Source organism: Chlorocebus sabaeus, chromosome 15 (assembly GCF_047675955.1).
Source record: "Chlorocebus sabaeus isolate Y175 chromosome 15, mChlSab1.0.hap1, whole genome shotgun sequence".
Classification (NCBI taxonomy): Eukaryota; Metazoa; Chordata; class Mammalia; order Primates; family Cercopithecidae; genus Chlorocebus; species Chlorocebus sabaeus.
The window spans coordinates 46,593,254-46,737,432 of NC_132918.1; positions in this window are offsets into that span (position 1 = coordinate 46,593,254).

Genomic DNA, 144,179 nt, shown 5'->3' on the forward strand with positions numbered 1-144,179 from the left:
TTAAGGATAAAGTTCTGTATGTTGTACTTCTAATGATGAAATATATTTTGTTCCTCGGGCATTATCATCTGTAAACAAAATATTCAGTGCTGTATTTTCATTTTCAATCCCACAGCTACCAACTACAGCTGATGCAAGCTTGGATTTGATAATCAGTTCACTTTGGCTTATCTGAAGCCTTAAATCATCAAATTTCTGAACAAACCTCTAGCCATGAGTAGGGAAGGAAATATTTAATCTGCAGATAAAATCCAGATTCCATATCTACTTTGACTCAAGAGCAGGACTTAAAACCTGCCACACAGCTCCAGCATAGTTTAATTCTGGAGGAAAATCCCCTTACGTTCCAAAGTCTGCTCCCTAATGCTGTATTCCGTGATTCTGCAACCATTCACAATTAAACAAGATGATATAATTGTTATCTAACGGTGATCTGAAGTTAAGAGTGTCTCAGAATTACTTTCAAGAATGATGGTTAGGTAGAAGAGCATTATAACCAGATTATTAGGTCTTCCCAGTGTATTACAAAGGACGTGATGAAGCACATGCTTCACATTTTCTGCTTACTTAAAACAAGTAGTAGTGTGAGTGAATAAGTGACCCAACTCACAGCCTCACCTTCACAAATTTTTAATTGTTATTAACTGAAGTCCATACTTTATTCATAATTCCTTAGTTTTTATCTAGTGTTCATTTTCTTTTTTTTTTTTTTTTTGCAAGATTCTGTGAAATTTTATTTTTTGAATTGCAAGTATCTGGAAAACGGATGCAGATTTTTAAATGAATTTTTTTCTTTATTTCTTCTAAAAAAAAAATGGGATACATGTGCAGAATGTGCAGGTTTTTTCCATAGGTAGGCATATGCCATCGTGGTTTGCTGCACCTATTGACCCATCCTCTAAGTTCCCCCCCAACCCCCCAACATATCCTGGTGTGTGTTGTTCCACTCTCTGTGTCCACCTCTTGAGTGTTGTTCCCCTTTCGGTGTCTATGTGTTCTCAATGTTCAACTCCCACTTATGAATGAGAACGTGTAGTGTTTGGTTTTCTGTTCCTGTGTTAGTTTGCTAAGGATGATGGCTTCCAGTTTGATCCATGTCCCTGCAAAGGACATGATCTCATTCCTTTCATTCCTTTTTATTTTCATTCCTTTTTAGGGTTGCATAGTCTAATGTCCATTTTCTGTTGCGGGATTCTATCCAAAATGCCATATTGCATTAGTTATCATGTCTTCTTTTTTTTTTTTTTTTTTTTTTGCTTTTTTAATTTTACTTTTGAAGAATCCTTTTTATTTACTTAATTTCAGAGCAAAATGGATATTTATCTCTTTATATGTCAGTCACTTATGTTTTTTGTATTTCCGTAGGTTTTTTGGGGAACAAGTGGTATTTGGTTACATGTGTAAGTTTTTTAACGATGATTTGTGAGATTTTGGTGCACCCATCACTTAAGGAGCTGCCTCCCAAGTTTCATCTATCTCTAAGTCTCACATTTAAAGTTAGCTTCTGCAGCAGAGATAGTAATGCAAACTTCATTCCATGTGTTCTCTACTTTTCCTTCCTTATTGCATTTAGGCAGGACCACATGACTTGTTCTGGTTGATGCACTGTCAGCAAAGAATGGCCAAATATTAATGAGCAGGTGTGAGCCTTCTTCTCATTCATAGGAAGCATGGAGACCAGCTGTTGAGATGGCTGAGCCACATGGTGAAAGAGATTAACCTGAGTCACCACCTAAGACTGGGGCACTGAATAACTATTTAGACTACCATCTTTATGGGGAAATGAATAAATTTCAGTTGCTAAACCCTGCAATCATGTTTGCTTGGTACTGAAGCATAAGCCTATCCTACTCTGTCTGTGGCATCATTAAATTGTCAAGTAAAATAGTTGTGAAAGTCATACGTAAAACGGGAAGATATACCTGGTCAAAATTCCAGAGTCTCAGAATCATGTAACTCATTTATGTTTTATTTTATTCATCCATCACAAAACACAATTTTATTTTCTAAGTAAAAAAATGGTAAAATTACACGAAAAAAATGTCTTGAGGTTTCCCAAACATCAAAAAGATTAAACGTTTTGAAAAGTTAACTGCAAATGAATGCTAAGTACACTGCACTCTGCACTTAGTTTCTCCTTTAAAGTGAGTTTAAACCTTAAATGTAAAGGTGTTGACAAAATGCATTTTAAAAGATTAGAACATAAATTGGAAACAAATGGCGATTGTAAGGATAATGATAAAACTCATGAGAATTGGCAAACAAATACATTTTAAACCATGTCACATATCACTACTTTGGAAAGTCTCTCTTTTCTTATTTTTCATATTTGACATGTCAATTGGCAATCAAATATACCTAGATATCAGAGATACTTAAAAAGTGTTTTCTCTTGTGAAAAAATCTACTGAAAATGTGTAGGCTTTACTGTTTATACCTGTTGTTCCTGATTTTTAAAATGTAAGTATATTGATGAATTATTTAGAGGAAAATGTTATTTTTAATGAATTAAATGTCATAATGACAGTATAGTTTAGTCATAATTGGGTCACAAAAAGCATATCTATTTTACTCGAGATATCATGTTCCAGATCTTTGATCCTCGGTTCTATTCCAGTGTAATGTTTTTTAAAGCCAGAAAGGAGCCCCTAAAGCCTGGAGCAAGGGAAAGAAAATTTCAAAATAAAAACAAGAAATATCTAACGGTATTGAAGGCTGCCTAGCCATATTTAATAATCTACTGTATAAATAAAACTTTATTGACACTATGAGACAGTTGGACCCTTGTACCTTTTGTATCGGATTTAATTGATAATACAAGATTTCTACCTACTTCTGGGGATGTCTTCAGGATTATTAGGTAATAGACAGAATGAGCACCATATGCCAGCAATGTAAGAAGAAATGAAAGTGTGTGTTTGGCAATTTATAAACAATGAGCAGTGTAAAGGAAAGGAGGCAACATATAGGGAAGATCAAGATTAGTACAAAGATGGCCGGGCGCGGTGGCTCAAGCCTGTAATCCCAGCACTTTGGGAGGCCGAGACGGGCGGATCACGAGGTCAGGAGATCGAGACCATCCTGGCTAACATGGTGAAACCCCGTCTCTACTAAAAAATACAAAAAACTAGCCGGGCGAGGTGGCGGGCGCCTGTAGTCCCAGCTACTCGGGAGGCTGAGGCAGGAGAATGGCGTAAACCCGGGAGGCACAGCTTGCAGTGAGCTGAGATCCGGCCGCTGCACTCCAGCCTGGGTGACAGAGCGAGACTCCGTTTCAAAAAAAAAAAAAAAAAGAAAGAAAAAAAGAAAAATTAAAAGATTAGTACAAAGATAAAGAGAGACAAAGAGCAGTGTAATGAGGGAAGGATAAGTAATGAAGCTTAAATAGACTCATTCCTGCTTATCAAAGTGAAAGGGCTGAGTCAGATCTTAGAGCAGGTGTTTTAAATCCAGGAAGTCCTGAAGGAGCATCCACTGAAGATTCAGGGGACAGTAAAACCTCCAAATCTGAAGGTAAAATACTGAGTGCATGTGTGTATTTGTCTAGAGAGGGGAAAATAGTTCTAATTAGCTTTTTTCCAAAGTTTAACTGGGAAATTGGTTGTGGTTTGATGTCAGTCTCAAGAAAATAAATAAATAAATAAAGGTTCAAATGAAGTATAACAAGGTGGAAAGCTTATCTGAATGTGGCTGATTTATAGAGTCAGTAGAAATCAGTGCAAGGTCAGCTACACTGGCAGAGAGAAGTGAGGTCCTCCAACCAACCCCCACCAGAAGAAATCCCAGCTTTCTTTCAAGGTCCAAATCAAATAGCACTATCTCTTCACAAATACCCTGTAGGAGTACACAGTCTACTGGTAGAAAGAAATACGCAAAGAAAATAACCAAATCAACATTGAGGAATACTGATGAATTTGTCCAAAAGAAAGGGTTACTAGAGGAATTAGAAACTTTGTGCACTGTTTGTTGGAATGTAAAATTGCACAGCTTCTTTGAAAGACAGTATGTTAGTTTCTTAAAAAATTAAATTTGGAATTGCCCATGATCCAGTAACTACACTTCTAAGTATATAGCAAAAACAAACAAACAAACAAACTGAGAGTAAGGTCTAAAAGAAATTTTTGTGCAATCACGTTCATAGCAGAATTATACACAATAGTCAAAAGGTGGGTAAACAAAATGTAGTATATATGCCCATCCTTAAAAGGGGAGGAAATTGTGGCACATACCACCACAAAGTTGAACCTTGAGGACATTATCCTAAGTGAAATAAGCCAGTCACAAAAGACACACACCATGATTCCACTTAAATGAGGTATTTACGGTACTCAAAATCTATAGAGACAAAAGGTACAATGCTGGTTACCAAGGACTGGGAGATAGCGGGTAGGAATGGGAAGTTATTGTTTAATAGGTATAGCGGTTCCATTTTGTAAGATGAGAGTTCTGGAGATTGGTTGCAGATTATTGGCTATTAATTATGTGACTATATTTAATACTACGAAACTATATACTGAATGATTAATATGGTAAGTTTTATGTTATCTATATTTCATCAAAATTAATTTTCAAAATGTTATTTTAAAGAAATGGATTACTTTAATATCTTGACCTAGAGAGATGTTCATGACGTATTAAGTAAGAAAAGCAGATTACAAAATGATATCTCACAATACAATTTTTGAAAAACAAGCCAACATAAATTGATATTTTTAATGGATTTATACAAATTCATGTAATCTCAAAGAAAAGTATATTATAATGTACATCAAGCTATTAACAGGTTATTTTGAGCAGATGATGGCAGTTGATTAACTTTCTCTTTTGCATCTCTGTATATTTTCACTTCAACAATGAGAATGTGTGCCTCAATAATTAAAAATTAACAAAGAAAAATGACAATATGGTAAGAACCCAAACATATATAGATATCAAAGTCTGTATGCGTGAAGGCAGGACCAAATTTCCGGGCCTGGAGTATCTCTGAAAGGTCTCACAGCCAGGATCACCTGGGAGCTGGATCTTGAACTCTGAGTAGCTAAAGGGAGATGGCCCAGACCCAGAATAACCCCAAATCAGGAGAACATGCTTGATGGTATCTGACATTGTTGCTAAAGGAATCCCATGCATATCAATTGTACACTGTTCATCTCATGAAGCTTGTGAGCAATATCAGATTAGTATTCAGTTAGGACTGACATTTTAATGGCAAATAACAGAATTAATAACTTTAAACATTTAACTCTTAAGCCTGCTTTTCTCATTTAACAATACATTATGAACACTACAGGACAATGGCTGTAATTTTAACATATTCTTTTTCACAAATTCATAAATGTTTAGGAATATCGTTCATAAATTAAAGGAAAACCAATGAGCTCAGCTTTCAATTGAATAAATTGAAAAGCAAAATTTAAGAAAAACAAGGGAAAAATAAATTTAAAAAAGAATAAATTGATTAAATCCGAGATGAGTGGCAAATCAGTATAGTAGAAGACTTTACAAAACTCTATATACAAACATTTAAAATTCAGGTAAAGTAGAATGCTTTTTGAAAAACACTAATTGCTGAAATTGATCCCAGAGGAGAGAGAAAACTGAAATAAATCAATTTCCATGAAGTAAATTGAGAAATGTTACAAAGTGAATAAAGCTCATGATATGTGACTCAGAAGTCACAAGAGTTATTAAAAATGGGGGCCAGGCAGGGCAGCTCACATCTGTAATCCCTGAACCTTGGGAGGCAGAAGTTGGAGGATGGCTGGAGCCCAGGAGTTTAAGGTTGCAGTGAGCGATGACTGTGTCACTGCACTCCAATCTGGATGACAGAGCAAGACCCTGTCTCTGAAAGCAATAAATAAATATAATAATAAAAATGAGAAGATGAGGAATGACATCAGCCAGATGGTTGACTACAGCTGCTTAGCATTTGCTTCCCCAACAACAATATTAAAAGACCAAGGCAACTAATAAACAGCTAAAATTTGACTAGAGTGTCAAAGGGAAAGTGCTGGAGTGCAGTGGGGGTGGAGACACACCTGTGGTGGCTGGAAGTCTAGGAGGCAGTGTGGAGATCTCTGGCTTCTGCAACCCCATCCCCCGACCTAGATACATCTGCCTGGAGTCAGGAGGAATTTTCCATTGCAGGGGAAAAGGTAAACAGAAGATCCCCACCAGCCACTATTGCCACCATAAACATCTATAGTCTCTACAACAGCAGAATCCCATAGTCTTCACAAGTTCTGAGCCCTGTTTGGAGTGTTGCTGGAAACTCATGCAGCTGCTTTGACTCAGATTAGGAGCACAAGGTATCCACTCCCCACACCTATCCTCAGTGAGCAAAGTTGCTGCAGCCTAGTGCAATCTTGAGACCAGAGCCACCTCTGGAGTGTACCTTCCTCTGCGATCAAAAGCCACTGCCTTTCTCCAGCACTGGAACTCCATCTCCATTCCACCAAGCTCACATGGGTGGCTGAATGCCACAGCCCCAGCTGTGTGAATCCTGGACTCAGCTTCAGCTGTGACTCTGGTCCTGCACAGCAGGAAAGCCAGTCCTACTCCTCACCCACCCAATGCACTTCTAGCCAAAGGAACAGTCTGGCAGTCCCACCCTGATCAAACCGCTGCAAACCCTCCCCAAAGTGGGAGAGACATCTGAGCAGTGGTACACCCGCAGGTCAGCAGAAGGGCTACATGCCAATACTCAGGGCCTAAGAAATAGTCCTCAAGCACCCCTGCCCCCACACATGTGCCCATGCATTGGCCTGCATAACAACCCTGTGTCTGCAATCAGGGAGTAAGAAACAGCCCTGCAGGCCATCCTTGACAGGGATGCCAAGAAGACTGACAAGCATCAAAGAGCTCATGTCCCAGACCTGAGCAACAGTTTTGTTTCTTAGTAGGCCACACTTGGCAGATACATCCCCCAGGCCAGATGAGCAGCCTTGCACCTTAGTCTGAAAAACAGCCCCATTGGCCTTTCTGCCAAATATGCCCCCAAGCCAATCAAGAAGCCTCATTCTGACATTCCAAGCCTAAGAAGTAGCCCTGTGGGCTGCCCACAATATATAAACCCTTAGATCAGCTGAATAACCATGTGCCTATGCTCCAGGTCACAGTAATAGCCCTGTGACCCCAACCTCACAAGCCAGACCCCATGTTGGTCAACCTATCATGTGCACACACATGCCCCTGACCTGAGAAATAACCCAGTGAGCCTACCCCCTGCAAGGTCATACCACTACTGCTACAAACTCTCTCAGTCTATTCCACGGAGAAACTCTCAAATGCCACTAATGTGTATTACAGATTTAAACACACACACATACACACACACACACACACACAGACAGAAAGAAAGAGAGAGAGAGAGACTACACTACTGCATCCACCTGGAAGCAAAGCCAGTGCATCCCACCAAATAGACACCCCAAGACCCATTCATATGAATAAGTCTTTCCCTATGAAATCCTCTCCATAAAATTGGAAGAGGAGACTTTCCCAAAAGATGCATAGAAATTAATGTAGGACACCTTTAACACGAAAAATCAGGGAAACACGACACCTTCAAAGGAGAACACTAATTCTCTAGTAACAGACCTCAATCATAAAGCAGTACATGAAATGCCAGAAAAATAATTTAAGATAATAATCTTAAAGAAACTCAATGAGATATAAGAGAATACTGATAAACAATTCCATGAAATCAGGAGAACGATTCATGATTTGAATGAGAAATTAAAGAGTTGTCATAAAAAAAAAACTGAACAGAAATTTTAGCGTTAAATAATTCAATGAATGAAATTTAAAAAAATACAATCAAGGGACTCAGCAACAGACTTGGCCAAGCAGAAGAAAAAAATTCTGAACTTGAAGATAAATCTTTTGCAGGTAAATAAAATAAAAAGAAGAAAGAATACAAATGACCAAAGAAAACCTTTAGGATTTATAGCACATTATTAAGCAGACAAATGCACTATAGACCAAATAGCCATAACATTCATTTATAGGATATTTCACCCAACAGTTGCAGAATACACATTCTTTTCATTAGCACATGGAACATTCTCCAGGACTGATCACATGTTAGGACACCTAACACGTCTCAAATGAAAGCTTTTCATCTAAGAACCAGAATAAGAGAAAGATGCCCCTTCTCACTGATATTATTAAACACAGTATCAGTAGTCCTTGCCAGAGAAGTTAAGCAAGATAATGAAATGAAGAAAATCCTTGTTAGAAAGGAGGAAGATGAATGGTCCCTGTTAGAGATGATATAATTAATGATGCTACCAGAAAACACTTAAAATCCATAAAGTTGCACAATACAAAATCAATATGCAAAAAATAACATTTCTATACACAAATGACAAACTAGCTAAGAAATAAATCAACAAAGGAATTCCATATACAATAGCTATATAAAAAGTAATACCTCAGAATAAATTTAACCAAGGAGCTGAAATACCTCTACAAGGAAAACTGTAAAACACTGATGAAAGGTATTGAGAAAAGATACAAATAGAAAGACATCCCATGCTCATAAGTCTGAAGAATTAATATTGTTAAAATGGCAATATTACCAAAAACAATGTACAGATTCAATGTAATCCCTATCAAAATACAAACATTCTTCACAGAAATAGGGAGAAAATATTAAAAAATTGTATGGAACCACACACACACACACACACACACACACAAAAAACCCTGAATAGCCAAAGTCCTAAGCAAAAAGAACAAAGCTGGAGACATAACACTACTAGACTTCAAAATATACTACAAAGCTGTAGTAACAAAAACTGCCTGGTACTAGGCTAAAAAGAGACAGATAGACCAATGTCATCAAACTGAGAAACCAGAAATTAATCCATGTATTTATAGTCAACTGATTTCAGATAAAAAAAAAAAAAAAAAAAAAAAAAAAAAAAGGTGCCAAGAACTCTCATCGGGGAAATGGCAGTTTCTTCAGTAAATGTTGCTGGAAAAACTGGCTATCCATATGCTCAAGGATGAAACTAGACCCTTGTTACTCACTCTACCCAAAAATCAATTCAAAATGAAACAAAGACCTCAATGTAAGACCCAAAACTATAAAACCGCTAGAAGAAAACACAGGGGAAATATATCAGAACATTGGACTGACAAAAGGTTTTATAAATAAGACCTCAAAAGCATAAGCAACAAAAACAAAAAGAACCAAACTGCAAAGTTTCTGCACAGCAAAGGAAATAATCAACAGGATGAAAAGACAACCTGTGGAACTGGAGAAAATATTTGCAAACTACTCACGGAATAGGGAATTAATGTTCAGAATATACAATAATCAAATATCACAACAGCAACAACAACTAAAAAATCTGATTAAAATGACTAAATGATCTAAGCAAACATTTTTCGAAAGAAGGCATACAAATGGCCAATAAATATATTTTAAAAGGCTCAACATCAGGGAAATACAAATCAATACCACAATGAAGTATCATCTCACACCAGTTAGGATGGCTATTATCAAAAAGTAACAAATGCTTACAAAGATATGGAATAAAGGAAACACACAGTGTGGGTGGGAATGTAACTTAGTACAGCTGTTATGGAAAACAGTATGGGAGTTCCTCAAAACAAAAGAAAACAAAACAAAAAACTAAAATAGAACTATCATGTAATCCAGCAATCCCAGTACTGGGCATTTATCCAAATGAAAGGAATTAGTATACTGAAGAGACACCTGCATCCCATGTTTATGGCAGCACTATTCCAAATAGCCAAGATCAGAATCAGCCTAAGTGTCCAACAACAAATGAATGGATAAAGAAAATGTGGTATATATACACAATGAAATTCTATTCAGCTATTTAAAAAAATGAAATCCTGTTATTCATGGCAACATGGATAGCATTATTTTAAGTGAAATAAACCAGGGAGTTAAACACTGCACGTTCTCACTCACATGTGAAAACTAAGAAACAAAATGTTACCATAGATGTAAAAAGTAGAAGGGAGGATAGTAAGGACTGGGAAGGGTAGGGGAAAGGTGGATAGAAAGAGATACATTAAAGATACAAAATTACATCTAGATGCAATAAATAAATTCTAATGTTCTACACCACAGTAGGATGACTATAGTTAATAATAATATATTATTTAATACATAGTTTCAAATAGCTCAAAGGAGGATACTGAATGTTCCTAATACAAAGAAATAATAAATGTTTGAGATGATGGATATTCTAATTACCCTGATCTGATCCCTATACATTATATGTATCAAAACATCATTAAGTACTTCATGAATATGTACAATTATTGCTTGCCAATGAAAAAATTAAATTACAATAAAATGAAATAAATGGAAAGATGAGATTCATGTAGAAACGTAACTTACCAAGGATCCCAGTCTCTAGCATTTTGGTATTTTTTTGGTTGTGTAGTGACCATCGACATGGAGAAAGGCATTTGTAATCCTAAGCATGTGTTTAAATAGAAAGGCAACAGAGAAAAGTATTCTTTCCTATTATCAATCATCTATACCAACACTATTAGATAGACTGAAAAAGTGTCTGACTAGCTGTCAACCCCACACTGCAAAGAGTCCTAGGCAGCTCCTCGTATTGGTGATCTTTTGTCCCATGTGATCTTCCCATTACTGATGGAACCAAGGATGGATCCTTTACCTGAATAAAAGATAGATAATCTGATCAATAGCCTACAAAATTTTATCAGCCAGTCACAAACCCTTTGGACATTTTAGTAGTAGCAAATGTAAAAGCAGTTGTTCAGTGAATCACAAAAGCTGCAGCAGATAAAGCGTAGCTAAATCACGTTAATAGCTGTTTCTTATTAATAGTATAGAAATATAAAAAAAAAAAAAATCCACAAACTCAGTTGCTTGGTGGCAACATGATAATCCATCCACAGTGGCTCTGGATCTGAATAGCTATTCAGTAGCCATCCCCCACAAGCCTGGGTTGACTAGAATTCTTATTCTTTTAATGAAGTCCAGTGGATTGCCTTCCTTCATTTCCCACTAGGCTTAACAGCTTGGTTGGAATTCCTGGCTTTTTCATTTCCATTCCCATTGGACAACAAATTGTTTTGTTATTTAGTTGAGAAAGTTCTGTTCTAAGCTTCAGCCTAAGAAGCAAACCATCCTCAGATAACATTTTCAATTCCTGGGCTGGTGAAATAAATGAAGTTTTGATTTAGCATTTTTGAAAGATTAAAGGAATTGGTCTTTTTTTAAGGCTGTGAGGAAATTTATTAATGCCATTCAAGAAAATGATAGATTCTTACATAGGTAATACTGACCAGCTGTTCTTCATCTCTACTGAGGGCAGAACAAAGAAAATGGTGTTAAATTGCAAAATTAGGGATTGTGTCAATTTAATAAATCACCCAGTCCTCATTCTCTCATCTCCCACTCTCTGTCCCAGTTGCTAACCTTTTCAGCTAAGTGTTCATTACTAGGCATTTCATTTTCAATTCAATTTATTCCCAAATAGGAGGACTTGGGCAGCCCAGTTTTTTGATTTATGGAAGTACAGCATACTACACACGTCCTCTTCAAATCCGCTTCCATGATGAAGCATTGCCTGTCAGAGGCACTATGCTGAGCAACCGAATGAGGACAAATGCTGACACACTTTTCAATTCTGATCACAGTGAGCCTCTGATGCCAACCACACAGAGGCACACTATTTCCCACTGTTGTGTTGTCTATTTCCTTCCAAGCATACATATGGTCATAGGACACTTTGCTGTCAGTTCTAGGGCAGCCCTGACAGCTAGAATTTCTAAAATTACAAGGAGAAATTTAATTCTATTAAATGAATCTAAAGGAAGTAAACAGGCTTAGCAGAGTATAGGGGCCAAGGAACAAACAGAGGAGATAGGGAACCTACCAATGGGGAATCAATAGTGCTTACCAGGGATGCTAACATTGACAGTAGTTAAGACATGTCAGTGATATCAAGTACAGTTGTGTTGAGGATTTTAATGCTCGCTTCCCCAATTCCTGCCCCTACATACTCAAAAAGCAGCCTTCTTTGGGATTGGGGGGAGTTGTGGTCTGCTGATATCCCCCGTGCAATAAAACAAAAAGACCAAAGTGTGTTCCACCCAGAGGAACCACGCAGCATAATAAGACTTTAAAGGTAAACACTGGAATTTAAAAAATAAGTTTACATAGAAAGAAAATTGCATGGAATATTCCATTACTAAAGCATGAGGATAAATGCTAACCTATTCCATGACTTTACACCACACCAAAGTACAGAGAAGCTTCTTACATGAAGTTTCTAATGTTCTTAGTTTGATCATTCTCATAGTATAAAAACTGATCTCAATGAAGATATATTAATCTTCCAGTGGCCCTGACATCGAATATCTGCCCATACATTATTTAAAACAAAAAAAGTTTGTGTTTTTACAAACACCATCAGCATCTCAGTACCACTCGATTCATTTGCCTTCAATTTTGTCATTTTCTCAGACTGTGAAAAGCAAAATAGTCATATGGATTTATGACTCCGACACTACTATTTTCAGTAATTAAGCACACTCCATGAAAGACACAAACACAGAAGGGGAAAGAGTCCACGTGAGGGGGGCAACTCTCTTTACAGTACTTAAATTCTACTATAATTTAACTACTAAGTTGTAGTTAAACTACTTAGTAGTTTAATTCGTAAACTACTAAGGTTACATCATTGCAAGCTTAATAGTTTAACATTGATTTTTGAACATGAGAGCATCAGAATGAAATACCAAAAAGAATGCCTTAGACCTTAGACTCTAAGCGCATCTTTCTCTCACCGTGTTTAGGTATTTTATTAAAAATAAAAATGATCAAGCAATTTAACATTTTTATTATTTAAACCTATATCCATTTCCTCATATTTATGAGAGAATTTTATATACATAAATATATATGTGTGTGTATATATACATATATGCACATACATAAAAAACATTATTGTTTCATTTTGACTTTTTAAATCAACATTTGATTCCATCTTCTACTACAGATCTGTATGTGAAAGATATCTGAGTAGAGGACAGGATTAAATATTGACTCACAAAGTCAAAATAAAGTAAGAAGTCTGATTCTAGAAAAAACAGATACCTCACATTTATTGCCTGTTAGAGTAAATGCTAGTGGGAAAATCAAAATATATGGAAGAGAGTTTTGGACCTTTAAGCTCTGAAATTTAAGTAAAAGATAAACTGGACATGCAACCTATGGTTAATTTGAAATATGCCCATGCTGAGAACTGAAGAGTGCCTGCACACTGCGTGCCCATCTCACTCTGAAACTGCTCGAGAGCCTTAGTGGAACATTCTGGTCAAACTTTCCCATATTTTAAAATTATCAGATAAATGTTTCGGGACTTATATAAGAAATGTCCATGTTTTCTGGGCCATGAAACTGACATTGGCTTCAAGAGCTCATAAATTATTCCTCAGAGTCTTTAAAAGTGACAGGTTGTAAATTTGCTTACTTTGTCCTACACTTACCTCCAGCCTCATAGCAACTTTTTCAATTTGGCAAATTATCTTTTTGCCAGCCATTAGAGTTGACAGGTAGGCAAAAGGGGATGAGGAGCTCTGGCGTCCTAATTATCCCAGTGACCTAACTGCTAAAACTCTGGAGTCTGATAAGAGAGAATATAAATGCAAGGCATTCTCCTTGCTTATGTGGAGGAATGTCATTATATCCTCTAGAAGTATACTTAATGAGATAGCTTAAATACTTTTGAAAGAAAGGGGCTTGATTACTAAAACGGTTGACATAGTTAAGAGAGCATTTATTGTGGTTTTATGTATCTAAAATGCACTTTGCATACATAAGAATGGAAATCTGCTGGCTGATAAACTATTTTAAAATGAAGATTCTATCATCTACTTAAGATCCCTTGGAGGATACTGAGTGTTCCACATGATAACTATTATAATTATAAGCATTTGTCAAGATGGTTTAAAACACTCTTATCACAAAAAGCTTGATTGTAACAGTGGGCTGGTGTGGGTAGCAGCCCTTTCATAGTGCTTGTGTATAACAGCCTACATAGTGCATTTATGAAATGGAAGAATGGTTTTTCTGTTAAATGCTAAAATTCTAAAAAAGCTTCATTTGCGATGTAAGCACTCTGAGGAAGGATAGACAGAGCTTAGACATGGGCTTTAAGACCAAGGCTTAATCTTCGTGATGGGTCTCACAAGATTCATAATATATCTGTGCATTGAAAAAGATAGTGATGGGCTGAGCGCAGTGGTTCACGCCTGTAATCCTAGCAGTTTGGGAGGCTGAGGTAGGTGGATTGCCTAAGCTCAGGAGTTGGAGGTCAGCCTGGGCAGCACGGTGAAACCCCGTCTCTTCTAAAACACAAAAAATTAGCCAGGCGTGGCGGCTGTAGTCTCAGCTACTCAGGAGGCTTGAGGCAGGAGAATTGCTACATCCCGGGAGGCACTCCAGCCTGGACGACAGAGCGAGACTCCGTCTCAAAAAAAAAAAAAAAAAAAAAAAGAAAGAAAAAGGTAGTGACGGAGTTTGACATTGTTCCCAGTGGCTGACACCGCAGATTTCAAGGAGTTTGAGAACAGGTCAGCATATCTGGATGTTATTTTAATCAAAATCTGATGCAGTAATGAGGTATAATTGATTCTATTTTAAATAGTTTCATATTCACTATAATCTTTAGTGACTCAATAAACCAAAGGAGTTTCTAGGCCAAGTTTCAAGTTCATTTGTTACAATCACTTCAGAAGATCCTCTTATTTACTTTAATTCAGCTCTAAATCACAATTAAAACTCTTCAGAATCTACTGAAAGTTTCATGGAACAGTTGCACTGGAGCAGTAGCAGTACAGCTGGATTTAACCAACAGCCTTTTAGTTAACCTTCCAAATTCTTCCTTGAACTAAAAACAAAGAGCAAAACAATAGAAGCATATAGATTTAATAAAGTGCTTATCCACAAAAAATTAAAACACAATGCTATTTGATAGACAAGCAAATCTGTGTAGAAAAATAATTTCACAGGCAAAAACATAGTTTTAGGAGATATAAAATGATCACTTTTTGCTTAAAAGAATTGGAAGCCTCCCAGATAACTATAGCTTATACTATAAGCAGAAGAAAGTAAATAATTGAACGAGCATGATATCACTTCAGGAACCGCCCAAGTTCAACTTAACGAGAAGCTATATCACCTCTCCATATTCACTTCTTACCCAGAGGGAGAAATGGTACAGAGACATATCATTACATCATTACACTGTCATCTGCTCTCTGACTACTTTATATTTAAAATTCATCAGCCGATGAAATACGATGGAAAATGTCTCATGTGATCTTGCCTGGAAAATAGTTACAGAAAAAAACAAATGAGGAATCTTACAGTTCAAACTCTAAAAGAATTTTCAGGTTTGAAGCTCCTAAAAGAACGGGTATCAATTCTTCCAGCTTCATGAAGAGTACTTACTTTTAAAATGTCACCTAAACTATCTCCTTGGTATTTTTTATTACCTTATATTTTCTTACTACATCATTATGTCATATTGCTATTATTACTATTATCTTTATTTGTCTGTCTTGTCTCCAGGACTAGTGAACTCCAAAATCTTCCACAGAATACACGTAGAAATTACACCCCATGTGCACCTCACACTGGTTTAAGTTGAAGAGGTTGCTTGGGCTGTCCTGATATCTAGCACAGGTCTTTAGCTCAGCTCGCCTGTGACCCATTCATGAATCACGTGAGAAACTCCTCACTAGATTCTGAGGTTATTGAAATCACGGTATTCATCTTCATGTACACAGCTCCTAAAACAGTGCCCTCAATAAGCAGATAATAAAAAAATAAACAAATTCTGTTAGGTAGATTACAATGCTTTTCATAGCCCTGGTTGTCAGCCAAGCCCTGTATCTGGGCAGCTTTATCTCCAGCCACTCATCGTCACTTGTACCTCATCCTGGACTCTGAAGCATTTGCAAGTTTAAGTCATAGTGCTGCACTTACTAACTTGGAACATTCAACAAAGAATTCTGAGAAAGTTATCTCCAGCAGAGAAATGCCAGGATATTGCTGTCACAGATCCTCCCCGCATAATACTGCCAGAGACCAGAATTAACACAACCTCTTTCCTCTCCTGCCCCAACATCTAGTCAAATGCCAGGTCCTGTCATCTCAACTTCTAATGTCTCTCCAGTCCATCTATTTCTCTCCATTTCCAGGATCACCATACCACATAAGGTTCTCATCATCTCTCACTTAGAGGATTTTCATACCCTCCTAATCTCTCTTGAACTTACCACCCACCTTTCTTCTCATGGCATCCTAAATGAGCTTTCAAACATATAAATATGATAACCTCAACTAAAATTTGTCCTTCACTGATCGACGCTCTCAGAACTAAAAAAAAAATTTAACCTGACCTTCAGTGCATGATCTCACTGCCAGCTGATCTCACCGTGCTTATCTAGCTCCCTTTCCTGCTCATTTCACACCCATACCATTTTCTGTTAGTTCCCTGAATACAACAAGCTTACTGTCACATTAGGACACACAGTACTCTTTGGGATGATTTACACGCTCTCCTTTCTTAAACTGGTTAATTTTGACTTATCATTTAAATATAGGTCAAGTGAACATCTCCAGAGAATTTTAACCAACATCTACTAAGTACCTAATGTATGTTCTCCTCTGCCCTGGGCTTCAGAAGCAAAGGGATAAGCAAGATAGAGAAGGTTCTCACTCTCAGTAGGCTAGTAAGTAAGATTTCATTTGGCAACCAGCAACTAAATATCCTACTGTAATGACTTAAGTATGTAGTATTTATTTCACAAGTACAGGAAGACCACAGGCAAGCCTTAAACTGATACAATACAGCAACTAAACAATGTCATAAGTGACCAAGGCTCTTTGCTTATTTTTACTTCTTATCCTTAATGCAGAAATTTTGATGTATTCATTCCTATCATTGTCAGTTATAAGGTGACTATACTTCATCTAGACTCTAAAGTAACGCTGCAGAGAGAAAGGGGTGACACTTATTACAAGGAAAGCAAAATTTCTCAAAGGAATATTCAATGGTGTTTCCCTTGTAATTCATTGACTGGAACAGTGCCACATTATGCTTCTGTACTGGCATGGAGAATAGGACACTGGATTTTATTAGATGGGTAATTGTCATACTAAATAAAACCAAGATGTTGGCATTTGAAATATGAGAAGAGTGATTTTACAGGTTCTCCTGAATAAAACTTCTAGGCTCAGGAAAGGAGAGAGTCACGGTGGCGAATGGAATAATGGCTTTCCAAAGATGTCCATATCCAGCTCCCCAGAATCTGTGAATATGTTGGTTGCCTGGCAAGTGGGAATTAAGGTGGCAGATGGAAATAAGTTTACTAATCAGCTGACCTTAAAATAAGGAAGTTATCCTAGGATATTTACATGGTTGGTATAATTACAAGGGTCTTTGAATATGGATAAGACAACCAGATAGATGAAAATAAATAATAAAATGGCAGGAGTATGTCTCTACTTATCAATAATAACATTAAATGTAAAGAGACTGAACTGTCCAACAAAAAGACATACAGTGACTGAATGGAAGAAAAAACAAGAACCAATGATCTGCGTTTATAACACACTTCCTGGAAGTGTGTTTCTTCCTATAAAGATACACATAGACTGAAAATAACGAGATGGAGAAGGATATTCTATGCCAATGGAAACCCTAAAAGAGTGGGAGTAGCTATACTTTTCAGATAAAATAGATTTCAAGACAAAAACTGTAAAAAGAGACAAAGAAGATATAATAAAAATATCATGATATTATATATATATCATTATATAATGATAAAAGAGTCAATTCAGCAAGAGAATATAATGATTATATGTGTGTGTGTATGTGTGTCTGTGTGTGTGTATATATATATATAAATATAAATATATATATATATATCTCCCCTCAACACTGGAGCACCCAGATAAATAAAGCAAATGTTATTAGAGCTAAAGAGAGAGATAAGCACCAATACAGTAATAGCTGCAAACTTCAACACCTCACTTTCAGTATTGGGCACATTTCCCAGACAAACAATCGAAAAAGAAACATTAAGCTTAATCTACACTGTAGAACAAATGGACCTAATAGATATTTACACATTTAATCCAACAGCTGCAATATACACATTCTTCTCCTCAGCTCATGAATTATTCTCAAGAATAGACAATATTTTAGGTTACAAAACAAGTCTTACAACATTCAAAAAATGAAAAAAATATCAAGCGTCTTCTCTGACCACAACAGAACTAGAAGTCAATAACAGGAATTTTGGAAAAAAAATGGAACAGTATTCTTCTGAATATCCAGTAAGTCAATAAATAAATTAAGAAGGAAATTGAAGTCCTGATATGTTGGCTCACACCTGTAATCCCAACAATCTGGGAAGCCAAGGCGGGCAGATAACTTGAGGTCAGGAGTTCAAGACCATCCTGGCCAACATGGTAAAACCCTGTCTCTACTAAAAATACAAAAAATTAGCCAGGTGTGGTGGTGCATGCCTGTAGTCCCAGCTACTTGAGAGGCTGAGACAGGAGAATTGCTTGAACCTGGGAGGCAGAGGTTGCAGAGAGCCAAGATCATGCCACTGCACTCCAGCCTGGGAGACAGAGAGAGACTCCATCTCAATAAATGAATAAATAAATAAATAAATAAATACATGAAGGATATTGAAACATTTCTTGAAACATATGATAATAGACACACAACATACCAAAACCTATGGGATACAGTGAAAGCAGTACTAAGAGAAAAATGTATAGTTGTAACTGCCAACATCACAAAAGAAGAAAAACTTCATATACATGACCTAATAATTCATCTTAAAGAACTTGAAAAGAGCAAACCAAATCCAAAATTAGTGGAGGAAATAATAAAGATTAGAGAGGAAATAAATGAATTTGAAATGAAGAAAACAATATGAAAGCTCAATGAAACAAAAAGTTTGGGGGTTTTTTTTGGTAAAAATAAACAGAATTGGTTATTTTCCAGACTAACAAAGAAAAAAAGGGGAAGACAAACCAAATAAATAAAATCAGAGATGAGAAAGAAGACATTACAACTGATACTGCAGAAATTCAAAGAATTACTAGAGGCTACTATGAGAAACTATTAATATTGCCAATAAATTAGAAAATCTAGAGGAAATGGATAAATTCCTATACACATACAGCCTACCAATATTGAACTAGGAAGAAATCCAAAACCTGAACAGACCAATAACAAGTAATGAGACCAAAGCCATAATAAACAGTCGTCCAATGGAGAAAAGCCTGGGACCTGATGGCTTCACTGCTAAATTCTACCAAACATTTAAAGAACTAATAACAATCCTACTCAAACTATTCCAAAAAAAAAAAAAAAAAAGGACGAGTACTTATAAACATATTCTATGAGGTCAGTGTTATCCTGATACAGAAACCAGACAAAGACATCTCAAAAAAGGAAACTATAAGTGAATAACTTCATGAATATTGATGCAAAAATCCTCAGCAAAATGCTGGCAAACTGAATGCAACAATACATTGAAAGGATCATTCCTCACGACCAAGTGAGATTTATCCCAGGAATGCAAGAATGGTTCAACATATGCAAATCAATCAATATGATACATACATCACATCAAGAGAATGAAGGACAAAAACCATACAATCATTTCAATTGATGCTGGAAAAGCATTGGATAAAATTTAACATTGCTTTATGACAAAATCCAATAAAAATGGATATAGAAGAAACATATCTCAACAAAATAAATGCCATATATGACAGGAACATAATTAGTATCATACTGAATGGGGAAAAACATAAAGGTTTTCCTCTAAGGCCTGGAACGTGACAAAGATGCCCACTTTCACCACTGTCATTCAACCTAGTATTGGAAGTCCTAGCTACATAAATCAGATAAGAGAAAGAAATACAGCACATCCAAATTGGAATGGAGGTGGTGAAATTATCATTGCTTACAGATGATATAATCTTATATTTAGAAAAATCTAAGGACTCCCCCAAAAAGCTGTTTAGAACTAACAAACAAATCAGTAAATTTGCAGGATACAAAATCAATGTATACAAACAGTGAACAATTTGAAAAATAAATTTAAAAAGTAATTCTATTTACAATAGCTATATGTAAAACTAAATACCTAGGGTTATCTTAACCAAAAAAGTGAAAGATCTCTACAATGAAAACTATAAAATATTCATGAAAGAAATTAAAGAGGACACAAGAAATGGAAAGATATTCCATGTTCATAGATTTAAAGAATCAGCATTGTTAAAATGTCCATACTACTTAAAGCAATTTACAGATTTAATGCAATCCCCATCAAAATACCATGACATTCTTCACAGAAATGGGAAACATAATTCTAAAATTTGTATGGAACCACAAAAGACCCAGAAAATCTAAAGATATCATAGCAAAAAGAACTGGAAAAATCATACTACCTGACTTCAAATTATACTATAAAACCATAGTAACCAAAATTGCATGGTACTGGCATAAAAACAGAAATATAGACCAATAAAACAGAATACAGAACTCAGAAACAAATCTACACACCTACAGTGAATTCATTTTTGACAAAAGTGCCAGGAAGATGCACTGGGGAAAATACAGTCTTTCTAATAAATGATGCTGGGAAAAAGGGATATCTATATGCAGAAGAATGAAACAAGACTCCTATCTCTCATCATGTACAAAAAACAAATCAAAATGGGTTAAGCACTTAAATCTAAGACCTCAAACTGTGAAGCTACTACAAGAAAACATCAAGGAAACTCTCTAGAACACTGGGCTCAGAAAGATTCCTTGAATAATACTCCACAAGCACAGGCAACCAAAGCAAAAATAGACAAACAGGATCACATCAAGTTAAAAAGTTTATGTACGGTATGAAACAAAAACACTGAAGAGATAACCCACAGAATGAGGAAAAAATACTTGCAAGCTATCCATGTGACAAGAGATTGATAAATAGAACATAAAAGAATCTCAAACAAGTCAATAGGAAAAAATCTAATAATCCAATTAAAAATTGGCAAACTGTTTGAATGGACATTTCTCAAAAGAAGACATACAAATGGCCAACAGGCATAAGAAAAGATATTCAACATCATTAATTATCAGAGAAATGCAAACAAAAACAACAATAAGACATCTTACCCCATTTAAGATGGCTTTTATCCAAAGACAATAACAAATGCTGACCATGATGTGGAGCAAAGGGAATGCTGATACGCTGTTGGTGGGAATGTAAATGAGTACAACCACTATGGAGAACAATTAAGAGGTTCCTTATAGAAACTAAAAGTAGAGCTACCATATGATCCAGCAATCCCAATGTTGGATATATACCCCAAAGAAAGAAAATTGGTATATTGAAGAGAAACCATGTTTGTTGCAGCATTTTTCACAATGGCCAAGATTTGAAAGCAACCTAATGTCCATTGAAAGATGGATGGATAAAGATAACGTGGTACATAGACACAATGAAGTACTATTCAGCCATAAAAAAGAATGAGATTCTGCCATTTGCAAGGATGAAGCTGGAAGTCATTATGTTAATTGAAATAAGCCAAGCACGGAAAGACAAACTTCACGTGTTCTCACTGACGTGTGAGAGGTAAAGAGTTAAACAGTTTAATTCATGGAGACAGAAAGTGGAAGGATGGTTACCAGAGGCTGGGAAGACTAGTGAGAATGTAGCAGGCTTAGGGGAGATGGGAATGGCTACTGGGTACAAAAATAATAGTTAGAAAAAAATAATAAGACCTAGTATTTTATAGCACCACGTGGTAACTACAGTTAATAATAATTAATTGTATATTTTTTATATAACTAAAAGAGTACAATTGGATTGTTTTTAACAAAAAGGATAGATGCTTGAGGGAATGGATACCCCATTTTTCATGATGTGATTATTACCCATTGCATGCCTATATCAAAATATGTCATGTACCCTGTAAATACATGCACCTACTATGTACCCAAAAAAAATAAAAATAGAAAGTTAAACAAAGAAGTCTTATTCTTATATTTCCTCCTTTAAATATCTAAAAGAAAGCTTTCCTATTATTTTAACATGAAGGTAAAGTCCCTTCTACCCTGACCTTTGGTAGTGACCTTTGGTAGAGCAGTCTGTACCACTGCTCCTTGCCCACAGCAATTCTGTTTCATGCTCTTGGATTCATGTATTTTAGGCTAAATACAAATTCCATTCAGTGCCTAGCCTCAAGTAATCACTTCTCTTTTAAAGAGCATTGCAAACTGGTGTCTACATTTCAATGTTCTTCCCACTCTACAAAGCAGAAGTCAGATTAGGTAAGCCATTGACAAGAAGTCTGTGGGTGCCAGTACTGTATTGATCAATTCTCTGCACTAGTTAGATTTGCCTGGTGTTTGCATTGACATTGCCAAAGCTGTCAATCAACCTCCAGCTATTTGGCACTCTAGAGACAAGCCAGAAAACTCAAGGGTGAGAGAAGGAAATGACCAGTTCTTTTCTACGGACTCAGAGGATTAGCATAAAATGAAAATAATCGTGGAGACATCTTATGAACCATAAATTCATGGTCAATAACCTAAATAAAAAATAGTCATAATGCAGGCCTATGCATAAGGTGTCATTACAATCAAGACTAAATTGAGGGTCATTTTTAACTAAAGATACATCTGGAAAGGATGGACACAGTAACAAATATATAAAAATTTATTTTGTCTTTATCTCTTACTTACAGACAGTAAAGATTAGTCGTAATTTCCTTGATATGTTACATACCTTAAAACATCTCTCAGGCCTTCATAGCATATATAATATGTGACATTGCAGTATGGGGCTGACTATAACCTGAATAAAATAAAATTTAATTGAAATATTTCTTCAATTTCATGGAGAAATGTGATTGAGGCTCATTTTAGAAACTATCACTACTGAAGTATCTAGTGTAAACTTGTCTGAAGTGTTTTTGCTTTTATTTTATCTGAAAGAGAAAGCCAAGTGTGAAGATTTCACTATAAAATCGAAGAGTTGAGATTATTTAGGTTTTGTAGTGAGCCATATTTTTAAATATTTGGGGTTCAATCTTTTTCTGGGATAAAAATATTAATAACTGGCATAATGGTCAGGCAGACAGCTCCCACCTTTAACTCCAGCACTTTGAGAGGCCAAGACGGGAGGTTTGCTTGAGCTCAGCAGTTCAAAACCAACCAGGGCAACACAGGGAGAACCCATTTCCACAAAAATAACAATAAATAAAAATAAAAACATAAATAACTGGCAGAAATGAATTTCAATACAAATATCATATTAGGCTAAATCAATTAGTTTTGTTGTTAGGCAAGGAGAGAAGAGCACAGACTTTCTCCCAGATATGGCTCGACTGTGCAGAAACACAGTGATCTCTGTGGTTGTCCACAACCCTACAAGATTATAACGCTAAGACCAACGCACACTCTCCTCCCATAAATATTCACATCTCTTTATTAGCTTATTGTTCTCTCAATGCTTTATTTTTCACTTGCATATAAAGCCTTTAGGTCTTGTTCTTACTCATACTGATAACTGTCATGAATGCATCACCCACTCTGTCGTGCTTTCTCGCCATTTGTTACGGGTTGAGCTGTGTCTCCTTGAACTTCATACGTTGAAGTCCCAACCCCTAACAACTCAGAATGACCTTATTTGGAAATAGGGTCATTGCAGATATGATTAGTTTAGATAAGGTCATTAGGGAGGGCTCTGGTTCAGTATGACTGGTGTCCTTATAGAAAACAGAAATCTAGATACAAATATGTATAGAGGGGAAATATTGTGAAAAGCCATAAGGAGAAAAAGTGTCTCTATAATTCAAAGAGATAACATCTCTTTTCCTCATCACCTGCAAAAGGAACCACTCCTACAGATACCTTGACTTTGAACTTCTAGTCTCTAAAACTGTAAGACAATAAATTTCTGTTGTTTAAGCCATTGAGATTGTGGTACTTTGTTAAGGCAGCCCTTGAAAACAAATATATAATTTTTAAGCATCATGGTATTTCCTAATTAAATCTAGAATTCTAGAACTTTATTCAAGCCATATTACATTCAGTATTCAAATCATTTTTTTCCAGATCAAGGATTTCTTCTTTTTAAAAAAGGATAAAGTATATGCTCTTCTAAAAATCTCTTCCTCTCTTTGGTTCTTGTCCTTACTTATATGTCCATTTATGAATATTTTTCAATTCACTTTCTTTTGGTACAGCAACCAGAACCAATTGCAGAGTCCTGTGCTTTGATGCAAGGATAAGTCACTTCGTAACTCTCACTTTCCTATTTGTAAAAGGCACTAGAAGTCATCTTACAGTATTGTTTTGAGAATTAAACAAAATAACACCTATGAAAGTGTTTGAATTACTGATGTTTCTGTTACATTTGCAGCAGCATCTCTGATGATTCACAGAATAATAGCAACTGTGTTTGCCACCATAGACATCAGGTGGAGCTCTCCAGAAAGAGAAGATAATAATGACTCACAAATCTTTATTATGTGTTGTCACTGATGGTCAAGAGTCATCATGATATAAATATGGTTATTTTTTCTTATTCTACCATATTCACACTCCCATAGTGCTGTTCATCTTCTGTGTCCTGACCTCACACACAAGCAAGAAAGATTTTTCTGCAGTTTATTCTTATCAGCTTGACACTTAATTACCCAGAGAAGCTTAGTGTCATCTGTGAACTTGAAGATTTTATGGGGCACTTCATCTTTCAGGTTTCTTTTAGAAACTTTAAATGAAGCCAGTCCTGGTAATAATCCCTAAGGCATAGCATCCAGACTTGACTGTTGGGAATGGGTTACAGATGGGCCAAGACGCAGATACCCTCAGCTCTTGGAGTAGCAGGTGTCTCCATCCATGAACACTCTTTTCTATGTACATGAGTGAATTGTTGACAGCATTATCATTTAGTGGGGGAAAAATGTTCTAAAGGTATCTTCTGTTAAAATCCTTTTATTCATAAAAGTATTGATTGTTCCTTTGCCTTTTTCCCAGCAATAAGCCAGATGTTTAGCCATGAGACCATATTCTCCTGAATTTTTAGGCAATTTGCCGTATGTGTGTGAGTGTGTTTTCTATATCTATTTTTAGTACAATTCAACATAGAGCATTTTCAGATGTGTTGCAATGGTGACAACTAAGAATCATGGGAAAGATGGAATCCAAAATTATGTGCAGAATCAGTCACAGTAATAAATAACTCAGAAGTAAAGTCCAAGGGCTTATGTGAGGTATTGCCACCAGATCTGAAAAGACAAAAAATATTTTGTGCTTATTATGTGGAACTGCACTGATATGGAATCTATATACATTGAGAAATCATCTGAATATTGCCTTTATTAAGTTTACTGGATATCCCTTGCTGTCATTCCTAAAGGTTATCACAATTAATGAGTATTTTGTTTTACTTAAGCCTGGGCAATATAAAGCTTTCTGAAGATAAGGGGTTCCTTTGTCCATAGAGGAACCTTGGGGGAAAAGAGAAGTGGTAGTGGAGTGAGTTGTTTAGTGGGAGAACGGGAATTCCTAGAGTAAGGGTGAAAGGGGAGACACCTAAGCAAGGCTTGGAGAGCTGGTAGAAATCTAATAGCCTGAACAGAGAAGTGGTAATCTCGTTCCATGCCTTGGAATCTAAACTTCCCATCGGAAGGGGTGACCTAGTAAATAGCTCAGAATCAAATACAAAAATAAAAGAGGTAATAGTGAGAGAGAAAAACAAGAACAAATATGAGAGTGACAGCAAAAGCAAGAGGTTATGAAAGAGAACCTTAGCCTAGGCAAGGCAACCCAGCTTATGCTGTGTCATTATTTTTGTGCTTTTACATTGTATAATTAGCCACAGATTCAAGTATGCAATCTCTCTAAGACAGGACTCAAGCAGAGAGATTAAAGAGAAACAGCAGTATTGAATAACTTGTGAATTAATGTCCCTGTCCTGTGAGACTGGTGTATGTCCCAACCTGATTTTTTCACTATCTGCTTTTATGGGAGTCTTTAGATTCCTTTGCTGCAGCCTCCTACTTATACTGTAATGCACAGGGTGCCTGACTGATTCTGACTTGGAACCCACAACAATTCAGGCCCTGGATAGACTGTCACCCAAGAATTGTTTTGGATTAATTTCCTTTCAAAATGCTTCCAGGAAGGCTCCCTCCAGCCTGTGGGTTGAGATGGGGGCTGCCTTATGACTCTTTCCACTTGACTTAAGGTGTAGTAGGAATCCATTCTCCTCCTACGCTTGGAAGAAAGAACGCACAACTGTCTCCCACATTCTCTAAAAGAAGCCTTCTCCATTAATTTTCTTTCTCCATGCTTTTATGGTTGGAGGTGGATGATCACTGCAGGCAAAATTAATTTAGCCATCTCTTAGCCCATCCTGGTTAAAAGAGCTAACACCTTTCTTGGAAAGGGTTGAATTGGGAGAATTGACATCTGTTGCTTTACTACCAGTCTTGAGGGCTTCAGACAAAAATGAGACAAAATGAGTTCTAATTATTTGGTTGCTCAATTTTAAATGACTACTTTTGAGGTTAAATATGGTCTATATCAGCAATTTCATATGGCTCAATCTAATGAATCTTATTGCATCCATTTTCCCTTTCATCCTATTACCATTCAGTTTTGTCAAAATGTGACTTGTTAGGCAGCTGTTCTTTGTCATCCAGCAATTTTTTAGTGACCTATGAAAAAAAATACACAAAGTCAACCCTTTCCTATAACCTGAAATAGTATTTCTTCAAACAAATGAACAAAACACATACTTCACTCAATGTTCTCAAAATTACAATCTTCCAAGCTCTCTTTTATTGTAAAACAATGAAACAAATAATTATTCACTTCCTATCTTGGAAGTACCCCACCAGATGACCTGGAGAGAAACAAATTTTTTGTTAGTATTTACCAAATGAGATGTGACTTTTCTGGCTGACTGAAGGAACCCTGCTTAGAAAACCATCATGGTGCTCAATAAAAGGCAGGTTCTGTTGTTAGGATGCTGCTAAATAATGACAGTCACAGCTGCCAGCCTATGACTTTTACCTAAGCGTAACTACCTTCAAAAAGTGTCTTTGCTACTCTGATCTTCTGGAAATTTTATTTGTTCGTCTCATTTGCTAAAAATGAAAGAAATAAATATGCAATTGAACTATCATGTCAACATTTTTTTGTCGTCTGATTTTTGTATATCCCATGCCTCTTACCAAGGTGACTTGTTGTACATTGGGGATCAGTTCTGTATTGCTTTTCTGGCCTTTACACTCAATACATGCATGTTATATGGGTCAGAGTGCTACTGCTCTTGAATGAAGCATTTTCAATGTTTGCATTATTCTATTTTAGCCTCAATATCAGTTTTTGAGATCGTTCAAATCAATCTATCAGAATAACTAGAAAAGGCCACCTTTTTACATTGCTGGAAAAATAATATGTGTTATGTTTAACATTAGTAGCAGTTCTTTGATTTATTGTTCTGACCTTTTAATTTCTTGCAAAAATGGGATTCTTTAGAAATATAAATCAGGGTAAAATCAACAAGAGAATTTGCCTAATATTTAAGCTCAAAGAAAGTGGAAGTCTTATATAGAGGTCAGTATGATCATCTAAAGATTTCTTTGTAAGCCCAACACACATAAAATGTTGAATAATCATATCAGAATGCCAAAGAAAAAAGAAGTACAAGATTATATCACAACTTCTGCAAGGTAAAATATTCCAAGAATATGGAGGAACAATTATTTGTTCTCTTCTTTTTAGCTGTTATGAAAGGAACAATTTGAAAAGCAAATAATACATTGGAAAATTCCAAAAATTTATATCATACTCAAAGTAATGTGTTCATGTAGAATCAAACTACACTTTTTGTAAATAAATAATCACAACTTAGAAATAGAGACAATCTTATAAAAAGACCAGATTAAAAACAAAATACTTTACTCATGGTAGATGGCAATTTTTTTAATAGGTGTTCATTTTCCACTGGAACTCAAAGTCAAATTGCCTTTCCTGTATGTTTTTAAGTGAAATTTACTGATTGAGTTGACGATGATACTTTCAGGAATCAATGAGCATTTGATGATGTAGACCTCGAACAGCATCCTCTTTGCAAAAACTCCAAGAATTCATATCATTCTTTACAGAGCATCTGTGCTAAGTGAAAATAAATTATGAAGGGGAAAAATGAAAGAAACATAAAACAAATATTCACAGATGGATGTTTTTTTACCATTGGCAAGTGCTTCACAGGACTAATAGAAATTTGCTTACATAAAAAAAAAAAAAAAAAAGCTATCAAGAAAGTTGAACATATGACCATTGTCTTTATTACCCAGGCAACACCTACTATTATCAGTAAGTGAATGTTTAAATGAGATAAGTCAGAAGTCTGGAAATAAGGGAAATATCTTGGGGAGTCTCACTGTCAAATCCACTCAGAGGAGATTAAACAGAGATAAACAATGTTACATTTTTTAAAAAAAGTTTTTTCAGACCCATAAGTCCCATTATAACCAAGCTTAAGACATGAACACACATATATATATATATATTTGTGATTCTCCTGCCTCAGCTTCCCCAGTAGCTGAGACTATAGGTGCGTGCCACCATGCCCAGCTAATTTTTGTATTTTTAGTAGAGACGGGGTTTCACCATGTTGGCCAGAATGGTCTCGATCTCTTGACCTCATGATCTGCCTGCCTCGACTTCCCAAAGTGGTGGAATTACAGGTGTGAGCCACCATGCAGACCTGATATGAACATATTTTTAAAATGTAGCTATCAATCAAAATGAAGTTGGTAGCACCAGCTATGCAAAAAGAGAAGCATGAAGGCAAACATTCAAAGTAAATATTAAGTCAACTGCTTTCTAGTGTGCAAGGCAAATTGACAATAGTATTTTTATCATTATGTAAATAAAATAATTGGGATTAGTTCTAAGCCATTACACATTTAAATAATACAGCAAACTGTCCCTATTCTAATTCTATGTTTACAAACAAATCTACTTTTTGTTTGTTGTTTCCCAGAATGAGATGGTTCTTCCATCAATATTGTGGTCCACGTAACAGTTAATTTGCTTATTACAAACAAATCAACTGATTTTCAATGGTTATTTACCAGTTTCAAGGACTCCGGTGAATTTGCCAACATAGTATCTGCCCCTTGAAAACCAGGCAGCAGCCCTCTCCTGGCTTTTGCAAGACTTTCCAAGAGATTATGGGAAAAACCAAGTATTTTAGACATTTGAAGTTCTACATCTGCATTTGAGTCTAATCAATCAAAACTCACAATTGTCTATATAAAGTGAAAGTAATTATAATCAATTAATCATTCTAGTATGCCAAATTCCATGCAGGTATTATTTTAGAGCTCATCTGAGAACCATCGTACACCATTTTCAGAATCTAAAACTGGCACTAAATGAAAACATTAACAAACTTTAAAATGTATCAGCTGATTTGTGAACATGTTTTATATGGTGGGCGGAAGAATAAGAGCAATTCAAATTCAAGTGTCAGTTTGTTACACATTAACAAGCAAAATATGTTTGCAGAATATGCATGTTGTCAACAAGGCATGCATAAAATTGGAGTGCCTTTAGTGTTTATTATAACTTAGAATACAAGTTCATAAAAGATGGGGAGACTGCTAGGTATGTCTTCCCCAAAACGACCAACTCATAAAGAGTATTGACGAAGTAGAAAATTATTATTTTTATTGAAAGTCAAATTTCATTCCTAGGTTGAAAAAAAAATTGAAGAGAACTTAAAGTTCAGTTATGTTATGTTTGGCATGATAGAAAAGTTATCACATAATTTAACAGTGAAAAACTAATATTTTCCTAGGTGTGGTGGTTTACGCTCCTGACACTTTGGGGGCCAAGGTGCAAGGATAGCTTAAGCCCAGGAATACAAGACCAGCTTGGGAAATGTGGCAAATTTCTGTCTCTACAAAAAGTACAAAAATTAACCGGGTATGGTGGTGCACACCTGTGGTCCCAATTACTCAAGAGACTGAGGTGGGAGGATTTCCAGAGACCAGAGAGCTCAAGGTTGCAGTGAGGCATGATTGTGACACTGTACTCCAGCCTGGGTGACAGAGTGAAACCCTGCCTCAAAACAAACAAAAGCCTAACATTTGAACATTGTAAACCTCTGTTCTGTCCATGCAAATTGCATGTGCTAGTGAATTTCAATTGAAATCACAGAATGATTTTGACAAGCTTGAAGGAGCCTCAAAACTATTCTGACCATGGATAAATCAGGATAGCTGGGATATGCTACAATAACAAACTCAAAAACCTCAACACAGGAATATTTTTTATGCTACATCTATTGTAAATTGGCTAGACTTCCGTTCTACATAACTATCTCACTTCCCCTGCAGCCCAGGCTGACGGAGCTTCTATTCCCAGTTGGCATCATAGAAAGAAAAGGGCACATAGTGAAGTATTCACTGATGGAAAAGTAAAATCCTACCCTGTGCCCAGAAGGAGAGAAGACAACAAATTAGCAATATTTGTTAACAACTTTAATGACTATCAAAAGTAATAATGATAGGTACAATTATATATAGCAATTTCAACAGAAGTCTCTTAAATTGGGAAAAGCTCTAGAAAAGCAGAAAAACAAATGTTGTTTAAATAGAAATAAAATGCGAATGATGTTTTTCTTGATGTAAAAAAATCTTATGAAGTTAACATTTTTTACTAGGTAAAAGGAGAAAAAGGAAAAACAATGGACTGTATATGTGTCTTAGGACCAGCTGAATTTAAGGCTATCTATATTCTATGTCCGAGATTACCCTATGATTTATTTTAATTGCAATAAGGTATAACTTCGAGAATATCAGAGACAGCTTCATGATTTCCCTCTGCTTTTATTTCCTAACACATAAAATGCCAACACATTCTCCTTTCTGCTGAAAGCTTTCATCTAAGGTGGTATTCACTGATCTTCATAACTGCTGTTGATCCTGAGTATGTACCTTGCTGGGGACGGAGAACATATAAGGATATTGTCTAACGTCCTAAACCGAGCCACTGCCAGGTCAACCTTTCAGCAACAGAGAAGAGCAGGTGTTCTGACCATTATTCTTCCTTCTGTCAGAACTGAAATAAGTGGCTTATAAGTAGCATCCAATCATATTTTATTTCTGTCTTTATTTGAGATACAAAGGGACATGTGTCTCACCGATTCTTTAGGGGAAATAAAGCAAACAAACATAATTTCTAGACAGAGAGACTCTGTAAAGAACTTCAGATATTACATATTCTCCTCCCTTAGGCAAACACATAGCCTATCTCTGGGAAGGAGTGCATAGACTTTTACATACCTAACTAAGATAATAGACAATACCCAAAGTTGAAATGTGTCATCTACTTCCTACACTAAATAAATAAATAAATAAATAAAAACAATTGTTATACGATAGGGTTAAGTCTCAAATCTCATTCATAGAATTTTTCCAAGGGTCTTCCTTAATGCACTTCAGGCAAATACAGTCAGCTATAAATGGAAGACCTCAAAAATATTCAAAAGATGGCCAAAGACTGCAATGTTGACACTGTCCATAAGTCAATTGTAATATTCAGAAAATGAGATTATTTTCTATAAGGGGTCCCTTAAAGGGAGATTTTTCTATATTTTCTATAAGGGATATCACACAATCATAGAACATTTGCTGTGAGTCCTAATTTGCATATTAAATGCACATTTCTATGGAGCATGTACCTGGAGGCAGGATTTCTGTGTTACAAAGCATGCACGCACATGTTCTATTCAATAGCATTACAGCATAGCAGTACCAATATATCTCCTTCCAGTAACAAGAGTTTCAAAGACTCTACATACTCATGCACATTTGGTACTTTTGTATTTACAATAGTCAAGAAGACCACTGCTGTCTACTGTATACAGAATTCTAAAATGGTCCTGTAATATCAGCACTGGTGTTGCTCCTATAATCTTATTATACTACATGATCAAAAGTATTTGCCGGATGAAGGTTACTAATCAGTTGTCCTTAAAATAAGATTAGTCACATGACTGCCAAACTAATCACATCAGCCCTTTAAAAGCAGACAGGTTTTCCTAGGTGGTTGTAGAAGGGAAATTCAGAGAGATTAAAAATATAAGGATTTGACTGGCCGCAGCGGCTCACACCTGTAATCCCAGCACTTTGGGAGGTCGAAGCGGGTGGATCATCTGAGGTCGGGAGTTCGAGACCAGCCTGGCCAACATGGTGAAACCCCGTCTCTACTAAAAATACAAAAATTAGCTTGACGTGGTGGCGGGCACCTGTAATCCCAGCTACTCAGGAGGCTGAGGCAGGAGAAGTGCTTGAACCCGGGAGGTGGAGGTTGCAGCGAGCTGAGATTATGCCATTGACTCCAGCCTGGAAGACAGCTTGAGACTCCATCTCAAAATATAAATAAATAAATAAGTAAGGATTTAACATGACAGATATTCCACTGTTGGCTCTGAAGATGAAGGGGACATGGGGAAAGGAGCTAAGAGTGGCCCATAATTACTGAGAATGATCTCTGACATAGTGCCAACTAGGAAATGGGGACCTCAGTTCAACAACCACGTGGAACAGAGTTCTGCCAACAATCGGGGTGAGCTTGGAAGCAGATTCTTCCCTAGAGTCTTTAGGTAAGAGCCCAGCCTGACTGACATTTTTACTGTGGCCCTGTGAGACCCTTAGCAGAGATGCCACCCATGAAGTAGAGAACAAATTACTATAAACTTTTGACCTACGAAAATGTAAGGCTAATAAATAGGTATTGTTTTAAGTTGCTATATTTATAGTAATTGGTCATGTACTAATGGAAAACCATCACATGATCTTTGACTAAGCAGGTAATACAGAATACATCCAAATGAACCAGTCTGTACTCAGCTCTAGTTGATTGCTGTCATAGGAATGGGTGGTCCCCATTGCACCATGTTTCATCTTTTATGAGATGCTGGAAATAGATATTTTTAGATTGGATTTCCAATTCTTTTTTAATTGCCAACTAATTATGTTTCAGAAAAATGGAATTTATTCAATATTCAGAAAAATTAGAAAATGTCATTAATCTGAAGTAGAAAATACATCACTTTGCAGGCAAATAAATAATATCTGAGGGCAGCCAGATTGAATTCTGGCCTAGATAATGATTAATTCAGTCCCTTGCAATTCCAGTGTTCCATGGATCCACTAAATAAGTATTATAAAGCCTTTTCCTTTTTGTTTTAAATAATAAATACTGTAAATGTTGTAATATTCTGAATGGCTTCCAGTTTTCTTTTTCAGATGAAAAATTTATAACTAATGCAGTATTTTTAACTATTCTATGAGATTTCTTCTTGTGGAAGGAATTACAGGAATTGAAGTTTATATTGAAAATTTGCTATGGTAAATCATTAGACAAATAATTTTAACATAAGAAATATGCACTTTGACATATGATCTTTTTTCTTTTAATAAAAATATGTAAATACTGTTTATTAAGAAGAAATAATTATTTTTCTTCTCATTCACAGAGGTAGTAGTTAAGAGTGTGACCTTAGACAGGTTGTAAGAACTTGGGCAAGTTTCTGAATCTCTACTTGTCTACATTTCTTGATTTTTAATGTGAGTTTTTAGTAGTAAGTGATTAACAGGGTTTTTCTAAGGATAATATGAATCAGTACAATTGCAGCACTTAGATTGTTGACTAGAACAGATTGTTCAACAAAGATTAGTGATTTGCAGACAGAAGTATGGGAGTTCTAAAGCATAGCGATCATGCCTTGGCTATGGCCAGGAATATTCAGTAGCTTAGTGTTGCTTCCATCCTGTTTCATATTGCTTTCAAACCAGCCCAAGTCCGTATTTCAAGTCCCTTGCCTGCTTTAGTCCAATCTGACTTTATAGTGTGACTGTCTGACTGTTTGTTTTCTTACCTCATGATACGCACTGCATTCCTTCTTGTTTAGATCTCACAATTTGGAGTGCCAAGAGTCCTACTTTCCTTTGTTTGCCCATCCTAAAAGTCAAACCTGTAGATTACTCCTCCACAAAACCTCCCCAGATCCTACCAGAGAAGCTTAACTGCTTGTTACCATAGTCATTGTTTAAACTTCAGGTACATGGCTGATACCTTGCATTAAAGTTATTTACATATTGATCCATATCATTTGAAGATGATTAATTTCTTACAAAAAGCAAATTTATTTAGTTGTGTCCCTGCAGAACTCAGTATAATGACTTTTATATTTTAGAAACTCAGTAAATGGTAATTGCATTGAATTTAAAATTTAAAAGTAGCAAAACAATGCTTCAACAGTGTTAAGCAATGAATGTAGAAAAAGGAATTTCTCTATCATTAATATTTAAATATTATAAATTTAAATAGGCTTTGGTCTGGCATTTTTTAGAGTTTTGTTACTGTTTTAGTGTGTGTCTGTATGTGTGTGCTTACTTGAATATTAACTTTTTAAGCTTAAAGCAAAGCAGCTGTTAGGATAAGAATCATGTCAGAAATAGGGCATTCCAAACAACATAATTATGTTTATATTGTCTTGAATATAGAAAAGATTCCTATTCTTAAATAAGGTAGATTTCTATCATAGCACAATAGCCTAGAGCTCCATTTATAAAACACACATAGGCCTTTGACAACAGCAGGGCCCAAAGGGAAAATTACAACAATGAATGAAAGGAAGCGTGCCCATTTATTTAAGAGCATAGTTTCTATTATAATGCAAAATGATGCATTTATTGACAACGGATCAAACTAGGAAGAGTTTCTTTAGCTTGTAGACCCACTGTCTAGGTAGAATCCAAATTCTAGATAAAAAAGAGTCTTAAAAAAAAAAAGAAGGATTTGAGTGGAAGTTTCCCTTCTACCTTTCTCAAACGCAAACTCATCAATCTTTAACTTGGGATTCTAATATACTATTTCATTTGGCAAAGAGCTGTTATTTCTGACTGTCTGCAAAGCAATCAGATGGCAAGAGAGTCTGAAAATTTAGACACCAGTGGTTCACATACAAATTCTCTCTTCTCTCTACCCTCTCTAGACACTGAACGTCTCAGACTCTCACTTCTCCAAAAATTATTCCAGCTTATGCATTCCACTAAATGTATAAACCAGTGCTGGTCAAGGGAACTCATCACAGGTGTGCTGGCATTCTAGGAAAGATTTTCATAACCAATACATAAGACTTATTTCTGCTCTTCTATGTGTTGCGTGAAGATGTGCATGTTGCTCAGTGGTTATTTTGTAGCTCTAAGAATGAAAGAGGGAAAAAACAGAAAAACACCCTGGTCCTTAATAACACCTTGACAGAAGGTGTTATTCTTCTGTACTTCTTTTTATATCAACCAACCAACTCTGTACTTCTTTTTATATCAGATAATAAATACCTTTTATTTAATTCACGTTTAATTAATTGGGTATTCTTTTACTTGCAGCCGTAAACATTCTAATAGATACATAATTTGTTTTTGTATGGTCTATATCTCGGTCAGTTTGAGCTGCTAGGCCAAACTACCATAGATTGGATAGCTTAAACAACAAACGCTTATATCTCTCAGTTTTGAAGGGTAGAAGTCTGAGATCAGGCTGCCAGCATGGTCAAGTTCATGGTGAGGGTCCTCTCCCTAGTTTATAGATGGCTGCCTTCTTACCGTATCCTAACATGATACATATAGAGAGCCTTTCATAAGGGCGTTATCCCAACATGAGAGCTCCACCCTCATCATTTCATCTAACTCTAATTACCTTCCAAAGTCCCAACCTCCAAATTAGGGTTTTCTTTCTTTTTTGTTTTTTTTGGTAGCATCTCACTCTGTCGCGTCTGTCGCCCAGGCTGAAGTGCAGTGGCATGATCTCTTACCACTGCAACTTCCGCCTCCTGGATTCAAGCAATTCTCGTGCCTCAGCCTCCTAAGCAGCTGGAACTAAAAGTGCGTGCCACCATGACTGGCTAATTTTTGCATTTTTGGTAGAGGTGGGATTTCATCATTTTGGCCAGGGCAGTCTTGAACTCTTGACTTCAGGTTATCTGCTTGCCTCAGTCTCCCAAAGTGCTGGGATTACAAGCATGAGCCACGCACCCAGCCAGGATTAGGGTTTTCAATATAAAAATTTGGAGGAACCTAAGCATTTAATCTACAGTAGACTAGATCTTGCAATGAGAATATCAAGTCCAAAGTACTTCCTGAGTGGTATAGTATTCAACATAATCACAGCCAACTAAGGCTTTTGTAATTCTGATTGATTTTTTTTTCTATAAAGTCTTGGTTAACAGCAAGATTCAGTTATAGTAAAATGATGACTTAAGGGACATTTAAGCTGAAATTATGTGACTGTCTTTATAAACTGTAATACTTGGAAAGATAAAATTAATGGTAATCTTATGCAGTTAAACATTAATATCTTGCTAATCCTGGACCTCCTCAGTGATTTACAGCTCAATGAATGCTGCTAATAAATATTCTAGTGTAACGCATGTCGATAATACGTCTGTGTGAGAAGGACTACTGTATCAGGTTACTTCCAAATGCAATAGCAAGACATTTCAGCTAGAAATCTTTTAACTTTTTTATGACAAAGAAATTAAAAACGTTTCTATTTCAAAACTCAGTTGATGTGTATTGCTTAATTTGGGATTGTTTGCCCTGAAGACTTATCCGTCAGTCTAGAAATATGTAGATCATGTCTTATGTACAGAGTCATGCCTATACATGCCTGTTAACTTCAGGTGAATTATCAAGCCTCTACACCTTCGCATTCCTATAAAGTAGGGCAGATACCACCTTCCTATACCAACACAAAGCACAAGAATAGGAGAAAAAAAAAAAAACAGAATATATAGATCTGTTTTAAATAACAGAAAATGGACATTTTTAAAGATGCCTATAGACTTAGCAGTATCCGAGTTTGCTATTTGTCTATTTTACCTATTATCAGACCTTTGAAAGTTATACAATGCTTGGTTTTGGTATAGTGGGGACAAACAGTGACTAACCACATAGTATATAGAGTAAGTGGGATGTATGGAGTTTATCTGTTTCTTTTGGAAGAGATGGACGATGAAAAATGTAATTTCTTATTTGATAAAAGAACATACATTGGTTAGAACTCCTGTGATTTCACATGACAGAAATCTCAGCTTAGACTGACTTACACCAAAAAAGGAAACCTGTTGGCTCAGGCGTCTGTAGAGATGAGAGCAGGTTGTGGCACAGTTTGATCCAAGGACTTGTTCAATGCTGTCTAAACTTGGTTTCTCTCCATCTCTGCTTATTTCTCCAATGGGTTTATTCTCAGGCTCCTCTTATTGTCTCAAGTAGTTCCAGGCCCACATCCTCCTCATTACTAACATGCTCAGGAGAGAAGAATCGTGCCTTTCTTTCAATAGTTCCAGAAAAAGATCTCCTTGAATTTTATTTTTTTTAGATTGGATTCCTGTTATTCCTGAGTGAAAGTGAACAAAGCAATGCAGTTCCAAAGAGCCAGGAGCCAAAAGGGGTGATTTCTGAACTGAACTCTATGGACTAAGAATAAAGAAGTGTTGTTCGCTAAATAAAACTGTGAGTTTGCTACCAGGAGGACAGAGAGAATGAGAGCTGAGCAGCAAAAACAGAGATGTTCACTATCATCTCTTCTATTTTAACTAGCGTAGACATAAAACTAAACTGACATACATCATTTGAATCCACAAATAAAGAAAAATTATTTGTCAAGTGACTAAAATGACTTTAAGATTGATAGAAGTTGTACTTTATTCTCAAATCTCTCAGTGTAAAACTAAACACGTTATATATTTTATACATAGTACTTAATTAATTTAAATTTAACATATTGATAATAAATAAGTTTAAAATAAATTTTAATCAAACAAAAATTAAATATGTGATGTGGTAAAGTCTACCATGACTTCAACTTATAAAGGTGATTTCATAGTGATAAAAAATAAGACATAATTCTAGATACCAAATTGACCTTATAGGTAGAAAAATCTTATATAAAGCAATATTAATCAGTGGAAAGAGGGATTAAATAATGTAACATTGTGTGTTCTTACTGTGGAATAAGTTGGGTGGAAAAAGGAATTTTAAAGATAATTAAGGATTGAGCTGAATCTTAAAGGAATGTTAGGGTTTAATTACATGAAGTCAAAAGGTAATCTAGGCTCAAGGAACAAAATCTCCTTAAAAAAACGCAAAACAAAACAACAGGTGAATAAAATAAAACTAAATTTTAGTGAAACAACAAGAATGCCAGTTTCATAAAAACAATAATAAGTCAGAAAGTTCTATGTCAGGAAATTATAGGGTCCTTAAAATCAGGTAAAGAGTTGGTGGAACATCACAGAGATGTGGATTCTGGAATCACACAGACCTGATCTTAAGCCCCTGCTTTGCCGTTTACTAGGTGTATGGTTTGGGGTTGATTAATGCATCTTACTGAGCCTCCATTACCTTATCTGTTATTGAAGGTTAATGCAACCTACTTGAAAAGATTGTGAGAATTAAATGAGACAAGATATTTGAACTTAGCACAGTTCCTGATAGATGGGGTACTAGTAGTAATTGTCAGTAGTTATCATAGGTAAAGCATCCCTAATCAAAAATTCTAAAATCCAAAATCCTCCAAAATCTAAAACTTTTTGAGAGTTGATATGGTGCCATAAGTGGAAAATTTTACGTCTGACCTCATGTGACAGGTCATGGTCAAAACGCACAAAACACCGTTTACTCTATATGATGGTTAATATGGAGTGTCAATTTGATTGGAATGAAGGATGCAAATTATTGTTTCTGGGTGTGTCTGTGAGGGTGTTACCAAAGGAGATTAACATTAGAGTCAGTGGACTGGGAAAGGCAGACCCACCCTCAATCTGGGTGGGCACCATCTAATCAGCTGCCAGCATGGCCAGAATAAAAACAGGCAGAAAAGCATGAAAAGACTAGACTGGGTTAGTCTCCTGGCCTTTATCTTTCTCCCATGCTGGATGCTTCCTGCCCTCAAACATCAGACTCCAAGTTCTTCAGTTTTGGGACTCGGACTGGCATCCTTGCTCCTCAGGTTGTACACAGTTTATTGTGGGACCTCCCCTTGTGACCATGTGAGTCAATACTCCTTAATAAATTCCCCTTTATATATACATCCATCCTATTAGTTCTGTCCCTCTTGAAAACTCTGACTAATACACTCCACATCTTCAAGAGAAAAAATACCTCCCAGATTCCTTCAGTTGTGATATTTCCTTACTCCGTATGCCCAGATTCTCCCACATAAGCTTGCCCACAAAGTGTAAAAAATAGCACAGGTGCATGCCAGACGCACCAACAGCAAGTCTCTCATGATGCCCCACATGGGCCCAAGCTATTTCTGTGTTTTTGTTGTTGTTGTTGTTTATGCTCTGCTTTGTGGTGCAGAAATATTGTTGGAAATGTCAAAAAGACCTGAAGATATCCCTGTGGGTACCAGTAATAAGAACAAGAGGAAACATTTATGTTTGTCTATAACACAGAGAGTCAGGCTGTGTTATGCTCATACTGCTGCCTGAGAAACCAGACACAGCTGGTTTCTGCTCTCTGAGAATCCAGACAGCAGTGTGAGTATGAAATGTCTTACCGAAGACGTTTGTTGGAATCACAGCATATATGACCTGAAGAAACGGAAGAATACATTGTTGAAGTTCTATGTTGAAAGTGATGAACAGGTAATGTAAAGCAGAGAAACACTGCAAAAAACTAAAGATGAAGATCTTGATGACGTACTGAAAGAGTGAATCCATTAGCATTGCAATGAGCACATGCCACTTAATGGTACACTGATCAACAACCAAGTAAAGATTTATCACAAAGAACTGAACATTGAAGGGAACTGTTAGTATTTAAGAAGCTTATGGTGAACATTTAAGAAAAGACATGACATTAAATTTTTGAAGAGCTGTTGTTATAAGGCATCCACTGATCACAAAGCAACAAAGAAATGTATTGACAAGTTTGCCAAGGTTATCACTGATAAAAATCTGAAGCCGGAACAATTCTATAATGCTGATGAAACAACATGCCAGGGATGATACTAATTTTGGTGTAAATACCACAGAAAGACAATGATGGCAGTTCATGAGACCGCCCCTAAGTATTAAGGGTGCCAAGAACAGAATAAGCTGTACTGGGATGTGCTAATGAAGCAGGCACACGTAAGTGTAAACTTTCTGTGATAGGCAAAACCTTCCATTCTTGCTGTTTTCAAGGAGTTACTTAAGTTCACTATTATATTACCAAAAACGTATGGACCACCAGGAACATCTTTTCAGATTTATTTCACAAATATTTTGTACGAGTGACTTATGCTCACTGCAGGGAAGCTGAGCTACATCATAACAGCAAGATTTTGTTTTTCCATGGCAACAGTTCTGCTCATCCTCCAGCTGAAATTCTCATAGAAAATAATGTTTATGCTTCATAGTTTCCCCCAAATGTAACTTCATTAATTCAGCCAGTTTAACAGAGTATCTTTCGATCAATGAAGACTACTCTGCAAACATTTTTTTGAATAGCATGCTAGAAACAATGAACAGAGGCATGAGTGTGGAAGATTTTCAAAAGGAAATTAGCATGAAAGATGCCACATATGCTATTGCCAATGCTTGGAACATAGTGACTAAAGACACATTTGTGAGTGCCTGACACAACCTCTTGCCTGTGATATCACTATGTTCAGTGATAATGATGAACATGGTCGTGGCTTTGAAGGATTCCATGTGTCAAATGAGAAAAAAAAATTGATGTCTGACCTTCTTATATATATAAAATATGTATCTTCAGAATCCATAGTAAGCTGAAACAAGTGAATATCAAAACAGCTTTTAACCTCCGTAATGAGACTCCACGTGTTTACTCATTGACTAATGGGAAAATATACAAAATGTTTCTGAATCAAGGTGATCATGATACCAGTGATGATGAGAGTGATGTTAACTCTACAGAAAAAGTAATGCTGCCGGGCGTGGTGGCTCAAGCCTGTAATCCCAGCACTTTGGGAGGCCGAGACGGGCGGATCACGAGGTCAGGAGATCGAGACCATCCTGGCTAACACGGTGAAACCCCGTCTCTACTAAAAATACAAAAAACTAGCCGGGCGAGGTGGCGGGCGCCTGTAGTCCCAGCTACTCGGGAGGCTGAGGCAGGAGAATGGCATAAACCCGGGAGGCGGAGCTTGTAGTGAGCTGAGATTCAGCCACTGCACTCCAGCCTGGGCAACAGAGCGAGACTCCGTCTCAAAAAAAAAAAAAAAAGAAAGAAAAAGTAATGCTGATGATGTTATGGTGAAAATGTGTGATATTATGGGCTAATTAAAGGATTAGAACGGTGTGCACTCATAAGAGAAGAAGAAATTGTCAGTCTAGAAAATCAAAGAGTAGCTTCTAAGACAGAAACCATTGTTAATGAAGGAAATGAGCATAGAGAAAACATTTTAAAGACCCATCAAGCAGAATGCTTTCTTATCCCTAGAGAACCCATTTCCTGGTTCCTCAACTGCTTCTGATGGTATGTTTTCACCAAAGAAAAATAAAATGCAGTGTATATTAACCTTTTAATCAAAATACAGCATGATAGGAAAAAAATAAAACCTTCCCATGGTTTGTTGATGTTGTTTAACAGCTTCTATAGGTATTCTGGTGAGGTGACTGTGTTGCTTAGTTACTCCGAACACATTGTTTTTTCACTGTATTAATGGTACATATATTATATATATATATATTTTACTATTAAGTATTTGTGTGTGAATAAGTGTGAGAAAATAATTGCTTATTGGTAGCATATAATTTCACAGTCAGGAATGATGGTGATGCCAAACAATCAGATATTGTTTCTGTGGCTGTGGCTGGCTGAGGCAGTGACGTCTTTACTTTCTGATGGTTCAATGCACACAAACTTTGTTTTATGCACAAAATTACTTAAAATATCATATAAAATTACCTTCTGGCTACGTGTATATGGTGTATATGAAGTATAAATAAGTTGGTGGTTTAGGTTTTAATCTTTTCCCCAATATATCTCATTATGCATATGCAAATATTCCAAAATCTAACAAAACCCAAAATTCAGTACAGTTCTAGACCAAAGCTTTTCAGATTTTCAGCTTATATTATTACTATATGAATTAATGCAATAAAAAGCAAAGATCTTGTGTTGTGATCTTTCAGGGAAAAAAAACACAATCTTACTCAAATTCCTCAAGTAACATGTAGTTGTTTTTTGTTATCTGTATGTTTTTTCAGACCAAACGTAGAAATGAAGATAATGCATGGTAAGATCTCCAAATAACCAAAGAACCATCAAAAAAGAAAAAAAAAAAAATGAAGTTGACCTGGCTTCACAGTGACCAGATTATCATACCCGAGTGTGGTTCAGGCTCCAGGGCTCTGAGGAAACAAGAGTATTATATTATCGACTCAGTAACAAGAGTTAAATGTGCTTCCTTCTCATACCTCCAGCTATTGCCATGCTCTGATTAATATTTTTGTGACTGTCTCTACTGCTACTCTTTCCTGCTCTGAGTTGGTTTTTCTTACATGGCCAAATTTCTGAGACAGAAGTTTGATTTGGTAAGTCATTCTTTAGATAAAACCACCTGTAGATTGGATATTCTTGGATAAGATGCCCATCCACTTAGTATCTGCCAAAGAGAAGACTGAAATTTGGGGGTCATGCAGTCACAGCATGAAAAACATTGCAGAAGGAATTTTGTAGATGGAGACTGTGCATAGAAGTTGGGGCAGAAGATGTAGCAGGTTATCTGAGACTTAGCCTATATAGGACACAATAATTGTTTAAAATAGCTGAGAGATTGATAATAAAAATGATAATTTAAAACAATTATTTAGGCATGAATATGTTGAAAGCATCAAAGAGAAGGATGCTTGTATGTAAGGCAGATATAAGCAAGGACGTTGTTATGTTTATTCCTGTTTGATGTTTAAAGACCTGAACTGGGACTAAGGGAGTGGGACTTGTCAGAACCGGACCTGAAATATCTAAACAACACTAATACATCTTGATAAATGACCAGTCATGAGGTAAAGAATCCTTTTCACAGAGTAGTTAAGAACACATACTCGGTTGCTTTAGAGTCTTAAAAAAATCTAGTTTTCTGTTTCCACTTTGTCACTTATTAACTTTGTGACCAGAAGAAGTTGTTTATCCATTTCAAACTTTAGTTTCTTCACCCATAAAATAGCGTTATTCACAGCAGCAGCTGCACAGTGTTGGTGTGAGAAGTGGATTATATCATGCCTGTGAAATGTTGAGCGTGCAGTGTCACTTAGTAAATACTCAGCACATGTTACCTGTCTTTAATAACTCTATCAGAAGAGGAGTCGAAGAACACCATGAGGTATAGATTGAATCCACTGAATCCATGAAAGAAAGGCCTCAGGAGGGAAATTGATCTGCAGGCAACAGAGACTGGGTTCTGCTTTGGAGGTGTTGGGTGGTCTGTAGTACAAAATAATCTCCAGCTGGAAAGGCCATTAAAGCACTGAATGCATGGAAGGTTATTAACTTGGAAGAAGATAAGAGACAGAACAAGAGAATGGCATCTAGGAAGTAAAAATGTTGATGTTGAAAGAGCATAGGTGAGCTCTCTGGAAAAAAGAGCAAGGAGACCAGCAAGAAGAGACCTCACTCTGCCCCCATCTAGAGATAAAAGAGGAAATATGCTAAGAGAATAGAGAAGTCTCTGTGAGAAAGTCCCATGGCTCATCCAACATGCAATTAAATATCATTTGAACTATGTTTAACACTTGTTATTGGCCTTTTATCTCATTGCAAAAACATACTATTCTACAGTTAGCTAAAAAATTTCAATAAAATGATTTTAATTCATATAAAGTGTTCCGTAAACACTTTATTTCAAAATAAATCATACACAAATAATGTTTCTTGAACACTGCATTGTAAATAAGAATACTTAAATAAATATAAAACAGTGATACGTATTTTAAAATTACTTACTTTCATATTTTGTGTCATATGACAGAAAATGCATAACAGAGAATGTAATTCTCATTGGAATCTATCAGTAATCCTTTAATATTTGGTAAACAGCCCTGCCTTCCACCTAGTTTCTTTTTTCCCCCCCTTTTACTTTAACTTTCATTTTAGGTTCAAGGGATACTTGTGCAGGTTTGTTACAAGGATAAATTGCGTGTCACTGAGACTTGGGGTATGAATGATCCCATCACAAACGTAGTGAGCATAGTGCCTGACAGGTAGCCTTCTAACCCATGCCTGCCTCCCACCCTTCTACATCAACCAGTCCCTACCATCATTTGTTCCCATCTTCGTGCCCATGTGTATTCAGTCTTTAGCTCCCACTTATAATAGAGAAAATGTGGCATTTGTTTGTTTGTCCCTGTGTTAATTTGCTTAGGATAATAGCCTCCAACTCCATTCATGTTGCTGCATAGGACATGATTTCAATCCTTATATGGTGGCATAGTATTCCATGGTGTATATGTACCACATTTTATTTATCCAATATATTATTAATGGGCATTTGGGTTGATTCCATGTCTTTGTTATTGTGAATAGCGCTGCAATGAACATACACACGCATGTATATTTATAGTGGAATAAATTATACTCCTTTGGGTATATGCCCAATAATGGGACTGCTGAGTCAAATGGCATTTCTGCCTCTAGATCTTTGAGGACTCGCCACACTGTCTTCCATAATGGTGGAACTAACTTACACTCCCACAAACATGTAAAAGTGTTTCTTTTTCTCTGCAACTTCATCAGTGTCTGTTGTTTCTGGACATTTTATTTATTTATTTATCTATTTATTTATTTATTTTTTGAGATGGAGTCTCGCTCTGTCGCCCAGGCTGGAGTGCAGTGGTGCGATCTCGGCTCACTGCAAGCTCCGCCTCTGGGGTTCACGCCATTCTCCTGCCTCAGCCTCCTGAGTAGCTGGGGCTACAGGTGCTCGCCACAACGCCTGGCTAATTTTTTTGTATTTTTAGTACAGACGGGTTTTCACCGTGTTAGCCAGGATGGTCTCGATCTCCTGGCCTCGTGATCCGCCCGCCTCCGCCTCCCAAAGTGCTGGGATTACAGGCGTGAGCCACCGCCCGGGGCCGTTTCTGGACATTTTAATAATCACTATTCTGATTGGCATGATGGTCTATTTGTGGTTTTGATTTGCATGTCTCTAATGATCAATGACGTTGAGCTCATTTTTGTATGTTTTTTTGACCACATAATGGCCTTTTTTTTTTTTTTTTTTTTTGAGAATGTCTGCTTACATCTTTTGTTCAATTTTTTAATGGAGTTGTTTTTTGTTAATTTCTTTAAGTTCCTTGTAGACTAGACATTAGACCTTTGTCAGATGGATAGATTGCAAAAATTTTCTCTCATTTTGTAAGTTGTCTATTCACTGTGATGATAGTTTATTTGGCTGAGCAGGAGCTCATTAGTTTAATTAGATCCCATTTGTCAATTTTTTCTTTTGTTATAATTGCTGTTGGAATTTCGTCATGAAATCTTTGCCCATGCTTATGTCCTGAATGACACTGCCTAGATTTTCTTAAAGAGTTTTTATGGTTATGAGTTTTACATTTAAGTCTTTAATTCATTTGGGGTTAATTTTGTATAAGGTGTAAGGAAGGGGTCCAGTTTCAATCTTCTGCATAAGGCTAGCCAGTTCTCCAAGCATCTTTTATTAAATAGGGAATCTTTTTTCCATTGCTTGTTTTTGCTAGGTTTGTGTAAGATCAGATGGCACTTACTCCAAAATTGATCACATAATTGGAAGTAAAACACTCCTCAGCAAATGACTGAGATCATAACAAAGTCTCTCAAACCACAGGACAATCAAATTAGAACTCAGGACTAAGAAATTCACTTAAAACTACACAACTACATGGAAACCGAATGATGTGTTCTTGAGTGATTCATGGGTAAATAGTGAAAGCAAGGCAGAAATCAAGAAGTTCTTTCAAACTAATGAGAACAAAGAGAAAATGTAGCAGAATCTCTGGGACATAGGTAAAAAAGTGTTAAGAGGGAAATTTATAGCACTAAATGCCCATATTAAAAAGCTAAAAAAAAATAAAATCAGATTAACAGCCTAACATCACAACTAAAAGAACCAAAGAACCCCAAAGCTAGCGGAAGATAAGAAATAACCAAGATCAGAGCTGAACTGAAGGAGATAGAGACACAAAAACCTCTTCCAAAAAAAAAAAAAGGGTAGTAATAATAATAATAAGCAAATCTAGAAGCTGTCTTTTTTTTTGAAAGAAAATAATGAAACAGCCTGCTAACTAGACTAATAAAGAAAAAAAAGAGAAAGGAATCAAATAGACACAATTGGAAATGATAAGGGGAATATCACCACTGACCCCACAGATATCCAAACAACCATCAGAGAATACTATAAACACATCTGGGCACATAAACTACAAAATCTAGAAGAAATGGATAAATTTCAGGACACATATACATTGCAAGACTGATCCAGGAAGAAATTGAATCGCTGAATAGTCCAATAATAAGTTCTCAACTTAGGGCACTAATAAATACCTACCAACCAAAAAAAGCCCAGAAGCAGACAGATGTACAGCTGAATTCTACTAGAGGTACAAAGAAGAGCTGGTACCATTTCTACTGAAACTAGTCCAAAAACTGAAAAAGAGGGACTCTTCACTGATTCATTTTATGAGGCCAGCATAATCCTGATACAAAAACCTGGCAGAAATACAACAACAAAAAAGAAAACTTTAGGCCAATTTTTTTTTTTTTTTTTTTAATTTTCTTCTGCTAACCTAGGGGTTGGTTTGCTTTTGTTTTGCTAGTTACTTTATGTGTGATATTAGGCTGTTAATTTGAGACCTTTCTAACTTCTTGATGTGGCTATTTAGCACTATAAACTTTTCTTTGAACACTGCTTTCACTGTGTCCCAAAGATTCTGGTATATTTGGTCTCTGTTTTCACTAGTTTCAAAGAATTATTTGATGTCTTTCTTAATTTCATTATTTATCCAAAAGTCATTCAGAAGTAGCTTGTTCAACTTCTACATTATTGTATGGTTTTGATAGATTTTTTTTCTTAGTACTTATTTCTATCTTTACTGCATTGTGGTCCATGAGTGTACTTGGTACAATTTTGATTTTTTAAAATTTTTTGAGACTTGCTTTATGGCTGAGTGTGTTATTGATCTTAGAGTATGTGTCACTTGCAGTTAAGAATATGTATTCTGTTGTTGTTGGATTTTTCTGTAGATGTCTATTAGGTCCAATTATACAAGTGCTGAGTTTAAATACAGAATATTTTTGTTAGTTTTCTGCCTCAATGACCTGTCTAATGCTTTCAGTGAGGTGTTTATGTCCTCCAGTAATATTGTGTGGTTGTCTCAGTCCTTCACAGATCTCTAAGAACTAGTTTTATAAATCTAGGTGCTCCCATGTTGGGTGTGTATATGTTTAGAATAGTTAAGTCTGCTTGTTGGTTTATGTAATGCCTTTCTTTGTCCTTTTTAATCATTGTTAGTTTAAAGTCTGTTTTACCTAATACAAGAATGGCAACTTCTGTCCTTTTTTGTTTTCTGTTTGCCTGATAGATCTTTCTCTCTCCCTTTACTTTGAGCCTATGCGTGTCATTACTTATGAGATGGTCTCTTAAAGACAGAAAATACTTGGACCTTGGTTCCTTATTAAACTTGCCACTCTATGCCTTTTAAGTGGAGTATTTAACTCATTGACTTTCAGGGTCAATATTGATATATGAGGATTTGATTCTGTCATTGTGTTATTAGTTGGTTGTTACATAGACTTCATTGTATAGTTGCTTTACAGTGTCAATGTGGTATGTGCTGCACTTTGTTTTTGTGGTGGCAGGTATCATTCTTTCATTTTTATGTTTCGCACTTCCTTCAAAATCTCTTGTAAGGCAGGTTTATTGGTAACAAATTCCCTTGGCATTTGCTTATCTGAAAAGAATTTCATTTTCCTTTGTCTTACAAAGTTTAGTTTAGTGACATATGGAATTCCTGGTTGAAATTTCTTTTTTTAAGGATGTTGATAATAGGCCTTTAAACTCTTCTGGCTTGTAGAGTTTCTGCTGAAAGGTCTGGTGTTAGCCTGATGGAGTTCTCCTTGTAAGTGATCTGCCCCTTCTCTCTCGCTGCCTTTAAGATTTTTTTCTTTCATGCTGACCTTGGAGAATCTGATGCCTATGTGTCTTGGGGATGATCGTCATGCATAGTATCTCACAGGGGTTTTCTGAATTTCTTGAATTTGCATGTGGCCTCTGTAGCAAGATGGGAAAAACTTTGTGAACTCTATACAAAATACATTATCCTAGTTGCATGCTCTCTCTCTTCTCTTTCAGGAATGGCAATATGTTATAGATTTAGTCTCTTGACATAATCCCATATTTCTCTGAGATTTTGTTCATTTTAAAAAATTGTTTATTTGCTTATTTCTGTCTGCCTGTGTTGCTTCTAAAGAGTGGGCTTCAAGCTCTGAGATTCTTTCCTCAGCTTAGTCCATTCTGTTGTTAATGCTTTCAATTATGTTTTGAAATTCCTGTCATAAAGTTTTCATTTCAAGGAGGTCAGTTAAGTTCTTTATTAAAATGTTTATATTGTCTCTCAACTGCTGGATGATTTTACTGTTTTCCTTGGATTTGGTTTCAGTCAATTCTTATATCTTGATGAACTTACTTGCCATCCAATTCTGAATTCTATGTCTTACATTTCAGCTATTTCAATCCAGTTAACAACCATTGTTAGGAATGTAGTGTGATTATCTGAAGGTAAGAAAATACTCTGACTTTTAATGTTACCAGAGTTCTTGTGCTGGTTCTTTCTCACCTGTGAGAGTTAATGTTCCTTTTTCCTTTGAATTTGTTGTTCTTTGGATAGAGTTTTTCTTTTTATGATCTTCTTTCCCTTGAGGATTTGACTGTGGCACAATTCATATATAGTTGAATGACTTCATTTCTGGATTATTTCTGAGGGCCCAGGCTCAGCTCCACACTCCTGGGCTTCATGCTCTAACCCTCGGTGGCTGGGACCAGGTCTGCAGCTCTGTCCTCTCATTCTTCAAGGTCAAGCCCCACCTGGGCTTGCAGGACCAAGGTACTTCCAGACCACTGACAACAGGACTCCATCAGGCCTGGCAGGGAAGCTGTGGGCACAACTGCTCAGGGGAAGGCTGCCGGGGTGCTATAGCTGGGAGGTACTCTGGTGGGGGTGCCACAGGTGGGAAGTACTCCATGGGATACATCACAGATGAAAAGTGTTCTGGTGGCGATGGTTGGGGTGGCAAAGATGAAAAGCGCTCCAGAAAGGATCTGGGGGAACAGTGGGCAAAGACACTTCAAAGAATGACAGCATCACAGGCAAACACTTTCTGGTGGGAAGCTGCCAGTAAAAGCACTCCAGTGTGATGACTAGGGCTCCGGTGAAAGCACTATGGTGACGGCCACTGACAAAAGCACTCTAGGGGGTTGGGTGGACAGCTGAGACAGCACTGTGTACAAGCATGTTCAGGCAGAAAATCTGAAAGGGGATAATAGACAGCAGGGTATACAGATCAGACTCAGTCCAGTTCCATGGCAAAGACAGCCCTGCTCTTGCCAAGTCTGGCAGCTTACATAGGTCAGAGCCACCCCTTCCTTAGGAACTTTTCAGAGTCTGGAACATGTCCTAGCACTTGGCAACCATGTTTGGGTTTTCAGCTTTTGTCCCATTCAGTCCTGGCATCTGAGTTATCTGTCAAAACTTTCTCAATGCGTTCTCTCAGATGGTCTGTTCAGATTATACTGGTTTGCTAGATATTTTGGTCTGTCTCAGTGGGAAATGTTCTTCCTGGATGTGGCAACACAGCCATTGTTTTGCAGAAGGGCAACAGTATTATTTTCATCAGTATATGTATTTGCATTTGCATAGCAGAAACCCTGCATTTGTGATACCATGTCTCCACAAGATGCTGGCTTTCTTACTTGTTGATACGGTTTGGCTCTGTGTCCCCACCCACATCTGATCTTGATTTGTACTTCCATAATTCCCATGTGTTGAGGGAAGGATCCAGTGGAAGATAATTGAATCATGGGGATTGTTTTCACCATACTGTTCTCATGGTAGTGAATAAGTCTCATGAGATCTGATGGTTTTATCAGGGGTTTCTGGTTTTGCATCTTCCTCATTCTCTCTTTGCCTGTTGCCATCCATGTAAGATGGGAGTTGCTCCTCCTTGCCTTCTGCCATGATTGTGAGGCTTCCCCAGGCACATGGAACTGTAACTCCAATTAAGCTTCTTTCTTTTGTAAATTGCCAAGTCTCAGGTATGTCTTTATCAGCAGCATGAAAATGAACTAATACAGTAAACTGGTATGAGTAGAGTGGGGCACTGCTGAGAAGATACCTGAAAAATGTGGAAATGACTTTGGAACTGGGTAATAGGCAGAGGCTGGAACAGTTTGAATGACTCAGGAGACAGGAAAATGTGGGAAAGTTTGGAACTTCCTAGAGACTTGTTGAATGACTTTCCCAAAAATGCTGATAGTGATGTGGACAATAAGATCCAGGCTGAGGTGATCTCAGATGGATATAAGAAAATTGTTGGGAACTGGAGCAAAGGTGACTGCTGTTATGCTTTAGCAAAGAGACTAGAAGCATTTTGCCCCTGCGCTAGAGATTTGTGGAACTTTGAACTTGAGAGAGATGATTTAGGGTATCTGAGAAAAAATTTCTAAGCGGCAAAGCATTCAAGAGGTGGCTTGGGTGCTGTTAAAAGCATTCACTTTTAAAAAGGAAACAGAGCATAAAAGTTTGGAAAATTTATAGCCTGACAATAAGACAGAAAAGAAAATCCCATTTTCTGAGGAGAAATTCAAGTGGGCTACAGTAATTTGCATAAGTAACAAGGAACCAAATGATAATCCCAAAGACCATAGGGAAAATGTCTCCAGGGCATGTCAGAGGTCTTCACAGCAGCCCCTCCCATCACAGGTCCAGAGGCCTAGGAGGAAAAAATGGTTTTGTGGGCCAGGCCCAGAGTCCCCAAGATGTGTATAGCACAGGGACATGGTGCCCTGCATCCCAGCCACTCCAGCCATGACTGAAAGGGACCAACATAGAGCTTGGACCATGGTTTCAGATGGTGCAAGCCCCAAGCTTTGGCAACTTCCACATGGTATTGTGCCTGAAGGAGCACATAAGTCAATAATTGAGGTTTGGGAACCTATGTCTAGATTTCAAAAGATTTGTGAAAATGCCTGGATGCCCAGGCAGAAGTTTGCAACAGGGGCAGAGCTCTCATAGAGAACCCTGCTAGGGCAGTGCAGTAGGGAAATGTAGGCTCAGAGCCCCCACACAGAGCCACTACTGGGGCATCATTTATTGGAGCTGTGAGAAGAAGGCCACCATCCTCCAGACCCCAAGATGGTAGATTCACCAACAACTTGCGCCATGCACCTGGAAAAGTCACAAACACTCAACATCAGCCCATAAAAGCAGTTGGGAGTGAGGCTGTACCCTGCAAAGCGACATGAGTGGAGCTGCCCAAGACCATGGGAACCACCTCTTGGATCATTATGATCTGGACGTGAGACATGGAGTCACAGAAGATCACTTTGGAGCTTTAAGATTTGACTGCCCCACTAGATTTTGGACTTGCGTGAGCCCTGCAACCCCTTCATTTTGGCCAGTTTCTCCCATTTGAAATGGTTGTATTTACCCAATATCTGTACTCCCATTGTATCTAGGAAATAAGTAGTTTGCTCTTGATTTTATGGGCTCATAGGCAGAAGGTACTCACCTTGTCTCAGATGTGATTTTGGACTGTGGACTTTTGAATTAATGCTGAAATGAGTTAAGACTTTGGGAGAGTGTTGGGAAGACATGATTGGTTTTGAAATGTGAGAACATAAGATTTGGCAGGGGCCAGGGAAGAATGATATGGTTTGGCTCTGTGTCTCCACTCAAATCTCATTTTGAATTGTTCTCCCATAATTCTTCTGTGTTGGGAGGGACCTGGTGGGAGATAATTTAATCATAGGGGCAATTTCTCCCATACCGTTTTCATAGTAGTGAATAAGTCTCACGAGATCTGATAGCTTTATCAGGTGTTTCTGCTTTTTCGTCTTCCTCCTTCTCTTTTTGCCTGCTGCCATCCACATAAGACGGAACTTGCCCCTCCTTGCCTTCTGCCATGATTGTGAGGCTTCCCAAGCCACGTGGAACTGTAAGTACAATTAAACCTCTTTCTTTTGTAAATTGCCTAGTTTCAGGTATGTCTTTATCAGAAGCATGAAAATGGACTAATACACCTGTCATTTCTGAAATTTGATGTCTCCCAGATGAGCAAGAGTCTAGAATCTGGTCACAGTCTGCTCGGAGCTGCCATGTTTATGCTTGCCCTCCAGGAGCCTCCTCCCTCCACCCTTGGTCTTTAACTTAAGCTGCAAACCTAACCTTCCTTTATTCTCAATGATACCATCCAATAAACACACATACCACATACACACCAACACACAATTAACACCAAGACTCATTGCTTCTATTGCTTAATTATCTCTCAGAACTGCCTACACTTCTGCATAACCACTGTCATTTCCCTAATCCAAGCTGTGTTACTATGTATTATATGCTATGACACGTACTACATCTTCCTTCAGGACCACTGTCCTGGCCTATTAGCCAATACCAACACTTCCACTCTTGTTCTTCTCCAGTCCTTCTCTGTGCTATTATCCAGAGACATCACATAAAACACAAATATAATCACAAACATCCACTACTTAAAACTCAGCAATTGCTTCCCATAGGCCTTAGATAAAATCAAATCTCTTTGACACAACTTACATGGCCCTCCATGTCTGGCTCCCCACTAATTCTAACACTGCATTTGCCACTGTTCTATAGTTGGTTATCTATGCCCCAGCAATGTTGGACTCATTTCAGTTTGTAGCTCATTCCTAATAATCTCCCTTACCTCCTGGCCTTAGACACACATAAAGACAACTCTAAATGTTCTTTTAGGCATTCTTCAAGTTAAACTTTTAAATTTTCCTTTCTCCAGGAAGCCCTGAACTTCGAATTAAGATAGATCTCCAATGCCACTCATTCCACTATATTTTTGCTTCTCATGACATCTATTGTATTCGTAATTACTTTCTTAATGTCTATCATTCTCATTAAGCTGTATATTCATCGAAGTCTGGGACCATCTCAGTTTTGTTTGTAGCTGAAGCTGTAAGAGTAAATAGTTAAATCTATTGTATACAAGGAACATAATAAATATTTGTTGGATAAGTTAAATTTTTGAAAGACTACTTATCAAAACAAATAGTAGTAATCATTTAATTTGTTGAGTAATTCTATCAATCATTTCAATTATTCATCTATAAAGCCGATTTACATTACATAATATGACATATACTACAAAACATTAAGGGCTTTTATATACATGTACTTCAAATCTGGTAATAAATATTTATATTCTTCAAAATGCACATAGATTATGATTATATGTGCTCATTAGCTTATAACCCTTCATATAATTTTAGAAATATACGAAACTGTTTTCCATAAATATATCCTCTTCGTTACCATTTTCTTGGCGAGATAGAATCTCGGATTTCCTCTGGATTCTCTTCACAAAACTTCTCTACAATCCAAATACTCTATTATCATTAAATTCATATGATTTTTGTCTCTACAGAAGTAATTTCCTAGGAGGAAGCATTAACTATGAGACTTGGTGCTTGGACATTCCCACTAAAACTAGTGAAATGGAAATGTCAGGAGAATGTCAAAAATGCAAATAATGCTTTATTGTCAGATATGAGCCAACTGGTATGGTATGACCAGCATGAGTGTTTGAAGCTCAGAGATACACGGATTTCCAAGGAAATACATACCCCAGATATTCAAAGGTCATTCCAATTCAATTCTAAAATAATGGAGCCTAAATTATTAAGTAGAATCTGTCCCAGACACCCAGAATTAAACCAAAGCCAATTAAGTGCTTAATGCTATTGGGTATCATGAACTAATTCTCCCAAACTCCAGGGACAAGTTTCATTCAAATCCAATTCTAAAAATAAGAAGCCAGAGACAGCCTCAGATATTTGATTTCATCTCAGGTTATTTATTGACTTGAGACTTGCCCTTATGTGGGGTTGAGGGCAGTGGAATGCATTCTAAAGTGAAAAGACACTTAAAATTAAAATTATAATTTATTCAGCAAATTGTAGAGGGTATTTTAGAATGTTTACCTCAAAAATTAAAGCTCAGTAAATTTTCTTGGTTGATGTTAGGAAAAAACAAAAGAGAGAGAGACAGAGACAGAGACTCCATTTTCTCCAGTTCATGACCATTGCCACCATGAGCCAGGAGCAGGATCACCACAAAGTTAGGTATTCCAGTCAGCAAGGTTTTCAGATTTGAACTACAGTGAAATTCTAATTTAATTCAAGGTTAACCCTAAACATCCTGCAGAGTGACAGACCAAGTCATCATCTAAGATTAGAGAACCTATATAATCTTTATCCCACAGTTTTGAACTCATGTTAGGGAAGCTATCACAAAGTCTCACCCTTGCTCAGTAGAATAAAATTTAAAAAATATATAAAATGCTTATTCTTGTTTTACTTCAGAGCACCTGCCTCTGGTGCACCCAGGTGTTGCTCTTTCCTGTTATCAACTTTAGGCCCAGCTGTCAGGTCCTCACACCTTTCCTCAATGTGACTCAAAAACTGCAGTGTTTTCATGTCTTATGTTAACTCTGTGGTATTGTTAGTTCTGCCAGCTGAAGATGCTGGCCTTACTCATCCCTTCATCTCTCTTCCTAGTATCTTCATTCCACCTCCTTCTTTCTGAAAGGAAACATAGGCTGGACACGGTGGCTTACACATGTAATCCCAGCATTTTGGGAGGCCGAGGCATGTGGATCACCTGAAGTCAGGAGTTCGAGACAAGCTTGGCCAACATGGTGAAACCCTGTCTTTACTAAAAATACAAAAAATTAGCTGAGCGTGGGGGTGGACGCTTGTAATCCCAGCAACTTGGGAGGCTGAGGCAGGAGAATCGCTTGAACCCTGGAGGTGGAGTTTCAGTGGGCTGAGGTCCTGCCATTGCACTCCAGTCTGGGCAACAAGAGTGAAATTCCATCTCAAAAATAAATAAATAAATAAAATAAAAATAAAAGGAAATATAACCTCTCTCTTTAACAACATAAGTTCTCTCTACTTTACTTTGTTCAGCTGGCAACTTCACATGAAAGCTGAAGTCAAGCAAAAGCAGAGAAAAACCGGCACCCTCTTCTAAAAGGGGTGGGCGGGGTGAGTCTACTATCACTGCTGGCCAAGGATTCAAGAAAAACTATCCTAACTATATTCCAGAAACTGTTCTTACTAAGGCTGACAATGATTCCCTAATATCAAAACCAAAAGATTCTTCTGTGCTTTCATCTTCCCAAAGATGACTGGTCACTTAGCACTGAATGACCAGTACCTTCCTCCTTTGGTCCTCTTGACCACACACCCTTCTGGTTCTCCTTCGGCCTCACAAAACAATGGATCACTTATTCTCTGTGGTATGTAAAGATGCTTCCTTTCTGTCTAGCCCATAAATGATCCTGAGGCATTACACTGGTTTATCCTCTCTTTTTAACTAATGTACTGTCCCTTCACATATGTTATCAGTTTCCTATAATAGCTAAAGACTTCCTCATCTCTATTTTCAATCAGACTTCCTTCTAATGCTCCATGCTTATATGCCCAACTGTCTATTCAATCTATCTGCATTCCAACTTTACCACAGGAAATTTAAGCTCAACATCTCCAAAACTATGTGCACCTCCTTCCACACTTTCCACCTTAAGAATGGTACCAAGAAATCAAAAGTACTATTAGGATCTCCTCTTTCATAAAAAATCTAATCCCATAGATTCCACCTCCTAATATATCCTTTGTGATTTCTCCTCCTCTCTCTCTTCTTACTAGTATTGCACTTGGGCATGTCTTCATAGTCTCTTGATCATGTGCCCCTGAATGGTCTCCCTTCCTCTCATCTTTTTTCCGTGTAATCAAACTTTACTAAGATAATATTTTAAAGGACAAACAACATATTATTACTCAGCTTAATGTCATTTTGTGACTTCTCTTAGCCTAGCACTTCTTAAAACTTAGTATGCATTAAACCACCTCAAAGCCTGGTCAAATCACCGATTATTGGGCCCCCTTTCTTAGAATGACTGAATTAGTAGGTTGGGGGTGGGCCTGAGAATGGATATTTCTAAGATGTTCCCAGATAGTTCCCAGGTGGTTTCCAGGTATTAATGCTGCTAAACTGAGACCATACTTTAAGAACCATTGTGTAGCCTACAGTATATATTTCAAACTACATGGCATGGTATAAAAGACATTGTCAACACATCCCTCCAGCCATATCTCCTGATCTCTAAATCTGATAGATGAGCTCCAGATGAATGAAAGTGGCTGACTCCTTCTTGCCTGTGTGTTTTGCTTAGCTGTTACTCTTTTCTCTTTTTTTACTTGCCTGCCTATTTAACATCCACTCATGTTTCAAGCTCCAGTTCAAGTGTCACCATCTCATTATGGTATTTCCCAACATGGCCTCCTTCCCCACTACTACATCCACACACTTGCTGGTAGAACTGGCTACTCCCTTCCTTACACCTCACATATGAACTGAGTCTACTCTTGTCACAGAGTATGTATAACTTCATAACACTTAACTTCCTGTTTCCCCATTTAAATTCTAAGGTCTTGTGGGTAGAAACTCTCTTACTAGAATATACACTTCCAGTATGTGGTAGACACTTATTATTTTGTAGGCATTTAATATTTTGTTGTTGACTGAAAGCAGACAAATGTGTGTTAAGTCATTTTTAAAGTCTGTTTGATTGTCCCGTATACATTATTTTGTTAAACTTTGCATAAGGGAAACATGAATCTGAAAAAAATACAAGAGTACTTTACCATTTTAGAATAAGATAAAATGTGGACAAGATTAACAAAGAGGATTAAACCTTCTTTTTCTTCTACATAATTAATTTAGACACAGAATAATTTGGCTAATGGAATATCAGGTTGTATAACTGACTACATAGCAGTTCCATAAGAAAAAAGAGATTCTAGTAATTCTGTTGCATCCTTGACTACATTGAGCAAGGTCAGCACTAATTTATGATGCAAGTACCATGTTTATATAAAAAGGATCTAGGCCATCTTTAAAATGAAGAGAAACAATTCACTCTAAATAGGGCATGGAGTGGGTGGAATATTTGGCTCTGAATATAAATTATTGAATTGCAAACCAAAAGAAAAACTTTATATTCCTACTGGGCCAGAGATACAAATCCCTGGATGTATCACAGCATATTACCAAATGTTTTGTATAGTTCATTTATTTAGGCATTTATTATTTTAAAAATATCATACAAACTATAATAGCCAATAATGATAGTGTAAGATACTATGCTAAGCACAGTGGGGAATTCAAAGAAGAGGTCAACATCACTCTTGTACTATATCTCAACAGAGGCACTATTGGTATTTGGGTGGGATAATTCTTAATAGCCCAATGCATTCCAGGATGATTAGTATTCCTGTTACCCATTCACCAAATACTGATAGCATCCCCTAGGCAATGTGACCAAATGCCTCTACATCTTCTCAAACACTTTCTAGGGATAGTAGCAGCCACAGTTGACTAGACCTACTGTGAGGAAGGGGTCCACTGTAAAAAAAATTGTGACTCTCTCTCAGGACATCCCATCTCATTTTTAAGGGAATAATCGAGAAGGAATATTTCAAATTTTCCTTGTTATAGTTTACACTCATGTGTTATTCATGTAACCCACTAATTAACAAGCTTATATGTGAATGGCAATGGTAATATCTAGTAATGAGTTAATTCTTGAATTGATGTCAGCTATTGTAAATTGGAGAATAAATTATTATCTGGTCTAGAATCAAACAACAGGCACACAAGAAAATGTTTCATTTTCTATCAATGCATAAGATATTCAAATATGCTATGACTGTGGATAACAAGTTTACACTTATTTATGTAAACAAACTAGAAAAAGTGAGTAGGCTTTGCCTCCTGAGTTATTTATTGTGTGATAGAAAATTTATTTTACTCGGTATACTCACATATAATTAAAACTTAACTTGTTTAACCAAAACAATATGAAATATGTTGATAAACCAGAATGTCAATTTGTTAATTTACAGTGGAGCCTAGATTTTTTGTTTATGTCTTCTCCTCAGGGCCATTTAATAAGCCAAAGTCATAATTAAAAGGCTCCATCTCCACTGCTTCCACCTTTGGCCTAGTCTAGCCTGCTGTGATTGCAAGTTAATCTGGCTCCCTGCATCTTGTTGGCCCATCTTCAATCTGTTCTCAACTATTTATCCTTGTGATGAGTGATCTTAAACAAATCAAATGATGATTTTGCTTCCTTGCTTAAATCCTTTTAATGCTAGCCCATTGCTCCTAGGATAAAAGGTCATGAAGACTTTTTTTTTTTTTTTTCCTGAAAATAAACCTAAAGACTTAGTAGCTACCAGACCAGAACTCTAAAAACATCTAAGTTTTTCAGACTGAAAAGAAATGATAACAAATGGAAACTGAAAGCAATAAAAGGAGATAAAGAATACTGAAAATGGTATGTGAGTAAATATAAAACCCTATTTTTTGTTTATTTAAAATATATTTAATTTTTAAAGAAAAATATAAGAACATTGCATTGTGTGATTTTTTATAACACAATAGGAGCAAATTATAGGATAAAGAGGTAAACGGTATTGTACTTTTATAAGATTACTTGATCCTATATAATGTGGTACAATATTAAATCCAATTAAACCATATTTTTTTATAGAGCAAGCAATTAAAAAATAAGTACAAATTGGTATAACTAAAAAACTGAGAATTAAAAACTAATGATAAAACAATGTTTACATAATAAAAAAGGAAACAAGAAACAGAAAAATTAATCAAATAAATGAAACAGAGAAACAATAGAAACTATAGACTAAAATGTATCATATCAATAGTTACATTAAATTTAGATGGAGAAAATAATTATAAGTCAAAATCTGTTAGACTACAAACAGTAAGAGACAAGTATATTGCTATCTATCAGACTGCAGACACAGATAAGTTAAAGTAAATGATTAAAATTATAAACCATCAAACAATAAGAAAGATAGTAGAGTTATAGATATATCAAACAACATAGATTTTATAAAGAGATTTTATAAAAAATTATACATGAGATAATTTATCAGAAGCACATAATAATCCCAAAAATGATGTGCTTAATTATAACTCAAAGTACACAAACAAAATTTGACCAAACTAAAGGAAGAAATCTATAAATCCAAATAAACAATAATAGTCAAATATATATAAACTCTCTCTCATTAACTTTTGAAACGAGTAGTCAAATAATAATGATAAGGCTACAGAAGAATTGAACAACACCATCAACCACGTGGACCTAATTAACATTTATAGAATATCACTCCCATTCACCCCATTCACTGTAGAATAAATATGCTTTCAAGTGAACATGAAAGTTTCATCAGAAACTGTACAAAAATACTACAATAAATTTCAAAAGATAGAAATGGTAGATACTTGTCTAGCCAAAATGAAATTAAATAAGCAAGAAATAACAAATATTTGTTATTTACAGATCTGCAGGTCAAGTATTTTTAAATTAACAAACATTAAAACTATGAATCAAAAAAGAAATTTAAGAAAAATATTAGAAAAATTTCAAACTGAAAAATAAAAATAAGCATCAAAATTTGTGGGTTGCTGCTAAAGTAGAGGAAAACTTTTAGCTTTAAATGCTCGTAGTGAAAAATGTAGACAAAATCAAAAATCTAAGAGTCCACCTTAACAACCTAATAAAATGTAAGCAAATTGTGAGAAAAAGTGAAAAGCAGAAATCAGTGAAGTAAAACCCTAATAATAGAGAAAAATAACTATAGTAGGCAGAATGATGTCCCCAATGGTATCTATCCCCTAATCCCGGATATCTGTGACTCTATGATTCTTGTATGATAAAAGTGATTTTGCAGATATAATTACAATGACGGACCTTAGAATGATGAAATTTTCTTGGGTTATCCAGGTGGGTCTAATTTGATCCCTGATACCTTAAAAACAGAATTTTTTTCCATAGATGTGGCAAAGTGGAAGCCAAAGAGACTAGAAGTCTGAGAAGGACTCCACACATCATTGCTGATTTGAGATGTGCAATGTGACATGGAATGCAGGCACACTTTGGAGATTAGAGAGGTTTCGAGTAATAGCCAGTAAATAAATAGAGGATCTCAGCTAGATAACCACAAGGAACTAAATTCTGCCAACAAGCTAAATGAGCTTGGGAGTGAATTCTTTCCCAGAGTCTCTAGAGCAGAACACGGTCTAGTCAACCCATAGATTTGAGCCTTGTGGAGCCAAGCTGTGAACCAGGTTAGTCATGCTCTACCCTGATTGCTGATCCATGAAAACACAGAGAAAATAAATGAGTGATTAAGCTGTTATGCTTGTAATAATTTATTATGGAAGCATTAAAAAAGTAATACATGAGACAAAAACAAAATTTGTTTTTTTAATAGCTTTTGTCATACAAATTACAAACACCTAATAAGACTGACCAAAATAAAAAAAAGAAAACACAAAATGTCAATAGTAAATATAAAAAGGGGACATTGATGTAAATTCTATGAACTTCATAGAATAAAATTCTTTATAAATGAAATAACTTTATAAAAATAGTATGCCAAGAAATGTTAAACTTTAGGTGGCAAGCATGAATTCTTTGGAAAGGACAACTTGGCAAAACTAATACTATATATGTGTGTGTGTGTGTGTGTGTGTGTGTGTGTATACACACATATATCTCTATTTCCACTAAGGAAATTGAACTTGTAACTAAAACATTCCCATAAAAAACTCCAAGCCAAGATAATTTCACTGGTGAATTACAGTAAATATTTGAAAAATAAATAATGACAATCTTACTTGAACCTTTTCAAAAAATAGAGAAGGAAATAATACTTTTCAACTCATTTTGTGAAATAAGCATCAACCTGAAACCAAAGACTGACATAAAACAAGTCAAGGAAAAATATTATTAATCTCTACTTTTTTTTTTTTTAAATTTATTTATTATTATTAAACTTCAAGTTGTAGGGTACATGTGCACAACGTGCAGGTTTGCTACATATGTATACTTGTGCCATGTTGGTGTGCTGCACCCATCAACTATATAGACGGAAAATCTTAACACAATATTAGCAAATAAAATTCAGCAATTTAAATAAATAATGTACACAATGACAAGGTGACGTTTCTCTCAGGAAGGCAAGGTGAATTAACATTCAAAAATCAACAAGTAATTTACCATATTAACAGAGATTGATAAAAGAGAAAAACCATGTTATCACTTTTACACATGCAGAAATAATGCTTGAAAAAGATTGAACAACCATTTAATTGGGCACTCCACCCCTAAGATTGGGAAAAAGGAAAGGATATTTCCTCTCACCACTTCTATTAAACATTGTACTAAAGCTCCATCCTGTTTTTACTCAGAAATAACATGAGTACCTAAAAATCTCAAATAATGAAAGAAAAATCTATCAGCACTCATAAACAAATGTAGCAAAGTTACACTATAAATTGCCAATAAACAAAAACCAGTTATATTTCTATAAGCTAATAATAGTTTTAAAATGAAATTAACAAAATAATATCAACAAAATCATCAAATAATGAAAATAAACTTAACAAATTACAGGTAAGATCTCTGCATTAAGAACTGCAAAACATTGGTGAGACAAATTTTAAAATACTGAAATGTATGGAGAGTTCTATCAGGTTCATGGATCAGAGGACTCGATATTTTAATGTTATTTTTTCTCAAATTGGTCTACAGATGTAATGCAGACAAAATTCCAACAAGTTTTTTTTTTTCAATCTGTAAGCTGGCTATATGGAACTCAAAGGATTTAGATGAGAAAATTTTTTTAATTTAAAAAGTAATAAAATTGGAGAACTGCTGCTACCTGATTTCAATATATATTATAAAATTATAGTAATAAAGATAATACAGTATGGACATAGGAATAAAAAGACAGATCAATGAAACAGAAAAGAGATTTCAGAGATTGACTCTTATATGTTTGGTCAATCGTTATTTAAAAAAAATAGCGAGGAATTTCAGTGATGTAAAGGAAAGTCTTTTTAAGCAAATTTTGGTGGAACAAGTAGATACATGTATGAGGGAAAGAAAAAATTTCCCTAATGTTACACCATACTCCAAACTGATGTTAAGATATTCATTGACATAATGAGCAATATAAAAGTTAAAAGAATCTTGACACAGGCAAAACTTTCTTAGTAAGGATGTAAAACACTAAAGATAAATAAAAAATGTAATCTTGATTTCATCATATTAAAAAATTCTGTGTATCAAATGACACAAAATGAAAAGTAAAGTGCGAATTGGGAGAAAATACTGTCAACACAAGTGACCAGCAAAATACTTTCATCCAGAATACACTAAAGAATACTCTCAATTGAACAAGAAAACAATTTAAGGATGGGTAAAATATTTGAACAGACATTTTACAAAGTAAAATACATAACTAGCCAGGCACAGTAACTCACGCCTGTAATCTCAGCACTTTGGAAGGTCAAGGTGGGAGGACTGCTTGAGCCCAAGAATTCAAGACCAGCCTGGGCAACATGGCAAAAATATCAAAATTAGCTGGGTGTGGTGGCTCAGGCCTGTAGTCCAAGCTACTCAGGAGGCTGAGATGGGAGGATCACCTGAGCCTGAGGAGGTTAGTGAGCCATGATTGTGCCACTACACTACAGTCTGGACGACAGATTGAGGCCCTCTCTTTCTCACTGGCTATATGTGTGTGTGTGTGTGTATATACACACACACACACACACACACATATATATATGAGAGAATACAGAGAGAGATGTCAATATGCCAATTAGGCACAATGAAATTCATACCTTTATTCTTTCGAGGCACTATTCCTTTGGGGTACAGCTAAACATATATTATCTTTTAAAGCCTATTTAAAAACAAAGATAATACACATTCCTTAAAAAGGAACATATTATCCGTTTATGTACTTATTGACTCTTTACTTATATGGGACATTGAATATTAAATATTTATATATTGAATATTTACACATGTGTAAATATTCCAATATCAATATTCAATATTTGCATATATGTAAATAGTCAATAAGTACGTAAACAGATAATATATTCTTCGGAAAATGAAAATTAAATTCACAATGATAAACTACTTTACATGCTATGAACACCAAATATTCACAAAGATATGAAACAAGTGAAATGTTAACACATTCAAGCAGAGTGTAATATCATTCAACCAACTTGGAAAATTGTAAATTTGTTATAATGTCAAACGTATATTCAACATATAACCTGAAAATTCCAATCCTAAATATTTATACAAAAAGATTTGTAAAAGAACCTTCATAACATCTTTAGTCATAATAGCCAAAAACTGGAAAAACCCGTAATGACCAAAAGGTGGAAAACTCCATCGACAGGAGAATGGGTATACAAATTATGGTATATTTATTCAATGGAATGTTTTACATCAATAAAAAAGAATTAAATTTTGATACACGCAATGTCATGCTTGAATATCACAAACAGATACTACATAAAATAAAGCAAAAGAAAGACTGCATATTTTATGACTCCACTATACAAGTTCAAGAACAGGCAAAAATAATTTATATCTATAGAAATCATAACTGTGGCTGCCTGTGGGAGCCAGGATCACAACTAGAAGGTGGAGAAAGTAATGGAAATGCTCTATGTCTTTACTGGGATGGTGGTTACATCTGTCAGAACTCATTATTACACACCTAAGACTCATACATTATAGAACATTTACCTCAGCAAAAATATGTTCCTTTGGAAAATCCAGAAAGAAGCATGAAGAGTTATCTTGTGAAATGTAGTAAAACTGAGAGAAAATGTTTAAGGACTATTTGAAAACAATGATAATAAATGTTCAGCTGCACTTCAAATAAATAGTAGGTCAAAAGAATATAGGTATGAATTTCATTGTGCCTAGTTAGCATATTGACAACTCAGCTGACTCTGCAAATACATATAGTAACCTGTTAGGATGTTTACAGTCCTGTGACTGATATGCCATGATTTATAAATTAATATATAAATCAAATAATTTATAAAGAAATATATACATCAAATAATTTAGAGTATGTCTTTGAATTAACTTTTTAGTCTTATAAGAGTTTGGATAACAGGTTAATATAATCCTAAATGCCGATGTCTATCATTATGTTGTTAATGTTTCTACTCTAATAAATATTTTTCTAATGTTTAAATCTGTTGGTATTACTGTTGTGTATTCATAGAACTCTGGACAAACGATAGTGTCATGTACTAATCTATAAAACACAATTCATGTTTTAAGTTATTGTTCAGCTCAACTTGCAAAGCATTTGAGATATTTTACAACATTGTGCTGATGAAGCATGGGTCATAAGAATAAGCTTAACAGTGTTATTTATTTCAACACATAAATAACTCAAGATTTTCTATGTCTTAATATAACAGATTAGAATAATTGAAGAGTGTATGAAATAATATTTGCCTTTTGATCTGAAAGATTATGTCCACAAGAAACCTTTTAAGTGCTGATTTGACACATAAGAGTGAGAAACAGCTGTACTTGAAGTAGTGAATTATGAAAAAAAATTGTATATAAAGGGTTAACATCCTGCTTAGGAAGCCAAGCAGTTGAATTATGGTAATCAAAACCAAGACTGGATGAACTTTCACTGTGGATGGGATCACCTGAAGCATAGACAGTCGCCATGACTCATCAAGATCAAAATTCGCTTTTTCTCTCTCGCACCTCTTAGTCTTAAACAGTATTATAGAACATAATAGCTCCTCAGTAAATGGATGATGAATGAACAAACACATGAGATAAATGGGATAGGGATAGGGAATAGTAAAACGTGGGGTTCCACAGTGTGGCTCTGGGCAACTTGAAAGAATGGCCACACCAAAGAGAAACCACTGACTTGAGAAGAGACACTGAAGGAGAGGTTGGCAAATTCTCATAGCATCAAGCAGTAAGCATTGAAATTAGAGATCTAGCCCTTGCCCTCAGAAGACATCAATAGAATGTCCTCTCCCAGAGTTGTCAGGCTGAGAATATTTGGGAGGTTTTATATCTATGTCATCGGATGTTACAGCATCAAAGTCACAGTCGACTGAGCTAGTGGATCCTCCTCAGAGCTCAATGCAAACAAAGTTTCTGAGGTAGAGTGAATTGATATTGGGATAATGAAATGGACATAAATAACCAATAAAAGGAAAGGACAGGAGAGTAGGCTTGAGTTCTAATTTAAAGATATGTCTTTTATATGTGTTCATTAATTTTAAAGCATCTTGCAGACTGACCATTCATCCGTGTGGGCAGAGGAGAGATGTGGGGTCAACACTGCCCCATAAATAAAAATATCATTTTCTGAAAATTCTGCTGAATTAAATATCTATATATTAAAAATTTTAAACCTACTAAATATTTTTAAGTGGAGCAACTCCATCTCTCTCAGTAGCCTCCATCTTATCATACTACTATTTTGTTTCCTAAAGTAAATCTTCAGCTGTGGATTATCCTAGAACTCTGGAGTTTGTGTGGTATTTCATAATTTTGTCACAAGAAAATTAAAAAGGCATTAGCAGTATGCAAAAACGTTATATGTTTTCAATCCATGGAATAAAAATGAATCTAACCTCTTTCCCTATATTTTTGTTATTGCAATGCCCCATGAATCAATAAGAGGGAAAGCAGACTGACTAATGAATGATAGTGTTCAAAATGGAGCCTACTCTTGCGGGCCCTGTGGGGATAGTAAATATTGCTGACCCAAAACACATTCTTCAGAAACCATGAGGGTGCTCACTGTACATTCCTTCATGAGTTCGTTCAATATATATATATAATTCATCTAGTTTTCCATTTCAATTTCATTTACATGGTATTATATGGTGGTAGAACTTTTGGAGAACTGTACAAAATAACATTTCTTTCCATATTTCTTCACACAAGTCCTTTTTTTTTTATTTTCCAGATCAGAAATTCATATTTGGGAAAATTTCAGTTTGGGTGGGTATAAGCTGACAAAGTAATGGTTTCATCCTTTGGAACTGGACCCATATTCTCCTTTACATCATGAGAATATTAATTTTGCTTTGTAAAAGAGTCAGCAAATTGAAGGGAGTTCTTATGGTCCCTCTGAAGTGATAGCTACTCCTCAGTAGAGGTGTCACTTGTGTTTACTTTGAGAAAATGACTTACATATTCTGCATTTTATTTTTCTCCTCTGAAAAGTAGTATCATTGGAATAGAATGACATTTCTCAAAGTAGGTTCTGTAGATGCTAGCTAGTCCTGTGTGGTGGTGTAGAAAAACCTACTGCATTGTCACAATTTTTTTAAAATGTTGCCATTTATAAGACCTTATTACAGAGGAAAAAAAAAAGGGTAGTGTTTTTCATCCCAAAGTTGGAGATTCCGTTCTCCAGTTCCCTAACACATCAGAATAAGGATTTCTCGCATACGTGAGTGTAACCTTAAACCTCTGCATTGCAGTCAGCAGGGAGGTGGGAACTCAACTCTGAGCAGCAAAAGGGAAGATGGATTGTGTAATCATAAGTCAGCAAATTACAAAAGACTATTTGGAAAGAGTTTTGCCAACATACATGTGAAACAGGTCCCAATATTTATACAGTAAAATATTAATCAGCTCATGATGTGTTTCTAGGGGAAAATAACTTCTTTGTTAGTTGAGATTTTAATGTTTTGAATATGTGACATGAAGTTCTGTTGATTTTGGAAACCACTTATCTCTTCAGTTATTATTTAAGCATGAAGGATCCAGGGTCAAAGAATTCTGGCAAACAATGGTTCCTACCCTTAAGAGATTCACAGCACAGATTAGCACATTGGAGGTTCTCTGCAAACTGTTTAACTCCATGCTTCCCACACATGTTTCACCATGCAACCTATAACGTATACTTGCATCCCAGGTCTCCTTAGAACAGTATTTGGGAAAAACCTCTGATGATTTCTAAAATCTAATATATATATATAGATTAGATATATCAAAGTCTATTCAGGTTTAGTCTCTTGCAAGAATATATCTAACATACATTTTTATGTTATTTATTATGTATACAATATTAGATATTAGATATCAAATATTAAATATCAGATATATATCAATATATAGTAGATATATTCTTGCAAGAGACTAAACCTGGACAGACTTTGATTTGTAGCCTTCCAAACTAGTGCAAATATATCGGAACAGTATTTCGGTCGTTTCTTATAGTGTTCATATTACTCTCTCAAACATGTTTCAGTTGATCGTCACAACTCCATGGTAGTATTTTATAACCGAGTTTCACAATTCCAACTTGACACCAGGAAACCAAAATAATCCAAAGACTTCTGCAAGTGATTTCAGTGAGAAATCATCTGACAACAGAAAAATAGTCATAACTGCTCAATTTACAAGATCTTCTCTGGTCAGCACCACCTCTCTGCTTTCATTTCCCCAAGATTTTCATCCTTTGAAGGCTGAAATCCAAAATGCCCATGTTTCCTTCTCAGGTCTTATGCAATAACTACCATTTGGCTCCAAATGACTCTTGTTTATCTCACTTTTTCAAGACATTAGAGAAATGTTGTATTATGGAAAGAAGACTGGTTAGAGTTAGACACTCCTGGGTTCCAATTCTGGCTCTGACAGTCATCAGTTTGAGGGCTTATGAAAGTTGTCTTCTATAATCTTATTATTTTCCTTGAAAAGGGAAGGATGCCTCCAGGGATAATATTGCCTCCCAGGGATAATAGTGACTTGATATAGACACACTCAGTACAAATTATTTTCCCTTTACACCTCCCTTTCATTTTCTTTCCCATTATCAGAATTGTAAACAGTTAAACATTTACATTATTTAGGCATTTATTGATATAAAACTTGAATAAAACAACTGATTAATAGCCTAAGAAAAAGAGCAATCACCTCAGTGCAACCATTACCCTCAGCCCTCTCTGCAGGGTGCAATCTTCACTCTAGGACGCAAAAGCAGTGTTTTCCAAGATTCTGCAGGACTTATGTGTCTGCAAGGGGTAGAGCAATTTGCAATGGATTCTCATTTCTGAGACAGAGAAGTCTTAAGACTTTACTTGAAAAGGAGTTGGTAAATGAAGAGAAGGCACACAAATCCACACCACTTCTTAGTGAAGCCCAGTAGCATTGCATGGTAGCATTTTGAAAAATAAAGGTACTCATTAATTCATTGATTCATTCATCTAAAAATATTTATTGACCACTTACCAGGAGTTGGGAAAATGAAAGAAATTGTGGTTTGTTCATCTTTGTCCTTCAGTTACTGCTAGCTTAGGAGGATGCCTTCCTGTGTTACAGGGGCACAATGGAGTGTACAGTGAAAGCTACTCATGGTAGCAGCCAGAACAGCAGAGGAGCACGTGGACAGGAATGGATGTGAGAAAACCTACTTTCTTATTGAATAAACTAGAGGGTTAATTATTCTCCCATAAACAGGGGCTTATTAACCCAAATTGATTTAAAAACAGTGAGTCTGGGGCGATTAATGTTTAATGAGAGACTCCAGAAAGTATCAGTCATGAACTGTGCATTATTTAGCAATGTATGACCACATTTTTATATATTGGATATATACTGGAAAGGATATATAATCTTGGATATATATTACACTTAAATTTAAAAAGTAAACAAGAAAATTATGTGGCATGGCACTGCATATTAAATGTCAGAGAAGCAGAACTATATGTATTATTTATCTCAAACTTATTTGTCACCAAAGCCAATTTCTGAAATAAAAGATTCATGGTTGTTTCTTTTGAAGTCGCATAGAAATAACCTTTCCCAAAATTATGGGTGGCTTAGTGTGGAGGCAGTGCAGTCATCAGTGCTTTAGTTAATGTGTGGTTTGTTTTGCAAAGAGTTTTCAACATTTAAAAGGAATGTTCATGAATTTCTAAATGCTATGTTTGCTGTAGCAAGACACTCAGAGTAATCATTACCTCCAGCTGTGATTTCCATCTTCCCCACCACTGCCCTCCATGTGTACTTCTTTTAAAGTTGACAGACATTCTGTATTTTAACCTCCCTGACAATAATTATGTAGTTGGTGAGCAGCAACCATTCAACTTAGGTGCATTTACTTTCTACTTAGTCCCAATTATATGATCATGAACACTTCAAGAGGTAATAATACAAAGTAAAGCATTATGACAATATAAAACTGAGAATTTAAGTGCAAAAGGGGAAAAAGTTATTTTCAGTGAAATAGAAGATGAAGCACATCTTTTTATGGAGGTTCTTTCTTAATATAATAAAGTGCTTTGGAACAAATTATTCAAAATAATTTATAACATTCCCATTAGAAGGTATATATAAGCCATAGCAAAAACTTCTAAAATTTTAATATCTTCTGAATATTTTTATTTCTTAGCTATTAAAAGGTTTTAATAATATCACCCCAAAACAGAGTTACTGCCTAGAAACTCTATGAAGATTTTTTTTTTCTGTAGGAACTCAGAGTGCAAATTATCCCACTTTAAGGCACCATCCGACATATCCTTTACAACATTTTTTTTAGGAATAAAGCAAAATTAATGCCAAATTTTACCTAAATATATTCTACTAGAAATATGCAAATAAAGTCAGAAGCTTAACATATTAAAAGTATGTAGAAATGTCTTCAGCATACACATTATATATGTATGCATATATACATAATTTATCATATATATTAAGTATGATGGACACATACACTTTTCTTCCAAAATATTCTACCACTCCAAGGTCAGTAAGATGGCAGAACTAAATTATTCCTCACAAAACCCAAAGTTAACAATTTGGAATTTGATAATTTAAAAAAAGTACTACCTATTGTTTTCTTATTAATAATTTCCATAGAAATAATAATTAATAAGGTCAGTTATGTGTAGCTCAGAAAAATGTGAGCTCAAAAGAAGTTTTACTTCATTATATAGACTACAGGTTTCATATAATTCAGTTGTCAATTAGATAAAGTCTATGTTTATTTGTGCGTGTGTGTGCATGTGTGTGTTATTTTTTAAAACATTAAGATTACAAAGACACAGCTTCAAAAAAGGGGGAAAATAGAAAATAATATCTTGATATCTTGGCAGTTGAAAGTTGTAGAGAATTTTCATAGGAACAAATGTAGTTTTGAATGTGTATTTCTATTAAAAGTAGGATATATATATATATATATTTTAAATTTCAGGTGAAGACTCGGTCAGAACACAAAATGAAAAAAAGCTACTTTTTTTTTTGCCTCATTAGAACTGTACTGGAAAGACTTAAACTGGACAGTGAGTGTCTTTGTAATTAAGTTAAATCAGAAAGTATATTACCTGGTCAAGATATTATAACATATATGAGAAATATGGAAACTCTATATGAAAAAACTCATTATTTACTGGGCACTTTCCCAACCATACTGCTGTGAAATTTTCCTGAGCCTCTTCTCAATGGCTCCAAGGGAGTTGAGCACATAGAAAAATAATAAGAGAAGCCAAAATGAGATCAAATCCAAGCCATTATTACTGAACCTTTTTCTTTCTTTCTTTTTTTTTTTTTTTTTGAGATGGAGTCTCGCTGTGTCGCCCAGGCTGGAGTGTAGTGGCATGATCTCGGCTCACTCCTACCTCTGCCTCCTGGGATGAACCATTTTCTACCTTGATCCATGAAGATCTCTTCGTGTCACAATATCTACCTCTTTTATTATGTATTTTGTGTGTGTGTGTGTGTGTGTGTGTATAACTTTTCTAGAATCTACTTATAATTGCCTTGTGATCCCTTTTAGATATGATGAGTCCTATTTTTTTATTAGTCCAATATATTTCTACTATGATCTCATATTTTTTAGTTATTCCTTCATATACAATCATTGCAATTTAAAGCACTGTAAGTTTAACTCTTTTCTCCTAGAGTTATGTTGTAAGTGGGAGGATTCACACTTAGAAACCTACTTTACACACACACACACACAAAATACCAAAAAGGGTTACCAACAATAATAGATAAAATAGATTAGAAATGTAAGGTTTATAAATGTTTTCTCAAGTATGTAAAACCAACCCCATATGAACAGTGGTCTCACTAGGACTGTCTCACCCAGGTGTTCCAGGAGCATTTCCGTGAACAGTAATCGTCACCAACTTTGTTGCAGGATAGCCCAGGATTTTCAGACACACTAGCAGGCAGGAAAAAGGAATCAAAAGGCAAGACTTGGGCTACACACTCCTCTTTAACCTATTGACAATGTGCTCAGGTTTTCATGGTTCCAGACCAGGGCTGGTAGAATCTATGTGTATGTATGTAAAATTCAGACCTAGAATGCTTTCTTTTTTTTTTTTCCTTATCAATCTCCATAGAGTAAGTAATAACATTTTTTATTGCTCCAGAGTATATTCAAATTTAGAGATGTCCCTCTTAGATTTTTTATTGTTGATTTCATGGGCATAAAAACCTCAGAAAATCTCTGAATGCAATATTGCAGAATTTAGTTTCTCTAGAGTCTTTTGTATCAGGGTAAGAGTGAATGTGTCAGAAGTCACTGAGAGGTTGGCTGTGAATATTACTTGGGAGAGAGAGGTAGTTATATGTAGCCTTCAAAATGCATATTCACAAGTCAAATTGCCTCAAATCTGTGCATATAGTATTAAAACATACTCCCTGGTTCACTGGGCCCTATTTCAGAACTCCTCAGATAAAACTTAATGTCAAGACTTTAAAACCACGTAAAATGTCAGTTTTCACCCGAATGTATGGAGTCCAAGGAAAGCTCTGCTCAATACATGTGGGTTAGAAGTCTATGTTTCTCACTGTGGTCTCTCTAAGACTATCTCAGTTCATGAAGAGAAATCATTACCAATTGTGTTGCAGGATAGCTTGATATTTTCAGACACACTAGTAGATAGGCAATGGAAAAGAATCAAAACGCAAGATTAGGGGTGCATACCTGTCTTTAGTCTTTTGGCATTGCCTTTAGGCTTTGATATGCACCGATCAGAGCTGGTGGAATCTAGTTGCATCTTTTATCTTACAGAAGAGCACATTCAGATTCCCATGGGGAAGGGGCTTTCCATTTGATACCAAACATTTAATTTTAGTCCAGTACAAAACTACACCTAATCTCTTCTTGGTAAATATGTGTCCCAGTCAGGGAGAAACCTGTACTCAGTTGTAAACTCAGTTCTACTCAAATTTATCTCCTATTTAGAAGATAAGTAGAAGTACAGTTTTTGAGGGTTGCAATGACTTTGTCACTTATGCATTTTAATTTTTCCATAATATTTTGTTAGAGAAGTTTTCCATTTGTTCATCCTTCAGGAAACAGCTATATTGTTTAAATAGAAACTTACATAGAATGTGTTTATTTAAAGCTAAATATTTAATAACCCAAATGAGGAGGACAGGCACTAAAAATATACTTGTGGGATATATTTTCTATTTCCTTCAATTTTACAATGGAAACTCTTACTTTCAATAAAGTACCAAAAGACTATGTAGCAGTTCTTGTATTAAAACCCTCTTAACCAGGCTTTCAGATAAATAATGGATCAGATTGCTGGTTCTTATGAGTAAAACACATTTCATGGTAAATTCAGAAAGAAAGCATTGAGTGGAACAGATGTATTCTCTTTAAGGACCATTTGTTCCACCAATCCTATTAAAAATAATAATGCGGCTTCTCTCTCTTTATAATATTTTGATCCTCCTTTTGCTATACATAATGCCATAAGTTAATACTTTACATGAAAATCTATTTCCAGGGAAATCCTGCTGGGCTGCTGTACTACAGTAAACTCTAATCTCTGGAAGAGAGGGCAGTAACCATAAGGGATAACATTGTCTACATTTTAAATAGCGGTTGCTATTTTCTTTTGTATTTAGTACAAAAAATGAAGGAATAAAGGAAGAGGGCGCCTTCAAAAGACTTATTGGGAAGTAAAGAAAATATTAAAAAGAAGAATAATTCCCCTAAATAGAAAATCAAACCACCCAAGCCCAGTTTGGTGAAAACTGATGTTATTTTATTCAGCCGAATAAATAAACTCTAAACACGAATATGGCACATAATGAAGATGAAATTATAGTCTTAAAAACATTTCAATTTAATGCAGGCAGTTTATAAAATAAGGGCATATATATTCATGCAATGCAATTATTTGTCAACATTTTTACAAATAATTTTATGGCTTCCTCCCACACACAAATTCACAGGGCGTAGATGAATGAGGAACCACTTCAAAGGAGGAAAGGCTGTTACAAACAGAGGTAACTGTGGTTTTTTTCTTTCCCACTATCTTTCCCACCCCAAGTCTTCTAAAAAGAATGAACAAATAAAACCCTTTCTAGAAAACCAGAGCCCAAGAGGAAATCTCAGTCTACATGTCTCCTTCTTTGTCTCAGTCATTCATTCAGTAAATACTTATTGATCATACACTATGCACCAGGCAAGCTGCTAGGGGATGGAGACACAAAAATGAGCATAACACAGTTCTTCCCTTCAAGGAAATTATCAGCCAGGGGAAAGAGAAATCTACAGGCTATTATAATACAGCACACCAAATTCTTCCCTCTGAATACTGTATTATCTGACAGCAAATCAAAATGCTAAGGAATGCCTGGAATTTGAAAAGGCACAAAAGGTTTGGGTGTGGAAAGGGAGATAGGGTTGGCATAAAGGTGGATTTCATATACCATTTGAGATCAGGAGATGGATCAAGATATCCTACAACTACCTGTCTCAGTGCCTTATCTCCACTCCTGCATTTCTCACACCTATCCCCCCATTCAACCTCATTTGTTTGTGTTTTGTAGATAGTTCTTCAAAAATAAGCAGATAAAATCATTGGGAAAATTTTTACTACAGCATGCCTGCAAGATAGTATTTCCAAGAACCTCCTTATCACCTTAAACCAGTATCACAGGCTATTAAGTAGAAGTTTCATCTGAGACGTTGGGATAAATAGACATCAGGCCAGAGACAAAATGCCATACCAACAAATATATTTTCAAAGGAAATTGCCAAGTAAAATATAAGTTTAGAAGTAGGTTTTACTTATATTCACATTGAAGATCTAAAAGAATCAGGAGCGAATGCTGTGGGAGAATTCTTAAGAAAGATTTCTATAGTAAAAGAAAAACCTTCTACATCCAGAGGGGGAGATAGAAGAGTCATTCCTCTTTAAGTCAAAAGGGATGAGATTCAAAGGGAACACACCTTACAGTAAAGTGACCCAGTGGACTAGTACCTGCCTTCCATCTGGGAGGCTTAGTTAACCAGAGAGATGGGCTGGAAAACTGCTTCAGTGGTGGAGAGACTGATGAGTTGCTTTTGTAGTGGGCCTGAGCTATCATTCCAGAGTTTGAATAGGCAAAGAGTTCACAAGAGTTTCCTGTTGATCAGATGTGGGCTCATGTGAAAGAGAAATCCTACTTGGAAGTATTTAAAATTGCTGAAAAGAACTAGCCTGAGAGATACCATCTGGGAAGGCATTCAAACTCCAACAGAGACAATCTGGGTAGAAGAGACTTCTGAAACACTAGAACTTAGGGGGCCAACAGTAAACAAGAGGAAAAAGCAGCACTCACATCAGGGAAAGGATGACCATACATACACAGTGGGGGCCTCTGGACACCCAGAAAAGAATCTTTCAAAGAGTCAACTTTGAACACTTGCCAAGTCCACGGAAAGCATGCCAGCTTTTGACATTACCAATCAAGTAAAAATTTCCTAACTTCCTCCTCCTCTTCTTTCCTCAGCCTGCAGGATCAGAAACCAAATAGAGCAAAAGAAGGAGAAGAGGAATAAATAAAAATCCTGGAGGCTGGGCGCGGTAGCTTATGCCTGTAATCCCAGCACTTTGGGAGGTCGAGACGGGTGGATCACCTGAGGTCAGGAGTTCGAGACCAGCCTGTCCAACATGGCGAAACCCTGTCTCTACTAAAAACACAAAAAATTAGTTGGGTATGGTGGTGGGGCACCTTAATCCCAGCTACTCAGGAGGCTGAGGCAGGAGAATCACTTGAACCCGGGAGGCAGAGGTTTACGTGAGCCAAGATCACGCCACTGCACTCCAGCCTGAGCAACAAGAGCGAGACTCCATCTACAAAAAAAAAAAAAAATCCTAGAAAACAGATGCTAAGAAAAATATTTCAAAATTTAGAAAACAGGACACAAAATGACTGCACGTCCTGTCAGTGTTACACTGGAACATTATCTAAAATGTTTACTCATGAGGAATGAATCCTTATTTGACTTAACTATCTCTCCTGATTAGGGGTCAAGCTCTGGAATTTGAAATTAACTTACAGATTTCTATCCAGGAAAAAATATAACCTCAAAGGGTTCAATTCAAGGACAATAACCGCTTAGGAAATTAGAAAACTTAATTCAACTTTCTTTACTTAAATGAACATATCTATTCCTCAAATATTGTTAAACCAGCTTTATTATTCTGTTGACTCCCTCATTAATAAATTACATACAGTTTTGAAATGTGCAGACTTTATAATTGCATAAGAATCATGTTTTAAACTTTTAAGGAAATAATTTAAAATAGAGACAATCTTTCTCTGTCTCTCATTGCCAACCATCAGCCTGCAGCAGAAATCCAGCCAAGGAAAAGGAGAAGATCTAGGATAATTCAGTTCCAAAGTGTTCATTGCTACATGTGACTGTCCTTCTAATTTCTGAACTGCTAATTTAACGAACAACAGAAAGTGACTTTAAAAGTTTTAGTTACCTGAAAGTAATCATAAATGTCATGCATCTGTCAAACTTATCCTTCTAGAGATGGAGAAATGCTTCCTTGAATGTATTATTTTTTTAACTAAAGGAACAAGAGGAGATTTAACAAAACAATGTTACTTTTGATTTGAAAAATCTCATTAGTTCTATTTCTTCTACTTACATTTAACTCTTTATCTCCTAAAGAATGATAGTTTACATGATTTACTGAGAAAAAAACAGAATAGACATTTCTTTGTTTTTCTCTCTACCCTGATGTTTCATCTTAGTGAAAAAAAAAGTTTTTGATGTAATTGTTATACCTTTCTATCAAATACAGTATATTTAAATTCATAAGCACTATACAAGTTAGAAGATAGATTGAATTGGGTATTCATAAAATATCAAAAGCAAGTTCCAAAAGTAATAATGTACATTGGGACAATTTCTTTTGAATTCTACTTCATCCAAGTGATACCAATAATGCATATTTCTTGAGCAATTATAAAAGCAGATGGTATTTTATTATATATTTCAACATATCAACAAGTAAGATGATAACCAAAGTTGATATAACCTATAAAACCAGGCACAGGTTATGCTATGGAAGTTGTTAACATTTTAACGCCCCAAACACAAAAAGTCAAATAAAATAAAATGCAGAACTACAAAAAAATGAAACTTGATAAGATACCCTTTCATTAAACATAATCTTTGAATATTATAGAAAAAAAAGGACATTTAATTTAATAAAAGCCATAACACATAGGTACCTTATGATACACGTAATTTATAGTTCACAAACGAGGAAGTGTAATCCTTGGAATCAAGTCAGAAATTTGTAATCAGAAGATATATAGAGATTCAAGTTCTATAGCTGTGGAATTTGGGAGGTAAAAATTACTTCAATTATGTTAGCCTCCATCATAATACCTATTGCAATGTTTTTTGAGTATGTGAAGTTCTTTATGTGCTTCTAAATACTGTAAATACTTCTAAATACTGTATTCATGTTAATAATTATTAAAGTTTCTGTTGTATACATATTTTTCATTCTTAGAGAATGAGTGTCAGAGTAATATGAAGTAATATGAAGCATTTTTTCTGGAGAATGTAATTGATTATGAGGAGAAGATATAATGTACCATCTTTGAAAGCTCCAATCTGATTAACTGAGACTTCGAACTGCAGAAATGAAGAAGAACATGGAGAACTGTAAATGGAGGGCTCTCTGCTGCTGCTTCTGTATACAGCTTCTGCTCCTTTCTGGCCAGTGAAATGAGAACACAAGGAACACAGATCATGCCCAAGACAAGAAACAGCAAAGTGCAGCAGCTTTTATCAACCATGAGCATTGGCTCCCAGATAGCAGCACTCCCAACAACACACTCACTGGGTCCAAAGCAGGCAAGTGCTCAGAGTTCTCGACCTCAGGGAAAGCCCTTCTTTCCTTCTTCTTTATTTACCTGAACCTACTGAAAGCCGATGACAGAAGAAGCAGATATTTAGGGATTGAAGTCCCATCATTCCACAGGACCGACATTGCTGAGGTGACAGAGTAGCCTTGCCTCATATTTAGCTCAAAATGGCTCATGAGAACAAATAGATAACATCTTACTTTTTCAAACTGCGGCTTCTTTGAGTTCAGTAGAGCACAGAAAATAAAAGGAGAAAGAAGCTAAAAATCAGAAAGAGACAAACGAAGAACAGTTTCCAAAGATGTTAAGAAAATATCTTGTTTTTTTGAGATACATTTTAGAAAAATATGATTTGAATTCAAATATTTCATTGCATAAGGAGATATTCTGTAGCTTGTAAAGTAAAAACTGAACAGCAAAAAAGAACAAAAACCAACATATGTAATCCTATAAGCAGCAAACATTAATTTTTGAACATTAAGTAACTCACAGGGTTAAATTAGTTTCTCCAGACCTTTCCTGTACAGTCTTGAGAAATATAATATCCTGAAAGGTAAACCCAAAATAATGTATCAGATCATAAGCACACTGTAGATTTATAACTGCTGTTTACACTTTTGGATAACAGTGAATGTGCCACTTACTCAAATGTGTGTTATGCGGTGTTCAAGGTGCCAGCTCTATGCTATGGAGCAAGTTTTTCAGCTTTGGAGGATGACTATGCAAATTATTTAAAGAGCAGCTAATCAACATTTTTAAAAATGTCCACATAGTATCTAGCAGTTTCTACATTTTTGACATAAAACAAAGTAATATGAAAGTGATAAATTCCAACCTGTAATGTCTGTACTAGTAAAGTTGCCAGTGATCAGGTTCTATCTAAATATATGTATATGGATTTCTGTTACAATTATATTTACCCAGGTGACATCAATTATATTCAGAATTGAAGATCATTTCTTCACACCCCTACAAAAAATAACCCAGAATAAATTTTGTTTTTAACAAACCCTCATGTGTATTAACGATGTCTCAGAACAGCACTAGGATTTTAGCCATTTAACAAGACAGCTTCCAGATCCTGACTTGAATGTGTCCTCCGAATTCAACTGAGAAAACAAAGGTTTTTACGGCACAGCAAGATTAATGTAGGATTTTATTTTTCACAATCTTGATGATCAATATTTATTAAAAAGATACCTTTGACCCAACATTGTTCATGCTAATATCCATAAACCTAAAGCAAATACAGTTGTTTTTTTTTTTTTTTTTCCAAAATAATGACACTTTGTATTTATAACAGCATCTTCTTTTGTTCTTGTGTAGGGAGGAAGTTTAGGATAAAACATTCTGAAGACATTCGTAATAAAAATAGCTACAGAATATGGAAATTGAGACTCCACTTTGCAGGCAGTTAAAGCATCTATAAAACATAACAAGGTAGCAAGAGCAATGAGCTGGGTCAGAATGCCAGCACTGCCAGCAAAGAGTGGCCTAACGTGCTGTGTGTCTCTTGATGCTTGGAACCTCTGTTTAGCAACCTGGAAATATAATTTGGATGTTTGTTCTGTTCAAATCTCATGTTGAAATATGATCTTCAATGTTGGAGGTGCTGCCTAGTGGCAGGTGTTTGGTTTCATGGGGGTAAATCCCTCAAGAATGAATTGGTGTCATTCCCTTGCTCATGAGTGAATTCTCACTCAGTTAGTTCACATGAGAGCTCATTGTTTATAAGAGCCTGACAAATCTTCTACTCTTTCCCTGGCCATATGGTATGTCCTCTCTCCCTTCTCCACCTGCCATGATTGTACGCTTTCTGAGGCCTCACTGGAAGCAGAAACTGGCACCACACCTCTTGGATAGTCTACAGAACCATGAGGCAAAATAAACCTCTGTTCTTTATAAATTACTCAGCATCTGGTATGCCATTACAGCAATGCAAAGTGCACTAACACAGTTGGAATCTGAGGTCGTTAAAAGAGGTAACTACAGAAGTCTTTGTAGTTCTAAAATCTTATATGGAGGTATGTTAAGTTATAAGTTGCAAAGTAGCAACAACCCCACTTCCTCCAAAAATCAAAACCTTTCCAATTCATGATTCCTGTCTCAGTAACTCACCTTCAAAAGTAGGAAGGTTGCACATCTGAAAACAAAAAAAAATCAAACCTATAAGTTTTAATTACATCTAAATTTATAACATATGCATAAGAACAGTTTTAAAATCACATTAAAACTACATAGTAATTTGACATATGTGCGTATATAATTTATTTACGTGTATATACATTGTGTATAACTATCCCATGTTATTGGTACATTTGTTCATTTCTCCTAGATGTGAACCTAAAGTCAGACGTTAAAATTGAATGCATGTTTATCTAATGAATAATAGATGACTGCTAGGCATATATTTCATGTTGCAGAATATAGTATCCAATGTAGTGATCCACAACTATTTCAAAAATATTTTCTCTTCAGACATGATACAAATACCTCCTCTTGTTCACAGGACCTACCATCTTATTATGAGTCGTAAACTTGCAATATTTAATGTCTAGGCTGCCTGCATTTAAATAGAAGGCACAATCAGAATAACTAAGTGCATCAACCATATTAATTTGCAATGCTAGTAAGTACTGTAAACTCAGAGGAGAGTAATCAATTCACCACGGAAATAATGTTGATCTCTTAGCCTTATATCATTTTCACCCTGGAATTATTCCACTGCCATCAATCAGAAGGAGAAATACAGCATATGAGACAGCAGAAACCATCAGCCATTCATAAATAGAAGCAATTTCTGCATATGGTTTTCTAGAAATAATATACTAAGGTCCTGAACAGTACGAGTCACTATAATCAAATGCAGTAGCTCAGTGAGTTACCACACAATGTACTTCCCAGTTCAGCAAGTGGAATAAAAGTTTTTATCTTGGTCTCTCATTGTCTCTCTCGGAAAAAGAAAGGTTACCTGTGATACTCTATAAGTTACTACAAGAGAGACTATTCCATTTGCCCATGAAATGGAATTGGAGGCTTACTTGGTTGCTACATCATTCTCCCCTCCTCTGCTGAGACCATCAGTGAACTGAAGCATCCATTTTTCCATTCACACAAATACTGTGCTCAGTGACTATGGGGCAAATGTCCTGCTGCAGGGAGTCGGGAGCATTGGGAAATGATGGAATCCACTGCAATAATGTATCATGAGGGGTTCACAGCCTTCCCATGAGAAGCAGGAGAGGAACCAGCCTCATCTAATCCTTTTTAATTGCATTCCCTTTGAGGATTTCTCTGAATAATGGGTTTCAGGGTACCCTACCACATTTTTTTTCAATATGTAGCATCTTTAGCAGGAATCTGGAGATGTTTATCCTTCAAAAAGTACATATAGGCTTTGACAGAGTTGAGTTGAGCTTTAAGAAAACAAAGACAATATTCCAAAACAAATTTAATGATTAATAAATAGCATCTGTGATATGGACTGTTTATTGAAAAGGGGAAAAAAACAAAAAAACAAAAAAAAAAAAAAAAGAAAAGTGATGAAGGCACATTTCTCAGCACTTGACTTATTTTTAAAAGATGAAGGTGGAGACCAGATAATTTGGTATTTCTACTTAACTGTGTTATAAAGAAGACATAAAAGTGGTTGGGGTCAGGTGTGGTGGCTCATGCCTGCGATCCCAGCACTTTGGGAGGCGGAGGTGAGTGGATCACCTGAAGTCAGGAGTTCAAGACCAGCCTGACCAACATGGTGAAACTTCATCTCTACTAAAAATACAAAGAAAAAAAAATTAGCTGGGCATGGTGACAGGTGCCTGTAATCCCAGCTACTCAGGAGGTTGAGACAGGAGAATCGCTCGAACCCAGGAAGCAGAGGTTGCAGTGAGTCAAGATCACGCCATTGCACTCCAGCCTGGGTGACAAGAGCAAAACTCCGTCTCAAAAAAAAAAAAAAAAAAAAAAAAAAAAAAGGTATTGGATGTTGCTGTAGGCAGCACAAAATTCAAGACTCAGTTTACCTTGAATTATTTAGGAATATGCTGAGTAATCTATATATTGAAGATTTAGAACACTGTGATAAAGCATTTGATTCGATTTTGACTAATTCAACTATTCACTTATTTTCAAATTACTCATTTCAGTTAATATAAACATGAGAGAAAGGAGGGGGTAGGAGAAGGAGAGGGAGGGATTGGGGTGAGAGAGAGAGAGAGAGAGAGAGAGAGAGAGAGAGGGAAAATAAATCTTGAATCTTGATATAACATGGATTTTTCTATTTAGGGCCTCAGTGAACCAGAAACTGGAAAGCTGTGCTCTTTTTAAATTTATGGTTTATAAAAGATTTGGGGTGCCTGGAGCCTACAAAATGCATGGCTACATGAAGAAATATCACTTAATATATCTGAGAGGGAGACACAGGAAGACTCTTCCTTCATCAAAATTATAGTAATTATCCAATCTATTAATGAAAGAGCTGCCTAAAGCAGAGAGAGAATGCAATCAATCTACTTTGGTTTAAGATTCAGGCTTTCTCTGTCGTTTTCTTTTTCTTGTGCCAGTTGTTTCTTGTCATCACTAATGAGTGATATTGGTACAATGGTAAGAATTAGGGTTGAGGTTAGGGTTTGAGTTCAGGATCAGAATAGTGGTAAGAAACTTACCTTAAACTTATATTGATTTCAATATCTACAAGTGCCTATGGGGCATTTTCATGTGGGTGTCCTTCTACCACCTCAGCATTCTCAAAGTCTAACCCGTGATCTTCCTAAAACACAGACCCTTCTTCCAACTTTACACAAGAATTTCACCATTACCTTGTCTTCCAACTTACAAATACCTGTTGTCTTATCTCGTTCCAAAATATATGTCTCTAAATCCTGTCAGTAGTTTGTCTGAAAATTTCCTAGTCATATCCATACCATCAATGTTATTTTTGAGACAAAAATCTCACTCTGTCACCCAGGCTGGAGTGCAGTGATGCAATCAGGGCTCACTGTAGCCTCTACCTCTGGGGCTCAAGTGACTCTCCCACCTCAGCTTCCTGAGTAGCTGGGACCACAGGTGTGTGTCACTACGCCCAGCTCATTTTTGTTTATTTTTTGTAGAGACAAGGTCTCACTGTGTTGCCCAGGCTGGTCTTAAACTCCTGGGCTCAAGTGATTCTCCCACCTCAGCCTCCCAAAGTGCTAGAATTACAGGTATTAGCCCAGGCTGTTTCTAATATTTAAGGCCTTTCTCAGCTCATCCCCAGGACAACTAAGTACAGACTTGCACTATCACAGCATGCATTGTGTCAACAGCTGCTAAATAATCTTTGCTGTTCTCATCCAATTTATTCTACACATGGCTAGTAAGCAAAAGGTCTCATTTATATCACATTTTTGTTCATAAGCCCATACCTCCTCCCTGCTGTTTTTGAACCAAAGTTAAATCTCACTTGGTTTTTTTTTTTTTTTTTTTTTTAAATTATACTTTAAGTTCTAGGGTACATGTGCATAACGTGCAGGTTTGTTACATATGTATACATGTGCCATGTTGCTGTGCTGCACCCATCAACTCGTCAGCACCCATCAACGCATCATTTACATCAGGTATAACTCCCAGTGCAATCCCTCCCCCTTCTCCCCTCCCCATGATAGGCCCCGGTGTGTGATGTTCCCCTTCCCGAGTCCAAGTGATCTCATTGTTCAGTTCCCACCTATGAGTGAGAACATGCAGTGTTTGGTTTTCTGTTCTTGTGATAGTTTGCTAAGAATGATGGTTTCCAGCTGCATCCATGTCCCTACAAAGGACACAAACTCGCTCTTTACAATCTGCATCTCCCCTTCCTATCAAAAATACAAGTGCTCTCCACATCCTTGTCATCTAAATGCATCCTAGGATTGAGAAAAACAATCTAATCATAGCAAAACCACATACCTATGCACCACCAAGTGTTATACCACCTAGTGCACCCAACTCATTCATCTAGCTTCTGCTTAAGTCACCTCGTATCTATTGTTTTCTTAGATTATCATTACTTCTTGGAGTCTCTCTCCTTACTAGGATTCAACTGTAATTACCGTCTAAACCTGTCCACTTAGCACTTAATAAACTAAGTTCTTACTATAACTGTTGCCTGTATATTGATACCCATCCACACAGTAGCCAGTTTAATATGTAGAAGCCACTAAATCTATGCTTAAGTCATTAATCTATTAATACCAAAAGTGCTCTAATATATACTAAAGTCGAGGCCTGAAATACAGGTAGAAATGGAGATTAATGAGTGTTTACAAAATTGAAATTCTTTTGAAAAGTGAATCAAATAACACTTTCATTTTTCCAATTATATTTTGGCTAAGTACCTAGTATGTGTAAGAAACATACTGAGTCAATGGACACACATCATAATGTGATTAAACCATCACAATGTCTCCTATTTAATCCTCACAACAACCATGCTAGGTAGGTAATTGACTAGCTACATTTGAGAGCAAAGAAAATAACTTCAAGAAAAGCTATCTGACTTGCCCAAGACTGTCCACTGGGAGAGGGTAGGACCAAGATGCATCTCAAGGTTTGTCTGACTCTAAGTATGGTGTTATTTTTTCTGTCTAATTAGATAGGATTTAGAAATATAGAAGAGAATAGACTTTTAAAATGGAGAATATATATAAAAATTGGAGAATGAAACACTAGCCTCTGTTATCCTTTTTGGGTATGAAAGGAAACCAGCCATGATCTTTCTCAAGCACAAAGACTTTCACCTTGTCACCGACCACTCCAGGATTTATGCCCAGACAAAAGAAAGTGTGGTTCCCGGCTGCCAGCTGATGACTACTTCTGCAGAAGTACAGCAGAAGCTGCTCGGATAAATGACATCTCTGCTATTTCCAAATCAGTGCCCCTTACAAATATGTGGGCAATTCTTTCTTTCTTACTGAAGATTTCTTACCATTTTTAAAGAGGAAGTTCACATACAAATTAAGAGTCCCCGATTCGTAACATTCTACATGATCTACCCTATATTCAGGCTGGTTCTAGGAAGTGAAGAGAATGCCACAGAGATGCTAGGGAACTAGGGACATGAAGATTAGGAGGGGGAGGTTTTGGAGAGAAGAAGTGGCTTTTTAATCCCAGGCTGAACAGTCTGGAAATTGTTTGATAGGAAACCACGAAATATCCAATATATTCTGCAGGACGGTAACATTATCCTAAAGAGATGCCACAATTCTCCAGGTAGCCCTGAATAAAAAATAAATTGTCTGTTCTTGCTGCAACCCAATATTATAGTTGAATAGCAAATTAGATCAAAATTTTACATTTAAAAACATCATATTTAATACTATCTATTTGACATAGGGCAGGACAGATAAATAAGATGCTGATGTTCACATTTCCACATCTTAAACATGCACACACTCAAACACACATACGGAAAGAATGACAAACTCTATCTCTAACCTCTTCGGAAGGAAAATGTGGAAAATGTATGAAATAAGATGTGCAAAAATATATGTAAAACAAATTTATAAGCAGTGAGATTCCACAGAAGGGTATTTTGTACTCCGTTTTTATTATAGGCCAAATGGAAAGAAACAGTACTGAAAAGTAAAAAAACCAAAAAACAAAACAAAACAAAAAAACACACACACACACCAAAAAAAACCCTCAAATATTTAGAAATACTGTGATTCACTATCCTTGACATTCAAAAATGTTCATAATAGCTTTATTCTCACAACCAGAAGGGTCTTCCTTATATCCAGATTCTCTAATGCTACAGTTTTTATCCACTTTCCTATTTTCTCACTTCCAACAGGTTGCAAATGGTTATCATATTCGATATAATAAGCTATCTCATTTTTGAATCACTTTATTAATAACTTTGTGCTTTACAGTCTCAATTATTCTTGTTTCTTTAGTCTTTTATCATAATACAATATTCTATGGTCTTTATAATTTGCCTAATCAAAAATTAGGTTAAAAAAAAAAAAAAAACCTTTTTGGTTTCCTGATCACTATTAAAAAAAATGTAGAGGGCCGGGCGCGGTGGCTCAGGCCTGTAATCCCAGCACTCCGGGAGGTCGAGGCGGGTGGATCACGAGGTCAGGAGATCGAGACCATCCTGGCTAACAGGGTGAAACCCTGTCTCTATTAAAAATACAAAAAATTAGCCAGGCGTAGTGGCGGGCGCCTTTAGTCCCAGCTACTGGGGAGGCTGAGGCAGGAGAATGGCGTGAACCCCGGAGGCGGAGTTTGCAGTGAGCAGAGACCTTTCGCCACTGCACTCCAGCCTGCGCGACAGAGCAAGACTCCGTCTCAAAAAAGTAGAGAAAGTTGGAAATCTTGCTAACATATGCACATATTGATTAAATGCAGATGAAGCCTATGGTATTTATTCTGATTAATCATGAATAGAAATAATATATTACATAGTGACTTTATACAACCACCAACATTTTAATATTCTGTGTGGGGTTTTTAAGGATTTCATTGATGATGGGAAGACAGCAACACTAAGAGGACAAAGAGCACTCAGCTGAATCTAGAGTGTTTTGCTGAAGTTGCATGCATTGTCAGAGCAACACCTTCACTCATAGACTGCAGCACAGAATCTGTAATGAGCTTCATCTACTTTTCAACCAACTTTTTAATTTGTCTGTGCCTAAAGGATAATGTGTCTCATTCTTTTTTAGATTTTGCTCTGTGTTATTCTTCTCTCTACTTCCAAATTCTGCCGTTAGCTTTAAAACTTATTTTCCTACAAATGTGCCCATCACTTTGTCCTAAATTTCTGTCTTCTGTGTGCACCACATTGCAGTTTAGTTCGGTTGCTTTCCTTTTTAAATGTTGATTACTGCTTTTACAGTTTAAAATAAGAGTGCCACTAATCCCTGTCCAGAGTCAAGGGGTCTGGACTCAGTCAACTGATCTCTCCCAAGGACAAGAGCAAGAATGCTCCACTTATCACTAAGAAGCCAGGCCACCACTCCATTTTCCTTTGACTTATTGGTGCCCTTGAACTGACTAAGAAGTAAGCAGATAGGAACTGGGCCAAGTCAAAAAGTCTGTGTAGTGGAGTGCTAATAAAACTGGCCCCAGTTCTCCCCCTCCCTTACACTAGCTCTTAATTTTGCAGCTCTTCCCATCAAGTGGCATCTGTTTCCCCACTTACTGAATCCGGGCTGACCTTCTGAGTTGCTTCAACCAATAGAACGTGACAGAATTGTCAGCATATCAAGTAGGAGTTTGGACCTAAAAATGGTGTGTGCACTTCCTCTTTTTCAATTTCCTGACATTGCCATGAATACAAGCACGGGTTAGCCCACTAGAAGATGAGTGACCACGTGGAAAATACCTGATTTATTGAAGCTGAGGCCACTCTAGATCAGCCATCCCTCAGCTGACCTACCAACCCACTGCAAGTGCATGAAGGAGACCAGCAGAAAACCCAAGCCCAGCCAACCTACACAGTCCTGAAAAATAATAAACAATGGTTGTTGTAAATCATCAAGTTTGGGGATGATTTGTTAGGCGGCACTATTGAAGCAATAGCTAACTAACATAGTATGGATGGGTATCCTTCATCGTGGAAATTCAGGAAGTCAAGTGCCATATGCTAAGTGAAGTTTTTAATGAACAATAACAAGGGCTCAAACTCTGTAAAGTGTTTGCTTCAGTGTGAAGGCTAGTAATCTGGAGGTTATGTCTCAGTCCTACTAAGCTGTAGGGATCTTGAACAATATAGCCCAGAACTTTTCTTCCCAGAGCTCATTCAGTTAGTTTTCCTTGGGTCCCTTTCCTATCTTGGAGTTCCTTGAAAAACAGCTCCCAGGAGTCCAGGGTCCACGTAGTGTAGCTCTCCTCCCTAGGACTTCTATGTAAAAAATTATTTACCTTTCTTTTCTTAAAGAAGTAGTTCTTTCTTTCTTTTATCTTCTTAGGTCTATTCTTTTCTAGTTCTTTCATAGTAGGAGTTGATGGCCCAATAATGCCAGATCCCAAATTATTGGAAACTCAAAAGGGCGGGGAGGTATAATCTCCAGATGTTGGGGCTTTATGTAATACAGCAAAGAAAGGAAAGAGAAGCTTTTGTATTAAAATATTTAATGTTCATATTCTACCGCTCGGCCTTCAAAGTTGTCCCTCAGATAATACATCAAATAACTCTAAGATGACATCACGAAAGTCACTCTTCTTAACTTTGCTTGGCATACTCCTGCCTTTAAGATTCGAATATTGCTCATAACATTCCTTCTGGATAACTCTGAACCACACAGTACAAACGTATTTAATTTTCACTGTGATCCTGAGACACTTTGTTTATACCTCTATTGCACTCTTATCTTCTTGGATCATCATTACAAATATCAGTTTACTTATCCCTTGTTAGTTTGTAAACAGGTCAGTATTAATTTATTTGGACATCCTTAGTGTTGAGCATAGAACCTGGAACACACAGGTGCACAAAGGTGCATTTCTGTTCAAGGAATATGTTAATTTGAAAAATTCTTTAATTTCTGGCAGTAACCCTTGTCAAATTTGTTCATTCTCCAGAAACCCATTTATTTGATGAGTTTTAATTGTCCCTTCTCTTTACTACTCTTGTATTGCATGATACTGTACTTTTTTCCTCCATAATTTCTAATAACTGTATTTTTTTGTTTTTCCTCTGTACTTTCTTTTTTTTTTTTAATTTATTTATTATTATTAAACTTCAAGTTGTAGGGTACATGTGCACAACGTGCAGGTTTGCTCCATATGTATACTTGTGCCATGTTGGTGTGCTGCACCCATCAACTCGTCATTTACATCAGGTATAACTCCCAATGTAATCCCTCCCCCCTCCCCCCTCCCCATGATAGGCCCCGGTGTGTGATGTTCCCCTTCCCGAGTCCAAGTGATCTCATTGTTCAGTTCCCACCTATGAGTGAGAACATGCGGTGTTTGGTTTTCTGTTCTTGTGATAGTTTGCTGAGAATGATGGTTTCCAGCTGCATCCATGTCCCTACAAAGGACACAAACTCATCCTTTTTTATGGCTGCATAGTATTCCATGGTGTATATGTGCCACATTTTCTTAATCCAATCTGTCACTGATGGACATTTGGGTTGATTCCAAGTCTTTGCTATTGTGAATAGTGCTGCAATAAACATACGTGTGCATGTGTCTTTATAGCAGCATAATTTATAATCCTTTGGGTATATACCCAGTAATGGGATGGCTGGGTCATATGGTACATCTAGTTCTAGATCCTTGAGGAATCGCCATACTGTTTTCCATAATGGTTGAACTAGTTTACACTCCCACCAACAGTGTAAAAGTGTTCCTATTTCTCCACATCCTCTCCAGCACCTGTTGTTTCCTGACTTTTGAATGATCGCCATTCTAACTGGTGTGAGATGGTATCTCATTGTGGTTTTGATTTGCATTTCTCTGATGGCCAGTGATGATGAGCATTTTTTCATGTGTCTGTTGGCTGTATGAATGTCTTCTTTTGAGAAATGTCTGTTCATATCCTTTGCCTACTTTTGGATGGGGTTGTTTGTTTTTTTCTTGTAAATTTGTTTGAGTTCTTTGTAGGTTCTGGATATTAGCCCTTTGTCAGATGAGTAGATTGCAAAAATTTTCTCCCATTCTGTAGGTTGCCTGTTCACTCTGATGGTAGTTTCTTTTGCTGTGCAGAAGCTCTTTAGTTTAATGAGATCCCATTTGTCAATTTTGGCTTTTGCTGCCGTTGCTTTTGGTGTTTTAGACATGAAGTCTTTGCCCATGCCTATGTCCTGAATGGTACTACCTAGGTTTTCCTCTAGGATTTTCATGGTATTAGGTCTAACATTTAAGTCTCTAATCCATCTTGAATTAATTTTCGTATAAGGAGTAAGGAAAGGATCCAGTTTCAGCTTTCTACTTATGGCTAGCCAATTTTCCCAGCACCATTTATTAAATAGGGAATCCTTTCCCCATTTCTTGTTTCTCTCAGGTTTGTCAAAGATCAGATGGCTGTAGATGTGTGGTATTATTTCTGAGGACTCTGTTCTGTTCCATTGGTCTATATCTCTGTTTTGGTACCAGTACCATGCTGTTTTGGTTACTGTAGCCTTGTAGTATAGTTTGAAGTCAGGTAGCGTGATGCCTCCAGCTTTGTTCTTTTGACTTAGGATTGTCTTGGAGATGCGGGCTCCTTTTTGGTTCCATATGAACTTTAAAGCAGTTTTTTCCAATTCTGTGAAGAAGCTCATTGGTAGCTTGATGGGGATGGCATTGAATCTATAAATTACCTTGGGCAGTATGGCCATTTTCACGATATTGATTCTTCCTATCCATGAGCATGGTATGTTCTTCCATTTGTTTGTGTCCTCTTTTATTTCACTGAGCAGTGGTTTGTAGTTCTCCTTGAAGAGGTCCTTTACATCCCTTGTAAGTTGGATTCCTAGGTATTTTATTCTCTTTGAAGCAATTGTGAATGGAACTTCATTCCTGATTTGGCTCTCTGTTTGACTGTCACTGGTGTATAAGAATGCTTGTGATTTTTGCACATTAATTTTGTATCCTGAGACTTTGCTGAAGTTGCTTATCAGCTTAAGGAGATTTTGGGCTGAGACAATGGGGTTTTCTAAATATACAATCATGTCGTCTGCAAACAGGGACAATTTGACTTCTTCTTTTCCTAACTGAATCCCCTTGATTTCTTTCTCTTGCCTGATTGCCCTAGCCAGAACTTCCAACACTATGTTGAATAGGAGTGGTGACAGAGGGCATCCCTGTCTTGTGCCAGTTTTCAAAGGGAATTTTTCCAGTTTTTGCCCATTCAGTATGATATTGGCTGTGGGTTTGTCATAAATAGCTCTTATTATTTTGAGGTACGTTCCTCTGTAAAGGATTTTATTTCTCCTTCACTTATGAAACTTAGTTTGGCTGGATATAAAATTCTGGGTTTAAAATTCTTTTCTTTAAGAATGTTGAATATTGGCCCCCACTCTCTTCTGGCTTGAAGAGTTTCTGCCAAGAGATCTGCTGTTAGTCTGATGGGCTTCCCTTTGTGGGTAACCCGACCTTTCTCTCTGGCTGCCCTTAAGATTTTTTCCTTCATTTCAACTTTGGTGAATCTGGCAATTATGTGTCTTGGAGTTGCTCTTCTCGAGGAGTATCTTTGTAGCGTTCTCTGTATTTCCTGGATTTGAATGTTGGCCTGCCCTACTAGGTTGGGGAAGTTCTCCTGGATGATATCCTGAAGAGTGTTTTCCAACTTGGTTCCATTTTCCCCCTCACTTTCAGGTACCCCAATCAGACGTAGATTTGGTCTTTTTACATAATCCCATACTTCTTGCAGGCTTTGTTCATTTCTTTTTCTTCTTTTTTCTTTTGGTTTCTCTTCTCGCTTCATTTCATTCATTTGATCCTCCATCGCTGACATTCTTTCTTCCAGTTGATCGAGTCGGTTACTGAAGCTTGTGCATTTGTCACGTATTTCTCGTGCCATGGTTTTCGTCTCTTTCATTTCGTTTGTGAGCTTCTCTGCATTAATTACTCTAGCCATCAATTCTTCCACTTTTTTTTCAAGATTTTTAGTTTCTTTGCGCTGGGTACGTAATTCCTCCTTTAGCTCTGAGAAATTTGATGGACTGAAGCCTTCTTCTCTCATCTCGTCGAAGTCATTCTCCGTCCAGCTTTGATCCGTTGCTGGCGATGAGCTGTGCTCCTTTGCCGGGGGAGATGCGCTCTTATTTTTTGAATTTCCAGCTTTTCTGCCCTGCTTTTTCCCCATCTTTGTGGTTTTATCTGCCTCTGGTCTTTGATGCTGGTGATGTACTGATGGGGTTTTGGTGTAGGTGTCCTTCCTGTTTGATAGCTTTCCTTCTAACAGTCAGGATCCTCAGCTGTAGGTTGTAGCTGTAGGAGATTGCTTGAGGTCCACTCCAGACCCTGTTTGCCTGGGTATCAGCAGCAGAGGCTGCAGAAGACAGTATATTTCTGAACAGCGAGTGTACCTGTCTGATTCTTGCTTTGGAAGCTTCCTCTCAGGGGTGTACTCCACCCTGTGAGGTGTGGGGTGTCAGACTGCCCCTAGTGGGGGATGTCTCTCAGTTAGGCTACTCAGGGGTCAGGGACCCACTTGAGCAGGGAGTCTGTCCCTTCTCAGATCTCAACCTCCGTGTTGGGAGATCCACTGCTCTCTTCAAAGCTGTCAGACAGAGTCGTTTGCGTCTGCAGAGCTGCTGCGTTTGTTATTGTTTACTGTGCCCTGTCCCCAGAGGTGGAGTCTACAGAGACAGGCAGGTTTCCTTGAGCTGCTGTGAGCTCCACCCAGTTCGAGCTTCCCAGCAGCTTTGTTTACCTACTTAAGCCTCAGCAATGGCGGGCGCCCCTCCCCCAGCCTCGCTGCTGCCTTGCCGGTAGATCACAGACTGCTGTGCTAGCAATGAGGGAGGCTCCGTGGGTGTGGGACCCTCCCGGCCAGGTGTGGGATATGATCTCCTGGTGTGCCGGTTTGCTTAAAGTGCAGTATTGGGGTGGGAGTTACCCAATTTTCCAGGTGTTGTGTGTCTCAGTTCCCCTGGCTAGGAAAAGGGATTCCCTTCCCCCTTGCGCTTTCCAGGTGAGGCAATGCCTCGCCCTGCTTCAGCTCTCGCTGGTCGGGCTGCAGCAGCTGACCAGCACCGATCGTCTGGCACTCCCCAGTGAGATGAACCCAGTACCTCAGTTGAAAATGCAGAAATCACCGGTCTTCTGTGTCGCTCGCGCTGGGAGTTGGAGACTGGAGCTGTTCCTATTCGGCCATCTTGCTCCGCCCCCTATCTGTACTTTCAATTAGACTTAACATACCTTTCCTTCTCCTTTTGATCATTCCTACTACAATAATTCTTTTTTAAGGACTCTGACAAAGTTAGTCTCACTGAAAGAATTTTATACAGTGTCCTATGAACCTATGGGGACTGAGGAACACACATTTTGGACAAAAATAATATGTTTTCAAAAACATTCATAAATGTTATCTTTGTTAGAAGACTTCGCAGATTCTTTAGATAAATTCACATTGTGAATCTTCCAAAGGAGAACATGGTGTGTACACTTTCCCAAATTATGAATAAGATAACTTCTCTTATGCAATATTTTATAAATCTTGCTTCTCGGAATGAATTCTAAGTTTCACTGATCTTAACTGTTTTTTGATTAATTGTCTTAAATTTACATTCAGAACTCTAATAACAATGTCTTCTTTTTCAAAAACGTATGCCTAGCACATTTCTTTGTGCCTCTGCTGTGTCCTTCCCAGCCTCTGGTAACCATCCTTCTACCCCCTATGTTCATGAGTTCAATTGTTTTGATTTTTAGAACCCACAAATAAGTGAGACAATGTGAAGTTTGTATTTCTGTACCTGGCTTATTTCTTTCTTTTCTTTTTTTTTTTTTTTTTTTTTTGAAACGGTTTCTCACTCTGTTGCCCAGACTGGAGTGCAGTGGTGCGATCTTGGCTCACTGCAACCTCTGCCTCCTGGGTTGGAGCAATTCCCCTGCCTCAGCCTCCTGAGTGGCTGGGATTACAGGTGTCACCACCATGCCCGGCTAACTTGTGTATCTTTAATAGAGACGGGGTTTCACCATGTTAGCCAGGTTGGTCTTGAATGCCTGACTTCAGGTGATCCACCCACCTCGGCCTCCCAGAGTGCTGGCATTACAGGCATGAGCCACTGTGCATGGCCTGTACCTGGCTTATTTCAATTAGCCTAATGATCTCCTGTTCCATCCCTGTGGTTGCAAATAACAGGATCTCATTCTTTTTTTCTGGCTGAGCAGCACTCCATTGTGTATATGTACCACATTTTCTTTATCCATTTATCTGTTGATGTACACTAGGTTGTTTCCAAATCTTAGCTATTGAGAATAGTGTTGCAACAAACATGGGAGTGCAGAAATCTCTTCAATATACTTATTTCCTTTCTTGTAGATATATACTCACCAGTGGGATTGCTGGATCTTGTAGTAGCTCTATCTTTTGTATTTTGAGGAACCACCAAACTGTTCTCCATAGTAGTTGTACTAATTTACATTCCCACAAACAGTGTATGAAGATTCCCTTTTCTCTACATCCTCACAATAATTTGTTATTGCCTGTCTTTGGATATAAGCCATTTTAACTGGGATGACATGCTATCTCATTGCAGTTCTGATTTGCATTTCTCTGATGATCAGTGATGTTGAGTACCTTTTCATATGCCTGTTTTCCATTTGTGTGTCTATTTTTTGAGAAATGTCTGTTCAAACTTTTTGCTCATTTTTTTTTTGAATTATTAGATTTTTTCCTAGATTTTCTAACAACAAATTAGAGTTGTTTGAGTCACTCATACATCCTAGTTATTATTCCCTTTTCAGATAGACAGTTTACAAATATTTACCCCCATTCTGTGAATTGTCTCTTCACTTCGTTGATTGTTTCCTTTGCTATGCAGAAGTTTCTTAACGTGGTGTGATCTCATTTGTCCATTTTGGTTTTGGTTGCCTGTGCTTGTGGGTATTGCTCAAGAAATATTTGCCCAGACCAATGTCCTGGAGATTTTCCCCAATGTTTTCTTATATCAGTTTCATGCTTTGAGGTCTTAGATGTAAGTTTTTAATCTCCTTTGATTTAATTTTTGTATATGGTGAGAGACAGGGGTCTATTTTCATTCTTCTGCTTATGGATATTCAGTTTTCTCAGCACTACTGATTGAAGAGACTGACTTTTCCACAGTTTTTGTTCCTGGGCACCTTTGTGAAAAATAAATTAACTATACATATGTGGATTTGTTTCTGGTTCCCTATTCTGTTCCATTGGTCTACATGTCTGTTTTTATGTCAATATCATGCTCGTTCAATTACAGTAGCTCTATAATATAATTTGAAGTAATGTGATTTCTATAGTTTAGTTCTTTTTTCTCAGGATAAATTAGGCTGTTTGGGGTCTTTTGCTGTTCTAGATAAATTTTGGAATTCTTTTTTCTATTTTTTTAAAGAATATCAATGGTATTTTGATAGGAATTGAATTGAATCTGTAGATTACTTTGGGTAGTACGGACATTTTAACAATATTGATTATTCCAATCCATGAAACACTGAATGCTTTTCCATTTTTCAGTGTCCTGTATTCTTCATTCGTGTTTTGTAGTTTTCATTATAGAAATATTTAACATCTTTGGTTAATTCCTAGGGATTTAATTTTATGTGTGTCTATTGTAAATGGGATTACTTTTTTTTTTTTAGATTTTGCACTGCTGGCATATATAAATGCTACTGATATTTGTATATTGATTTCATATCCTGCAACTTTACTGAATTTATCAGTTCAAACAAACTGTGGAGCCTTTAGATTTTTCCAAAAGTAGGTTATATTATCTGCAAACAAGGACAATTTAACTTCCTCCATTCCAACTTGGATTCCTTTTATTTCTTCTCTTCTCTGACTTTTCTAGCTAGGACTTTCAGTAGTATGCTGAGTAGCAGTTGTGAAAGTGGACATCTTGTCATGTTTCAGATCTTACAGGAAAGGCTTTAGGTTTTCCCGCATTCAGTATGATACTAGCTGTAGGTCTGTTATATATGGCTTTTATTATATTGAGTTATGTTACTTCTATATCAATTTCACAAGCATTTTTATCATGAAGTGATGCTGAATTTTATCAAATGCTTTTTCAGCATCAGTTAAAATTATTATATGACTTCTATCCTTAATTATGTTGATATAATGTATTACATTGATTGATTTGCATATGTTGAGCCATCCTTGCATTCCTGGAATACATCTCACTTGGTCATGTTGAATGATCATTCTAATGTCTTGCTTAATTCAATCTGCTAGGATTTTTTTGAGGATTTTTGCATCAATTTTTATCAGATACATTGGCCTATAGTTTTCCTTTTTTTGATGTGTCTTTGATTTCAGTATCAGGGTAATATGGGCCTCATATAATGAATTTGAAAGTGTTCCCTCCTCCTCTGTTTTTTGTAATAGTTTTAGTAGGATTACTGTTTGCTCTTCCTTAAAGATTTTGTAGAATTCAGCAGTGAACCCACTGGGCTGCAGGCTTTTCTTTACTGGGAGACTTTGATCTCATAATTTGTTATTGGTCTATGCAAGTTTTGGTCTTCTTCCTGGTTCAATCTCAGTAGGTTATATGTGTATAGGAATTTGTCTATTCTAGATTTTCCAATTCATTGGCATATGGTTTCTCATAGTAGACTTTAATGTTCCTTTAAATTTGTGCAGTGCCAGTTGTGTCTTGTTTTATTATTACTGATTTTATTTATTTGTATCTTCTCTCTTTTCTTAATTAGTCTGGCTAAAGGTTTGTCAATTTTTTTTTTTACCTTTTCATTCCATTGATTTTTGTGTATTGTTTTCTTCATTTTAATTGCATTTATTTTTGCTTTGATCTTTATTATTTCTTTTCTTCTACTAATTTTGGGTTTGGTTTGCTCTTGGTTTTCTAGTTATTTAAGATGCATCATTTGATTGCTTATTTGGTTTTTCTACTTTTTTGATGTAGGCACTTGTACCTATAAGTTTCCCTCTTAGTACTACTTCTGCTGTTTCCCATAGATTTTGGTGTGATGTGTTTCCATTATTATGTGTTTCAAAATATTTTTAAATTTTCATCTTGATTTCTTCATTGATCTACTGATCATTCAGGAGCATATTGCTTAATTTCCATATATTTTTATATTTTTCAAAATTCCTTTTGTAATTAATTTCTAGCTGTATTCTATCGTGGTCAAAGAAGATGGTTGATATTATTTCAATTTTTTGCAATTATTTCAGACTTGTTTTGTGACCTAACGTATGGTTTATCCTTGAGAATAATCTATGTGTTGAGAAAAAGAATGTGTATTCTGCAGCCATTGGATGAAATGTTCTGTAAATATCTACTAGATCCCATTGACCAATAGTGCAGATTAAGCCTGAGGTTTCTTTGTTCATTTTCTGTCTAGAAGATCTGTCCAATCTAAAAGTGGGGTGTTAAAGTCTCCAGCTATTATTGTCTTGGACATATCTCTCACTTTAGCTCTAATTATATTTGCTTTATATATCTGGGTACTCCAGTGTTGGGTGTATATATATTTATTGGGGGCCAATATATGGTTGAATTGACCCCTTTATCATTATACAGTGAACTTCTTTGTCTCATCTTATAGTTTTTGTCTTGAAATCTATTTTGTCTGACATAAGTATAGCTACTCCTGCTTTTTTTGTGGTCTCCTTTGGCACAAATTATCTTTTTCCATCTCTTTATTTTCAGTCTATGTGTGTTTCTATAGGTGAAGTGTGTTTTTTATAAATACAGATCAATATGTCTTGTTTATTCATCCATTCAGCTACTCTATGTTTTTTGATTGGAGAGTTTCACCCCCTTATATTCAATGTTATTATTGCTAAATGAGGACTTAAGGACTTAATCCTACCATTTTGTTATTTATTTATTTATTTATTTATTTTTTTGATGGAGTCTCACTCTATCACCCAGGCTGCAGTGCAGTGGTGCGAGCTCAGCTCACTTCAAGCTCTGTCTCCCAGGTTCACGCCATTCTCCTGCCCCAGCCTCCCGAGTAGCTGGGATCAGACTCCCAAGTAGCTGGGACCACAGGCGCCCACCACCATGCCTGGCTAATTTGTTGTAGTTTTAGTAGAGACAGGGTGTTACTGTGTTAGCCAGGATGGTCTCAATCTCCTGACCTCGTGATCCGCCTGCCTCGGCCTCCCAAAGTGCTGGGATTACAGGCCTGAGCCACCATGACAGGCCTTGTTATTTGCTTTCTGATTGTGGTCTTTTCCTTCCTTCTTTCCTTCATGTCTTCCTTTAGTGAAGGTAATTTTCTCCGGTGATATGATTTAGTTTCTTGCTTTTAATTTTTTGTGTATTTGTTGTATGTTACATGTTATCTTATAACCCATTATTTCAACTTGATAACTATTTAACAGTTTACATAAACAATCAAATAAATAAGCAAAAAGAAAATTAATAAAAACTCTATGCCTTAACTTTATTCCCCCACTTTTTAACTTTGTGTTGTTTCTATTTAAATCTCATTGTACTGTCAACGTCTTGACAGTTGTTATTTTTTATTGGTTCATTGGCTGGTCTTTTCATTTGGAATAAAAGTAGTTTGCACATCACAATTACAGAGTTTATAATTTTCTGTTTTTTTTCTGTGTACTGTTACCAGTGAGTTTTTTACCTTCAGGTGATCACTTCCTTCTCATTAAAGTCCTTTTCTTTCTGATTGAAGTACTCCCTTTAGCATTGCTTGTAGGACAGGTCTGGTGTTCATTAAATACCTTAGCTTTTGTTTTTCTGGGAAAGTTTTTATTTCTTCAAATATGTCACGCCACTGTCTCATGGCCCGTAAGGTTTCCGTGAGGAAGTCGGCTGCTCCATTATATTGTGTGTTATTTGTTCCTTTTCTCTTACTGCTTTAGGATCCTTTCTTAATCTTTGACCTTTGGGAGTTTCACTATTAAATGCCTTGAGGTAGTCTTCTTTGGGTTAAATCTCCTTTGTGTTCTACACTTTTGTACTTGAATATAGTTATCTTTCTCTAAGTTGGGGAGGTTTTCTATTTTTATCGCTTTGAATAAATTTTCCATCCCTATTGCTTTCTCTACCTCCTCTTTAAGGACAATAACTGTTAGATTTGCCCTTCGAGGCTATTTTCTAGATCCTGTCTGTGTGCATCTTTTTTTTTTTAATAATTTCTTCCCTTTTCTCCCTCTGACTGTGAATTTTCAAATAGCCTGGCTTCAAACTCACCAATTATTTTTTCTGCTTGATCAATTCTGCTGTTAAAAGATTCTGATGCATTCGTCAGTATGCCAATTACATTTTTCAGCCCCCGAATTTCTGATTGATTCTTTTTAATTATTTTAATCTCTTCATTAAATTTATCTGATAGAATTCTGAATTCCTTCTCTTTGTTATCTTGAATTTCTTTGAGCTTTCTCAGCACAGGTACTTTGATTTCTCCATCTGAAAAGTCACATACTTTTTGTTTTTTTTTTTTTTCTTCCTCCAAGATTGGTCCCTGGTGCCTTATTTAGTTCATTTGGTGAAGTCACGTTTTCCTGGATGGTGTTGATGCTAGTAGATGCTCTTTGGTGTCTGGGCACAGAAGAGTTAGGCATTAATTGTAGTCTTCACTGCTTGAGCTTGTTTGTACCAGTTCTTCTTGGGAAGACTTCCCAGATATTTAAAAGAATTTGGGTGTTGTGATCTAAGCTGTATCTACTTTAGGAGGCACACTTAGCCCAGTAATGCTGTGGTTCTTGCAGACTCAAAGAGGTACTGCCTTGATGGTCTTGGACAAAATCTGAGAAAATTGTGTAGACTACCAGGCAGAGACTCGTTCTCTTCCCTTACTTTCTCTCAAACCAGCAAAATCTCTCATTGTTGTGACCTAAATGGAGGGTGGGTGGAGTGACAGGGGTGGGTTACCCCTTTTGTTAGAAAAAGGGGGGGTGACCCCTTTTGTCGCCACCACTATGACTGTGCAGGGTCAGACCTGAAGCCAACACAGCACTGGGTGTTGCCCAATGCCTGTTACAACCACTCCCTGGCTACTCCCTTTGTTTGCTCAAGGCTCTGGGGACATAAAATCAGCAGGTAGCAAAGCCAGTCAGGTCTATGTCTTTGTCTTTAAGGTGGTGAGTGCCCCCAGACCCCAGGTGGGTCCAGAGGTGCCATCTGGGAGTTAGGGACTATGGTTCAAAACCTTAGAAATCTGCCTGGTGTTTTATTTTACTGAGACTGAGTTGGCATGCATACCACAAAACACAGTCCTTTCCAGTCTTCCCTCCCCTCTCCAAAGGTAGGGCTCACCCCATAGCCTGCACCATCACAGGTTATGAAGAGTACTGCCAGACTACCACCAACATTCGCATAAGACCCAAGGGCTCTTCAGTCAGCTTGTGGTGAATGCTTCCTGGCTTGGGACTCACTCTGCAGGGGAGTGGGCTCTCTTCTGGCCCAGAGCAGGTCCAGAGATGCTATCTAAGAGTCTAGTCCTGGATTAGGGGACACTAAGAGCCCACTTGGTGCTATACTTCTCTGTGGCCATCACAGAGGTGGTTCCTGAAGCCAGCAATTCTCAGAGGCTCACTCAAGGCCCTTGACGTCATACCTGGGTATCACTGTTTGTTATTCAGGGTCCAAGGGCTCTTCAGTTAACAGGTGATAAATGCTGCCAGGACTGGGTCCTTTTCTTTGAGGCAGTGGGTTCCCTTCTGGCCTAGAGTGTATCTAGAAATGTCATCCAGAAGCTAGGGCCTGGAACAGGGGCCTCATGGCTCTGACTGATGCCCTATCCTGCTGTGGCCATGTTGGTATTCACGATGTTAGACAAAGTTTTCCCAATCTTTCTTTTCTCCTCAAGTGAAAAGAAGGGGTCTCTTTGGGAGCTGCATGCTGTACAGCCTGGGGCTAGAGGAAGGCTGATGCCAGCACTCTCTTAGCCACTCCAGTCCAGCTAGTGCCTCAGCAGGTCACATGCTCTTTCCCAGTCCACTGTCTCTGGGCCCAGTTCAGCCCTAGGACTTGCCTATGAGTTGCAGTCTTTATGGCTTATGCTGACTTTCAAAGTTATTTGGAGCACAGATCACTGTAGCCCATGGCGACAAGATTTGTGGAAACTAAAGTTCAGCCCGCTGGCACTGGTGATTCCCCTCTGGCTAGGGCTGGTTTAAATGCTCTCTCCGTGGGCAGGCATCAGCTGAGTTAGGTCTGGTTTTCCTTTCTGCCCTAATAGGATAGCACTGAGTTCAATGCCTCACAATTGCTGTGTTCTACTTCCCCCAGAGCCCAGAGATGCTCTCTGCAACCTGCCACCCTTGCCAGGGGGTGGTAGGGGTGGGATCAGCAATTCAAGACTGTTTTATCTACCTCTTCAGTGCCTCCTTCAGAGATACAGAATTAAAATCAAGTACTATGAGGACTCACCTGACTTTTGGTTCTAATGAAGGTGTTTTTTCTCTGTAGATAATTGTTAAATTGGTGTCCTTGTGGGAGTGTGAGGAGAAAACTGGTGAAGCCTTCTTTTCTGCCATCTTGCTCTGCTTCCCAAAAAATTGGAGTTTTTTGAAATATAAGATTAACTGCAACTAAGATTATTTAAACTTTTAACAAATTATTTTTCCTATCATCCTTTATTGTATCTCTTTGTCTAAATAAAATACCTTTTTTTCCCCCATTGGTGCATGCCAATATAGAGTTAGAACATCTGTCATCAGACATTTTAGTCCTACTAATATACTATTTTAATCTTACTAGTAATGAATGTGGTATTTATGGTACAATATACATTGTCAGAATCCACAGAGACTGACAGTGGCTATTTCTGAAGACTGTTACTAATTTTCAGGAAACTCATCACAAATGTGTAGAAAGAGTGCAAATAATATGTTGCCCTCTTTAATACAGAAATGACCTCTATATACCCAAGGGTCCCAGTTCTTCAAATAAACTTCTCTCCATGCTTGGGAGCATTTTATCAGAAAAAGAGTGACACTTCACAGTTCCTGTGCATTTTTAAGCAATTATTTTTACATGACACCTATATTTCTGAACACCCTATCAAAAAATCTGTATAGTCTAATAACTAAGTCAAAATTGGTTATTTTACAGTGCATAATTTCATAATATGTTTTAATTTTTTTTCAAATAGATTGATTAGCTATTAGATTCCATTTACACAACCTTTCATACAGTTAATATTGATCCTGGTGTTACTGTGTTGGCGTCAGTACCTGCCATTAACTGTCTACATTTTTGTCTCATACCAATAATGCATAAACTACTTTGGATGATTCAATGGACTTCGATGATTTTTGAGCTTTGACTTCATCTTGCTTTTATTACAGAAAAATATTTTCTTCCTGCTATAATATCCTTATTTTATTTTTTTGTTTCTTTGTTTCATAGTTGTTTTAAGTCATGCCTCTGTGTGTGTTTTAATCAACTCAAAATTATTAAAAGTTACTTCCTACAGTCTCAATACCTTCAGGGGCAAGTATACTTCACCAAACCATTTATTTAAAGTGTAAAGTAGCCAGTAGCAGCAGTTAACAAAAGAACAAAATAAACAGCCTCACACTGCCACCAAGTTCAGAAACCAGACCAGTGAGAAGCCAGGAGAGACCATGGGGTCAGGGATACCTAAGAAAGGCAATAGTCCTCACTCACATGGTTGGGCAAGGAGAAGTTTTACCATGACATGAAAAGAACACCTTAATATCTAGTCTCTTGTCCCTGAAAATTCTCCTTCAGAGGCTTTGACATCCCAAAAATTTGTGGTGAGATATTTTTTTTTCTCTCTCTCTTTTGTTTTTTTTAGACAAGTTCCCTGTCACCCAGGCTGGAATGCAGTGGCACGATCATAGTAAACTAGCCTCATTGTCTGGAGTGACACCTGAAGTTCATTGTCTCACGGCCATGAAGATCAAGGACATGGACACACACAGAGTGAGGTTAAGAGCAGAAGTTTAATAAATGAAAGAGAGAGAATATCTCTCTGGTACAGAGAGGGGTCCTGGAAAAACAATTGCCCATCTGCTGTGAAATGCAGGGTGCTTTATAGATGAGCTGGTGGGAAGGCAGTGTCTGATCTACACAGGTCATGAAAAACTGCTTAGAAACAGGTGTCATCTGCATAGGGTGAGAATTTCTGGCAGCCACCACCCCAGTCTTTTATTATGCAGGCGGGTTTTCAGAATGAGCTGCACCATGTTGCCCATTTCTTTCTTACTGTACATGTACTAATGAAAAAGGGAAGATGGAGCTTCCATTGTAGACATTCCAGGCCCCCAGCTAATGCTTTTCTATTGGTGCAGCTGCCAACATTCCCCCATGCAAGATTCCAGCTTCCTGATCTACATTTGCAGCTCAATCTTTCAAGATGATTTTGTTAGAAAAAAATAATTTTGGGCGTTGCTGTTTGTTAGAAGGGAAGTTCTGCTAAGAAATCTTTTGCCCTTGTTATCTGCTTTACTAATTTGTTTCTATCTCCTGTAGCTCACTGGAGCTCGAACTACTGGGCTTAAGCAATCCTCTCACCTCAGCCTCCCAAGTAGCTGGGATTACAGGCATGCACCACCACATCCAGCTAATTTTTAAAATTTCTTGCTATGTTGCCTAGGCCTGTCTCAAACCCCTGACCTCAAGCAATCTTCCTACCTCAGCCTCCCAAAACACTGAAACTTTAGGCATTAGTCACAATGCTCAGCCTGTGAAGAGATATTAATAAAGGAAAAGATTCATTAATCCAGAAAAATCTGTAGGCCACTCAGATGAGTCATTCTGAACTACACAGAATTTAAATTTAAATTTAAGAAGGTCTTGTTGGTCTCTCAGTAACAAAAGTGAAGTCATTTTTCATTTCTGGGGGAGAAAAATGATTTTTATCTACATAAGTAGACTAATTTCATCAAAAGAGTTGAGGACCTAAAACTATTCTTACAAAACTCAATTAAAAAACAAACAAACAAACAAAAAACCACTGATTTTGAATCTGAGGCTGTCTTTTTGTAAAGGTTTGTTAGGTGAGGGGCAAAAGAGGTTGTCTAAGATACAAAATACAAAGTGCAAAGAAAAATAAGGAAGGCTTCTATAAAGCGACTGAGAACAGAAAAGACAGACTGGGATCATTTTAGCATAACCATCCTTACTAATGCTAAGAAAAACTGGCATTAAAACCAGCAGTGAAATGTAGGATTGTCTTGGAGACAACAGACTTTGAGGTTATACTCCTAAAGGGAGGTTCCCTCAAAATACTTTCTCCAAATGAGAGGATTAGGAGCTCTCTTGAGAACAAGAAGGGGACTATAGAGGGGAAGAACACAAACTGATAGCACAGAATTTGTTCTAAAGGAAGAAAGAAGACAAGATCAGCGCTCTTTGAGAAGACATTGGGGGGCAGTGGATGGGACGAAGGAGACCTGACTCTTGACCAATCCCAGGTGTACTTCGGATATATATTTGTTATTAAATTAAGGAGAGCTTCACTGCATATTGATTGGCTGAAAGTAAGACAGACTTTTTAGATAATTAACTAGTCCTTTCTTTTTAATCCTGAGCACTTGATAAGGACATTACTTGACCTCAGATTCATTATGAGAAACTAAACCAGTGAAGAGTTTAGAATGCTAAACTTGCTTTGCACACTCCCTTGTCCCTTGGTTTCCCTGATCCCTCAGAGATCATTGCAGTTATCTGACCTAGTCTTGTCTTTTCCCTTACTCAGAATCACATGCTCACACCAGTCACACGTCCATACATTTGGGTTGCTTGGTGTGTGTGTGTGTGCATGTGTATATGCTTCCTATGACACAGGTGGGATGCTGAGATGGCTGCAAGGTCCAAATAGTCTTAATTATACAGTTGAAAATTGATGCTGGTTACCAGGTGAGAGCTCAGTTGGGTCTGTCAGCCAGAGCACCCAGTTCTTTTCTATGTAGAGCCATCCAATACAGCTATTATGGTTTCCTCATAGCAAGGCAACTGAGTTCCAAAAGGAAGGAATAGGAAGCTCTCTGTCCTCTTAAAGCCTCTAGAATGCTACTTCCACCACACTCTGTTAATTGGAGCAGTCACAGAGCCATCTCGGAACTGCAGGGAGAATTCAGCTGTACCTTTGGAAGGAGTGGTTTTCATGCACAGACACAGAGAGAAGTGATGGCAGCCATCTTTAGAGGCTACCATCCAGGCTTAGTTTAATTCCACTTCTCAACAGGTTCAGAAAAAACAAAAAAGCTTTCAGAATTTCTCTACACTATGGTAGTTCTGTAAATTTCAAATCAATACACCACATCTAACCTTGTGCAGTTTGTGTGTGTGTGTGTGTGTTAAGCAGTCTTTTCATTTAGTTTTTGAAACTAAAAAGTATCACACATTTTCTTTGATTTAACTGTATTATTTTGTGGCAAATAAATCATTTAAAACATTACCTAGTATGATGTTATTTACTACTTTTATTCTTAATGTTAGTATATCACCCACCAATAATACATTGAGCAAAAATAACTTTTACAGATTTATGCTGAACATAAATGAATTTAGACTGAAACATGAATTTTAAGGGAACAGAAGTTACCTGAAATGTTGACTCTGAAAGAGAAACATTTACATATTACCACAGTCACTAAATGATTATCAACAATTGCAGCTTAATATTTTACGTTTTAGTCGCACTTTGAGACTGAAGGAAATGTCTCTTTGAGCTAACATAACGCGGTGCAAAAAGCAAGGAGAGAGAACTACCAAGTAAAAGGCTAGCAGAAAAAAAAAATGAGGCCAAAATTTTAAAATGCAGCATTTCAGAGAGAATCTTAAGTGTCAAAAAATAATTGAAGAATGTTTATTCATTAGTAAATCACAGTTTTATTTACCCAAAAGAAATATGGATATTACATATGTCAACTCCCAAATCTGGTGAGTTAAATATGCCCAAAAATATACTTAAGAAATTAAAAAGATGCTGAACTATTTGTCTTATTTATTAGTATTACAGTTTGACGTGGCACATCTCCAACTGGAAGAAAATTAAAAACCCACTTACCAAGGTGCCAGACTGGGAAACATATGGCACTTCCCAATAACTACTGCCTGGTGATTTGTAGGTGGGAAAAATCTACTTGGGGGCCTCCTCGTAGCTTGATAAGAAAAACAAAATTGTATATGTTTACTTTTAGGAGTTTTCAGTAAAAAGAAATTTTAGATTTATTTACAGCATAGAGGAAAAGGTATTACCTTTATTAATGAAATGTGAGGATCTTACGGAGACTAGAGGGAATTCTTTTACTGCATTGTTTTAGAAAGGGTTGGCAGCTAAGAGAGAAAACTTTGTGGGGGTTTTAAATATTTAATATCCCACTGTTGCTTTACAGCTTAAGGAAAACTTGTGCTTCTTTATTGGAAAATATTTCAGAGCTTATCTCAACATGTATGGAATTAAAAAAAAAAATCTTTAATATTCCTAAACTCTAAAGCTAGGTAGAAAAAAAAAAAAAAGAACCCAAAAAAACAGCTTAGGGCAAAAAGATAGTTCTTTCATTGCAAAATTTAAAAACTTAGTATTAAAATGTTTACATCAGAAAATTGTACAGCTATATAAAAGTGTTATTGTTATTGGGGGTTTAATTCATTACCTTCTTAGTAATAGTTATTGATTGCTCATTGTATATGAATTATTTGAATTAAAGAATTTGGGTGAGTCAAATAACTATGTGGCCTCTGTAGCTAACAGTGAATAATTTCATAGACAAACAAAGCTGTTAGTCAAAAGATAAAGTGATAGGCCTAATGAGGATCTCAGCATTATACAAGGATGGAGACAGAGGTAATTACACTGGGGTGATTGTAGAAATGTTAAAAAAAATTCAGGGAAGTCTCTATTAATGGCCTTACCACACAATTTGAATCATATATATTATTAACTTTGTTAAGTTAGGTCACTAATAGAATGTATTTCTTGGAAGATGAGGCATATTATTTACTTTATATCCTATATATATGTATTATATATTAAATTGTTTATACTGTAATCCCCATCTACTATCAGAAAAAAAGATTATCCAAGCAACAGGTGATAAAAAGCATAATATAAGGTTATTTCTAAGTTATAATGTATTTTTTAAGATTAAATATTTAGTTTCATAAATTCAGTAATGGCAGTGGCTATAGACTGTTTGGACTTACATTCTTCTTCTAGTACTTAATAGCTGTATCTGTTAGGTCTTTTTCAATTTAATTAAACTCACCTTGGGTCAAATTTATCTTCTTTAAAGTAAAGATATACTATATTTTATCAAAGGCACTTTTGATTGTAAGACACACCATTATTTTTCTACTACTGCAAAAGAAAAATTCACGAAAAAATGGGAGATAAAGGGCAAACCCTTCATAAAGTAGATATAACAAAGGGTGATGTCCTCAATGCAAAGAAAATGAGAAAAAGATCTGACCCACAGAAAGTATTACGAGAAAACTTACATTTCCTCCACTTTGGCCCAGAATGGAGAAAGGGAGAATTTATGTTCTCTGATGACATGAACAACAGCCAGCAGCCATGTAGTTCTGCAGGCTAAATTCACACTGCCAGTGTGGTCTGAAAGACCTCAAAAGAAAATTGAGGTTGATCATGCTACAGGTCACTGGCAAAAGCAAATCCCAATTGCCTCTGGAAGAATTTGATGAAAATCCAGGCTGAAGCCACTCCAAGACAATATTAATTATAAGATCAATTTTATAGATGCACAATGGGAGGAAAACAGGTGTGTGGTAGGCGAAGTGCAATCATGGCCCCAATTCTTCCTTCCCTCAAATCCACAGATTTTGCTAGATGATTTGCACCTCCTCCCATCAAGACATCTACTTCTCCAACACTTGAATCTCTGCTTGTTTCATGACTTTTTTGTGACAATACAATGTGACAGGCTTCATTATGTACCCATTCCAAAACTAGGTTTAAGAGGTCTTTCACAGTTCTGCTTGGTATCTTAGAACTCTGCTGCCTCCAGGAAGATAAACCCCAGCTAGCTTGCTGGAAAGATGAGAGGCCATGTGGAATAGAGTCAATTAATCCTAACCAAGGTCTTGCTAGATCACCTATTCCCCAGCCTACAGATAGCTAACCCCAGTTATATGATCAAGCTCATCTATGAACATCCGAGCCTATCCAGATCAACAGAACCACCCTCTAGCCTCATGGAAAGAATAAATGCTTATTATTTTAGGGTACTACATTTGGGGGAGTTTTATATGCAATAATAGGTTACTGGAACAAGATATATCTTTAAATAAATGAAATACAGTAGTAATATCTAACTTATGGAGCTATGGTAGAGAATGAATACCTTCAAGGCACTTCAACTTATGCCTCACACATAGTAAGTTTATATAAATGCTACGTAAATTATTGAAATTCTACCTTATTCAACAGAGACTCTGTTGTTTCCAACTTTGTTCATCCAGGAAGTTAGAGTCCTGATTTGCAGAACGATTATAAAGATCAAATACAAGTAGAAATATTTTACAACCATAAGGTACTAAAGGAAATGTGATTACAACTATATTTACACATGAACAAATATCTAAACTATGATGAATTATAAAAGTGTTATAAGCAATGTTAAGCCAGTAACAAAAGGCAAATGATTGTTTCTAGGAGATCCAGGAAGGATGTCTTTACCAAAAAGATGGCATCTGAATTGAACACAGAAGAACAGGAAGGATTTGATAAGGTAACAGGTTGTTGTAAAGCAGAAGGTGGAGGAGGGCATTCTAGGTTAAAAATAACTACATGTGCAAAGGTCCAAAGATGTAAAAAGTGTCCGCCATATGTCAGTCTTGCCTGCCTGATGTGACTAGGAAAAGGGGAAAGTGGCCGGATGTAAAGCTAGGAAAATAGATTATGGTGTCTTGTTAAGCAAGAAAGCCTTCCTCGTTTAAGCAATAGATGTCACCAGAGGTTTCTACAAAGGCCAGTGATATGACAGGACTGTATTTTAGAAATATAATTCTGGTAATAATAAAGTAAATATTGGAAGGAGAGAAGCAAACAACCATCAAGGTAAAAACATAATTAAGGTCTGATCCAAGTTCTCTGAAATTCAAAAAGCTAGAGACATGTGAAAGACAACTAAAATTCTTAAGTGCCCTGCTATATGGCAAAACCTGAGCTAATTGATCTCACATCCGTTATTGCAGGCAATTCTTCCAAATGCTTTATGAATAGCACACTGTCCATCATAACACAGCTAGAAGTGAAAACTTAAGTCGGCCTGACTCCAAAGCCCAAAGCTTTTTACTCTTGTGTCTTGCTTACCAAGTCACAGAATAATTAAAACAAAAATTAAATATATCAAAAGCCTAAAATAATATTTTTGTAATTGTTTATTCAGTTTATTTCTTGATACCAAATGAAACTTCTACAAAGCATAAGTAACATGAGTTAATTCATCAAATTATTATAGAAATGAGTTTTAACAAATGAATCACAGTCAGATAAAGCTTCACTTGATAAAGTTTAAAAAATCACTACTCAGCCATATTAAGGATTCTCAAATAGCTAAAAAATTTTGTGAGTAGAGTAAAGCTAGAAAGAGGAAAGTTCTGAGAAGAAAATGTTGGTAATCCAGGAGATAAGGTATCTGGATGCTAGATTATAATATAATTCTTGAGGAATGTTTAGCCCTAAAAGAGAAAGAATGGAAAGCAAACTTCAAAATATATAAAGAGCTGCCACCAATTTAATGGTCTAGAGTAGCAGTGAGGTGTTGCAGCATTTGGAACTAGGAGTCAAGAGTAGAATAAGAGGGTGGCAACTTTTGACGTACTAGAAGAAAATATTTTCTATTATCTAGAACTATTCAACTATGAAATGAGTTTATTCATGGAGTTCTGATTCCTAACTTTGAAAATATCCAAATACAGTTCATTTAAAAAAAGGTTAATTGAGCAACTAAAGTTGTCCTAGATTCATGTTAGGCATTCAGGAACAACCATGAACAAGACGATCTATCAGAAATGATTTCAGAAGGGGATTCCGCATTCTTTATTTAGTAGACCCTTTTTCAGCACTTACTGTTTTCCAGGCACTTGAAATTCTTGAATATTAATTTATGTAATACCCATAACAACATTACAAATGGGGAAACTGAAGCAAACAGGTAACTTGCTCAAAAGCACACAAGTAGTGAGGATCAGCACTGAGATCGAAATCCACATGGTCCAGGTGGAAGGTTTGTACTCTGGGCCACTATGGTTGCTGCCTTCCCCTTCTCCCATGGGGTAGGGCTGGGCTACCTGGCTAATAGGGTGCTTAACACAGCCTTACTCTCAGAAGACTCTAAGAAATCCCACAAACTAGTAGAAGACACTGAAGTCAAATTTTGACAAATTTAACATATTCCCAGTGACTAGACTTTATTAGGTCTTGTCTCCTTATTTATTTCAAATATGGGCAAACACATCAACAAAATGCATTATGCCATTATTCTAATTTTTTTTCTTACCCCTCAGATAGGAGGAAGTCTAGGTGTCTATGGGAAAGAAGGTTTGGAAATTGATTTTGTTCTACAGAATATATTTTAAAGAATCTAAATAAATCTAAGAGTTATTTCTTCTGGATATGAGATGGGGAAGATGAGAATGGGGGTACAAAGTTAATGTTTACCTTTTAGAATTCTGTACTGTTTGCTTTCATATGAGCACATTTTATTTTCTTAAATGCTTACATGAGATTTGTGTAAGTAAAAGTTTATTATAAAACATGAAAAGAATGCCTCTCATCTTCTGCTTATCTAGAAATGAAAGCAGAAACCTGGAATTGTGGACGAAATTTATGAGAATGACTCTAATTCATGTAATTAGAGAATGTCAAGATAGTAGCCTGAAAAAACTTATTATCTCACCACACTATTTTATAAGTTTCACAGATCATCTGACCCTATGCAAGTTACATAGAGTCAGAAAGTAAACTAATTAAAATATACTAAAAAAGCCATTGAAACTCTAAAGCACTGTACAAATGCAAGCTTTGATGTGATTGACGCCAGAGCCAAACCTAGAACTGAAAAAACCTAGGTTGGTTCTTTGGAAGATGATTAGGCCATAAGGTGGGGCTCTGATGAATGAGATTAGTGCCCTTACAATAGGATTTTAGGACACAGCTTTAGTTCCTTTCACCCTTTCACTACTTCTGCCATTCAATGACACAGCAACAAAGCATCATCTTGAAGCAGAGAGCAAGCCCTCCTCACCAAATACTAAATCTGCTGGAGCCTTTACCTCAGACTTCCCAGTCTACAGAACTATGAGAAATAAATTTCTGTTATTCATAAATAGCCCAGTGTAACGTATTTCGTAATGTATTTTGTTAAAGTAGACCACCTGAACTGACTATGATATACCATTGTGACTTACTGGGGTATTAGAGTAAGGGAGCATAGTACCCTGACTAACTTACTTAATCTTCCTGAGTCTTCACGTCTATAGAATGATAATAACAATACCTATATCATACTGTAGTTCAGAGGATGAAACAATAAAAATCATGTGAAGCATATGGCCTGAAAGAGAGTTAACATACAATAAATGTTATTGTGATTATTACTTTTATTATCATTAGTTACCTATCACTTAACATTTGCTGCAGTTAGCTTCTCATAGCAAAATTATGCTTCCCTTTCATCAGAGTAGTTATATATTTTTCAAGTGTCCTGGTGACCTTCACATGATAGAGTTGAGAACATGACAGACTTTGAAATCAGATAGATCTGAGCACAAATGTCAGTGCTACCAAATATTAACTGAGGGATCTTGAACAAACTATTCAAATTTCTAAGGTTCACTTTTCTTGGTGAAAAAAAATAGTAATAATTGCCTTGAGGAGTTGTTTTGTAGTTTAAAGGAGAATGCATGGAAAAACATTAGTCTATTGGCACTTATTAAAACCTTCAGTAAATGACACCAATCAGGATTATTTATTGCATCTTATATTATTGTAAGTTCTGAATGTTTTTTAGTTTCTGTAAACTGCAGAATGTGGAGAAAGAGGCCAAATGTCAGCAAGATTGCTGCCCCTGAACAATAGTTTTGCTTCATTTTATTTCCATATATTTGCTTTCTATTTAGCTATTTGACTAATAGGGAGTGTGGGGAGGAAGTAACTAAAGGGATAGATCAAAAATTGATACTCTTTTCCTGGGAAAGAAGGTGTATGTTCACCCAGGGGCTTCATCTTCTTCATTGGTCAGTCCCAACCCACGTGTTAAAGTCAAGAGGAAGAACCAGGAAATGGCCAAGTGTCTCATCCACTATTTTGTGAAAACATCAGATTTTGACCTTAAAGAGAGAGTTCCTGGTAAACCTAGGATAATTATTCTCAAAGAAATCATTAAGAGGATGCAGGATTGAGAAACACTGGGGAAGTCCAACTATGTAGCCAAAGGGGTAGGTGGACGCATGTTGAAGGGATGGAGAAAGAATCTGTGAAGAGCTAAGGTGGCAAAAATTAATGAGATTTTGATGTCTTGCTAATAATGCTAAAGGACATCACTGTTTATTTAAAGTGATTGAACTGAGTGAGTAGAAAAAGATAAGTGGCCAGGTGCAGTGGTTCATACCTGCAATCCCAGCACTTTGAGAAGCCAAAGCTGGTGGATCATTTGAGCTCAGGAGTTCGAGACTAGCCTGGGCATCATAGGGATACCCTGTCTCTACAGGAAATAATAATAATAATAAAAATGTTGGGCATGGTGATGCACCCTTGTGGTCCCATTTACTTGGGAGCCAGAGGTGGGAGGATTGCTTGAGCCCAGGTGGTCAAGGCTGTAGTGAGCCATGATCATGCCACTGTGTTCCAGTACGGGCAACAGAGTGAGCATTTGAAAAAGAAAGAGAGAAAGAGAGAAAGGAAGACAGGAAGACACGAAGAAAGAAAAGAAAAGAAAAGAAAAGAAAAGAAATGAAAAAGAAAGAAAAGAAAAGGAAAAAGAAAAGTAAAGAAAAGAAAGAGAGGAAGGAAGGAGAGAGAGAAAGAAGAGAAAGAAAAACAGGGAGAAACAAAGAAGGAAGGAAAAAAGGAAGAAAGGAAGGAAGGAAAGAAGAAAGGAGAGAGAAAGAAAAAGAGGAAGGAAGGAGAGAAAGAGAGCAAGAAGAGAAAGAAAGAGAGAAATAAGAAGAAAGAAAATAGAGGAAGGAAGGAAGGAAGGAAGGAAGGAAGGAAGGAAGGAAGGAAGGAAGGAAGGAAGGAAAGAAAGAAAGAAAGAAAGAAAGAAAGAAAGAAAGAAAGAAAGAAAGAAAGAAAGAAAGAAAGAAAGAAAAGAAAAGAAAAGAAAAGAAAAGAAAAGAAAAGAAAAGAAAAGAAAAGAAAAGAAAAGAAAAGAAAAGAAAAGAGATACATTTCATGGAATAGAAAAATGAAAGACTAAGAGTAATTTTAATTCATTCAATGCTTCATTTGATCACACTCAAAGTGTGATCTGCAGACCAGCAATATCAGTTTACCTGGGACCTTGACAGAAATGCAAATTATCTGCTCACTCCAGACTATTGAATCAGAAACCCTGGGGATTGGGGGAGGGTAGGGGTGGCTTTAGCAACCCGTCACCTCCAAGTGACATTGTTGCTTATAAATTGTGAGAATCACCAAATTAGAGAAGTTTTCTCATCATCCGTTTTACTTTTTATTACAGTTTACAACTTCTTCTTATATCTTACCCCATTGAACCAACAAATAAAGAAAGGTGGGGCAAAAGGGCTAAAAGACTAAGACAGACCTATTTAAATAATTTGCAACTCTGGGATTAACTAATTTATAGTAAAAGTGAAGGTTAATTTTTATCCACAGTCATTTTAATGCCATTCATGAAATTCACAGAAGAATAGGCATATTAAGTCCAATAGAATAAATAAGATTAGAACAATACAGAACAGTATTTGTTAAGTGGAAAGAAAACAGCACTTGATGGGTTGCAGAATGAACTGGGAATGAGATGTCCTAGATAAAATCTTGCATATCACCACTAGCGCCTGCCAGATCATTTCCAGCTACATCACTGGATGATATTATTTGCCAAAGCCCAGTTAATCACAGGCAAACAGGACAATGCAGCACAAAGAGTGAACTTTTGTTACAGTTCTAATTACTGCAAAAGACTAGCATTAAAGAAAAGTTCCACAGAGGAAGTAAATTTAAAAACAAAGCAAATCAACAAAAGCCTGAGAATTATCTTGAAAGAAAAGACACTACTAGAAGGGCATTGGAGTGAATTTTTCTGCATATCTTGCCTCACTCATTCCCACCTGACAAATCTTGCATTATTGGTTTAAAGCTTGTCTTCATTCATTTTAATCAGTAACATGCTCTTCACATGTTCCCTAAGTTGACCCTTGAACAACACAGTTGAACTGTATGGGTCCACTTACATGTGGCTATTTTTCAATTGAACAAGGATGGAAAATCCTGTAGTCACAGATACAAAACCTGAATATACATTGGTTCCACAGGACCAACTGTAGGACTTGAGTGTGTGGATTTTGGTAAAGGCGGGCAATCCTGGAAGCAATCCTTCACATATACCAAGGGAAAACTGTACTTAAACTTATTGAATTCAAAATGGGCATTTTAAACTTATTTTATGCATTACTGAGCATCCTGTTTCATATAGTTACCAAAGCCCTTAGTAAGGGCTAACAAGAAGTGCTAGCTTGGGCATGCAAAATTTCTAATCATGCTGCGTTTAACGTGTATTCCATAAAACCCCACACAATCATCAGATTCAAAGCAATCTGAAAATATAAAGTAATATTTTTGCATTCTGATGTAATAAGATATATTTCCTCTCATTCCCATTTGTGGTACTTTAAAAAAATCAGTCTATAAAAATTTCATGGCAGCTTCAAAGCACTCAACTCTAGGTAGTGGAATGAAATAGCTCGAAATGTAAAATAGTTGTTGAGATTATGCCGATGGCACAACTAAAATTTAGAGCAAAGAGCTAAGAATCAAGGAGGGAAAATACTTTTTTTCTTTTTTGTGTGCATTATTATTTAATAGAAATACGTATTAAAATAATAATACAATAGTATCAAGGCACTGATCTAAGTCATAAAACTCCTTTCTCCTCTGATTTTGGAGTTGTGATGGTTTGTTCCATTTATTCAGCACTTAATCAAAAGTGACCTTGTATTACCCCTTCTTTTCTTTTTTTTTTTTTTTAATTATACTTTAACTTCTAGGGTACATGTGCACAACCTGCAGGTTTGTTACATATGGATACATGTGCCATGTTGGTGTGCTGCACCCATTAACTCGTCATTTACATTAGGTATATCTCCTAATGCTATCCCTCCCCGCTCCCCCACCCCACAATAGGACCCTGTGTGTGATGTTCCCCTTCCTGTGTCTAAGTGATCTCATTGTTCAATTCCCACCTATGAGTGAGAACATGTGGTATTTGATTTTCTGTTCTTGCAATAGTTTGCTGAGAATGATGGTTTCCAGTTGCATCCATGTCCCTACAAAGGACCCGAACTCATCCTTTTTTATGACTGCATAGTATTCCATGGTGTCTATGTGCCACATTTTCTTAATCCAGTCTGTTGCTGATGGACATTTGGGTTGATTCCAAGTCTTTGTTACTGTGAATAGTGCTGCAATAAACATACGTGTGCATATGTCTTTACAGCAGCATGATTTATAATCCTTTGGGTATATACCCAGTAATGGGATGGCTGGGTCGAATGGTATTTCTAGTTCTAGATTCTTGAAGAATCATCACACTGTTTTCCACAATGGTTGAACTAGTTTACAGTCCCACCAACAGTGTAAAAGTGTTCCTATTTCTCCACATCCTCTCCAGTACCTGTTGTTTCCTGATTTTTTAATGATTGCTATTCTAACTGGGTGAGATGGTATCTCATTGTGTTTTTGATTTGCATTTCTCTGATGGCGAGTGATGATGAGCATTTTTCCCTGTGTCTGTTGGCTGTATGAATGTCTTCTTTTGAGAAGTCTCTGTTCATATCGTTTGCCCACTTTTTGATGGGGTTGTTTGTTTTTTTCTTGTAAATTTGATTGAGTTCTTTGTAGGTTCTGGATATTAGCCCTTTGTCAGATGAGTAGATTGCAAAAATGTTCTCCCATTCTGTAGGTTGCCTGTTCACTCTGATGGTAGTTTCTTTGGCTGTGCAGAAGCTCTTTAGTTTAATTAGATCCCATTTGTCAATTTTGGCTTTTGTTGCCGTTGCTTTTGGTGTTTTAGACATGAAGTCCTTGCCCATGCCTATGTCCTGAATGGTATTACCTAGGTTTTCTTCTAGAGTTTTTATGGTTTTAGGTCTAACATTTAAGTCTCTAATCCATCTTGAATTAATTTTCGTGTAAGGAGTAAGGAAATGATCCAGTTTCAGCTTTCTACTTATGGCTAGCCAATTTACCCAGCACCATTTATTAAATAGGGAATCCTTTCACCATTTCTTGTTTTTGTCAGGAAAATACTTTTTAAAAGTTTCTGTAACTATCTCTTTAAGTATAATGGCAGTGATCTAATGTTCTTTTAAACACGTGGCAGTCCTGATATGCAAGTACATGTGTAACCAGGGGAGGGCATAGAATTTTTCTCAGGTTGGGAATAAGGACCTTTTTTTGGACCCTCTCTGCCTATAGCTGATGATTTTGAATAGAATGGGAGGCATATTTGCCCTAAGCAGTTTCCAGCTTGAAGGGGCCCAAGATATTTTCCTCTCACAGCTGTTAGCTTCTTGGTCAAGATCAGGGATAACTTGGCACAGGGATTCTCATTTTCTCTAGGGTAACTGGAGCAAAGAGTAAACAGGTTGAAAGCTTTTAGCTGGGGAGGAAATTAGCAATCAGAGTTGGGGTTGAGGCAGATTTGGTTTTGGGGGAAAGAAAAATAAAAAAAGTTGATGAGGAAGGAGTCTGGAGAGGAAAGAAAAAAAAGAAAGTGAAGCTGTCTGGTCACCAACAGTGCTAGAATAGAAGAGTTCATTTCCTCTGCTTATAAACTCTCTGGCCCCCTATCTGAATGATAACCACAGGAACCACAGCATCAAACAAACGTGGTTTATTTGATAGGAAGTAGAATCAGCAGAGACGCCAGAATTGCCAAGGTCTGCATGCCTCCCAGATCCCATCCAAAGTTTATGTTTGTAGCATGTGTGTTGATTCTAGGGCAAGGAGTCCACATTTTGAAAGAGAATAGATGACACGTAGGTGAAATGTCATTATATATAACATTGAAACTTCTTCCAGACTCTTTTTTTTTTCATACATGGTTTTCTTTGATGACAGGAAAATACTCTAATATAGATTTTTCACAGAAAAAGCTTTGAATGCTCAGAAGACTTTCTAAGTATTTGTTTTAAAGACTCACTACAGCTGTTTAAAGCAAGAAGGACAAAATGCATACGACTCTGAGTGCCCAATCTGCCAGCTACTGTAAATTTACTTTGCTAAGTAAATTGACTCTTTGACTCAGTCTCCTGGCTTTAAAAATAGAAATATTATCAAGTTTATAATCTTGCAAATCTCTATTAAGTAACAGACCTATGTATTCGTCTATTTCTTTGACATCACAATTTAAAGAGGTCTCAGGCCTCTCAAACCATGTTTTCTTAACAGACTTCACAATCTTTTCCAAACCTGCTGTCCTCTGCAGGTTGATGATGCGACCACAAACCCTTAATCCTTCAAGCCAGAAGATAGAAAGCTTACTGGATTTCTCCTAGTCACTTAGTTTAGACCTTCTGCTTCATTGGTATTCCTTAAGACTCCTCCCTCCTCATTCCTCTTGACCCTGTCCTCATTGAGGTTCTCATCACTTCTAACCTGGGTTATTGTAACCACAGTCATTTCGTCATTGACCACCCGGACTCCAGTCTTGCATTCATTCCTCTCTCCCCCCGAAAAAAAAGTTATCTTTTTAGATACTCACTGGAGGGGAGAAACTAGAAAGAGATAGAAAGAGAAGCAAGTGGGGGTGGTTAGATATTGAAGGCGGGAAATGAAAATAAAGTTGGTGTGGGAATTTGTTCTTTTCGTTTAAATTCATTCTTTCATTTGATTACTGCAAAAAGAATGTTATTAAACACCGGAAAAAGAAAACAGCTTTCTTAATTCATTCCAAAATACCTAACACTTTATCTGTCAGGCACCATCAAGAACAAGACAGTTATTCTTTTTGTTTTGTGTTTCTAAACCCAGATATATTACTGGTTGTGCACAAAATGTTGCTCTATCTCACACTTGTATGTCAGTACACAGTAAACTTTAAAAGCAACAAAACCACCCTCTGTTTTGCAAAGGTGGTGAAATGCAGTCTTGCTCTCTTCATTTTGAACTCAACTAGCAGGCACAGTGATCTCATAAACAAATATGTAGCAATTCTATTATGCATGTCACTTGTCTCAGCAAACTAAGCTATAAACTTGCAAAAAATACCTGGCTTTGAATGGAAGTCTCAATACTGCCAGCCCTTAAACCTAAAGCACTGCAGATTTTCTGAGAACATGTGCCCTCAAATAAGGACAAAAGACAAACAGTGACCTTATTTGGCCTAATTCACCAAAAAGAAAGAAGTGACTAACAGTGCAGCCAACTCTCTGTATCTGTGGGTTCTGCATCTGTGGTTCAACCAACTATGGTTCAAACAAAAGTTTTTTTAAAAAAAATTAAAAATAACAATACAACCATTAGAAATAATACAAATAAAAATAACATGGTATAACAACTATTTACATAACATTTACATTTTATTAAGTATTATAAGTAATCTAAAGGGTAATTTAAAGTATACAGGAGGATGTGCATAGGTTATATCCAAATACTATACAATTTTATACAAGAAACTTGGTCATTAATGGATTTTGGTACCTGCAGGGGGCCCTGAAACAATTCCCCTTGCAGATACTGTGGGACAACTGTAGATGGTTTCTCAGTTCAGCAAGAATTGAGTGGCTTCTGCCTATGTGAATATCTAAAATACTGCAGGCCTGACCCCCAAAATAGAATCATGCAACTTAGGAAATAACAAGCACATTAGAAAAGCAACCTCCTCGTTTTAGTAGAATACCATGTTGAAGCTCAGAAAGCTGGAGCGATTTGCTAAAGGGCGATCAGCTAAGAGTGAAGCAGATGTGAGGCTAGAGCCCAGGATTTCTAAAGTACAGTAGACCAGTCATTTGCTTGTTTCATAAGCAGCATGTACTGAGAAGTCTACTCCTTTTCTAATTCATAACAGATGCTGCATTCTCTCAGCTTCCCAAATGTGAATCACTTTGAGGAGATGCTAAGCCTACTAGTTAAAACATATAGAAGATGCACCTCTATTTTTTTAGAGATAAGCATGTCTTATCTCTAAAAAAATCCTGTGTCTAGTGGCAGAGGCAGGAATATCTCTGTCTAAAACAGGACATGATCTTGAAACTAACAGTCCTAAAGTTATATCATCACAACATTTAAGAAATATTACAAGGGTGCTCCCTCTTACCACTTCTACCAATATAGTACTAGAAGTCCTAGCCAGAGCAATTAGACAAGAAAAAGAAACAAAAGACATCCAAATTAGAAAGAAAGTAGTAAAAACATCCTGTTTCCAGATGACATGAGTTTAGAAATCATAGAAAACACTAAAGATTTCTCCCCAAAATTGTTAGAACAAATAAACTATGTTAGTAAAGTTATAAGCCATAAAATCAACATACAACAATTGGTAGCATTTCTTACAATAACAATAAACTATGCAAAAAAGAAATTTAAAAACCCCATTTATAATAGCATCAAATAAGTAAGTGAAATACTAAATAAAAAAATTAATCAAGGAGGTAAAAAGTCTATACACTGAAGACTCAAAACACTGATGAAAGAAACTGAAGAAGACACAAATGGAAAGATAACAGAATATTATTTAAAAATCCATACTACCCAAAGCAATACATAGAGTCAAAGTAATCTCCACCAAAATTCCCAGGGCATTTTTCAAAGAAATAGAAAAAACAATTTTTAATTTGTATTAAACCATAAAAGGAAAGAGCTCAAATAGCAGAAAAATCTTGAGCATAAAGAACAAAGCTGAAGTAATGCCAGCAAGTTGAAATGGGAGGTAACATGGTTATATTTCCCCACCACAAGAATTCTGCACCCATTCACAGACAAAAGTCTCTCTGTGGGAGCTTCAGGATTCAGGTAGGAAGTTGTAAAATTCCAGTGACGCCCAAGACCTATGAAGAACATTTGGAATGCAAGACCAGCATCCAGCTAGCAGACCCACTGATCATTCTTCCAGGCTCAAACCCAGAAATAGTCCCATTTCTAAAATAGCTTGGTTACACCCCTTTTGTCCTCAAGCCTATAATCAAAACCATCTGCCAAGGGGTACAGCAGTGATCACACACACTAGTGCCTCAATGGAGAGCTTCAGGTGCCAACTGACATTTGTCTCAGCAGAGACTCGAAAGGTTTCCTGTAGCATGGCTCCAGACTTCTCAGTTGAGGTCCCAGCTTAGAACTGCTTGCCAAAGGACCCATAGGTAGACTTGCCCATATCTCAGTGCCTGAAGGTCTGAACCTCTGTGACAGGAGAATGTGTCTCCATTCCACAGCATATCCTTAGGGGATCCAGTCTCAGCTCTGACCAGTCTTACTGTAGTCAGAAACCTGCCCCACCTGTACAAGGACCTACTGAGAGATGTGCACCCATTTGAGCAAGGGGATGGGCTCATTAACCTCTGTCCCAGATTAGTTCTCTAGAGAGCCTAGTCATAGCTCCAGGCCTTCATGCTAAAGTCAGAGACCTACCTTGCCTGTGCAGAAACACGCTCGAAGTGGCACTCCTATTTCAGCTAATGAGATAGGCTCACCAGTGTCCATTCCACAACAGATTCCAAGATGCCCAGTCTCAGCTCTGGCCCCTCTCACTGTAGTTGAGGACATAAACCTCTTATGTAAGGACCTGCTAAGAGAGAAGTACCTGCTGAACCAATGAGACAGAATCACCAACCTCCAGCCCACAGAAGATCCTGAGGGAGTTCAGTCTCAGCTCTCCCGCCTCTCACTGCAGTCAGGAAAGTATCCTTCATGTATAGGGACCTATAGGGAGATGTCTACCCAGCCAAAAAAAAAAAAAAAAAAAAAAAAAAAAGAGAGAGAGAGAAAGACTAACTAGCTTCTGTCTCATAGTATATCCTGAGGGGGCCCAGTCTTGGCTCCAGTCCTTCCTGCCGCAGTTGAAGAACCATGCAGGGTATTATATGGTTTCTTGAATTTTTACATGTTGTGGAAGGGACCCAGTGGGAAGTAATTGAATCATGGGGGTAAGTCTTTCCCATGCTGTTCTCGTGATAGTGAATAACTCTCACAAGATCTGATGGTTTTACGAAGAAGAGTTCCCCTACACAAGCTCTCTCTCTCTCCGCCTGCTGCCATACATGTAAAACATGACTTGTTCCTCCTTGCCTTTCACCATGATTGTGAGGCTTCCCCAGCCACGTGGAACTGTAAGTCAATTAAACCTCTTTCTTTTGTAAATTTCCCAGTCTAAGGTATGTCTTTATCAGCAGTGTGACAATGGACTAATACAGTAAATTGGCACCAGAAGAGTGGGGTGCTTCTGAAAAGATACCCAAAAGAGTGGAAGCAACTTTGGAACTGGGTAACAGGCAGGGGATAGAACATTTTGGAGGACTTAGAAGAAGACAGGAAAATGTGGGAAAGTTTGGAACTTCCTAGAGACTTTGTTGAATGACTTTTCTCAAAATATTGAGAGTGATATGGACAATGAAATCCAGGTTGAGGTGGTCTCAGATGGAAATGAGGAACTTGTTGGGAACTGGAGGAAAGGTGACTCTTGCTATGTTTTACCAAAGAGACTGGTGTCATTTTGCCCCTGCCCTAGAGATCTGTGGAACTTTGAATTTGAGAGAGATGATTTAGCGTATCTGGCAGAAGAAATTTCTAAGCAGCGAAGCATTCAAGATATGACTTGGGTGTTGTTAAAGGCATTCAGCTTTATAAGGGAAGCAGAGCATAAAAGATGGGATAATTTGCAACTTGACAATTCAATAGAAAAGAAAATACCATTTTCTGATGAGAAATTTAAGTCAGCTTCAGACATTTGTGTAAGTAACAAGGAGCTAAATATCAATCCCCAAGAAAATGGGAAAGATGTATCCAGGGTATGTCAGAGGTCTTCATGGCAGCCCCTGCCATCACAGGCCTGAAGGTCTAGGAGGAAAAGATGGTTTCATGGGCTGGGCCTAGGGTCCCCCTTCTGTGTACAGCCTAAGGACTTGTTGCCCAGCATCTCAGCCACTCCAGCAATAGCTAAAAGGGGTCAACAAATAGCTCAGGCCGTGGCTTCAGAGTGTGCAAGCCCCAAGCCTTGGCAGGTTCCACATGGTGTTGAGCCTACAGGTGCACAGAAGAACTGAGGTTTGGGAACCTCTGTCTGGATTTCAGAGGATGTATGGAAATGCTGGGATGTTCAGGCAGCAGTTTGCTGCAGGGGTGGGGCTCTCATGGAGAACCTCTGCTAGGGCAGTGTGGAGGAGAAATTTGAGATAAGAGCCCCCATACAGAGTCTCTACTGAGACACCACCTAGTGGAGCTGTGAGGAGAGAGTCATTGTCCTCCAGACCCCATAACGGTAAATACACCAACAGCTTGCACCATGCACCTGAAAAAGCCACAGAAACTCAATGCCAGCCCATAATAGCAGCTGGGAGGGAGGCTGTACCCTGCAAAGCCACAGGGGTAGAGCTGCCCAAAACCATGGAAGCACACTTCTTGCATCATTGTGACCTGAATGTGAGACACGGAGTAAAAGGAGATCATTTTGGAGCTTTAAAATTTGACTCCCCCACAGGATTTTGGACTGGCATGGGGCCTGCAGTCCCTTTGTTTTGGCCAATTTCTCCCATTTGAAATGGGTACATTTATTCGATGCCTGTACTTCCATTGTATCTAGGAAGTAACTAAATTGCTTTTGATTTTACAGGCTCATAGATGGAAGGGACTTTCCTTGTCTCAGATGAGACTTTGGACTGTGGACTCTTGAGTTAATGCTGAAATTGAGTTAAGACTTTAGGGGACTGTTGGGAAGTCATTATTGGTTTTGAAATGTGAGGACATAAGATTTGGGAGAGGCCAGGGGTGGAATGACATGATTTGGCTGTGTCCCCACTCAAATCTTGTCTTGAATCCCCACCTGCTGTAGGAAGGATGCAGTGAGAGGTAATTGAATCATGGGGATAAGACATTCACATGCTGTTCTCATGATAGTGAATAAGTCTCACCAGATATGATTATTTTATAAAGAGGAGTTCCCCTGCACAAGCTCTCTCTCTCTTCACCTGCTGCCATCCATATAACATATGACTTGCCCCGCCTTGCCTTTCACCATGATTGTGAGGCTTCCCCAACCATGTGGAACTGTAAGTCCATTAAATCTCTTTCTTTTGTAAATTTCCCAGTCTTGGGTATGTTGTTATCAGCAGCATGAAATCGGACTAATACAGGGTGCTACTGGGATGCATGCTCATTTGGGACACCAGGACCAACTGATCAGGTTCCCAGACTAGCTTTCTCACACAGCCAAGGTACTGTCCTTAGGTCTTTCTCAGGTCTATATGGGCTAAAAAGCCATGTCAACCTCAGAGTCCCCAGGGACTCATGTCAATCCTGGGCTTAAATCGTTCTCCAGCTCTGAGACAGCTGTAGTGGTCACAAACTCAGGGAACATAACAGCTAGTCTGCTTAGAATCTCTAGAAGACCCTCTGAAGAAGGACAGGCACAAACAAAGCTAGATTGTGAAGACTGGAATGAATACCTAATAGATTAATGCAAAACAACACTTCATATCAAAAAGCATCATGAACATTCAGAGAAATACGACCTTACCAAATGGACAGAATAAGCCTTCAGAGGCTGACTCTAAAGTGATGGCGATCTATCAGACAAAAATTCTGTAATCTATCAGACAAAAATTCAAAATAGCTGTTTTAAAGAAGCTCAACAAACTTCAAGAAAACATACAGAAAGAATTCAGAAACCTGGAGAAATTTAACAGATCAAAATAATAATAATAAATCCTGGAGCTGAAATATTTGATGAATGAAATGAAAATTGTGAGAGAGCATTAACAGCAGAGCTGATCAAACAGAAGAATAAATGAGATTGAAGACAAGCTATTAGAAAATAAAAAAGAGAAAAAATAAAGAAACAAAAAGCTTATGGGATCTATGAAACAACATCAAAAGAGAAAACATATAGGTTATTGGAGTTCAAGAGAGAGTTTAGCCATAGTGGCATGCACATGTAATTACAACTACTCATGAGGCTGAGGTAAATGAATCACTTGAACCCAGGAATTAAAGGCCAGATTAGGCAACATAGTAAGACCTGTCTCCAAAAATAAAGAGAGTTCAGAAAAACAAAGGTGTACAAAACTAATTCAAAGAAACAATAACAGAAAACTTCCTTCAAACAAGGAGAAAGATATAAATACTTAAGTACAGGAAGGTTAAACCTTCTAAACAAAGTTTTAAAAAATAAACAAATTCAACCCAAATAAGACTACCTGATCACAGATTGCAACGAAACGCTCAAAGGTCAAAGACAAAGAGAGGATTGTGAAAGCAGTAAGAGAAAAGAAGTAAATAATATATAAGGGACTTCCATACTCCTGGCAGCAGACTTCTCAGCAGAAATATTGCAGGCAAGAGGGAGTGGGAGAATATACTCAGCATGCTGAATGGGAAGAAAAAGACAAAAATACTGCCAACTGAGAATGTTGTACCTAAAAAAGCTATTCTTTGGAGATAAAAGCAAGATCAAGACTTTCCCAAGGAGACAGAAGCAGATGAAATTAATTTCAACAAGATTTGTCCTACAAGGAAGTTTTTTCAAACTAATGGAAAGAAAAAGATTCTAACGTGTAACAGGGGAAACATCTGAAAGTTAAAAACTCATTGGGAAAATAGTTACACAAACAAATTATACTTAATTTAATACTCTAATACTGTAATTGTATTGCATAAACCACTTATATCTTAGTATGAACCCTAAAGGGAAAATTATTAGATATAATTATATTAACTCGTTAATGGATAGCCAATATGAAAAGATATAAAATGTGACATCAAATATACAAAATGAGGTGGAATGGAGATACAGTGTAGAATTTTTATCTTTTATTTTCTTTTCTTGTGTAATCAAAGTTAAGTCATTACCAGATTAAAATAACCTATTATAACTATAAGGTTTTTTTGTAATCCCCATGGTAACTACAAGGCAAAAGTTATAATAAATCCACTAAAAGTAAAAAGCAATAAATCAAAAATATACTATTGGAAAATCACTTAGCCACAAACAAAAACAGTGAAAGAAAGAAAGAAGAACGAAAGAAAGAAAGAAAGAAAGAAAGAAAGAAAGAAAGAAAAGAAAGAAAGAAAGAAAGAAAGAAGGAAGGAAGGAAGGAAGGAAGGAAGGAAGGAAGGAAGGAAGGAAGGAAGGAAGGAAGGAAGGAAGGAAGGAAGGAAGGAAAGAAAGAAAGAAAGAAAGAAAGAAAGAAAGAAAGAAAGAAAGAAAGAAAGAAAGAAAGAAAGAAAGAGAGAAGGAGAAGAAGGGAGGGAAGGAAAGAAGGGAGGGAGGGAAGAAGGGAGGAAGGAAGGAAGGAAGGAAGGAAGGAAGGAAGGAAAGAAGGAAGGAAGGAAGGAAGGAGGGAAGGAGAGAGAGGGAGGAAGGAAGGAGAAAGAATGAAAAGAAAGAAAGATAAAAGAAAGAAAGAAGAAAGAAAAGAGAGAGAGAAGGAAGGAAGGAAAGGAAAGAAAGAAAAGATCTAAAAAACAAGTCACAAAGTGACAGGAGTAAATTCTTACCCGAAAATAATTACCTTGAATGTAAATGGATTAAATTATCCAGTAAAACTCATAAAACGGCTGAATGAAAAAAACAAAAAACATGGTAACTATATGCTGTCTACAAGAAACTCACTTCACCTGTAAAAACGAAATTAGACCAAGTGAGGACATCTAAAGAGATATTTAATTCAAAAGGACACAAAGAAAAAGCAGAAGTAGCCATAGGTACATCAGATAAAATTGATCATATGTCAATGACTATAAGAAGAGTCAAAGAAAGCCATAATATAATAATTAAGGAGGTAATACAGCAAGAAGATATAACAATTTTATATGTACTCAACACTGGAGCACCTAAACATAAAAAGCAAATAGAAATAGACCTAAAGGGAGAGATAAACTGCAATACTATAATTGTAGGTGATTTTAACATCCCACTTTCAGCAATGTACAGATCATCCAAACAGAAAATCAACAAAGAAACATTGGAGTTAAACTGCACTCTAGATCAAATAGTCCTAACAGTTACTTACAGAAAATTCCATTCAACACTTGCAGAATACACTTTTTTTTTTCAACAGCACAGGAAACATTCTTCAGGATAGACCATAGGTGAGCTACCAAACAAGTTATAACAAATTTTGAACCTAAGGAAATAGAAATATGAAATAGTAAAATAGAAATAGTAAAAGTAAAGAAATAATGTTCAGAGCAAAAATAAATAAAAGACTACAATAATACAAAAAAAAAATAACAAAAAGTTGAGTTTAACAAAATCATCAAGCATTTAGCCAGACTAAGAAAAACTGAGGAGACTCAAATAAAATCAAAGATTAAAATGGAAACATTACAAGTGACACCACAGAAATATTAAGAATCACTAAAGACTATTTGTAACAACTATATACAAACAGACTGAAAAACCTAAGAGAAATAAACAAATTCCTGTAAATACACAACCTACCAGATTCATACTTCTTGAATCATGAAGAAATACAAAACCTGAAAGGATCAATGAAAAGTAATAGGATTAAAAAATGAAATATCTCCTATCAAAGAAAAACCCAGGATCCTGATGACTGAATTTTAGAAAATATTTAAAGAATAACTAACACCAATTTTTACTGAATTATTCTAAAAATTAAGGTGGAGGGAATTCTTCTAAACTCATTATATGTGGCCAGCATTACCCTGATACCAAAAGCAAAATAAAACATAGAAGACAAAAAAATACTGGCCAATGTGCCTAATAAACATAGGTGCAAAAATTCTCAACAAAATGCTAGAAAACTGAATTCAACAGCTCATCACAAAAGATTGGTTACCATGATCAAGTGGTGTTCATCCTGGGGATACAAGGCTGGTTGAACATATGCAAATCAATGAACATGATACATCACATCAATGGAGTGAAGGAAAAAACCCTATCTTAATACACAGAAATAAAAATATTTGATAAAATTTAATATTCCTTCATAATAGAAACTCTCAACAAACTATGTATAAAAGAAACATATCTCAACACAGTAAAGGAGATATTTGACAAACTCACAGTTCAATACTGAATGGGGAAAAGTTGAAAAAGACAAGGATGACCACTTTGACCAGTGCTATTCAACATAGTACTGGAGATCCTAGTCAATTAGGCAAGAGAAAGAAATAAGGAGCATCTAAACTGAAAAGATAAAAGTCAAATTTTCCCTATTTTCAGACAACATGATCTTATATATGAAAACCCAATAGACTCTATAAAAACTTATTAACATAAATGAATTCTGTAATTTTTCAGAATCCAAAAATCAACACACAAAATCAGTAGCATATCTATATGCCAATAGTGGACTATCTGAACTAGAAATTAAGAAAGCAATGCCACTTACAATAGCTATCAAAAAAAAAAAAAATTCTTGGGAATATACTTCACCAGAAGGTGAAAATCTTTGCAACACAAAATACAAAACATGGATAAAATAAATCGAAGAGGATACAAACAAGTTGAAAAATATCCTATGTTCATGGATTAGAAGAATTAATATTATTAAAATGTTCATAATTCCGAAAGTGATCTACAGATTCAGTGCAATATCAATAATGAAAGTATCAAAATATCAATAATGAAAGTAGAAAAAAAATCCTAAAATTTGTATGGAATCACAAAATACCCTGAATTGCTAATGCAGTCTTGAACAAAAAGAACAAAGCTAGAGGCATCTCACTACCTGACTTCAAAATACAGTACACAAAGCCACAGTAACCAAGACATCAATTTGGAAAAAGCTCTTATCAGAACATTACGAATTTTACTAAAGTTGAAGCAAGAGAGATCACCAAATTTATAGTGAATCTTCGGTGGAAGAATGGTGAAATCACTGATGCTTTACAAAAGTTTATGGGGTAAAACAGCATGATACTGGCATAAAAACACACATGTGGACCAACAGATGGAATAGAGAGCCTGTAAATAAATCTAGGCATTTACAGCTAATGGATCTTTGACAACGTGGTGAAGAACACACAATGGGAAAGTTTCTTCAATAAATGATGCTGAGATAACTGGATAGCTATATATAGACAAAAAAAATTTGACCCTTATATCGCACCATACACAAAAATCAACTCAAAGTGTGTTAAAAACTTAACTGATGCTGAGATGACTGGATAGCTATATGTAAGTCCTGTAACTGTAAATCTACTAGAAGAAAACAGGGGAAAAGATTCTTGACATTGTTCTGGGTAATGATTTTTGGGAGTATGTCTCCAAACACATTGGTAACAAAAGTAAAACTTAAAAAATGGGATTGCATCAAACTAAAACAATTCTGCACAACAAAGGAAATAATAGAGAGAATGAAGGTACAACCTATGGAGTAGGAGAAAATATTTGCAAGTCAAACATCTGATAAGGAGTCAATATCCAAAATATACAAATAATGCAAATAACTCAATAGTAAGGAAATAAATAATCTGATTTAAAAATGGGCAAAGAATCTGAAGACAAATTTCTCAAAAGACATACAAAGAACCAACAGGTATATGAAAAAATGCCCTAGATCCTTCGTAATTAGGGAAATACAATTTAAAACCACGATGAATTTTCATTTCACACCTGTTAAAACAGCAACTAGTAATAAAACCAAAAGTAACAAATTTGGCAAGAAGATGGAGAAAAGAAAGCTCTTATATATTGCATATGTTACTGGTGGGAATGTAAATTAGAATAGCCATTATGGAAAACAGTGTGAATGTTTTTGAAAAAATTAAAAATGAAACTATCATAAGACCTAATGATCTCATTTCTGAGTATATTTCCAATGAAAATGAAGTGAGTATAAAAAGGGTATCTGCACTTGCAGGTTCCTCGCAGCATTTATGGTAGCCAATATATGGAATCAAATACACACACACACACACACACACAAATACACATACACAAGGAGTCTTCAAAAGTCCATGAAACATGTATATCATGAAAAAACTATTCATGGACTTCAAAATTGTTTGCATCAAAATATTTTTGCGCTAAAATAAACTTGTATTAACATGTTTTTATTTTTCTATTTTCATTTATTTGAGACTAAGTCTCTCTCACTCTGTCATCCAGGCTGCAGCAGAGCGGCATGATCATGGCTTACTGCAGCCTAAACTTTCCAGGTTCAGGTGATCTTCCCACCTCGGCCTCCCAAGTAGCTAGGACTACATACATGCACCACCAGGCCTGGCTTATTTTTGTATTTTTTATAGACGTGGGGTTTAGCAATGTTACCCATTAGCCGGGCTGGTCTCGAACTCCTGGGCTCAAGTGATTCACCCACCTTGGTCCTACAAAGTGCTGAGATTACTGTTGTGAACCACCGTGCCAAGCTAATATTAATATATTATAACAGGATCTAGTTTGGAGTACTAACAAGAATAAGACATCAATTTGGAAAAAGCTCTTATCAGAACATCATGAATTTTACTAAAGTTGAAGTAAGAGAGATCACCAAATTTATAGTGAATCTTGGGTGGAAGAATGGTGAAATCACTGACGCTTTACAAAAAGTTTATGGGGAAAATGCCTGAAACAAATTAGTAGCTTACAAACGGATAGCTTGATTTAAGGAAAAAAAAAAAAAATGAGATGATGTAAAAAATGAAGCCTGCGGTGGCAGACCAATTAGGAATACAACATAGTTTTAATCACACAAATGGGCCAAAGGCAAGTAGATATTATTCTTTCCTTGCAGTGCGTGACAGTTTGGTTGGGCACTGAACTGAGCCCAAAATTTTCTGCCAGTTAGAACACAAAGAATAACATGTTGAACTACATTCTTTTCATTATCTAACAAACAAAAGTACACAGATTTGTCTCTGCAGTCTGTATTACTTCCTGGAACTAAACTCAAGCAGGAATTTATGACATGAAAACACCCAGAAGGCACAGCAGAATACATCACTTCAATTATGTGATTAGAAAACACAAAAATTCCATTCAGACCTCCCCAAGGTTAAATCAAAATTTAACCAAAGCAGTTGGGGAAAATAAGATGAGGTGGTCTGAAGACTCACATTCACAGGATCTGAATTAAGATAGGGGATCATTTTAACTAGTGAGATACTGAACTTTTCAATTAGATTCCTTCAAATGTCAGATCCCTTAGGTTACACTGGCAGAGGCTAAATTTTTGTCAGTTCATGATTAAACTCTCACAAGAAACTGCAGTATAAATATTCTGAGTTGTCAGTTAAAATGAAACCTCCTTGCTTTAGTTATTAGTCAGGACTTGTCACTTTTGTCAGCCACATTTGTTCTCATCACAAACAAGTGGTCTTACTGCAGGAAAGATGCCAGTCTAAGAAAACTGTTTTTCTTATAACTGGCCCTGTACAGGTTATCAGAGAAGACTCTATCATCTATAACTTCTAGTGTATGGAAAAAAAATTTTACTCTAAAAGAATTGTTTTTTAAGCATAAATTATTTGTGTTTGATTTTGTGTGTGTGTGTGTGATTGGTTATTCTCATCCATGGAAGAGCTTTAATGTAATGTCTCTTAAAGTTTAAATACTAAAAATTTTACCTTTTAATATTTATAATTATGTGAGAACATTTGACCTCGCCAAAATATGTTACGATACTGATTCTGAGTAGAGGATAAATAGGTCATATTTACCCTCTCTAAGCAGAGGGTAAATAGATCATATTCCTCTGAGTGCCTACTGAAAATATTTTTAGTGGAACCAAAATTTGAATTCATACAAACCAGTAATACTGAGAATTGACACATTGTCACTGAGAAGTGACAGAATGGAAAGGTGGCCTGTGCGGGGAGAACAAAACCACTGTTTGATTAGGATCACAACTTTTTCGAGAAGGATAAAAGGCCATTACTTTATTTTACAAGGTGCCCAGATCCCAGTTAGCCTTGTATCTGTTTAATTTCAGATGAATTATTAAGCAAACATTTTTAAGCGAATTAATTATTAAAAACCATTCATTGTCATTTAATCATAAATGTAAAATTGTCATTAAAATTTTAGGGTCATTTTAACTATTTTAAGCTGTATATTTCTTTAATGCTGCTTACTATCTTATAAACAAATCAATAAATTTCTCAATTTTAATGTAATAAAGATTAAATATTAATAATAACACCAATCCAAAGACACCATTAGTATAAGTGAGCTGAGAAATGCACCCTTATATAACTACCTAAGCTCTACCTATTAGTTGGGTTAATCTTGATTATTTAAATATTGATGAGTTTACAACAGATTATTTCAACTTATATTAATATTTAATTGATCCTGAGTTTTTCCTTTGTGTAAAAATTAGTTGTAATCTTTCTTTTTAACATCCTTTCTGATTAAAAATAGCAAAATGAATAATCTAGAACTATGACATTGTTTCCATTTTGTATACAATATAATAGAATCTGCACCAAGAACTCCTAACAAGTGTCCAAATACAATAGATATCCACTAAACATGAATGAAACGAACAGTATTGTCATATAGTTTATCTACATTTTGCTTTAGGAATACATCTGTTAGAGTTCCACTCTGGCCACAAGGTAGTAATTCAAATCAGCTTGTTTCTGACCAAAACCAACTAAAAATTTAGACACAATTATACCAAATAATTCTACAGATATTAGCAAACATACAAAGTAGGAATGTTATTCCTGAAAGAAGAAAAAAGAATGAGGTTTTTGCCTGGTGGCACTTTCTGACTGCAGTTCAGAGGGGTTATTCCAAATGAAGTACAGTAGGATTTTCAAGTTCATGGTAAATACGAATTCTAATAGCTGTAATCACTATATCAGGCCAACAGTTAAATTTTTAACTTTTAATATAATCTAATGGAATTCTAAATTCTTCAGATGATGTGTTGTTGCAGAAGAATTTGAACTTGGTAAGATTTTCAAATACAAGTAGGTTTACAAGTGGAAAATCTGTTAGAGACAACAAAACATTTTTAAAAATAAAGCAACTGATCAGTTCAGCACGTATAGAAATAACATTTTTAAATTTTCAAATAAACCTTTTATTTTAACAGACTGGATATCAAGAACTTAGCAAAGTGGAAATAGAAAGTAATTATGGAGCATGATAACGAACATCTAAATCCACTAGTCAATAGTGTACCAATAATAAAGTACTAGAGGTCTTCTCATTACAAGCAATAATAAAATACAAATGCTTCTATCACATTTGTTACTTAATGTTATTCTAGGATGAATAAGATGTCTGATAATAGGAAATTGGTTAAAAATGCATATATTTGTATATATATGAAATAACTATATAAAATGGTGTTTTAAATAATTAAAAAGGAAATATCTGCATGACTTTTAAATATTTCACAATATTCCACTTTAAAAATGCAATATAATGTATCTTATTGTTCTGTTGTTCAGCATTTCTAGAATATAAAAAGTCAAAGATAAAAGATAAAATACAGAAAATTTTAATGTGATTATTTCTTAGTATGTTTTACTTACTTTACTATGTTTTTCAAAATAAGCATAAATTATTTTCATGGTTATGATATTATAACAGTTTATTTTTAAAAAGAAAAATACCTACATCTGTGTAAATACTCTTATAAAAATATAAAATACAGAAGCCTATACAAGAAATTGTTAATATTGGTTATATTTTGAGTTGGTAGCATGGAAGTATATGAATGGGAACAGATATTTCTATATTATCTGACTTGTTATAGGTACATGTGAAAAATATGATAAAATAAATTAATTCAAAGAACTATCATAAATAAAATAGAAGAGAAATAATGACACACCATTTCCCAAATATAATGTATTTTATTTTTAAACTACAGTTAGCAGAGATAATAATAAAGATGCAATAAACAAACAAAACTATAAAAAGGTAAAATCAATATCACACTTAATGGGCAAATGCTGGAAGCATTCCCCTTGAAAACTGGCACAAGACAAGGATTCACTCTCCCACCACTTCTGTTCAACAAAGTATTGGAAATTCTGGCCAGGGCAATCAGGCAAGAGAAAAAAATAAAGGGTATTCAAATAGGAAAGAGGAAGTCAACTTATCTTTGTTTGCAGATGACACAATCCTATATCTAGAAAAGCCCATCATCTTGGCCCAAAATCTTCTTAAGCTTAAGCAACTTCAGCAAAGGCTCAGTATATAAAATTAATGTGCAAAAATCGCTAGCATTCCTATACACCAACAACAGGTAAGCAAAGAGCCAAATCTCCACATTTGCTACAAAAATTAAAAAACAAAACAAAACAAAACAAAAACACCTACGAATACAGCTAACAAGGGAAGTGAAGGACCTCTTCCAGGAGAACTACAAGTCACTGCTCAAAGAAATCAGAGAGGACACAAACAAATGAAAAAACATTCCATGCTCCAGGATAGGAAGAATCAATATCATGAAAATGGCCATACTGCCCAAAGTTGTTTATAGATTAATTGTTATTCCCATTAAATTACCATTGACATCCTTCACAGAGTTAGAAAAAACTATTTTAAAATGTGTATGAACCAAAAAAGAGCCCTAATAGCCAAGACAATCCTAGAGCAAAAAGAACAAAGCTAGAGGCATCATGCTACCTGACTTCAAACTATACTCCAAGGCTACAGTAACCTAAACAGCATGGTACTGGTACACAGTACATGGTACATGATACTGAGAAACATAGACCAATGGAACAGAATATAGAACTCAGAAGTAAGACCACACACTTGCAACCATCTGATCTTCGACAAACCTGATAAAACAACCAATGGGGAAAGGACTCTCTATTTAATAAACGGTGCTGTGAGAGCTGGCTAGCCATATGCAGAAAATTGAAACTGGACCCCTTCCTTATAACTTAAACAAATATTAACTCAAGATGGATTGAAGACTTAAATGTAAAACTCAAAGCTATAAAAACCCTTAAAGAAAATCTAGATAATACCATTAAGGACATAGGCATGGACAAAGATTTCATGACAAAAACACCAAAAGCAATTTCAAGAAAAGCAAAAATTGACAACTGGGGTCTAATTAAACTAAAGAGTTTCTGCACAGCAAAAGAAACTATCATCGGAGTGAACAGACAACCTACAGAATGGGAGAAAATTTTTGCAATCTATCCATCTGACAAAGGTCTAATATCCAGAGTCTACAAGAAACTTAAACAAATTAACAAGCAAAAAAACAAACAACCCCATTAAAAAATAGGCAAAGGATATGAGCAGACACTTCTCAAAAGAAGACATTTATATGACCAACAAACATATGAAAAAAAGTTCAACATCACTGATCATTAGAGAAATGCAAATCAAAACCACAATAAGATACCATCTCATGCCAGTCAGAATAGCTACTATTAAAAAGTCGACCAACAACAGATGCTGGCAAAGTTGTGGAGAAAAAGGAACGTTTTTACACTCTTGGTGGGAATGTAAATTAGTTCAACCATTGTGGAAGACAGTGTAGTGATTCCTCAAAGACCTAGAAGTAGAAATATCATTTGACCCAGGAATCCCATTACTGAGTATATGCCCAATGGAACATAAATCATACTATTATAAAGGTACACGCATGTGTATGTTCATTGCAACTCTATTTACAATAGCAAAGACATGGAATCAACTTAAATACCTATCAATGATAGACTGGATAAAGAAAATGTGGTACATATATACTATGGAACACTATGCAGCCATAAAAATGAAAGAGATCATGTCCTTTGCAGGATCATGGATGGACTTGGAAGCCATTATCCTCAGTAAACTAATGCAGGAACAAAGCCAAACACCACATGTTCTCACTTATAAGTGGGAGCTGAACAATGAGAACACATGGACACATAGGTGGAACAACACACACTGGGGCCTTTTGGAGATGGGTAGGGGAAGGGAGAGTATCAGGAAGAATAGCTAATGGATGCTGGGCTTAATACCTAGATGATAAGATGGTCTGTGCAGCAAACCACTGTGACATACATTTGCCTATGTAATCTACTACTATTTAAATTACTAAACAGACCCTACTCAAGCTTTACAGTAGGTATAAGCTTGCAATATTAACTACAGATAGGAACTCCATGGGACACACTCCTCTTACCCAAGAAACCAATAACCATACAACTTAGTGATTGCTCATGCTACCTTGGCAGCCTCTGTAACATCATACAAAGGATTTACTTCTCTGCTATTTAATAAAGATTGCTTTGCCTCATACTTCCTCTATGTGTAAAATTAATTTTGATTAGCAAAAGTTATTATGGATGTACCTTAGTTAGCACTGAAGATCCACTGATGGTTAACATTGTCCTCATTCTTGAATTGCTCACTGTTTTACATAAAATCATTGCTTACACCTTTATGATATTGATATAAACACTTAATGCAAAAATAATTTAGGTAGAAGTAGAAAGGTAACAAGAAATGCTTAGTTTCAACCAGCTAATTTTTTAAACTTGTGTTCTTTATTTAAATTATATTAAGTTAATCTATTGACTAACAAAATGCAAAATCTAAAACTAGTTTAATAAGCAAAAAGTGGATCATTAAGAATTTCTTTTTCCTTTTAAAACTTCAGGTGTATAGTTGAGTTAACCAGAGTCCTTCTTTGCTGGGCTATTATCATCTTTATAAATCCCTCTCTTATTTTATTTGAATTTGCTTGTTTTCTTTTTCATCCCTCCCCCTAGCCCCATTCTCCCCCTTGGACCACTGTAATATATTTAACTCACATCTGTATTGTATGCATATCTCCTAAAATATATGGTATTCTTATAGGTGACACTTAATTTACACGAAATTGTATTCTAAATATCAGTTCATTTTTTTTCACACCCACCATTGCATCTTTAAAACATATTCATGTGCTGTGTCTAAATCTTGCTCATTTTTTCTGATACAAACATGTTGAGTTCCATCATGTGTATACACAATATTTTTCTTATTCTCACCCCTACTGAATAGGATGAGAATAGGGTACCTCTAACTTTTACTACTACAAGTGACTACTATAGTGAATATCTTTTCACAGATCAGCCAAACTTTTCCTCTGACAGATATGCCCTGGAATTGGATTGGTAGGGTAGGGTATAAGCATATGAATTTGTCTAATTACAGCCAGGTTGCTCTTTAGAATAGCTGCAACAGTTTGCCTTCTGACCATGAGGACATGACATATCCTATTTCTTCCCATTTTCTTAAATATCTAATATTGTCTAACTTCTAATTTTTGTAAGTCTAATGGGATAGAGAATAGTTTATTCTCATATTTTAATTTCTCCAAAGTGTAAAGTGAATCTGAACCCTTTTTGCCCAAACACTTAGTCATTTGGGTTTCCCTTTCAGCAACAGTCAAGAGCAAGTGGAAGTGCTGAGTGAGTCTCATGCACTAAGAACACGCATGTCAAAGCCTCCTACCCTTCTCCTGTAGGGGTCAAAAGAAGGCCAGTGTGTTCAGAATTGCAATGCCCCTCTCCTAGCCATCGCTACCCCTTGGTATGCCCACCAAGTCTACGCTTATGCTCTTAGTCCCGTTTAGGCCAGACTGTAATTCCCAATGGCTCTGCATTGTGCTGTCATCTCCCGTCCTGCCCCAGAACCTGAAATTCTTACTCTCTGATCTCCAGGATTCATAGTAGGTCATCAGAAAAATTCCTATGTCTATCCTAAACCTCATCTCTCAGTGTGTTCCTCATCTTCTAGCTCTAATTGAACCCTGGGTTCCTTCAGAGCTCTCACAACATCCCTTCATGTTAAAAACCCTCAACAAACTAGCATTGAAAGAACTTCCTTCAAGATAAGAACCAATCTATGACAAACTCACATCCAATATCATACTAAATAGGCAAAAGCTGGAAGAATTCCCTTTTGAAAACTGGAATAAGACAAGAATGCCCACTCTTACCACTTCCGTTCAACATAGTACTGGAAGTCCTACCCGGAGCAATCAGGCAAGAGACAGAAATAAAAGCCATCGAACTATAAAGAGAGTAATTCAAACTATCTCTTTTGCAGACAATATGATTCTATACCCAGAAAACTCCATCTCTGCCCCAAAGCTCCTAGAACTTCAGCAATGTTTCAGGATACAAAATTAATAAGCAAAAATAAGTAGCATTTCTATACACCAACAACATCAAAGCCGAGAGCCAAATCAGAAATGCAATCCCATTCATAATAGGCACACAAAGAATCAAATACCTAGGAATACAGCTAAGTAGGGAGGTGAAAGATGTCTGCATTGAGAATTATGAAATACTGCTGGATCATTCTTGAAAATACACTTCTGTTATTATTTCTCCTGTGTACATTTTGAAATAAAAAATTCCCTGCATAATTTCTCTCTCCAGCTGCTGTCCTATTTCTCTATTTTTGATTATAGCAAAATTCCTCGAAAGAGCTGTCTACACTTGCCATCTTTAATTCGTCTCCCTCCTATTCTCTCCAGGCAGATTTGTCCCACCACTACCCCAAGGCTTTTCTTGTCAAGGTCAAAATGGCTCCCATGTTGCCATTGGTCAATTTTTATTCCTCACCTTTCTGCAACTAACAGCAACATTTTGCACACTGGAGCACTTCCTAAAATGGATTCCTTCCATTGGATTCCTAAATACCACTCTCTTGGTCTCTGTTTTGCCTCAACATTCTTTCTCAGATTTTTAGCTGTCTTCTCCTAACATTCCTGGACAGTACAGTTACTTAATCTCTCTGAGCCTGTTTGTCATCTACCATGCATAGATATTATGAGGATTGAATTAAATAACCTGTGTAAAGAACCAAAAATTAAGCTTAGAACACAGACATTGAATGAATAATAGTTATTACTTTTAGTAATAGCAAACATGATATGGGGAAACAATTAGAATTTTCATTGAAGGAATAGCAAAGATAATGCCTGCAGTGATTCCTAGTTAGGTTTCCCAGGAGTTAGTAAAAAATAAAAAGTCACAAGTTTAACTTTTAAGACAAATATGCACCAATAAAATAATAACTAATTTTATTTCTCAGTATGAAAATCTCCTAGTCAGAAAAGTAAAATGCTAAATGTCATCTTAAATAGAAGATTCTAAATACAAATTTTAAGAATATCAATCTTACATTATACCAACTTATACAATGAAAATTGTTAAAGGCAATTATACAGTTTTTATCTTAGAATGTTCATTATGAAATTTTGGGATTTCACACTGGGGAAAATGATATTAGGAAAATGTTATTAGTTCCAATGGGCTAGTTTATGCTATAAACAATCCAAAAATTTCAAAGGCTTACAACATCAGTGTGTGAAGATTTTTCCTCACCCTGTCACATGTCATCACACATGTGGCTCTACCTCATGCTGTTTTGACTCTAGGACACAGGCTAATGAAGGAGCCACTCTCTGGAACAGTGCTCATAACTCTCATGGGAGCTGGGGGTGGGAAATATAGCAAAGTACATAATGGCTCCTTAAAACTGCCCCCTAGAAGAGATACTCATCACTTTCTTCACATATCAAAGGTTAACAAGAGTTGTTTAGTCACATATGATTGCAATTGGATTAGATCATGTAACCCTTTCACATGCTGGGAAGAGGAGAGAAACTGACTATTTATGAACAGCCCTGGTAGCTATCACTCTCAAGATCCATCTTCAGAGTTCAGTACCCAGTTTCTTTGACTCCTTAAATAGGAAGAATCCCTCAACCCTCAGTGGTCCTTATAAAAGATGCAGATAAAAACTTTTTCTAGAATTAGAAGACACATCCAAACTTTTAGTAGCAAATCTGAACTTAGATCTGCAAAAGAGAGAGATTCCTTAGAGGGAGCAAACTATAAATAGTTTGACGCTTGTATCAAACTTGTTGATACCAGTGCCAAACTAGGAATTGGTATTTCTATCTAGGCATTACATCTGATATCTTCTATGATCTGAGGCAAGTTGTATAATAACACCATCCTTCAAGAAAATAAGGAGACATAATGAATGATTGATAGTGGAACATTTCTGAGCAGAGTAAGGATGTGATTGAGATTAATAGTGAAACCTTCCCATCAGATGGAAACCTAAACTGCTGAGTGACTGACACTGGAGAAGCAAAACACTGACATGCAAAGTGCTTCAAATCCTATGTGACGGGCTGTCTACATTGTAAAGAGTTATTACATAGGAGCATGTCATATTTCCTTCTTGGTTTCACATTGATGGAAAAACAAAACCCATACACTCAAATCTGGCTTTGAATTTTCCCTGTGGTAAAACAGGCATTATAAGGAACTAGCTACATAATATTATATCTATCACATATCCCAATGTGAATGTTTGCATTACCTAGTAAAGAGTCTCAAGAGAAGGAAGCAGAAATAATTCCTGTAGAAACGAACTATTTCCTATGTAAAGGTTGTAAATAATGACACCCTGAAGCACACATTGCTAGTAGTAAGTTGTGATGCTTTCAGTGATCACCACTCAAACTCTACTAGATCAAAGTATTAGAACAAAATATTTGGAAAATTATAATTTTTTTAAAAAAAGCATTTCAAAACACAGGCATTATGCAGCATAGCACAATACATATTTTACTATTTATTTTCCCCATTTTCTGTTCTCTTTTTTCAACTACATAGGTTATAATTAGTTTCTTAATGTAACAGTTCAAGCAACAGAAAAATTTATAGGACAAAACCCCAACATTCCTCTTCATTCACCCTATCCCCACAGGAGGCAGTAACTTCTAAGTTGACAAAAATCATTTGATTTTTATGATAATACATACACACATTTGATTAATTTTTTAACACTAAAGAGATGAAAATCTATATATTAAAATACAATTTACTTTTCCCTTAATAATGTGACTCATCAAAATTTCTATATAAATACATATACCTTTATTCCATCTTCTAATTGGTTGTACAGAACAGTTATACATAGTTATTTACTTAACATTTCCCCTGTTGACAGTTGTGTAGTTCATTTAAAAAATATTTATTATTAAACATATCGTATGATATTAAAAAAATATATCTGTAAGGCTAAAATGGCTTTTATCCAAAAGACAGGCAATAGCAAATGTTGGTGAGGATGTGGAGAAAAGAAATCCTTCATAAACTGTTGGTGGGAATGTAAATTAGTGCAACTATGAGACAGGATAGTTAGAAAGTTCCTCAAAAAATTAAAAATAGAGCTGCTATACATTCCAGCAATCCCATTGCTAGGTGCATATGTAGAAGAAAGAAAATCAGTATATTGAAGAGATATCTGCACTCCCATGCCTGTTGCTGTACTGTTCACAATAGCTTAGATTTGGAAGCAACCTAAGTGTCCATCAACAGATGCATGGATAAAGAAAATGTGTTACATATGCACAATGGAGTACTATTTAACCAGAAAAAAAGAATGAGGTCCTGTCATTTGCAACAACATGGATGGAACTGGAGGTCATTGTGTTAAGTGAAATAAGCCAGGCACAGAAAGATAAACATTATACATTCTCACTTATTTGTGGGATCCAAAAATCAAAACGATTGAACTCATGGAGATAGATAATAGAGCGATGGTTACAAGTCTGGGAAGGGTAATGGGGTATTGGGAGGGTGGTGAGGATGATTAAATTGATACAAAAACATAGCTTTTAAATGAATGAATGAGATCTAGTATTTGATAGCACACAGAGTGACTGCAGTCAATAATAATTTAATTGTACATTTAAAAATAACTAAGAGAGTATAATTGGAATGTTTGTAACACAGACGACAAATGCTTGAGGTTATGGATACCCAATTTTCCATGACGTGGTATTATGCACTGCATGTCTGTATCAAAATATCTCAAAGTACCCCATAACTATATACAGCTGCCATGTACCCACAAAAGTTAAAAATCAAAACATCTATAAGGTAAAATTTTGGTAGTGAACTTGTTAAATGCTAAACTGTCAATAGATTATGCTAAACTTTAAGAGTTAATGCTAAACTTTTGATAGAGATTGTAAAATTGCTTTCCTAATAGGCTCCACCATATTGCACTCCTACAGAGTGTATGAGAGTGCCCACTTGCCTGGCAACATCAACAGCTCATGCCAATCTAACGTGTACAGATATCTTATTTTTAATTTACTGTTTTCTAATTAACCATATTAGCTTGTTTTTATTATCTACTTCGATGAACTAAAATGTATGTTTGTGACATTTTTCAACTGCATAATTTTTATTTTTCTTACTATTTTATAGCAACTGTAGATATTCTGCATAGCAACCTGTTGGCAGTTGAATATGTTGTAAATATATTTCCAGTATAATAAAACATATTAACTTTATATTTAGTGTATTTTATAACACAGAAGTTTAATTTTTATGTATTCAAGTCTGCCCTTTTTCTATATGGTTGCTATCTTTGTCTCTTGCTTTGGAAAGGATTGCCCCTCTCCAAGCTAACTCAATTTATTATCTCATTCTTTCTTCAAATCCTATCTTTTGAAGCCAAGTTAATGAGATATTTTTTACAAGAAGTAAAATTATGTTGTTAGTGCATAGGGTTTGACAAATGTATGCAGTTAGGGTTCCACTACAATAATCAAGATCCAGAATGGATCCATCACCATGGAAAACATCCCTCATATCCTTTCATAGTCAACCTTTGCCTCAGAACCATGGTTCTGGCAACTACTGATCTTTCCCTCTGTTTCTATAGTTTTGTCTCCTCCGTAAGCCATAAAAATGGAATCCTACACTATGTAGCCTTTAGAGGCTGGCATTGTTCACTTAGCAGAAGGTATTTGAGATTCATCTGATTGAAGTTGAAGGTACTAGAACATGGATCCTTTTTTACTGGTGAGTAGTATTCTGTTATATGGATACATTACAGTTTGCCACTTACCAGTTGAAAGACACTTAGTTTTTTCCACTTTGGATGAGAAAAAAAAACTGCTAAAAATATTCACTATAAGATTTTCATGTAAATATAAGTTTTTATTTATTTTAGGTAAATAGGAGTGGGAATGCTAAATTATATGGTAAATGTTTGTTTAACATTTTTAAAAATGCTAACCTGTTTTTCAAAGGGGCTATATTATTTTGCATCCTCACCAGCAGCTTATGAAAGTTCTAGTAGCTCTGTGTCTTTGCCAGCACTTGGAACTGTTGATTTGGTTTTTTGATTTGTTTTGTTGCTTTAGCCATTCTAATAAGTGTGTAGTGATAGGGCACTGTGGTTTCAATTTGCAATCCCTTTGTAGCTAATGATGTTAAGAATGTTTTATGTGTTTATTTGCCATTCACATATCTCCTTGGGAAAAATATCTGTTCAAATAATTTGTCCATTTTCATTGGCTTTTTTATTTGGTTTTGAAAATTATTTCCATATTCTGGATACAGTTCTCTATCAGATGTGTATATTTTCTCCAGTCTGTGGCTTACTTTTGCACTTTCTTAACAATGTCTATCAAAGATCTCTCAGGTTCTTAACTTTATGAAGTCCAATTTATCAATACGTTCTTTTATGAATCTTGCTTTAGGTGTCTTGTCTAAGAAATTTTTGCCTAACTGAGTCATATATATTTTCTCCTATATTTTCTTTTAGAAGTTCTCTAGTATAGGCTTTATATTTGGGTCTATGATATGTTTTGAATTATGAATTATATTAGCTTGCTGTGGCTGCCATAACAAAATACCATAGGTTAGATGGGCTTTAATAACAGAAATGTATTTTCTCACAGCTTTGCAGGCTAGAAGTCAAGATCAAGGTGTTGGCAAGGTGTTTTTCCTTGACAGCCTGTCTTCTGGGCTTGCAGATAGTCATCTTCTCACCATGGGGGAAGATGCTCTTTCCTCTGCCTACACATATCCCTAGTGTCTCTGTACGGTCTAATCTTTTAAAAATTGTCTTTGTTTGTTTGTTTTCTGACTTCTATTCTAGGTCTTAAGGATGAGGCTTTCTAAGTGATCTTGTTCTTTCCCTAGTGATAGGATATTTATAGGCCCAAGACATTTTTTCTGCCCCTCCCTTAAAGAGGGAGGATTAATAAAAATCATTATTATTCCCAAACAACAGTGAGATTTCACTTGTGCCTGGGGTCATCTTTGTTTGCCACCCTTTCTAGGGCCTTAAGGCTTTGGTTCCCTAGGAGAAAAGGTAAATGAATTGCTTCATGCTTTTCTCACAGCAGCAGCCACTACCTTTATACAAACTTGCCTCCTCCAAAGTAAGCTTTCTCCGGTCTCCTACCCTAGAAGTACCATTCCTCTTGAACACCCTGTGAAATCCTCTAAGAGCCTCCAAGTGCATGCAAACTCATACTTGATGCTTGGGAATTTTTTAAAAGCTTAGCTGAAAACATCTTACCTGTTTTTTATGGTGGACCTGTTTTCCTTGTTTACAAGTGAGACAATGGTGACGTCTTGATGTTCCCTGGAGATGCCTTTCTTTCCTTAGATTTCTGGCTTGCTAGCTGTCCTGAAATCTCATTTGGATCTCATTCTGGAACTTACAGTTTTGAGAAAAATAGTGATTTTATAGATTTTCTGGCTTTTTTTTGTTCTTAGGATGAGATAGACTTTTTCTAGCTTTCTGTATCCTTTCAAAATTCTGCAGTATTATTTTAATTTTTCTACTTATGTACATGTTACTTATTAATTAAGATTTTCTTTTATATAACTCAGTAAAGTTTCATTTGGAAAATTGTATTCTTAAATATTTATTAAAAGATTTGTTTCTTGGTATTTTAGAATTTGTATTATTGTTATTTTGCTGTTCTTAGCTGCATTTTATTTTCTTATAGCTTTCAATTGTTATCACTGGTGTATAAGAAAATGAATGATTGTTGTAAATTGATCCAGTAAACTTACTGCATTTTTAATCTAAGTGTTTCAGTAGATTCTCTTGAATTTTCTAGTCTAATGATCATTATCACCATGAGTAGTGACAGTTGCTTCTCTCTTTTCAATATCAAGAATTAACTTTTTTACATTAATTAGAAATTGTCACACAGTTTCAAATATTAGCAGTTTAATAGCAGGCATCTTTGTCCTCTTTCTAGCTTTTTGTAGATATATACTCTACATCAGATGAAGAAGATTTCTTTCTATTACAGGGGATTGATATTTGCTATTTTTGTTTTTTAATCCGGAATGAGTATTTAATCTTATTTGTCACATAATAAAATAATGATACTTATTTTCCTCCATTAATCTTTCAGGAGAGGAGATTAGCAGATTTTTAAATAATATACTATCTTTGCATTCCTGAAATACAACCTAATTGATCATGTTCAATTTTTCCTTAATGTAACTTTGAATTTGTTCTGCTAATATTTAGGGTGTTTCAACATTATTCAGTAGTGCTATTGCCTCACAGTATTTCTATGTGTACCCGGGGGAAGGATGAGAATTTGTTAGACTTTGGAATTTGGGTAATGCTAGCCTCATTGAGTTGGAAAGTTTTCTGTATGTTACAATGCTCTATAACAACGGCCTCCAGCCTTTTGGCACCAGGGACCCGTTTCGTGGAAGACAACTTTTCCACGAACTGGAGCGGAGGTGGTTTCAGCATGATACTGTCTCCCTCAGATCATCAGGCATTAGGCAGATTGTCATAAGGAGCACACATCCTAGATCCCCGCATGCGCAGTTCACAATAGGGTTCCTGCTCCTATGAGAATCCAGTGCCGCTGCTGATCTGACAGGAGGCGATGCTCAGGAGGTAATGCTCACTTGCCTGCAGCTCACCTCCTGCTGGTTCCCAACAGGTCACAGACCTATAGGGGCCAAGGGGTTGGAGACCTCTGTTCTAGAACATTTTCTCAAAAATAGA